At 39.0% G+C, this 104,029-nt stretch overlaps 7 protein-coding genes and 2 long non-coding RNA genes across 12 annotated transcripts; 5 read left to right on the forward strand and 4 right to left on the reverse strand.

Annotated features, from left to right (window-relative positions):
- Nucleotides 1-590: 590 nt before the first annotated feature.
- Nucleotides 591-18,822, forward strand: spina (spindlin a). Of its 4 annotated transcripts, XM_082540568.1 has the most exons (8): nucleotides 591-777; nucleotides 6,381-6,484; nucleotides 7,983-8,078; nucleotides 11,117-11,165; nucleotides 11,275-11,410; nucleotides 12,244-12,361; nucleotides 12,470-12,703; nucleotides 14,230-18,822. In XM_082540568.1, the coding sequence occupies exons 3-8, from the start codon at nucleotides 8,039-8,041 to the stop codon at nucleotides 14,427-14,429; spliced, it is 777 nt and encodes a 258-aa protein (XP_082396694.1). In that variant the 5' UTR covers nucleotides 591-777; nucleotides 6,381-6,484; nucleotides 7,983-8,038; the 3' UTR covers nucleotides 14,430-18,822. The 4 variants fall into 4 exon arrangements, with proteins under 4 accessions (XP_082396694.1, XP_082396693.1, XP_082396695.1 ...); XM_082540567.1 differs by lacking the exon at nucleotides 6,381-6,484 and having other exon boundaries at nucleotides 592-777; XM_082540569.1 differs by lacking the exons at nucleotides 591-777; nucleotides 6,381-6,484 and adding an exon at nucleotides 884-1,088.
- Nucleotides 18,823-20,584: 1,762 nt separating this feature from the next.
- dnajc25 (DnaJ (Hsp40) homolog, subfamily C, member 25) lies at nucleotides 20,585-25,738 on the reverse strand. The gene is made up of 5 exons (XM_082540788.1): nucleotides 25,325-25,738; nucleotides 22,983-23,135; nucleotides 22,532-22,902; nucleotides 22,345-22,444; nucleotides 20,585-21,476 (listed from the first exon to the last, which is right to left on the reverse strand). Exons 1-5 carry the CDS (start codon nucleotides 25,712-25,714, stop codon nucleotides 21,354-21,356), a joined length of 1,137 nt encoding a protein of 378 aa, XP_082396914.1. The 5' UTR covers nucleotides 25,715-25,738; the 3' UTR covers nucleotides 20,585-21,353.
- A 6,423-nt stretch (nucleotides 25,739-32,161) lies between these two features.
- Nucleotides 32,162-44,280, reverse strand: LOC309711370 (uncharacterized protein). Its single transcript, XM_082541645.1, has 10 exons — nucleotides 44,213-44,280; nucleotides 43,468-43,987; nucleotides 42,953-42,990; nucleotides 42,596-42,667; nucleotides 41,655-41,729; nucleotides 36,016-36,090; nucleotides 35,603-35,677; nucleotides 35,141-35,215; nucleotides 34,764-34,871; nucleotides 32,162-34,544 (listed from the first exon to the last, which is right to left on the reverse strand). Exons 1-10 carry the CDS (start codon nucleotides 44,232-44,234, stop codon nucleotides 33,916-33,918), a joined length of 1,689 nt encoding a protein of 562 aa, XP_082397771.1. The 5' UTR covers nucleotides 44,235-44,280; the 3' UTR covers nucleotides 32,162-33,915.
- Nucleotides 44,281-44,407: 127 nt separating this feature from the next.
- LOC309711475 (GTPase IMAP family member 7-like) lies at nucleotides 44,408-45,423 on the forward strand (the record flags this gene model as incomplete). Its single annotated transcript, XM_082541826.1, has 2 exons — nucleotides 44,408-44,435; nucleotides 44,509-45,423. 2 exons carry the CDS (start codon nucleotides 44,408-44,410, stop codon nucleotides 45,249-45,251), a joined length of 771 nt encoding a protein of 256 aa, XP_082397952.1. The 3' UTR covers nucleotides 45,252-45,423.
- A 6,281-nt stretch (nucleotides 45,424-51,704) lies between these two features.
- On the forward strand, nucleotides 51,705-52,605 carry LOC309711743 (GTPase IMAP family member 7-like; the record flags this gene model as incomplete). Its single annotated transcript, XM_082542202.1, has 2 exons — nucleotides 51,705-51,732; nucleotides 51,887-52,605. The coding sequence occupies 2 exons, from the start codon at nucleotides 51,705-51,707 to the stop codon at nucleotides 52,603-52,605; spliced, it is 747 nt and encodes a 248-aa protein (XP_082398328.1).
- Nucleotides 52,606-59,671: 7,066 nt separating this feature from the next.
- On the forward strand, nucleotides 59,672-60,968 carry LOC309711384 (GTPase IMAP family member 7-like; the record flags this gene model as incomplete). Its single annotated transcript, XM_082541667.1, has 2 exons — nucleotides 59,672-59,699; nucleotides 60,244-60,968. The coding sequence occupies 2 exons, from the start codon at nucleotides 59,672-59,674 to the stop codon at nucleotides 60,966-60,968; spliced, it is 753 nt and encodes a 250-aa protein (XP_082397793.1).
- A 5,818-nt stretch (nucleotides 60,969-66,786) lies between these two features.
- Nucleotides 66,787-68,472, reverse strand: LOC309711388. The gene is made up of 2 exons (XR_014277960.1): nucleotides 68,406-68,472; nucleotides 66,787-67,505 (listed from the first exon to the last, which is right to left on the reverse strand). It is a non-coding gene; the product is annotated as an uncharacterized lncRNA (long non-coding RNA).
- A 12,555-nt stretch (nucleotides 68,473-81,027) lies between these two features.
- Nucleotides 81,028-83,034, reverse strand: LOC309711395. Its single transcript, XR_014277966.1, has 4 exons — nucleotides 82,767-83,034; nucleotides 82,641-82,678; nucleotides 81,959-82,054; nucleotides 81,028-81,218 (listed from the first exon to the last, which is right to left on the reverse strand). It is a non-coding gene; the product is annotated as an uncharacterized lncRNA (long non-coding RNA).
- An 11,509-nt stretch (nucleotides 83,035-94,543) lies between these two features.
- Nucleotides 94,544-95,429, forward strand: LOC309711516 (GTPase IMAP family member 9-like; the record flags this gene model as incomplete). The annotated part of the gene is made up of 2 exons (XM_082541906.1): nucleotides 94,544-94,571; nucleotides 94,693-95,429. 2 exons carry the CDS (start codon nucleotides 94,544-94,546, stop codon nucleotides 95,427-95,429), a joined length of 765 nt encoding a protein of 254 aa, XP_082398032.1.
- Between the last annotated feature and the right edge of the window lie 8,600 nt (nucleotides 95,430-104,029).

Below are 104,029 nucleotides of genomic sequence, written 5' to 3' on the forward strand. Positions count from 1 at the left end.
TTTTCCTGTTTTTTCCCCTTAAACTTTGTCATGAATTTACTTAGTTTTTTTTCTCAAGTTACCAATTTTCTTTCATCAATTTGGCAGATTTCTTTTCTTATGAATTTTCCTGTTTAGTTCTTGTAAATGTGGCAGTTGTTTTCTTGCAAATTTTCTTGCTTTTCCTCATACATTTGTCTGTGTTTTGTTGTCAACGGTTTTCTCATTAATGTATCATTCTTCTAATAAGTTTACAGATTACTTGTAAATGTCCCCCTTTTTTGACACGTTTCCACATTCATATTCCTACATTTTCTCCCTAGTGAGTCAATTTCTTTTACTTCTCTTATAAATTGGCCTTTTCTCATAAATGTGGCTGTTTTTTCCTGCAAATGTGCTTATTTTTCTTATACATGACCCAAACACAATTCATGAAAATTTGTTTTTTTCAACTAACTTTTCCAGCTTGGTCTCTACTTGTCCAGCCCCTAATTTTTAGCTATTTATTTATTTTTAATTCCTCCAGTGGCACCAATAACTTCGTCACAAAACAGCTGCTTGTTCGTTCGTGTGGTTAAAGTTTTGCACGTCTTTCTTTTGGGCGCTTTTATTATGGAAGGCTTGACCGGAAACATGGCGCCTGGCCGCCTTTAGCTTATCTCTTCGTGGTGAGATGGCCGTGGAGTCTCAGAGGTTCCTGTGAAGTCGAAACGGGCTCTGTGGACAGACAGCAGGAGGCGAGAGAAAGTCCCTCGTTCACGGTCCTCTTCGGCCTCCGTGTTTTAAATGATATCAACGGTAAGACGGAAACAAACATGCACGTGTCTGCTAGCTAGCTAGCTAGTTAGCGCGCAGGTAAACAAGCAGAAACAAAAACACCGTGAGCGCTCGTTTTGTTGGTTACGTTCTCCCGCCGAGGGGGAGGGGCGGGGGGAGCAGCAGCAGCGGCAGACTGGGTTAGGTCCGTCTGCCGCTGCTGCTGCTGCCTTTCTGTCTGGGACACTGCTGCCTTTTCCGTAGAAATGCCTTTCCCGGACGCCCCCTTGTCTTCTGCAACTCTGAGGCCCCTATCCGCCCCTTTCCCCTCTCATCTGGAGCTGTAAATAATAGTGAGTATAAAAGAAACCGAGCAACATGGCTGACGCTGGCCCTGCAGAACCTGCTTGGTCGTTTTGTCAGTGCAGATGATGACTGTATGATGATTATTGTGTACATATTTTTTCTAACTGAGCAGATTTGCTCGATGCTCATCAGACTCCCTTGCAGAGAATAAAGGAAGAGGTGTGGGGGCTCGTGCTGCTGCTGCCATGCTGCAGATTAAAAACAGTGTGTGTAAGTCAGCCTCTGGGTTTGCTGCATTGTCTCAGTCAAATGCAGCCAATAAAGTAATTGGTTTTGCATGTTACTGGAAGCGGATTTAAATCCTCCAGCCTGATGGTAGCTACGCCCCCTGTGCCAACTTGTAACCAAATCAAAGCAAAGGTCACCTGGAGGCTGGTCCCCCAGGTAAAGCTGTAGCTTACCTGCTGTTGCTTCCCTCACTGAACAGAAAATCAGTAAGGTTTGGGAGTGAATGTGTATTTTTGTCTTTGTCTTTTTGTTTTCTTAGCACCCCAGTGAATGTTAAATATTTGATTTTCCAGTCCTGCTTTTTTGTGTAACCTGAAGGTGACACCGACTCTACCTTTTAGTTTCTCTATTTCTATTTTAATTTTAGCCTACCTGTGTGTCTCTCCTGTTGTTTATCTGCTCTGATGTATTTTTGCACTAGTAAGCCAGTCACTGCACCTCCTCCTCCCTCTTCCTTTTCTATTTTATGTCAGGGTCCAGACCTCCAGTGCTGAAAAATGAAGCAAAAAAACAAACAAAACAACAACCCTGCAGTTCCTCTAATGGCCACTAGAGGCTCCAACAGTTGTTAAAGCTGTTAAAATGGCCAACTTTACAGTTTACAAATTTTCTTGAAGCCAGTAGTGTCGTGGTTACTTTGTGCACTTAGCAAGTGAAAGGTTGCTAAGCTCAAAGCTAATATGCTTTAATGTTGCTACAGTCACCTGTTTCAGCATTCACCTGTCCGTCAAAGAGGCCATGCCCCTAACTTTAAACCTCAGCAAAATCACAACAGGTGACTTATATAAACGTTATGTAGACTGTATAGTTGCCATGCAGGTGGAAAATATCCATAAAGACCAAAACTGTTTTATCAGGTTGCAAACATTTTAACATGATGGTCTATGAGGACTGACTCTGTTGTAACCAGCCTCTAGTGGGCATTAGAGGAATTGCAGTTTTTGACACTTCCACGTTACATCATTGTTATCATGGACAATGATGTCCCATTGTCCATGGGACATCATTGTCAGTGATGCCTGTAGTCTGTAACACAAGCTGACAGAGGTCAGTGATGATCATACAGTCGCCCTTCTGGTGTTTATTAATGAAAGAAAACCATTTAAAAAAACATGAAGAAAATGAATAAATTATATAAAGTCAGCATAATAAGAATCTAAATGAGTGGCTATGCCGTCAAAGACACCAGAACACCAAACCTGCCAGAAACCTTTTTGAGCTCAGTGTTACACTGTTTAAAAGCACATGTTAGGGAAACTCTAGATTTATTTTACTTTCTGAATCAGGACCCTGAAGAACAGTTTGGGCAGTGCTGGGACTTGATGTAATCCAGATGTTTTGGGAGGTGAAAGAACCCCAGAATTCCTCCATAGATTTTTCTAGTCTGGGTTTCCTTACGGTACCCCTACAGAGTGTGTGAGTACTCGTATTACTGTTGTTGTGGAGACGGATCTGTTCACGCAGTCACATTGCGGGGATGTGCAGCTCTTTCCAGTCCCCGTGAGCTCAGGTGTTAAATCTTTAAGGTTCACACTTGGTTACGGGTTAAGCTCGGGAATGTTGTCAGCCCTGATGGGGTAATTCTCCAGGAAATGAATGCAAGTGAGCTATTAGTTGGACCGAATGACGCTGATTCGTTGCTGTCCAGATTTCCTCTTCCCCTCAGGACGGCAGATGACTAATCCTGTGTTGCTCCAGGCAACGAGAGGAAAATCATCACCAGCTGCAGCCAAGCACTGCAGAGCGTCTCTGGTGTTTCTGGTGGGTTAGTCTCCTCTGCAGGTGAGCGGGAGCGTGTTTGAACATCTGCTCTGCTGATAAAACCATCAGAAAACCCGTTTTTCTTTCCTCGCTAGTTCTGCTGCCCAGCACCAAACCATTTGCTCTCTTATTGTGAAACGTGTGCTGATGGATCAACCCAACGAGTGAGCAATCAGTAGTGAAGGAAACATACAGCCTCTGAGGCCGGTTTCACAAAGATGGAGCTTGATTATGGTTGATTTAAAACGAATAGAATACCTTCATACTGAAAGAACACATCCAGCTGCTTACCCCAGTAGAAAATGTTGGTTAGAAGAAGAGGAAGCTCACAGGGAACGCTTAAAACGCTTAAAAATGGTGCTGAGGTTATGTGGTGGGGTTTTTTATTTTTTTGTTTCTGTGGATAGATCGTGAACAGGATGTCAGCAGTCAGATTCGGGCAGTTTAGTAGTAAATCATGGCATTTTTGCTAAAGTGGGCGTTTATAGAGATTCACAATGGCTCATTCTTCTGCAGAAGTATACAGTGTGGAAACGTTGGGCAATGTTAAATAAAATGTAGTATAAAATCAGACTGCTGTTTTTAAACAAAGTCAACATCTGGCTTGTTAGCTCGTTAGCTTTCACGCGTCTGTTATTTCACTGATGGCCTCAAAATTATTTGAAATTTCAAGGAAATTTGCGATAATGATGTAAATAGGTAAAAACAAATACTGAACAATATTTTTGTGTGATTGCAGCTTGCAGGCAGCAGCGTTACTGTGTTATAGCAGTGATGAAGCATAAGTCAAATAACAGTCAAGAACAGAAGTTGCCTATGTTGCGTTTTCAATGGAAACTTTAAGTAAAAGTATAGTAAAACTGCTTAATACTGCTTAATAATAATAATTCAGGTAGTGTAACCTTCACATAATGAAACTGAAAAATATTTTGTACCTGGGATGTTTCCTGTTAACCAGTTACTTAAAGCCCTCCTTTTCTACCATGCAACTGCATCAGTAATTTGGTCCAGCAAGCGAGTGCTCCGTTGTTTATTATTAGTCATTTGTTTATGCTAATAACATAAACAAATGTTATTAGCATTTATTTATGGAGGCTGAGACGCTGCTCTCGCTCTCACGGATGTCTGAAGTTTCGTTTTATGTTTAAGGGAACATAAACTCATACCACCTTTATATTATATGACCTTTTTGTAATCACTTTAAAATTTATAGCAGTATTATTGTAGACTGCATCATGTGTCACAGCCCTAATTTTTATTCATTTATTTATTAACCTTTATTTAACCAGGAAGATCCCATTGAGATTAAAAACCTCTTTTTCAAGGGAGGCCTGGCCAAGATAGGCAGCAGCAGATGTCTCACAGTTACAGAAATTACTCAAACACAGGCAGCAACAACACACATGCAACAATAAGTAAAAGAATACAAATAAAATAAAATAAAATTTAATAAAATTCAAATAAAAATAAAAAAGTCAGTTAAAATGACAATCAATCTAATTGAAACACTTGCAAGTTATGGACTTGGCCTCAAGGATTCGTAGTTTGGATTTAAAAGCACTTAATGAAATGAATTCAGTCATTTTCCATTCCTTCTGCAGTTTGTTCCAAGCCGAGGGGGCTAAATGGACAAAAGCTCTTTTACCAAGTTCAGTTCGGGCAAATGGAATCACCATAATCCAGCACAGGCAAGAATGTTGCAGCAACAAGCCGCTTCTTTGTATTAAAAGAGAAACACAACTTATTTTGAAAATCAAATCTCAATTAGCAGTCACTTCAATTGCTCGCCTCAAAGCAGGGAAAAGTTCATGTCACAACCAGTTATTTTGCAGCTCAACCACCAGGCCTGAAGTAGATTCGAAAAATCGTTGTCAAGATCGATGAAGAAGCGAGGGATGGACAGACGTACAGAGATTTCCCACGTTGTTGGGAAGATGGCAGTGGAGTTCAGTCGGGGCAAGTCTTGAAGGTGTAGGTTTGAAGTCTTGAGCACAGCAGACAGTGAGCAGTTAGGGGGTCAGATGTGATACGTAACAACCCGCATACAGTTAAATAATACACTGCAGGCCTTCCTCCCAGGCTCCACTGATTAATAATTGAAGTCTCATGTTCAGGACATGAAACCTGCTCTCTCTTTTCCAACGTGAGATACAAGGTGCAGCGTGGCCTGTAGCCAGTTAGGAAAAAATCTGTAATATTCAAGGAAAAGCTTTTGTAGTGCATGTATAGAGGTAGGTCTTTAATTCTAATTACTGATTTGACCAGTTCCCGCCTGATGGTGGATAAATGAGCACTTGTGTTGTCAGTTTTCAGATCAGGATATTGACTACAGATTTCACGATCTTTCGTCATCTTCAAGTGTTTGACAGTCAGGCGGCGTGCCGTGTCTAATTTAGGCATGTCTGTGAGCAAGGCGGTTATCCACCCACTGGTTGTTCTGGCAGAAACAGCGTTTGTGTGTTGGTTCAAGCTCCCGTCTGATGAATAAAACAAAGTTAAGAGGGTCTGATAAATATTGCAGCCTGCGATCAGAGTTCAGGGCCGATGCTCAGTTTGGATGGCAGATTCATCTCTCTGTCCCTTAAACCTGTTCTGAATATCCTGTCCCTCACCTGGAATTTGCTATAAATCAATAAAATCTGAGGGAACAGGTGTGCTTTGAAGATGGCTGTCAAATGGAAGACTTCTAGTAACTACCAAATTTACAAAACTTTCACTGGTGGATTTTAATTACGTGTTTAAGTAAAATTGTCACAGTTTATCACAGAAAATTAGTTTGAAGTGCCGACTTACTATAATCATGTAAGTCAAGATCCATTGACATGCTTCTTTTTATTTAATATTTTAGGGTTTTGTGGCTGTTTATTTTTCTTTGAAGGCGGTATTGAGATTGTTCGTGGGTCAGCTCTGGCTCTTGGGTGTGTCCCGATGCTTTTGCCTGAATGTAATCTTCCATATTTTGTCTAGATTTCACTTTTTAAGGTTTTTCTACTTTGTTATTTGTTTTTATTCGCGATATTCTGCAGTCATGCAGATGTTGTTGGGTCTGTTGTGGTAAACTAAGAGCCGAGCCCGAAGGCAACGCCGTCAATTTACTGGTCGATCTGTCAGACCTTAACAGAGAGAGAATTTAAATATGAAGATGTTATTGTGATGTGATCACAGCATGGAACTTCATTATGACACATGTCATTTACTGTAACATCAAAAACATTTAGGGTTATTTTCTGAGTAATACGAGAAAGCCATCGGTGCTGAATAATTGTTTAATGAAATGATTTCTGTCACAGGTTTGAATCTGGTTTTGCTGAAGAGGGTTGAGCAAAACGAGCTCCAGGTCCTAGAAAGCGACCTGCTGAACCGCTCATCAACTGTGCTGAATACTGCAGACCGGGTAACCACTGCACAGCCTCATTAACCGCCTCAGTTTGTCTCTACTTTTAGATAAAATTGGTGTAATTTTAAAGCCATTATGTGATGATAATTATAACACTAATTTTTTGTTGGGTCTTTGTGGATTGATGATGCACATTCAGTCGTGTGTGAAAGAAAGTTTCCACAGGACTCTCTGCAGCTCTGTGAAAAACTAAGTGTGTCCTGTGATTCAGAGGCTTGTAGACTCACCTTTAGCAGGAGTAACCTGAAGTAATGTTTGACTATCAGTCCCTCATGTTCTTGTGGAGGAATTTTGACCCACACTTCTTGTGACGTTGCTTCAGTTTATTGATGTTTGCAGGCATTTGTTGTTTCACAGCTCTCTGAAGGTCCCACCACAGCATTTCAGTCAGGTTGAGGTCTGGACTTTAACTGGGCCATTGCATCACCTCGATTCTTTTTCGGCCATTTTATTGTTGATTTGTTCCTGTGCACACTTGAGTGCTCCAGACCAGAAAACTTACAAAATATCCAGTTTTGGACCATTCTGTTTTTGATTAACAACACCTTGATGCTACTTACCCTCCTAATTCCTATGCAAGCACTTAGGGTGAATTTAGTTTTTCACAGGACTGTAAAACTGGCTGACATCCAGCAAAGACAACAAGTTAATCTTACGGTATTTAACAGAAATGAGTGTTTTTTTGTCATTTCTGACATTTGTCAGAAAAATCTCTCTTAATCCTAAGGAAATGAAACCCCAATTTAATAAAGCTTGTCACCAATCATATTGGTGATTTGAAGTTTCTATTTAGTAGAAAGTGGGATGTTATTTCATAGATTTGGACCACACTCATCCTCAGCTTCACATGTAAGAATACTTTAGTTGTGTCCCATCATCTTTCTGATTCTTACGTCTGGGATCTGGTTGCATAATTGTGTGCTTATTAAACATTTTGTCTTCCGTGAACAATACAAATGAAAACAGTCACGGTATCAAGGTGCCGAGCCTCTAGGTGTAAGTGTGTGCACCATAGATAAAGAGCTTAAGGAAGGAAGAAAAGACTGAGGCTGTGTGCAAGTGGGTGTGTGATTGGATGAAGTGTATAGTGATTTGAGCTGAAGGAAAAAGTTCAGTATAAAAATGTCACTTCACCTCTTCCTCCCAGTGCACATAATATTTGATACCAACATGTTCTATGTATGTAAAGATATGTGCATGTATTATACAGGCAATAGTAGTTAGCGCAGCTTGATCAAGGAGTATTATATTTAGTATTAAAATACTTAAGCAGTTAAATGGGGTCAGAGTTGTTGAGTTCCCCCCCCTGCATCTGGTCTTTGTGCCCCACCAAGCTCTACTTGTGTTGGACCTGTTTGAATGGAAAATTCCCAAAACAGAAAGGCTCTGACATCATGTTTTGTTGATCATGTACAAACATTTTCCACCACTAGATGTCAGTAAAGTCACAGATAATAACTCCTCTGTGTTTTGTTTTGTTTTTTGTCCTTGGCAGGTTTGAGCTGTAGCTGTGTGGCCGGGCAGCCTGGCTGCCCTCCTGCCTCCAGATGAATGAAGAACACTCCGGGACACAGAGACACAGCTGATACAGGTCAGGACGCCCTCACTGCCCCGACACACACTGCTGCACAGAAATAGTGTTTGTTTTCTGTTGCATTTCCAGTCAAGTCCAGTGTGTTAGAAATGAATACAGATAGTTGACCAGTCTTAATCATACCTCGTAAGACCTGTCATTCAAATCCAAAGATGGTTGTAGTGGTGACTTAGAGATACTGACAACTGCAAGCAGCAGTGATGAGTAGAAATTCCTGTTGTACTTTTAATGAAGTCAGCCTGAGTGGTGCATGCATTGCTGCTGCACTGTGGTACAAAGTCTCTGTGGGCCACGCAGCCACAAAGAAATTGACAGTCATGCAGAAGTGCATGACGGTGAACTCACTGTGAAATGATGAAGTTCATGAAACTTAGAGACTCACAGAAACTATAACACGCCTCTTTGGGTTAGGCGTGTTTGGATCTCAGAGGGTTCATTCATTTAAAATCTCCTTGAAACTTGCTGCAAAGAGAGAGTCCAACATAACCAAGTGTTTACTTTTGAAGCCCTAAGCTTTGGTCACTGTGTTTAAATGTCTCAGCGTTCACAAATTAAAGGCTAATGTAGCCACTGAAGAACACAGGCTGAGCCTAAATATTCAGTTTGGACTGTATATGAGACTCAAATTAAAGCAGGTGAATATTTTAAATGAATTATAAACTTCATCCGTCTTTCCAGTTTCTTAACTATTTATCTGTCTTGAGGTTGGGGGGGGGGGGGTCAAAACTTACACAGGGCAGACGGCAGAGTAGTAAGCTGACAGTCACAGTGCTAACAGAGACAACCACATGTTGACAACCACACACTGTCAAATCCACTGCAATGGCCAGTCTAGATTCGCTCAGTGATATAAGATGCATAATTTTGGATTGTGGGAGGAAGGCGAAGTATCTAGAAAGAATCTGAAGAAACGACCCGGTGGCAAGCTTTGAGGTGACATCATATCACAGTTTGAAACAGCAGTGTTGAAGGGTTAGCAAAGACTTTACCATGTAAAAGCAGTTTAGGAATCTAGCCTACTTAAATTAGGGAACAAAGGTGGAGCGCTATCAGCTGAACATGAGTGATCATCACATCTTCTTCTTTAGGCTACGTCCACACGTACACGGGTATTTTTGAAAGCGCAGATTTTTCTATACGTAAATGCCATTTTGGGTCACTGAAAACAGAATTTTTTAAAAACTCCTGCCAGGCTGGAGATTTTCAAAAACTGTTTTTGCGTTTACGTGTGGACGAGGAATACGGAGATTCAGTCACACAATGTCAAAGGTGTGCGCCGTTTTTCACGTCACAGCGTGCGCGTAATTGTTTACATGAGATGAATTTCTTCAATGGCGGACATAAACAAAATACTGTTGCTGTTAATCTTACTATCTGCAGTTTCACACGCTTACATACAAAAACGCAGTTACTGCCCCTCCAGTTAGAAAGACAGAGGTGAACTGTCTTTCTAACAGAGTGAACTTCGGACGTGGCTTCTACATTCAACACAGACGCTCTCACAACCCAAATCCTGGTGCTGGTTTTGAATAAATTAAATTAAAAAAAAATAATACAATCTATGTATGCTGTATGCATTTTGCTCTTTCCTAAGTTGTGAGTCCACACAACACTCAAAATACTGTCTTTAGTTATTAATATTTGAAATGATGAAGGCACTTGAAAAGTAACACCTAATTAGCTGCCTTTCCAGAAAAACAAAAACTTTTCGTTAGTACTTAAGGTTTTGTGAGGGTACAAAACCCTGTTTACTCTTTCCCTGCCAGGCTTCTAGACTTCTGATTGGCCAACATTTTGTTTTTAGTGTTTACATGTGAATGGAGATATGGAGGAAAAAAAAAAAACGAAAACAGAAAATCTCAGTTTTCAAAAAGAAATAAAAAAATACACCTTTACAGATAGATAGGGCTGTGCGATATGACCAAAATCTCATATCCCGATATTAAGACATCTATCGTCCCGATAACGATTTAAATCACAAAAATGTAACATTTTCTGTAAATTCTGTGAATCTCGGGCAGCTCGACTTGCGGGAAGTGTTTCCAGCTGCGCGTCATGTAGCTGGAGTCGAGTGTTTTAACCGACGCATGAAACGATACATTTTTAGACATAAGTTGTAACGGCCGCCGTTTTCTTTGTGAGTATTTATTACACGGCGTGCTGCGGGGAAAAGCCTGTTCTAACGTTTGAGTCTAAGGTTTAGTTTTTAGCACCTGGCGGCTCTTTTTTACTTCTCATCTGTAAATAATCTGCTCTTTCACGTCATTCAGTTTCTTTTGAAAAGTCTCAACAGGATCTTGAGCTTTATTGTGAAAGGTTTATGTGGAACATAAACAAGCGGACACGCGATGGTGCTACCGTTGTTGTTGCTAACGACAACGCATAAAAACAGGTGCTTGTCCGTCCGTAGTGTGGTTATATAAAATATAAGAGAAAGAGAGAACTTTAAGAAATGAATATAGCCGCTACAGTGACCATCAAAACGGTGAAAAAAATATTGCCGTAAACAGTTTATTTTGCGACACCACGAAACAAACGATAGCGTAAAATGAAACGACAGACGTTTTTATATCGTCATCTGATATATATCGTTATATCCAACAGCCCTACAGATAGATATGCCTTTTGTATTGTTGGTTTGCCCTCTTCTGGCTATAAATGCAGCCTTTGGATGGTTCAGTTCTAATCGAATGTGATTTTGTTGTTGTTTTTTTTTGTCCAGTTTTAAAAGCATTAGAGCAGAAACACCAGTTTTCTTTCAGAGGAGGTTGATGAATGCTCAGAGCTGGTAATAACTGTGGCTTCCCGAATTACATCAGAAGACGTGCTGTTTGTTACAAAGTGATGCAGCAGTATGTGAGTCAGTGCCTGGGCGTTTTTCCACCTTAATTCAAATGTCTCTAATAAAGGCGAGCAGTAACAGGAAATATCCAGGACTTGGAGTAAATAGGCTGGAACACATAAAACCATCACCATTTTATATGAGCAGGAAGCTGCCGTTTGGTAAATGATCTGTATCGTGTGTTTCTCCTCAGGGCATGCAGGTGTTTCTGCCAATATGATGAAGAAAAAGAACCCGCACAAGTGAGTAAAGACGTGCTGCGGCTCATTTATTTTTATCCGGCCTGAATATTTGCTCTCGTGTGCAACTTTTTAAGGGCAGGGAGCATTGATTGTATTGTTTTGCATAAAGGAAGCATAAGAGCAGCCTCGGCCCGCCCACCAAAGTCCTGTCGCAGCCTCGACGCAACATCGTTGGCTGCCGGATCCAACACGTCTGGAAGGAAGGAGGAGGACATGTGATCTGGAAAGGAACTGTACTCGACCAGGTAACCAAAGGTTTCTATAAACTGTCCAATCATATGTCACTCCATTCTGTCTGTATACACCTGAGCTCACTTTCTTCTGTGTTAAAGATATAAAAGAACAATGTGACCACTGATACCACCACTTTTGAAGCTTCAGTGTTAACGTTTTGGCAGCTGCCATGTTATTTTTTTTGATAGCCAGAATTGACTTTAACTGGAGCTAATGCTGGCTTGCTTGGTTAGCATTGCACAGAGAGATGCCTGCAAATGAAATACTTGGATTTCACTCACCAGAACTAGAGCACACTAATGGGTGGTCTGTTTGTTATTTATTGTTGCTACTTACTTCTGAGGTAACTGCGAGACAGAAACTACACACCCTATAGAGAGGTGTATTTCAGTGACTTGAATTACTTAAGACAGGGGTGGGCAACTCCAGGCCTCAAGGGCCAGTGTCCTGCATGTTTTAGATCTCACCCTGGGTCAACACACCTGAATCAAATGATTAGTTCATTACCAGGCCTCTGGAGAACTTCAAGACATGCTGAGGAGCTAATTTAGCCCTTTGAATCAGCTGTGTTGGATTAAGGGCACATCTAAAACCTGCAGGACATGGACCCTTGAGGCCTGGAGTTGCCTATACCTGACTTAAGGTAAAGCTCAACAGAGTGGTAAAGCATTTCCTAACTTACATAATTAATTAGTAAACTATTTAAAAAACTGCAGTTTTAGGCACTTGGCCTTAATTTTTCTGTTGCTGTCATATTATTAAATATTATTATTATGTTACTGTTGCATTAATTTATGAGGTTGTGTGGACACAAGCACAAAAATTGGGTATTTGTGTCCCACAGGTGCCTGTGAACCCGTCTCTCTATCTGATAAAGTATGATGGATTTGACTGTGTTTATGGTTTGGAGCTTCATAAAGATGAGAGGGTTCAGGGACTGGAAGTGCTCCCCGACAGACTTGGTAAGGCTGAACATAATTTAAACCCTTTTATTTTTCTTCTTCGTCTAAAGGACACAGCAGACATGTAAACAAGTAACATGAGTCGTGATTTCATTTTGACCCCATCAGCTAAGTCCCGTCTGACAGACGTCAACCTGGCCGACGCCATGATAGGTAAAGCGGTGGAGCACATGTTTGAGACGGAGGAGGGTCCGAAGGAGGAGTGGAGGGGTATGGTGCTGGCCCGGGCTCCCATCATGACCAGCTGGTTCTACATCACCTACGAGAAAGACCCTGTCCTGTACATGTACCAGCTGCTGGACGACTACAAAGAAGGAGACCTGCGCATCATGCCCGACTCTAGTGAGTGAAATTAATTTTTAAAGAGACTTTGCCGAGCATTTGGATCATATTTGCATATGTTGTCCACATTAAAGGCCATTTTCTGTTTAAACAAAATGAAAGTTGATGTGCTTTCTATGTGGTAAGGATCGTATTCTAAATGAACTATTCTATATTTTCTAATATTTCTGCTTTTAATTTCGTCTAAAAGTTGTGCTGCACAGTCTCACCTCCATGCATTATATATACATTGGTTAGCTGCAGTTGTTGGGCAGCAATTGGCTTTTGGGAGAAATCGTCCATCCCCATTCACGCTGTTCTTATTCATGGACTGTAGAAAAAATGCACTTTTATCAAAGCTGCTTGCGTACAACTAGTTTTTGTAAAGTAATCTTGAAGGATTACTTGTGTAAAGGGTCAGATTTACCCCTAACAGTAACCTAACCAAGCACAGTACTGTGCAGAAGTCTTGCTTCAACCCTAATTTATTTATTTATTATTTTTAACTACATGGCTTTTAAGGAGGCAGACTTTCTTTTGATTTTTGAAAAAGCGGTTTTCAGCAGTAGTTCTTCATCATGAGGCTTTTTGGAAATCTTTCAGGTTTTCTTTTGACATTGGAAACTTCTTCAAATATCTGAAAAAGACTATAGACACGAGATAAACAGTAACTGAACATCATGTCCTTGAGGAATAAAATCCAGCAAAGACCTGACACATGATGTTAGAGATGTATCTGGAGCTTCAGGTGTTTCATCTATTGTTTACTGAAGCCTCATCAGAATTGATTTAAGTGGAAGGATGGCTGTTAAGAAGCCATTCTTACTGAAGGGAAACGGGGAGACACATTACACAACAACTGAACTGAAAATCAGTTGCAACAGCTCTGACGGAGTGATGAATCTAAATTTGAAATATTTTGGTTCAACTTATTGTCAGTGTGTACAGAGGAGGTTGGGAGAGGTACAACAGTGAGCCATGTAAAGCATGGTGGAGCCTCTGTCATAGTTTGTAACTGGACATTATGGAATCATGAATCCAGACAAATACCATTAGATTTTGAATCACCATGCAATACCATCTGAAAAGCAATGATCCCAAATACACTGCCAATGCAGTAAAAGGATTGGCACATGGATAGAGAAACACACAAAGGAACATAATGAGTCACTATCAGGCCTTCCATAGAGCCCGGCCTAAACCTGACCCAAAGAGTAAGTGAGAATAAAAAGCCCATAGAAATGAAACTATACAGCAGATGGAGAAAAAATAAAACTAAGTGCAAAAATAAATGTCCAAATAGACTTCATGTCCACCCCTATTAGCGGGAGTTTGTAGGTCTTTAAAGTGGAACAGTACTTTCTGTCTCAGTGTTAGGACCGATTTAAAACGATAAACTGTGAGTTATGGGTGCAACCTCAACATTGCAAAATGGGCTAAAACCTTAAAATGCAAACATGTTGGTGAATCTGTAACATTTTTACCTATTTAAGAAAACAAACAAACACACACATCTGTTTTAGCACCTGTCTCACTTTCTCCTGCAGATGACAGCGTCCCAACAGAGAGGGAGCCAGGCGAGGTGGTGGACAGTCTGGTGGGTAAACAGGTCGAGTACGCCAAAGAGGACGGCGGCAAACGAACAGGCATGGTCATCCACCAGGTAGAGGCCAAGCCGTCCGTCTACTTCATCAAGTTTGATGATGACTTCCTCATTTATGTGTATGACCTGGTCAAAACTTCGTAAGACTCTGTGGATTTCCTGAAGCCCACCCAAACCCAGTGAGATGGAAAGAAAATGCAGCACACGTCAAGACATCTGAAGCATTTAACCCGGACTTGTTCTTCGGACCATCAAAGATGAAAATAAAGACTGAAAAGAAGATTTTTCACAGCGGGAAATTAGAACAAAGGCTGTTTTTGCGAGTCAACTTGTTTCTCTGCAGGAAGGTTTAAAATGGAAAAAAGACCTTCTTTAAACCCTTAAAATAATAGGAAAAAGTTACCTTTTAATAGGTCTAAAAGCTTTTGAAGCCCTGTATTACATTTCTGGAAAAAAAGAAAGTTATGTAAAAGATCAATTTTAGATTAGAAAATAATACAACATGGATTAGATTCAAGAAGAGGCTTCCTTTTTTTTTTTTTTTTTTTTGTACTAAACAGCGATCTTGTGAATAGATCAATAGTAGTCATCTCTTTTTTGCTTGAGCATTTAGAGATTCTTCTGGAAAGATTTCTGTGTCATGTTTTCTACTGAAGCTCACCTGGCCACAGAAAAACAAGCAGACTCCCAGTGAAGAAATGTAGCCTGAAGCCGGTTGTTGGAAGGGACTTGACTAGAAATCAACAAATCAAACAGACTAGAAGATGAAGATGATGATTATGATGAAGATGATAAAGCAGAAGAAGGATTCTTGGACTGGAACATTTCTAGTCACGATGAAGGAGGAGTTGGTGTTTGGACTCAGACGCCACATCTCAGTGTTGACGATAACTTCTCCATCTGCCTAGCATTACCATGTATGGAAGCTCATTTCTGCCATGATTAAAAAATACTCATGCTAAAGGCAGTATTACAATATTTCTAAGTAAAAATTATGACGCCCTAAATCCGAATAATCAGATAGTTTTGAAGGGTAGCTAGATGCGCCGTTTGGTATACGCGTCACTGAATCATGAATTCATACATTCGCATTTCTGTGTGAATATGCAGAATTTGTAGTTCAGGCTCTGTTGGCCAGTAACGAAGGTAAACAGAGCAAAGCAAGTGAGGATTGTCTGACAGTGATTTAGAACATGACAGCCAGAAATGCTGGTTGTTCCCAGGGGTTAATTCAGCAAATACGTCCACAAACATCCAATCATTTTCACAATTTACAAGTTTAGTTAGTTTAGTTGTTCAAAGAAAATGATAGGGAAAAAAAATAATCAGAATCTTGACTATTTTTTTAGATTCATTTCCGACATCAGTTTTATTTAATATTACAAACTTTTACAAACAAAGCCAAAAGTATTCACTTATTATGTTGATGTTGAACTAAGTAAACAGTATTTCATTTTAAGATCAGATTAAATAATACTTTGACTTGCTAGCTAATATTTAAACTAATGATATACAATCCTTGCTCAGTGAGATAAAATCTTTGACTTTAAAACAGGGTCATGTTTCATAAGTCTGACTAAGCAAGGCTTTTATTGTTGGTTAGTTTTTGTTGTATTTAAATGGTCATTTTTTTCTTGGTACAAATGGGCTTCCATACAACAGAACTCCATAAGACAGGAAGTGAAACAAACTGGTTCCATTTTGACAGTTTAATGTCAAAGCTGGACTTTGTAAAGCCCTGGAAACTGTTGGCCCAAACTTCATCCAAGCCGGGTGGTTTGGTGACATCTCTCTGAAAAAGGAACTGTTGAAAACATCAAAATGACCTTTGGAAATATCCTAAACGCCAATTTGTGGCCCATCTGATTGGATGAAGGAAAAACTACATTTTTTGTTTGGCTCTTGTACAGAGAAAACCAAGCTTATTTTCATCACATTGTGTGCTACTCACACAGACCCCATGTTTAAAAAAAAAAAAAAAAAAACTCCAGCAGTTCCAAACTGTGATTTAAAAAAAAAAAAAGAAAAGAAAAAAAGTTTTTTGTTTTTGTTCTTTTTTTGCTTTCGTCTTTGCCAAAATCCCCACTTCTTGTCGTGAAGTTGTTTGATGTTAAAGATGATTGCTTTTTGTTTTCTGTTTTTTCTCGTGATTTCACTAAAGCCTTTGGATTTACTCTCGTGTTGTCTTTTCTAAGTCGTCAAAAAAAAAAGAAGGAAAAATGGGGCCGAGAAAACGAAACTGAACCATGGCCAAAGCCCTTTCTGTCCTTTTGGAGTTTGTTTAAAAAAAACAACAAAAAACAACAACAAAAAAAAACTTGTCATGGATAGCAGGCAAACACCTGGCTGTGTCACTATTCATGGAAAAACAGACTTTGAGAGCAGAAAGCCTGACTTAATGCTCCTTAAACCTGAAAGGATGGAGGCATGAAGAATGCTTCCTGGACACTTTGTATTGTGTGTTGGACTTTTGAAGTCACTAGAACGCACAAGGACAGACAGATTTGCTGTAGCGCTACAGTCATGTTTCCAACCTTGAAACCATTGGTGAGACCTGAAACTTCTGTCAAGAGCGCTGGGAGCCTAAATCCGGTTCACTTCCATGTTTGGCTTGATAACATTATAACTGAAAATATCCCAGTTTGTATTTACACACAAACCAAAAGATCACAGACTCTTCGTGGGCAGATCGGATCTTCTCCTGGACGTCTTGGAAAGAGCTTCTGTGGGTGCTCACGAGGTGATCCGGTCTGCTTCACAGCATGTATGCAGTAAGAGAGGACACAGTTGGTCGTGTTTAGTATATAAAGAGATTAACAGCCAGTGAAGGTTTGAATTTGTTTTGTCACAGATGTACTTTTTATTTTATTTGGATTTACTCCAGACTGAAGGTTTTCTAAAAACTACTGTTTATTGTACTTATTTGAACTTAAGTTAAAGGGAACCTATTCTGTTTATTGCTACTGGAGTCACTTTGTGTGATTCAGAATTATAAAATAATCCCTAAAAAGCAAGCAAACATCATTTATACTGCAGATTTCCCTCCACGAGGATGTACTGGTTCTTGCCAAACCTCTGTACAGGCTGTGAATTTTAGCATGGGAAAAGAAAAACTGAGCAACAATAGCATAGTAAAAAATTATGAAACTCATAAGCTAATTCCATAACATACAGATTCAATAAAATAATTGAAAGCTTAAAATAAAGCATAATAATAATCAACTCTGCTTATCTGAAACAAACAGTTTTAGCTCCTCCCCTTTTGTTCTGAATTGCCACTCTCCCTATACAGGTGGTTGGAGCTTCTGTTGTCAGATGACCATATTAGGGATATCCACTCTCTCTGACTTCATGCAGAGCCAAGAGTAGAAAAAAAACTGAGTTTAAAGCAGTCTGAAGTTTAAACTTTTGCCTCAGATTTATAAACAATAATGGTTTTGATAAGAAGTGCCACAATATAACACTACTGAACTGATAATGATCATAATCAGTATTTAAAAATAGCATTTTTATTGCATCACAAATGCACATATGATATTATCTTAAACAATCCAGGCTGACTGTAACGGTTTGCAGTTTATTTACTACTGCTGTTGGTGTTCATGTTTCTGTTGCCATGGCAACTGCCCACTAATTGGGAGAGAGTCACTTCCCCCCCACACACACACACACACACACACACACACACACACACACACACACACACACACACGAAAACCTCTCAAAATCAGACTGAGTCACTCCAGAGTCAAATCCTGAGGTGGTTTCTCAGGATTTGACCTTCTGCCAGCTGCTCCGTGAGCGTCTGTGTGTCTGATCGAGTCTGTGCAGTTTGGTGCTGAATTGTAGGTGTACACCTGTGATGGGGGGGAAAAAAAAAAAAAAAAAAGGAAAATCATAATAGGTTCTTTTTAAAATACTTGAGTCTGTTCTGAGTCAGTGTTTTGTCATTCGTCTACATTTGTGGGATAAACTGGGATCTCCTACAGGCTGCTGTCAAAGCCGGTGAACTCCAAACACGAGGGCAGCCAGCTGACTTGATTGCACTGTTCAGGCTGTTTGTGACGGTGGAAATGTGCTTGGATGCTTTGGCTGAATCGATGTACAGAACAGTTTTTCTTTGTGAAGCCTTCAGTGTGTGTACTTCCTGTAATGTAGTTAGTTGCAAAGGCAGATTAAAGCTCTTATTATTATTATAACCGTTCTTTAAAAAAAGAAAAAAGAAGACAGACCCTCTGTGAGGTCTGTAAGTCTCTGCACTTGTGTATCTGTTTAGTTTTTCATTGAAAAAGAAGTATGATTGTGATCATCTCAGCTGGCACTATTTTAATCAGTTAACTAAATAACGCGTCGTTGCTAAGACTCGACTCCCAGCCAGGTTATGTTGGTTCCTTTTTGCTCTTATTATGATACCAGATTATTGTGGTTAATGTTGGAATGACATGGGCCTTCTATCATCCTTTTGCCTTGTATTGTTTGTTTTTGTATGTTTAAAAAAATGTATGTTAATAATTTTTATTGTTAATGGAAAACCTGACACGGTGTGCGTCGTCTTCTTTCTACCATCGTTCATTTTCCGGTGATTTAGAGCTCAGACTGAGCAATGAAGGTGTAGTGCTCACATGCTCCCGTGTGATTTAATTATAGTTCAAACAAAAGCAGAGCAATGTTTACCCAGAGAGCCACATCGCCATTTCATATATTTTTAAATGATTTTATTTTATATTTTTCACTCTGAAACATCAAATAGTCTAGCTCTTCAGATTGAACACAGAATGGTTCGTGAAGCTTGGTAAGTCACAAGAGATGTTATAGTTTTCTTCTCAGTTTCTGATTTTAGATCAGTTTAGTTTTTTGTTTTAAAGCTTTAAATGGTTGTTTTAGTTTTCGCATTATATGGAGGTCTGTGAAGGATATTAAAATATATTAATTTATATGCTCACCATAAACTTATAGTACACCTTGCAAGTACTGGATCGAAGCCCACTTGCCTCCAGAATTGTCTTAATTCTTCATGGCAGATTCAGCAAAGTGCTGGAAACCTTCCTCAGAAATTTGTCCATATTGACATGATGGTGTCACATGACTGCTAAACAGCCATGGTGTGAATCTCCTTTTCCACCCAAAGGTGCTCTACTTGAGTACACAGAGCTATATGTCATATTCCAGAATCCAGTAACTGGGATCATTAAGGGATGGATCTGGTCAGTAATAACACTCAAGCAGGCTGTGGTGTTTAGATAATGCTCAGTCTGTACTAATGGGCCCAAAGTGTACCAAGAAAACATCACCATCACAGCACTAACACCAGCCTTAACTGTTGATACAAGGCAGGATGGATCCATGTTTAAGTTTTTTATGCCAAAGTTTCCTGTTCTTTGGTGACAGGAGTGGCACCCAGTGTGGTCTTCAGCTGCTGTAGTCCAGAGATGCTCTTCTGCATACCATGGTTGTAATGAGTGGTTGTTTGAGTTGCCATTGTCTTCTGGTCTCTGGTATCAAGAAGACATTTTTAACCGCTCGATATTTTCTGTTTTTCTGACCGTTCTCTGTAAACCTTGGAGATGTTTTTGGGGGAAAATCCCAGCAGGTCAGCAGCTTCTGATATATTCAGACAGCCTGTGTGACACCAACAAAGATGCAAGTCAGGTAAATCACCTCTCTTCACTCTGATGCTCGATTTGAACTTCAGCACCTTGTCTTCACCATGACCAAATGCCTGACATTGACTGATAATTATATCTGGGTTAACAAGTAGCTGAGGTTTGAATCAGGACTCGTCCTTGGTATGCGGTGGCAGTGCTAATTGGTACTACATATCCAACCAATCATGCTGTTGTTTTCAAGGCAGAAATTAATTTCAGAACAGTTTTTTTTTTTTTTAGTATCAAGTTATAAACATGTTTGTTTTAACTGTGGACTCATTCACTTTTGGAGCCAGCCTCCAGTGGACATTAGAGGAACTGCAGTTCTGGTACTTCTATTAAACAGCAGCTGCTTTACTTCAGGCTTGAGGGTTTAAAGCTCCACCCCTCTGACATGTGAAAGAGGAAACAAGTGTTTCCGTTAAAGTTTGAAAAAGAGAGCAAGCCAGCATGACTTGAACTGAATTTGTGGTTAATGAAGCAACTTCATTAACCACAAATTACTTAAAATAACCAGACACTCTTTAACTCATGATGAGTCAAATAGAGTAGAGATGTATCTGAATATAGCATGACAATTTTATGCATTCTCCTTGCAGTGTTTGATTAGCTCTCAGAAAACTTGTGTTCATACACCAAAAACCACAGGGCAGGTTAATTTCAGAGTGACTTTAATTTCGCTAAAACGAAACGTGGAAACAATAAATAACACAGAGTAAAATCAACCTCTGAAATGCAGTAAACAGTAAGCAGCCACCTGAACTTCTGAGGAGAGCGATGATGAAAAAGAGTCAGCGAGTGACAAAGATCAGCTGTTGTGAAACCGCAGCTGTGACTTTGGTTTCCATTTACACAAATGTATACCAAAACACCACGTCTCATTTTCTTCAGATAAAAAAAGCTTCAGCAGCACATCAGAGACAGAAAAGCCCTGGAAGAAATAACGTACTGAAGCTGTTTCTTATGCGCTCAAACAGCTTCTGATTGATGTTTCTAACCGTCGCTGTCTTACCAAAGGACACTTTGGTATAATAACCAGCAGCGGCCTGGTTATTCATCCAACAGAAAATCACTTAATAACACTTCGGGCTCCAAAAGTCACTCAGTGTTTTTACCAGCAGGAGAAAACCAAAAATACTAATAAAAAAATTACTGAATCATTATTAAACTTCCCTCTACTTAGTTTGGAAAACAAAAACATAATAAAAAATAGCCATGATATAAAAAAAATTACTGAAAATCTCAAGCTTCAGCTCACAGTTTATTCCCTCCGTCGTCCTGTCAGAGGCCCGAATGCTATGAAAATATCTCTGCTATATAATCTTTCTGTACAGGTACGTTTCTCACACAGCGTGGCGTCCCTCTGTGTGTGTGTTGACACCGAGGCAGGCGTGTCTGTCATCGAGGATGCTTTCTGTGCCGCTCAGTCGTCGATGAAGGTCAGCCGGCCCGGCCCCTCGTTCTTCATCCAGCGGCGGTACCGCTTCATCCTCGTGTCGGTTGCCATCTTCACCTTCATCTCCTCCTCCTGCTCTTTTCTGTACACCTGAAAGACAAAGACATTTTAAGATAATGTATGGAACTGAACAAATATTCACTAAATTAATTCAGCACAGCGAAAATAGGATAAAAATAAAAAAACGGAATGGCACAAAATGTCCCACTAGGATCCTCGAAGGGCTAATATATTGACAGAGGACGCAGTATCTGAAACCATAAGGCTGTACCAAAGCTCTTCCCATCACAGCTATTGGGTCTAAGAATTCTGATTCTGCACGGGCAAACGAGGTGAAGCTGGAAGCAGGAGCTACAGGTAGGTTTGTTTCTGACTGGTCAGGAGTAACTGCTGAAAGATGCTGACTACACGACAACAACATGACTGACTTCTGGAAAGCTGCCACACTCTTAAGGTATTTACACATCAGACACGTAAAAGACGCTCACACAGACATCATAATTTTATTGGATGAATTTGCAGCGATCTGAATAAACTACTCTGACCAATCACCGGTATGCAATGGCCTTTACTTTAAAAGTCCAGTCTGGCTAGTTCCATTCCTTTCTGTCAGGTGATTCCCTGATATCATTAAACTGTTTCAAATCTTTCATCTCACAGTTTGGATGTAGAGCACCACTGTCTTAGACTGCAGCTGCTGACTGTAGTCTGAACCTGGCCCTGCTATGCAGAGTTTACTGAGGCTGCAGAAAAGGACAAGGTCCATCATCACCAGCTGCAAGTCTGTGCAACACCTGAAAGACCTGTGGTCAAACTAACACCAGCTGCCTTTAAAGGATGGAGCTGGAGCTTTATCCATGAAGTAAGTAAGGCCAAAGACACTAAAAACGTACCAGGAATATCCAAGGAGGAGGCTGTAGGAGGGAAGAAGCAAAAGAAAGAATTGACTGCGACCAACCTCGAAGTTTTCTTTGATCCAGAGCTGTTTGTCCAGGAAGGTCCGCTTGGTGCTTTCCTCCAGGCGGTCAAACTGAGTCTGGGACAGCTTCATGTACCTCCTGAGGATAAAGCAAGGTGAGAAACTTCTAAACATGTTTCATGTCATTCATCCCGGCATTCATATTGTTGCTTAAGCTTGAGCTGACCTGATGATGTAGAGCTTCTCCTCATCTCCATACTCCTCTCTGCAGATGGTGAAGCGGTACACCCAGGACGCGTACCACGCCACGTAGTAGGTCAGGTAGTACGGGAAGAGCACGATCTGACACAGCAGGATGTCCGACAGGTTGGGCTTCTGGTAACCCCCTTTGATGTCTATCTTGTTTTTGATGATGTCGCGGATCACCTCTTCCTCCTGCTCCCGGATCTCCTCCTTGGAGCGTCGGTTCTTGCCTTTTTCCTTGGTGCGGTTGAGGAGGCCTTGCTGCTTGGCGATCTCCGTGGCCTGGATGCGGTACTTGGGAACGGTCATCAGGTAGTTGATGGCCTCGTTGTAGCTGCTGTGCCAGCTGTAGTACTGCAGAGAGATGGGAACAGGTTTGTAAATAAGTCAGATGATGTTCAGCAAACCATGGCTTACTCAGTGTGCGGTCTTACCTGGAAGATTGAGATGGCACAAATGGTGACCAGGACGACGACCCGGACGTCCACTTTGGGAGCGAGCCGTCTGCGGTAGTAGGCATAGTAGTGCTGGTAGTACTCCTCAGGGTGGTCCAGCATGTAGTCGTAGTCCCGCCGCGTGTCCTCATCCTGCACACACAAAGATCAGCAGGTTTTAATTCCTCCAAGAATTAAAACACCTATGAGAACTGAGTTTGTTAATCCGGAGTGAGGAAAACACTGGTTTTCTGTCTTAGGAGAGCTAACAAGCTCTGAGTCAAATACTGGTTTCCACTCATCCTACTTCTCTCATGCTGCATTTCATTTTCTCTGCCAGTCAATATAAAGCATATATTAGAGCACATTAACTGGCAGAAATTGCTTTTATAATTTTATAATCTGACAGATCACTGGACACTAAATGTGTTTCTTTCAAATAAAATAAAGCTACAGTATCCGTCCTTCTAACTCTTTATCAGCCAGTTCCCCTGCACTGAAAAATTTACTGTAACAATCAACTCTAATTCATCACAAAAGTGTTTTGTCAGGTGGAGGTCTGGACTCTGCGAGGGGCAGTCAAGTTCTTCCACATCAACCTTGCTTTATGCACTGGTGCGAAGTCAGCGCTGAAGCATTGAGGGTCCCTTTCACTTGCATCCCACGGTTTGCATCATGCTGGGTGATGTTAGGCTTGGATGAGGCTGCTCAGCCATGGAAACCTATTCCATGAAGTTCTCTACACACTGTTTATGAGTTAATCTGAAGACCACATGAAGTTTGAAGGTCTGCAGCGTTTGATGCTACAGTAAGTTGTTGATCTCTCTGAACTGTCCGCCTCAACATCCATTGACATGGCAACAACTGGAACACTTGAATTCAATGATTTGGATGCGGGACTTTTGGCAATAGAGCATACGTCAGTGGATAGAGTATAACATGGAACAAATGATTAGTTCTTAAAGAATTACATTTTTCGTTAAAAGCAACACTGAGGTCAATTACAGAAATAATTTTAAACTGTTCAACACATTTTATTTTATTCTATTTTTTTCTTCTTTTTTTTTTTTTACTGAACTTTATGCAATTGATTGTGATTATTAAACTTTACCTGCAACTCTAGACTCTGGTTGAATGTAAATGACAAAGGTGTTGAATTTAAGATTAAGTACTTTATCTCTATAGTAACTACCAATAAAATGAACAGCCGGATGATGAAATGTCAGGCCTTTCAGCTCACAACTTATTAATAACAAAGTCAAGATGAACACGAGTCCTAAAAATACACGTATGTGCGGAAACTTTTAAAGTTTTGAACATGGGTGTAAATCAGCTATGAAATACATCATGTTTATGCATGTGTCAGCTCTGATAATATTTAATGAGAAAAGTAAACAATATTCATGTTCATGTGACTCATTGACGTGAAAATGACAGAATGCCTGCATTATACTTTTTTTTTTTTTTTAATTTGACAAGTGGTGTCTAATTTTTGTGTTTTCCTTTACCCAAAGAAATATATTTTTCATAAATTTGTACATGGATGCATAAATCTGTACAAACTGCTGCACAAAAATTCACCAGAATACAAGAAATACAGAGTCTGACACTCAGAATACTCAAAGACAACCTCTGTAAGCCCCAGTTTTGATAAAATCTGTTATCAGAAAATATCAGTGCTTGTATTGCATGCATTTAATTTGTTTGTGCTCCTCGCCCAGCTGTCTGAAGCTTTTTACCACGTTATTACTTTAAAACCTGTCATGTTTTCAAGATTTATTTTGTTTAAACATGTTTTTGTAATGGGTTTAAAAGGGAAACTTCTGCTTGTAGGTTTGAATATATCCCAACTCTAAAGCGCAAGTCTCTACCCCTCTGCAGACTTCTGGAAGCTGGCCAATCAGAGGAAAGTTAGATTTTTGAACAAATGGCCTTAAAGAGACAGCTCTTTGCTTACAGGATGAACTGACCAGCACAAAGGCCCAGTTTTTGGAGTATGAATCATGCAAGGTTACTCTAGAAAAGTTCAAGGTTACAAATATGGAAATAAAAATAACTTAAAAATAGTGGAGCGCTATTAAGATGGTCAAATATCAGAGGATATATTACAGGATCGGAAGCACAAGCTGACTTCATGTCTATTTTAGGACTATCGGAGCAGTGAAGACTTAAACCTGCAGCACAGTTTGAGGTAATCCAAGATTGGATCAAGTAGACATGATGGCACAAATAGTTTCCGGGTGGATATTACAACAAATGAAACTTTTATGAGGAAATTAAAAACCAAAACAAAACAAAAAAACACTGTAAAGCTTTCAAACTTCCCACACTCTCGGACGAACCTTTAACGTCTCGTACGCGGTCGCGATGAGCAGGAACTTGGTGTGTGCAGATTCCTGGGTCTCCCCCTCCAAGCCCGGCTCCCCCGGCCTGAACCGGTCCGGGTGGTACCGCCGGGCCAGTTGACGGTAAGCCCGGGCGATATCCGACTTGGAGGTCTCCCGAGTGACACCGAGCACGTCGTAGCACACCTCCTTCCCACAGTACAGACCCTCCACCAACGCCGAGACCGCCGGCAGGGAGGACACGGAGAAGAGAAGCACCGCGAGGCGCCACCACGACTTCACCGCCCGCGGACAGCCGGTGCTCTGTCCGCCACCGCTCCGCTCCCCGGGAGCAGCCATCTCTGCCGTCTGCCTGCCTGCTGTCCCGTCGCTCACTGCTGACGACATCAAAACGAGCCGGAGCGGAAGGATGACAATCGAAGATCGTTTGGTAGAAAGATGAAGCCTCCTTCATTTCTTTGATTAGTTCATTTAAGTTTTTATTTTTTGTTTTTTATTGGTTTTATTTTTCGGTTCCAGCCTATAATGTTCCAGTTCTCTAAATTAAAATGCACAAATATATGAAATACTGTTTTTTTCTTCCCTTTTTTTGTTAAGTAGCTACAACACTGTCATCTTCATAAACCTCATAGTTTAATGGTTCTGGGACTGTCAACTGCTGCTGGTACGTCATGGATTTCCAGGTGAAAATATTGAGTGAAATTACAGTGAAATTATTATTTGTTGAAACAAATATCCAAAAATGAATTTGTTGACGCTCTTGTGTGGATGATGTGTGGACTCTCTCCCCCACCGATGTAGGAGCGGTGCTGAGCAGGATCAATGTCCACAAGGCTGCAGGCCCTGATGGCATCCCCGGGCGTGTTCTCAGAGCGTGTTCTGGGGAGCTTGCAGGAGTGCTCACAGACATATTCAATCTGTCCTTGGCCCACGCTGTGGTACCGGCCTGCTTCAAATCCACCTCCATCGTCCCGATACCCAAAAACTCCAACCCATCTTGCCTCAATGATTACCGCCCAGTAGCACTCACCCCCATCATCACTAAGTGCTTAGAGCGACTGGTCCTAGCACACTTCAAATCCTGTCTCCCCCCCACCCTGGACCCCCACCAATTCGCATACCGCCGGAACAGGAGCACAGAGGATGCAGTCTCCATCGCAATGCACTCTGTCCTCTCACACCTGGACAACAACAACGCCTACGCCAGAATGCTGTTTATAGACTTCAGTTCAGCATTCAATACAATCCACCCCTCACAACTCATCAGGAAACTGACAGACCTGGGTATCAGTTCCCTCATCTGCAAATGGTTACTGGACTTCCTGACCAACCGCCCCCAACATGTCCGGCTGGATAACCGCTGCTCATCTACCATCACAATGAACACCGGTGTACCACAAGGCTGTGTGATGAGCCCTTTCCTCTACTCCCTCTTCACCCACGACTGCAGACCTGCTGACGGTTCCAACACCATCATTAAGTTTGCAGATGACACCACGGTGATTGGCCTCATCAGTGACAACGATGAGGCCGCCTACAGGGAGGAGGTGGATCGTCTGGCTGAGTGGTGCGACAGAAACAACCTGCTGCTTAACACCGAGAAGACCAAGGAGCTCATCGTGGACTACAGGAGGAATGCTGACCCACATCCACCCATCCACATTAAGGGGACGGCTGTGGAGCGTGTGAGCAGCTTCAAGTTCCTGGGAGTCCACATCTCCGAGGATCTCACCTGGACGACCAACTGCTCCAAGCTGGTCAAGAAGGCTCACCAGCGCCTCTTCTTCTTGAGGACTCTGAGGAAGAACCACCTGTCCTCAGACATCCTGGTGAACTTCTATCGCTGCACCATCGAGAGCATCCTGACCAACTGTATAACAGTCTGGTACGGGAACTGCTCTGCCTCGGACCGGAAGGCGTTGCAGAGGGTCGTGAAAACTGCCCAGCGCATCGCCGGAGCACCACTTCCTGCCATAAAAGACATCTACAGGAAGCGGTGTCTGAAAAGGGCTGGGAAAATCATCAAAGACCCCAGTCACCCATCACATGGACTCTTCACCCTCCTGCCCTCTGGGAGGCGCCACAGGAGCCTCCGGACTAAGACCACCAGGTACCGGAACAGCTTCTTCCCCACAGCTGTCAGACTCCTGAACTCTGCCTCCTGACATCTGACCCACGTTAAACTCATGGACTGAACATACACACACCCACAATGGACAACTGTACCCTCAAACACAATAATAACATGGACTGAACCACCACTCACAACCACTAGCACTTTATATAGCCTCTGTAGAAACTATCTACACCCTCACTTATCTTAACTGCACTACTGTATAGCTCTGTGTAAATAATCATTCTGTACATTCGATAATCTTTAATCCTACAACTGTTTACAACTTGCATAGTTCCCATTTCTGTATAACTGTATATCTCAGATTTCTGTAAAGTTATTTATTTCATATTCTGTATAGTTTTTCATATTTATATCCTGTTCATATCCTGTACATAGCTTGTACTCACTACAGCCTGTACATACTTATAGTTATAGAATATTCACAACATACTTCATACCGTGTACATTATAACATACCATAATAGACCCATTTCTGTAATATACTCACATATCTATATTATTGCTAATATATATTGTAATATATCTATATCACTAAAGCACTTCTGGATGGATGCAAACTGCATTTCGTTGCCCTGTACCTGTGCATGTGCAATGACAATAAAGTTGAATTCTATTCTATTCTATTCTATTCTATTCTATTCTATTCTATTCTATGTGTATCTTTATTTCACATGGAATCCCTTTTTATTGTTTTTATAACTGATAAAACTGCAGGATACAAGATATTTTTTTCAGCCCCTGAGGTGCAGCATATCATAAAATGTTTCAGATCTACAGTGGCTGGCCTAACCAAATTATAGCCTACTTTGCAGTCAGATTTAGCACAAATAAATAAACAATACATGTAATTTTGCCCTAACATCTCATCAAAAGCATGGTGGCATTGACAAGACTATTCAGGGAACATTCTGGTGAAAGGTTTGATGGATCAGGAAAAAAAAAGAAGAAGTAGTTTATTGTCACATGCTGTGAATTTCTTTTCTAGAGTAGTGCACACTACAGGCTCTTAATCAGTGTGATATTACTGGTGCATTGCTCTTGTTTCTGTAGTTAATTATGTTCCACTCACATAGATTTAGTGTTTGGCTGCCTCTGTTGACGCCGGCCATGATGACTGAAAATTCCCCACTTACTTGTGATAAAGATCACTTTCTTTATTCTAGTTACTCAGATATTCCAAGACTGTTTCCCACAGAAAAATGCAGATGTGTTCAACATTTGGGTCAAACATTAACTTCTAAATATTTATAGGAAATAACTTACTGCAATTACAGTTTTAAAACGACAAAATCTATAAAGAGAAAGTTGAAAAATAATTAAATAAATTATCGGAGTGATCCGTCTTCTATCATGAATAATCTTTGAATTGAGACTGAACGATGACGCGGCATCAAGCGACAGGCTTCCCGTCGCCTTCTGGTGGTTGATTTAACAGTTGCAGTGAAGCAGTTCAGATAAAGCTTCACATAGATATCAACTCTTTTAAAGCTTTCCCAGTTTCCCCCTCTTATTTTAGTCATTTTTTAAATCTCCTTTTAAAATGATGATAAATGTTACTTCTGCTGTTTTAATCTTTCATATGATTTTCATGATCTGCTAGTATGGAGGTATGGAAGCCCGTTTCTGCCACAAAAAAAAAAAAAGGATCCAAAACTCGAAATTTCGAGTCATGGATGCTTTTTTTTAAAAAAAATAATTTTTTTTTAAATAACTTAAAATTTCTAGTTATTTTCTCAAAATTTCGACTTACTTTTCTTGAAATTTCACGTTAATAACTCAAAACTTTGACTGACTTTTCTCAAAATTTTGAGTTATTAATTCGAAATTTCGAGTTCGTCATTTCCTTGTTACCCGGAAGCTGAAGCCCTCAGCTACAAATGCTACAGCTAAGCTACCAGTATTACAGCCAGTCATGAATGCAGAAATTGCTGATTATTTTCAGTGTGGCTTCACAACTGATGAAATCCTTGTGTTATTAGCTGAATCACATGGCGTTAATATCACCAAACGTACTCTCGAAAGCGCCAATTTGTTGCGATCCAGTTTTGAATGTGCTTTCCATGTAGATTACTGATTGGCAGAAGTAACTTGAAATTTTGAGTTACTTTTCTCGAAATTTCGACTTATTAACTCAAAACTTTACATTTTTTTGTGTGGTGGAAACGGGCTTCCATATTTGTTTGTCTTGTGTAAATCACTTTGTAAAAATGCTTTGTAAATCATCTGTTTTCTACTTGAGCGCCCTCGTGTGGCAGTTTGTGGTAACAACAGATTCCGGATTTCCTGAGCACACGTTCCGTGGTAAGTACTGTAACAGTTCTGTGATTATTTCAAATATTGATATGTAAAATGAATAGATCCATGATTTCATGCATTTACACCAAACTATGACCCTGCCATCCAAACGTTCCAGCAAAAATTGCGATTCATCAGGCCAGGCAACATTTTTCCAAACCTCTATTGTCAAATTTTTGTGAGCCTGTGTGAATTGTAGCAGTTTCCTGTTCTTAGCTGTCAGGAGTGGCACCCAATCTGGTCTTCTGCTGCTGTAACCCATCTGCTTCAACGTTTGACATATTGTGCATTCAGAGATGCTCTTGAGGATACTTCAGTTGTAACAAGTTGTTGTTTCATTACGGTCAGCTCCAAAAGTTTGGGCATTCTACCCTGACCTCTGTTATGAAAAACCATGCCACATTTAAAGTGTCTTAAATCACCAATCTCCCCCGATCCCGAGTGGCTGACTAGATATTTGCGTTAATGAGAAATAACCTAACCATTTACTCATGGATATATGAGTAAATGTTATTTGTATTGTAAAATTTCATTTTTGGTTTTATCAGAAATTCCACTTTCTGGGGAGCAGTGAATAACTGAATGATCTCAAAGACATCTATTATGTAATTACATGTAAATCGCATTAATTTAATTTTACAATTTCTAATTGTAACATCTACTATTACCAGTAGCAGTTTATAAAGATTTAAAATTAATACCGAGCGGAACTGAGTGCAGCATATTGGTCCCAACAATCCCAGTTTCTCATGGGAAAATTAATTGCCCACCACTCATGTTCTGTTAAGTGAGGAGTGAGTGATTTCAGACACAGTTGATATTGGTGGGAGCAAGGCAGGGGCACATGCCCACTTAAAAACAAACAAACCTTAACAAATTAAACCATATATGAAAAACAAATCAGCTGCATCTGGTAAGTTACTTGTACAGAGAAGTGAAATACTGTCCTGTGGCCCAGTTTCTGAATGAAGGGAATAAGGGAAGGAAGAATACTCTGCTTCAGTACATGTCACATTACATGTTGGCATTCATGGTTCCCTCAACTAACTGTAGATCCTCAGTGCCAACATTACTCATGCAGCCCCAAACAATGACATCCCACCACCATGCTTGACTGTAGGCAAGACACACTTGTCTTTGTACTCCTCACCTGTTTGCCACCACACACCCTGACACCATCTGAACCAAATCAGTTTATCTTGGTCTCATCAGGCCACAGCTAATCCATGTTCTTAGTCTGCTTGTCTTCAGCAAACTGTTTGCAGGCTTTCTTGTGCATTATCTTTAGAAGACACTTCCTTCATGGACGACAGCCATGTGATGCAGTGTGCGGCATATGGTCTGAGCGCTGACAGGCTGACCCTCCACACCTTCAACCTCGGCAGTAATGCTGGCAGCACTCATACACCTATCTTACAAAAGACAACCTCTGGGTATGACACTGAGCATGTGCACTCAACTTCTTTGGTCGACCATGATGAGGTTTGTTCTGAGTGGAACCTGTCCTGTTAAACTGCATGGTTTTGGCCACTGTGCTGCAGCTCAGTTTCAGAGTTTTGGCAATATTCTCATAGCCTAGGTCATCTTTATGTAGAGTAACAATCCTTTTTTCAGATCCTCAGAGAATTATTTGCCACTATGTGCCGTGTTAGACTTCACATGACACCAGAAGTGAAAATGGCTAATTGGGCACAATTAGCCATTTTCACTTAGGGGTGTACTCAGTTTTGTACAGTGTTATACAAGCTGTACACTGACTACTTTACATTGTATCAAAGTGTCATATTTTCAATGTTTTGTTATGAAAAGATATAACAAAAATGTGAGGGGTGTACTTGTACTCACTTTTGTGAGATACTGTATGTACTTCACTCAGACCCATCACCACCAGGTGTCGCCCTTGTTCTCTTAACAAATGGTGTTTGTTTTTTTAAAGCTGACTATTGTTTGTACTTAGCCTTGTAGTTTATATAAAAGGGTAAGTTATGCATTCATTATTAAGTAATAGTAAAGTTATGATTATGTTTGTTTAAGAAATAATTCATTACCTAAAATTACTTTTAGACAAATTATATTTATACCTAATATCCAGGTGTTCCCACAAAATTAAGTCTGTGGCCTATTGAAGCTTCCTCATTATCAGTAAACTGTTTCTGAGATGCACTTTCATCAGTAACTCAGAGCCACTGCCTATTGTTGTTATTTCAGTATTAGCAGGAAGCAGTATCTGCTCTCTATGACTTGGCGCGGCCATTGAGCAACACTATCTTTACCACATATGTTTCTGAAATTGTCAAACTAACCTACTGTGTTGAAAGAAATGTTGAAAGAAATAGCAAACACCTAAGAAATTGTACAGTGAACATTCCAGTTGGCTGAGACTAATCCAGACAGATGGTTTACTAACTTAGAAGCATATTCTATTTTCTTGCTATGCATAATATCAGGATCGATTTGGTTTCATCAGCTGTTTATGCAACATTTTTTATTAGGTAAAAAAACATAATTTCAACCATTGCTTTCTGACAAATATAACAAAGACTTTAAAGTGTTGGCTAATAATGGTCTATTATTTTATAGCTAGCTGATGATGTGATGTTTGATTAACTTTTGCAAACATTCTTTTTTCTAGTTCAGACACTCCTGACAGTTTTAGCAAAATATTCATACACAGTTACATGTCCATTGCAAAATAAAGCAGTACGGTTAACAGTACCTTTTCACTGATGGTAGTAGTAATCATAAATGAATGTGTTCATGAGCAAGAGTACAGGTAGCAGTGGCAGTTTATTGCACAGAAACAAGAAAAAAAAAGAACAGTGAGAAAATTAATGCCAAATGATAATGTATATATTGATGACTTTTTTTCTACAATATTACATTCATTGCACATTCAGAGGAGAAACTGAATGTATGTTTAAATTGACAAACACCTGCAAATTACAAACGGCCACGTGTCACCTTTGTCCTCTGAATAATAACTTTTATTTGTGTTTAGCCTATTTATTCTGTATGCTATTGGTACATTTATTGTTTTGTAAAACAAGCTATCATTAGAATACCAGATGCCCATGCATTTTTAGAAGGCGGCTTTGGCCTGAAAGATCCATTTAGGGACTAGAGAGGAATTCACTGAGCTAGAGAAAAAGCACTGAGGTAGATGTGATATTGGGGCGATCGTGGCTCAAGAGTTGGGAGTTCGCCTTGTAATTGGAAGGTTGCCGGTTCGAGCCCCAGCTTGGACAGTCTCGGTCGTTGTGTCCTTGGGCAAGACACTTCACCCGTTGCCTACTGGTTGGTTGTCAGTGGGCTCGGTGGCGCCAGTGTCCGGCAGCCTCGCCTCTGTCAGTGCGCCCCAGGGTGGCTGTGGCTACAATGTAGCTTGCCATCACCAGTGTGTGAATGTGTGTGTGAATGGGTGGATGACTGGATATGTAAAGTGCTTTGGGGTCCTTAGGGACTAGAAAAGCGCTATATAAATACACGCCATATGGAAGGGATAACAGTCAGATCTAATGAAATTTGAATTATCAGGCTCCAAACATAAAAAGTTGCAACTTTTCATATGATGATACAGTGGAAAGTAGAAGTTTGAAGCTTCTATTTTTTCAGTTTGTTTTCACTTCCCCAATGCGCATTTCAGCAAAAACTCGAGAACACACTAATGAGCCAGTAATGGAATAAGTAGAATATATTATAGCTTTAACATGTGTTAAGGCTATGTGAGTGTGTTGTATAATTTATTTTTCACTGCATTTCCTGTTTGAAGTCTTTTGTGTTGTCCAAACATCAGTCACAGAAAAAAATAGGTAAATAAAATCAAAAATGTATTCAATTTATTCATAAACATTTAATCTGTATGTTGCTTAGGAACCACTTTAATTTCACAGCAAGCTCTCCTCAGCATGTTTCTAAGTCTTTTAAAGTTAGTCTTTATAACTGACTGCACTATTTCATATACATACATAAGAGCTAGAGGTTGTATCACCAACTTTGGCAGTCTGATGAAAAATTATAAATTGTTTACTAATGTCCTTTCAGTTTGGCTAAATATTCAAGATGAAACAAAATGGCAAATCATGATATCTAGGTTTAATGTAAAATTAGTTCACATGCCAGCAGAAAATTGCACTTCACACCCCTGAATCAGCAGTAGCTAGAATAAAGGGCACTGTGAATGTGGTTTTGAGTTTAAAAAGCTTTCTTCACGAAATTTATCAAAGAGCTCCCTGACTTGTTTAGTATCCTTGGAGTTGTTATTGAATACATGGTAACGATTGTTACAAGATTTCACAATGTGCTTGAGACAACTCCTGTTGCCGATAAACTGATCCACTGTGCCTTTCAAATCATCTCCATGTGTAAATAGGACAATTGTGTTTTTCCTGATTTTCCAGCCAAGCTTGTCTTCCAGTTTCTCTAATATTCCTATTTCACCATCTGTGAACCTGCCCAACTGTATCACAAGTAACACTACACACTGCCCTTCCTGACAGTACCTCTTACACTCTTCTACTTGTGCCTCCTCTATAGGTTTATCTTCATAAAAGAAGTCTGGGGTGTCGACCAGTCTAACTTTTGTTCCACATATCTCGATTATTTTGTCCTTACACTTGGTGGTGATTGGTATGGAGCTTGGCTTGGCTTCAAAACCCTGGCCTTTGTCCTTGTGGTGCTTCCCAGCAGCCAGGATGGTGTTTGCAGTCGCACTCTTCCCAGTCCCAGTTTGTCCCAGCAGAATGATGTTAAATATGATGTCTTCCTTTGCATCACTGCCCCTCTCAACTGAAAGTAAATGCTAGATTATTTCATCAATAGTTTCCAATAGTGTTGGTTTTCAACCTCTGGGTGCCAATATGTCAGCTTTAAATAAAATGCAGAAAATTTAGATCTCCAAGCTTTGTTATGTTTAAGTTGTCTTACTTATGACCACTTTAAAATTAGATTTTTTTAACTGTATTTTCTAAAACAATATACATCAAATATCAGTTTATATGATCTCACTTTCAGAATTAGATGTAGTTTTCTGAAGCACACCCTTGTTTCTTCCAGGTCCTTTTCCTCTTGGCCGGTCAGTCTGCTCTGAGATGGATGTACTGTGATTCCTGGCTCCTGATTGATTGGTATTTTATCATGAAAGCAAGTTTATCTTGTCTAAACATATCACATATGATGAAAAAATTGCACTTATTTACACAGGGTGATCACAAGTTCTCAAAAAGACATAAAATGTCTTATAAAAGTATTAAATTACTCAATTTATTATTATTCAATTTAAATGTAATTAAAATGTTTTTAGTCATGTTGTGCAAATATTATTTAAATGGTCTCTTGTTTCTTTCATTTTGAGATGATATGTTTCGTGGATTTCTGAGGCATACCCTTTTCTTGTACAGCTGCTTCTTCTGCAGGTAGGACAGTCTGTTCTGAGCTGGATGTACTTTGATTACTGACTCCTGAAGAAAAGAAGATACTTTTATCTTATTGCAACATTATGTTCAGAAACCTCAACATACTCGTTATTCACAAACAGACATGTTTGGTAATGTAAGTTATTTAAAAAGTATGAGAACATCATGAACTATAGATAATAAAATAAAGACGACTAGCTGGACTTAAATGGCTTAACATAGGTTGGCTGTAGGATCTTCAAAACTTAAAACATCTCAACTACACATTTACTAACAAACATCAATATGAGATTTTTTTGTCACTGAGAATTATAGATAACACAACAGATACAGTTTATGGTGAAAAAATAGTAGTGTTATACAAAATAAAGAGCAAACTACTCACTTCCTATTATTTTGAGATTAAATATATTGTTTTTGTTTTAAGCATACCCTTTTCTTGCACAAGTGCCTTTTCTGCTGGTTTGGTAGTCTGCTCTGAGCTGGGTGTATTTTCATTATTTGCTCCTGAGGAAAAAGTGGATAATACATACTTCTATCACAGTACAATATGTTCAGAATCTCAGCACATTTGTTATTTCTAAGCAGGTTTGGTAACATTAGCTACACATGCACATAAGGTTTTCACACTGTCATTTTATAAATAAAATAAAGAGATATTTTATACATATAATTAAAAACATTTAAATGGCTTACACAGTAAGTGTTAAAAATGTAACAAAAGCATTAAATTGTCTGGAATTTGTTTACATTGGTCATAAACGTGTTAGTCATGTACAGATATTTAAATTGACTCATTTTCTGTCATTTTGAGATAAAATGTTTTGTGGATTTCTGAAGCATACCCTTCTCTTGTACAGTTGCTTCTTCTGCAGTTGGGACAGTCTGTTCTGAACTGGATGTACTTTGAGTACTGACTCCTGAAGAACAGTGGATAATGCATACTTTTGTCTTATTACAACAATATGTTCAGAAACCTCCGCGTACCTGTTATTCATAAACAGATATGTTTGTTCATGTAAGTTAATTATAAATATCAGAAGGTTTCTACATCATAAAAAATAGAGATGAGTAGCTGTCCTTAAGTGGCTTATATAGGATAATTGTACGTTCCTCAATACTTACAAATCTGGACTACACATTTACTAAAAAACACAAGTATGAAAAGGTTTTGTCATTGGGAATTGTATATAACACAACAGATATGCAACCCAAATTCCAGAACCTCTTTAAATTTGAACAAAATGAAAACTAAGATTCTTTCAAATTACACGAACCAGTATGATGAAAAAAGTCTCTTTTTCAAACTTGTTTTATTAGTTTTAATCTTTTAACTTTATGCATCAAGAAAAATTGAAATTATAGGCAACAGTCTTTGACTTGAAGAATTTGTTTAACATTTAAACCTATATTTGCTGCATATTCCAGCATATAAAATAAAAACAGTGTTTTGTGTTTATACTCACTCTTTCAAATAGATGCAAGTAAAACACAGCAGTAAATAAATAAAATCAAAGATTCATTAAATCTATTTTCACCTGTTTAGCAGGAGTGGGGCGGGTGGAGGTTTGCCTGGGGTTGCAGTGGTTATGTCAGTGGGGGATCCGGAGTTTCTCTGTGAATTTCACATTCCCGTGGCAGCGTGCCCGGTACTTGCTCAGATTTGAAGTTTCATTTTTTGCTGCAGAAAGAAGTTTTCTTCCCACGCAGAGTGTACAGCGGATGTTAATGTCCCTTTTTACGAAATTAAAGTCAAAGTAATGTCAGTACTTCCAAGCTTAAACGCTGCATGGTCGTACTCTCTCCCGCACTCCGTATCATCCATTGTTGATCTACACATGTCTATTGCTGCCACGGACGTTGCACGTTCGTACATCATTGTCATGAAACACTCTCACAAACAAAATCACGGTTTAGTAACGCAGCATGCTTACGGAAAAGTAAGAGTATTTTAACCTCCTAGGACCTGACGTTCACGTACAGTGGGGCAAAAAAGTATTTAGTCAGCCACCGATTGTGCAAGTTCCCCCACTTAAAATGATGACAGAGGTCAGTAATTTGCACCAGAGGTACACTTCAACTGTGAGAGACAGAATGTGAAAAAAAAATCCATGAATTCACATGCTAGGATTTGTAAAGAATTTATTCGTAAATTAGGGTGGAAAATAAGTATTTGGTCACCTCAAACAAGGAAAATCTCTGGCTCTCACAGACCTGTAACGTCTTCTGTAAGAAGCTTTTCTGTCCCCCACTCGTTACCTGTATGAATGGCACCTGTTTGAACTCATCATCTGTATAAAAGACACCTGTCCACAGCCTCAAACAGTCAGACTCCAAACTCCGCCATGGCCAAGACCAAAGAGCTCTCGAAGGACACCAGGAAAAGTATTGTAGACCTGCACCAGACTGGGAAGAGTGAATCTACAATAGGCAAGCAGCTTGGTGTGAAAAAATCAACTGTGGGAGCAATCATCAGAAAATGGAAGACATACAAGACCACTGATAATCTCCCTTGATCTGGGGCTCCACGCAAGATCTCATCCCGTGGGGTCAAAATGATCATGAGAACGGTGAGCAAAGATCCCAGAACCACACGGGGGGACCTGGTGAATGACCTGCAGAGAGCTGGGACCAAAGTAACAAAGGTCACCATCAGTAACACACTACAACGGCAGGGAATCAAATCCCGCAGTGCCAGACGTGTTCCGCTGCTGAAGCCAGTGCATGTCCAGGCCCGTCTGAAGTTTGCCAGAGAGCACATGGATGATACAGCAGAGGATTGGGAGAATGTCATGTGGTCAGATGAAACCAAAGTAGAACTTTTTGGTGTAGACTCAACTCGTCGTGTTTGGAGGAAGAAGAATACTGAGTTGCATCCCAAGAACACCATACCTACTGTGAAGCATGGGGGTGGAAACATCATGCTATGGGGCTGTTTTTCTGCCAAGGGGACAGGACGACTGATCCGTGTTAAGGACAGAATGAATGGGGCCATGTATCGTGAGATTTTGAGCCAAAACCTCCTTCCATCAGTGAGAACTTTGAAGATGAAACGAGGCTGGGTCTTCCAACATGACAATGATCCAAAACACACCGCCCGGGCAACAAAGGAGTGGCTCCGTAAGAAGCATTTGAAAGTCCTGGAGTGGCCTAGCCAGTCTCCAGACCTCAACCCCATAGAAAATCTGTGGCGGGAGTTGAAAGTCCGTGTTGCTCGGCGACAGCCCCAAAACATCACTGCTCTCGAGAAGATCTGCATGGAGGAATGGGCCAAAATACCAGCTACTGTGTGTGCAAACCTGGTAAAGACCTATAGTAAATGTTTGACCTCTGTTATTGCCAACAAAGGTTATGTTACAAAGTATTGAGTTGTATTTTTGTTATTGACCAAATACTTATTTTCCACCCTGATTTACGAATAAATTCTTTACAAATCCTACCATGTGGATTCATGGATTTTTTTTTCACATTCTGTCTCTCACAGTTGAAGTGTACCTCTGGTGCAAATTACTGACCTCTGTCATCATTTTAGGTGGGGGAACTTGCACAATCGGTGGCTGACTAAATACTTTTTTGCCCCACTGTATGTGGACATCACATTTTGGGTTATTTAGACCAAAATACTCAATTTTGCTCTACAAGGACCTGATATCCACTTACGAGGACATTATACAGCTACTGTTATATCGACATTTTAAATGAATATCCTGATATGTGGATCTCATTTTTCTTAGAAACAAAAATCAGGTAAAAAAAAATTCTGGTAATTCTTTGTTTTTACATTCATCGGGCCCCAATATGGCCAAATATCAAAAAGAAATTAAAAATGCATGCTGTGGAAGAGTTCAGGTCTTAATTTCTTTTTTGAAATAGTAATCCTTTAGTATACTCATTAAAAAAGTAATCGTATTACAGTAATGTGTTACTTTTAATGCATTACGGCCCATCTCTGTTCACAACAGAACATAAATAACATAAAGGTTTAAACTGAGAAATTGTACAACTTTATCCAACAAATGAGGTCATTTCAGAAGCCTGCTACATCTCCCAAAAATGTTGGCATGGGGCAAAAAATGGCTGACAAGTCAAGGAAGTTCAAAAAGGTCTAAGGAGCTTGGACAGAAAAGCGTCTGGATTTCAAGTTTCTTGAGGACGTTTCACCTCTCATCCTTCTTCAGTTCTGAAGTTCAAATAGATTAAACTGGGAGAATACCTAGCAAGTAATTAACTTAACTGATATCAGGTAACATGTAATATGATTAGTTATAAGGGATGTCTTAGGGCAGAGGCTCCAGTCTGTCAAATAGTGCTTGTAAAGATTGTGGATACTTCAAAAACAATGCTCCTCAACATCAAATTGGAAAGGCTTTGCAAGTCTCACTCTCATGCAGTACAAAATATAATCAAAAGATTTAGAGAAACTGGATTTCTCTAAGGGACACGGCCAGAGACTATTGAATGCCTGTGGTCTTCGGGCCCTAAAACAACACTACATCACATCATTTCTTTGCAAGCTCCTTTGACTACATCACTCATCGGCATGTGTGTCACTGACATTACTAAATGGGCCCAGGAATGCTTCCAGAAACCACTGTCAGTTAACAAAATCCGCCGTGCCATCTACACATGCCAACTTAAGCTCTATCACGCAAAAAGGAAGCCATATTCAAACATAGTCCGGAAGCATTGCATGTCCTGTGGGTCCAGAGTCATTTGAAATGGACTGTTTCAAAGTTTGCTTTGGTTAGACGAGTCCATTTGACATGCTTGTTGGTAATCACCAGCATGTCCTCTGGGCTAAAGAGGAGGGAGACCTTCCAGTATGTTATTAGCACTGAGTTCAAAAGTCAGCAACTCTGATGTTGTGGGGGTGCATAAGTTCATATGATATGAGCAGGTTGGATGTATTGGAAGGAACTAGGAATGCAAAAAGATACATAGGTTTTAGAGCAACATATGCTCCCCTCGAGATGACATCTATTTCAGAGAAAGCCTTGTGTATTTTAGCAGGACAAATGCAATGCAATGCAAAAGTGCATACTGCAGCTATTACAACACCATGGCTTCGTCGGAGAAGAGTCCGAGTGTGGAATTGGCCTGCCAACAGTTCAGACCTTTCAACTCTAGACAACATTTGCCGCATCACTAAATGAAAAATAAAGATGACCAGAAACTCTTTAGCAGCTGAAACCTACACTACGAGTCAAAGGTGTTAGAACAACCCAATTTCTTTTTTTTTTTAAATTGAAAATTATGCAGTTTAATGTCTCATTGCACTCTGAAATGAAATAATAGTACAAATAAACAATTGGAGTTGTGAAAAAAGAAATCATGGAATCAATTTATAAACAAAATGTATTCTAAACCTTTCACTTATCAAAGTCGCCACCTGTGGCACCCTGGATCCAGACCATCACACTTCCTCTTCCATGTTTGACAGTTGATGCCATACAATGTGGAACCATCCTTTCTCCTACTCAAATGCTTACAAAGATCCTGTGTGATGAACCGAAGATTTCAAATTTTTATTCATCAGTCCATATTACCTTGTTGCAGTCCTCAGTGGTCCAATGGTGGTGTTTCATTGCCCAGGCAAGCCTCTTTGTCTTATTCTGATGTCTTAGCAATGGCTTTCTTGCTGCAGCTCGTCCTGTCAAACCTGCAGCTCTTCTCTTCATAGTTCAAACTGAGACTTGGTTACTATGACCACACAACTTCAACTGTGCTTTAAGTTGTTGTCCTGTGAGCTGCCTATCTCACAAGCTGTTAACTCTCAGAAACTTGTCTTCTAATTGAGTTGTGGCTTTGGGTCTGCCAGACCTCTTCCTGTCAGAGTTTGCCCTACTTTCTGAGAGCCTTTTGATGGTGAAGAGGAAACTGTACTCACTGACACCTTGACTGTATTTGCAATTTTTCTGTAGGAAAGACCTACATTTTCAAATGTTATGATGGTCTGTCTCTCTTCCACTGTTATTGCCATTTTGTGCTCACTGAAAAAGGCCTTTTTGTATAATTCTGAAATGTACATTATTTTTCAGTTTTGGGTAACCTTGAATGACTTGAATTGCAATAAATTAATAACTGCAATAACTGGAAAAATTGGGGTGTTCTAAAACGTTTGACCAGTAGTGTATATCAGACAAAAATGGGACCCAACACCAAAACTCATAACCTCGATGCCCAGACGTCTTCAAACTTTTGAAAAGAAGAGAAGATGCTACACCATGGTAATAATGCCCCTGTCCCAACTGTGGCAAGTATCAAATTTGAAATTAGCAAATTTTGTGCATAAAATTGTAAAACTAAACAGTTTGAACATTTATTATGTTACTTATGTTCTGTTACACAACTTCCCAGCTTTTCTGGAATTTAGGTTATAGTTTATGGTGAAAAACTAAAACTGTTACCCAAAGTAAAGAACAAACTGTCAGTCTCACTTCCTATTACTTTGAGGTTAAATATATTGTGGTTTTCTGAAGCATACCTTTGTCTTGTACATGTGCTTTTTCTGCCGGTGTGGTAGGCTGCTCTGAGCTGGGTGTATTCTGATTAGTTGCTCCTGAGGAAAAATGAATAATGCTTACTTTTGTCATAGTACAACAATATGTTCAGAAACCTCAGTGTACCCTCAGTGTATTCTTTTGCAGAATGTTTGATAGTTAATTATAAATATGAGAAGGTTTTGTCGTCATGAACAGTAGATAATAAACTAGAGATCACTAGCTGGACTTAAATGGTTCACATAGGACAATTTGTAGGATCTTCAATACTTTAAAAATCTAAACTACACAGCCATCCATCATCCATGCACCCATTCTCTTCCGCTTATCCTTGTCAGGGTTGTGGAGGAGCTGGGGCCTATCCTGGATACCATAGGGTGAGAGGCGGGGACACCCTGGACAGGTCGCCAGCCTGACTCTGGGCTAACATAGAGAGACAACCATTTGCACTCACATTCACTAAAAATATAAATATGAAAAGGTTTTGTCATTGGGAGTTGTAGATGACGCAACAGATATAGCTTATGCTGAAAAAATGCGGCAGGTGAGGCAGTCTGCTCTGAGCTGGTGTATTTTGATGAGTTGCTCCAGAGGAAAAGTGGGTAATATGTGGAAAAGTGGATAAAATTATATCACAGTACAACAATATGTTGAGGGCCTCAGCTGACTTGGTATTAATAAGCAGACATATTTGGCAATGTTAGCTAAACATACACATAATGTTTGTAATAAAAATAAATATGAAAAAAATGAAACTTTGATATTGTGGTCTACAATACAATAGAAGTGTCGTTCAAGAACGCATATAATTAAAACGGCTCTGAAAATGTCTTATGCAGAGTGAGCACTGGTTCTTAAAAAGCCACAAAAATAGCACTAAACTGTCTTTAACTCAGTTCCCGATCTCACATCTTGCCTTTCATACCTTTGTCCTGTCCAGGTGCCTCTGCTGGTGGGGCAGTCTGCTCTGAGATGGATGTGCTTTGATTCCTGGCTTCTGAGGAAAAATTCATAATGCATAATTTTTAAAGTATCACATTATGAAACATATTTAAATAATGTTTTGAAATCTAACCAAATACTTTTTTTTCTAATTCACTCTGAAAAAAATCTATTTTATTTAACTTTCATTATACCTGTTGCAAAAATAAGAAAATTAGTACTATGACTGTTTTCAATAGTCAGTAATAGAATGGATTGATTACTTTGTGAGTGTACTTTCACTTTATAATTTAATAAAAACAAGTCAGTTTTATAACATATATTGAATTTACAAACTCACCTTTGCTCCCAGGATTATAAGGTAGAACCTTTGTGTTTCTGGAAGAGTAATTGTGACCATTGTATTTACAAAGCAAATGACAAAACATAAAAAATATATTTGCGTATAATCACACTTCACCATGTCATTTCAGAGCATGTAGTGTGGACTAATAAAACACCTAATCCTTGACCAGAACCATTTTAATGTTAAATGAAAAGAACAAAATTTAAATGCAATGCAGAAAATCTGCCTGAAGTGTCATAGTATTGTGTCATTATATTATGTAAGCTGGAAACACCACCAAACCTCAGCAGTGCAAGAAATGGATGAGACTTGTTTAACATAACCTAAAGTATGTTTTATATTTTATTATTTTAACATTATGGCATTTCAACTAAATAAAAATGATTTCGTGACTTCTTCCACCTTTGATGGATACCCTCATTAGAGGAAACAGAAGCTAACTGTTAATACAATTAGACTTGTTATTCAAATGCAGTATATTACAGATAGGAAGAAAATGAAGTTTTTACCTTGTGTGTTTCAGATCATTTTTCCGCTGTTCCACAACATCCTTACTGCAGCTTTTGTAGTCAAACCGGAATGACTTGCGGCATAAACACCATTTTTCATCTACAATTTCCATCTGGATATAGAACATTTGTTTCACATTCTCCAGTAAACCACGGCTCTTTTGGTTTTCTAAGATTATAACTAAACTTTGTGTGACATTGGCTCCAAAGATATCTTGAAGTTTAAGTATTTGAGCCCGAACATTATCTTCTTGGTCGTTTTCTGCATCGATTGCCAGTATGAACAGATCAGGCCCAGGATCAGAAAGTGCCATGAAATCAATAATCAGCTTGTCGTGTTGATGACATTTTTCAAAAAAATCAGGAGTGCTGATGATTCTGTACAAGTCATTCTCTCTCTCAACAAAGTTGTTCACATTTGTCATTGCAGGGTTGGTTCCTTTGAGAATTATATTATCAATCTTTCTCACAAAATCAGCTTTCTCTCCAAACAGAGCGATGGTAAATTTGTCAGGACATTCTGTAGGAAAACAGAACAAATAAGTTACTCTTAAAACACTGCAAAAATGCAGGAACGGTTAAATCTGTTTGTGTTTTATGTTATTTTCAAATAAACACGTGATACTTGGTCCCAATACGGGTATCTCAAGGTCAGAAATTCATTATCACATTATTACACCAGCAAATGATTCATAAATGTGATGAACTTTGACAAGAAGTAATAAACTAAATAACTGTCACTTACGAGAAGGCTCAGGAGAATTCATCTTGGCAAATATTTAATGAAGAGTGCTGTGGGTTTCAGCAGCGTCTCTCAACTTGCTTTGAAATAGGTCAGACTCATGCTGATATAGGCTGAGAATTAGCTCCACCCTCTGGGCGGAGTGCACACTAAAACTGTGGAGTGCTGCTTCAATTTCATTCTCCAAACACACTAGAGATGGGCAACAGCGACTCAATCCCTAAAGGTGTAAAAGATGCTTTAAATGAGATTTTCAACTAAATTTGGGTTTCTAACTAAACATTTTTTTCTTTCTGCAGGTGATCCTCTGAGGATAGTGATCATTGGGAAAACGGGTGTTGGGAAAAGTGCTGCTGCCAACACGATTGTGGGAAAAGAGCTTTTTGAGTCTGAAGTGAGTTCAGAGTCGGTGACGGCGACCTGTGCAAGAGAACGAGTTAAACACTGCAAGAGAGTGATCCATGTGGTCGATACCCCTGGCTTTCTGGATACATCTAAACGTGCAGATGACATAAAGAAAGAAATTGCAAAATCCATTCAGATGAGCTCTCCAGGCCCTCATGTTTTCCTGCTGGTCCTTCAGATTGGCCGGTTTACCAAAGAAGAAAACAACTGTGTGCAAGCCCTGGAGGAACTCTTTGGACCTGAGGCATCAAACTACATGATGATTCTGTTTACTCATGGTGATGACCTGACTCACGAGAAAACAACCATACATCAGTATTTGACAAGAAACAGCCATCCTAAACTCAAAGAGTTGCTGAATCGATGTGGTAATAGATACCATGTTTTCAACAACATGAATAAGAAGAGAACTCAGGTGGTTGAGCTGATCAAGAAGATTGATGACATGGTGGCAGCAAATGGAGGATCACACTACACTGATGAAATGTTTGAGAAGGCACAGACGATTCTGCAGCAAGAAGATAAAGACACACCTGAAAAGCTTTTAAAGAACGCTCCCTTCATGTTGGAACTGCAGCGAAAAGTCCTCCTGTTTCAGAAAGTGTTGGCTAATGCAAAGGGCTGGGCTGATGACTAGGACCATGCTAGCTATTCTTGTGAGTTGATAATATGTCTGTAAGGTGAACAAACAGCTCTTAATTCCCATCTTTAGTAATCACAGTGGCTTCTTTTGCACAGCAAAATTGAATAAGCTGTGAGATTTAAGGTGACATGCTGTCTTATGCCTTTTATTCTCTGTATAATAGTGTTTGCACATCTGGCATATTTTCTTTCCTCTTGATGTCATTGTTGTTCCACATCATTGCATTTTGTTTTTTTCTTAAATTTTACACACTGTCCCAAAATTTATTTTGAATTAGGGTTGAAAGTAAAATGTCAGTTAAATTGCAAAAGGCCTCCTGTCTTACTTTTTTACCTACACACACAAACAAATGTGGCCAATAAACAAGAGATGAAACTATGAAATCAGTATGCTTTAAGAATGGGGAGTTTTGTTTCTGAAATTGTACAAGCCGGTATAGGAAAATCTCAATTTAATTTTATTTCCAAAACAAAAGCCTCCAGTTATTTTAAAGAAACTAACAGGATGCTCTGAAATATCTCAGATACCTGCCATTTATGCCAGGTCTGGTGAGGCACATGGCATGGCAGGAGGAGATTGAGGGCCCAAATGCAGGCACACGGAGATGAGGGTGGATGATAACAAAAAACAAGCTTTTATTGCCAGCTGTACAAAACCTACAAACAGGAGGAACTGAGGAAACTAACTAAAACCTGGGCAGGGAAAATAAGCATAAACACATAACCTGAGGATAGAGACCCGAAGCAAGGGACAAGGTACCAGGAAACGCAGGGAAAGCTGATGGAGGAAACACAGGGGCAACACGGAGGAAGGCACACAAACGGTCCGATGAGGAACAGGGAGAAGCACACATTATAAATACACACAGAGGGACGCGAGGACGGAGCAAACAGGAGCAATACTCAAAACACTGAACACAGGACACGAGACTATCAAAGTCAAACATCAAATACATGAACATAGAGACAAGGATGACAAGAGCCACAGAAACACCTAAACACTAGAAATCATAACCAATAACCAGAACTTACCTAATGCGATGAATATTAAATAATCAGTATCAAAAACTTTTTTTTTTTTTAGCCAAGGTCTTTAAATGTAACTTTTTAGCATCAAGCAATAAACAGTTTCCTATTCTCCAGAAATGTAATTGGATTGATCACAACATGATTACTAACTAGAATAAACTATTGCTATTAAGAGAACTGTGCTACCTTTGGAGTTCCACAGAGTTTTGTGGGACTGGATATGTTCCTCGGTAAACATAATTTCCATGGGACTATTTTAGGAAACTCTGTATACACTTCAGTAGCTATTCAGATGAAAGCAAATTATATTTATCTACATAGAAAAATCACAAATGAGCAGAGTTTTGCATTTGGACCCCAAAACTATATTTTTAGCCATTTAGCCATCCAGATTAAAGCAATATTTTAGTCTGGATGGCATTAGCTTGGATTCCAGTAAAACGGAGAGGAATCTCAGCCGTCATAGGGTCAATAGCACAGGAAGTGCTGACTATGTTTTATGAAATAAACCCTTTACGTCCTGGGTTATTTCATTTTTCTTTCAGGAGGAATTTCCCCAAATCCGATCAGTAACAACTATTATTCAATCCGGTAAACGAGCAAACCTTACATCTCCCTTTGCTTTCTAGTGTGTGATTTCTGAGTGTGATTTTAAAAACAGATTTTAAAGGATTTGAAAATTGTGATTCTGTTTAATTGTTTATGTAAATAACAGAGTAAATAACATAATAATAATAATAATAATAATAATAATAATAATAATAATAATAATAACAACAACAACAACAACAACAACAAAAGTTATAAAGTTTTTATTTGTGACTTTACCAAATTCAATGCAACAAAACTGAAGTAGCATAAATCTATGTCCATTTTAGTCCTCGTAATGGAGGTTTCCAGTAGTAGTAGTTGTACATGAATTTTCAATTTACCTCTATCTGGGAATCTCAAAAAACCCCCAAAACAATTCACTCTCTCAACACACCCTCTCACTATTACAACAAAGTAAGGTCCAAGAGAAAAACATGATGGTTAGTATACGGTGGTTTTATATGTACCGATCTGTTATCTGGAACTTAGTTTGCTACATGTTTGTAGTAACCTAGTAAGAACTGAATCTCACTTCTAACCCTCAGAAAAACTCAGGATTACCTCACTAATCCCCAATATTGCTTCATCATGCAGACTTGATGAGGCTAAGTGTGGCTGTGTTTTTTTTCTAACAACTTCTGAAGTAACAAACTCATTATTCAGAATGTTCAGTCTTTCATCTTTCTTTTCAAACTTCTGAAAACTGCAAGAAGAAGCTAAAACAGGACGAGACATGAAGTGACCGTTTAAAATCAGTTAATTTACACGAGGACAGCAAGTCCAGGCAACTCACAGGCCTGTTCCCTGTGGTAGATTAAGTTGTCTCATTGGAAGGTTGGAGCTCCAATCCCTGGCTGCTACAGTCTGCATGCTCAATATCCTTGGGCAAGATATTGAACCCCAAGTGGCTCTCTGATGCTTCCATGGGTGTGTGAATGTTAGATAGAAAGCACGTAGAAAAAGCATAAAAATGGGCTTGTATGAAATGATGTGAATGAGGCAAGTTGTATAAAGTGCCTTGAGTGCTCAGGTAGAGCAGAAAAACGTTATATAAGAACCAGTCCAATTAGATAAAAGTAGATCCAAAAGTAGATCCAAAATAGTGTTTCAGCTGCAGAAGTCTGTTGTTACAGTTTAACTTTTTTTACAGTTAGATGGAAACCACTAAGACTTTGATCTCTGAATAAAAAAACAAAACTGTTCTCAGTTGATTGATTGTTCACCAGGGTGCTTAGTCTTACTGCAATAAATTAAATATGGCACTATGATAAAATTACCTGACTGCCACTTTTTTATGAGACTTTATGAGACTTCTTGCTTATCTTTATTACTGTCAAAGAGAGAAGTAAAGGTAATCAGTACAAGAGTATGACAACAACAGAGCGTGTCATGTTTTTATATTCAAGTCAGAGTCTCTTTGGCATCTATCCACATGGAGGTAAAAGTTAACGGGAAATATTACCAGAACTCATTGCAAAAATGTTTTTTACTAATACTTTTTAGAAGAAACATGCCTTATGAAAACAAACTCAAAACCAAATGTAAAATATGTACCAATGGGCTTTTAAAAAAAAAAAAAATTGTAAGACAAATTAATATCTACTTCATTTCCATTTCTAGTCCTTTAACATCTAATGACTTTTAATGTTTAATGTTTCCTTATCACCATTTTGCTTTTTGGAACCCACTGCCTGTTGTCTCAGTACTTATCGTATAGAGACAATGGCCAACGTTTCACTTTGGCTTAAAAATCTGATCCAGTTGTTTAAAAATCTGATCTCTTGCCAGATGATGGCATGTGTAATAATGACGAAAGTCTGAAAGAAGGAGGAAACTCTTGTAACATACATAAGCATACTATTCATAAGGCACTATGGTGCAAACCATAAGCATATGACTTAGTTTTTTACTGATTCATAAATATCAAAACCCATCTTTTTTCCTTTAAATCCTGCTCTTATGCTCTTCTCTAACTCCTTTCTGACTCTTTCAGGATTTTTAAGAGTTTTGAACAATGAACGATGTCTGGAATGGACTAAAACTCAGGCCTCATGGCAGACAGTTGATGGCAGACAGTTGATGGCAGACAGTTGGTGTTGCAGCAAGTACTCTAGTCTGAGCTCTGTGGACCAACAGCTGATGTCGTTCCATCATGATGTCTGTTATGGTTTTATGGTTTTATTCCTTAGTCTCATGAATGCAAAAAAGCAGCCATAAGATGGTGGTATGAGAAGATTGGTCAGAATTTAAGTTGCTATCAGCTATAAAATGCTTCCAATTTATTGAATAACAATTAACAGGTAAAAATCAGAAGAAGACTGAAAATTCCAAAGGAAAATAAACTGAAAAACAAGTAAGTGGATAATTTTGATTTTAAAAAATGGATGCTTTAACCATAATATTAATAAAAAGCCTAAAACCGATGAGCTTGCATGTAGCTGGACGTCTCTATATGGAGTATGTAATAAAGGTTTATCACTTTTATTCCTGTAAAATCAAAAGTCTCTTTGGTTTCCATCCAGCTACAGATAAAAACCAGGAAACAGAACTTACAGTAAAGCATTTTGATAAAGTCAACTTCCTTCTGAAAAAACATTTCATTGGAAGAGAAACTCAGAAGCAACTACGTTTAGCTCAAAAAGAGCTTATTTTATATTATATGTGTGATTGTCACTTAACTGTGGAATGAGATTGGAACGGAACCTGTTACATCTGTACCAGCATAAAAGGCAGATATGAGTAAGATACGGCAAACAATTAGCTGATGAAAAATATCCTTGATAATTGGTATTACTATTGAAGTTGCACTGATGTTCATTTGAAAACATTTTTTGTTTTTGACATGCTACTGATGATCTGAATCTTGTGTTCAGTTGCTTGTACAGTGTGACAGTCTTATTTTTTGTGATTGTTACAATGCTATAATCTAAATACCAGTGGCAAATTTAAACTCAATATGAGCTATACAAACATTTCCCTCACAAAAATTGCCACTGTACATACACTTTTCCTGCATTTTCCAGTTGTTTGCTTAAAGCAAATCTAAAGGAGGGATTTGGAAATGCCCCTATTTTTACTATTGCCCCCAGCAGCCATATTAGACAAAGTGTGCTTCTTCCACGATGCTGTGATGTTTTCCTTCAAATATTCCTACAAACAAATAAGTCTGAATCTTTAGTCTTTAAATATAAAGTTTTAAATGAGCTGGACTAGATATGTTACGTATTTTTAAATATGTGGTGAACTGCTGTAAAACAGCCTGTTTCAGTTTAAGAGTTGTTTTCAACAGATTGCATGCTCAAAAAGAATATGTTTTGTCTCACCCCCATTTCTTCCCAACCTTGTTTTGATTTTTTTGATTGATTTTGATTTTGATTTTTTGTTGATTTTTTGTTGTTGCCATTTTTCAAGTGATCTTAAACTTTTGATTGGGACTGTATGCTGGCTTATATTTTGATCAGATTTAGGTGATTGTCCAACTGTATTACCATCAGTAACCCCATATAAATCATGGTTCTGTGTTTAACAAGTACAACAATATTGTTGTTGTAATCATCATACACATATTTAACATTATGTGTATGATGAATTGACAACACAGTTTTTATCTTTCTGCATTCCTTCAGACACACACAAAACTGGGTTGAAGGTTGAAGCTAGCTCATGTGCACAAACACACCACCACAAAACTCAGACATTAGAACAATCATTTCTACTGCTCAAAATACATTTCTCATTCATATATTGATCAAACTTATATTTTGATTAGTCTTTGATTAAGAATTAAAATGCTTTATTATTAGGAACTAGAGAAAAGCTCTGTTTTAGCACTTTGATCATATTTAGTCACATAAGGCTGGATATCAAGACCTTTTAACCTCTCTTAGCTGTGCAGAGATAGCGAGGGGGGACTTCAATCTCTTTCTACCCCAGGTCTCAAGACAGTTATTATAATTGTCGTTGTCCCAGATTTTAATGACATTTCCTCTTGTGGTATTAATAAAGGTATCTTATCTTATCTTTAAGGCCTATTAGGAGTGTCCATAAGAGGGTCTTGGCTTTGGAGTTGATGTCACACCGCAGTGCATTGTGGGATCGCGCCGCCATGTTAGAAGGCCACGAATCAAAACAAACACACTTGGAAGCTGGACTGCCAGAACCATGCTTAAAATCAGCACAAAAGACAAAGGGCTGTATCGCGACCGATTGCGCCCAGATGCCAAGAGATGGTACTTGGAAAAAATAGCGTGCATCGGTAATGTGGACTCGTATGAAAAAAGGCAGTGGAGTGGAAACCCAGACGACCTACCGCCATTGTCCTATCCCGATATCTTCGCGTACCTTGTCTGTGGAGTCAGCGCATACACGGCGAATCTTGTTTTGAAAAACCAAAAGTTGTATCCAAGATGGCCGACTTCTAAATGGCCACCATGGTCACCACCCATCTTGAGGAGTTTGCCCCCTCACATACTAATGTGCCACAAACAGGACTTTAATATCACCAACCATTCCCATGTTATTATGGTGTATCCATATAAATGGCCCACCCTGTAGATTTATAGATATGTAAATGTGCGTATATGTAAAACTTTCATGGATTAAATATGATGAACTTTGCCAAGTAGTAATAAAATTATATAACAGTCACGTGAAGGCTCAGCAGAACTGTTTAATGATGAACCCTACAGGCTTCCCCCTCTGAACTAGCTTTCAAATAGCTCATGCTGATAAAGGCCGAGAGATTGGATCCACCCTGTGGGCAGACTGCTATAATCTTCTTCACACTAAGAGGAATCCTGCTTCCTTTCATTCTCCAAACAGAGAAGAGATGGGCAACAGCGAGTCATTCTCTGAAGGTGAAGCTGAAACTTTAATTTAGACCTCCAGCTAAAATTTAGATTGCTAACCAAATGAAATGACGCAGAATGTATGAAATGATACAACTATTGTAATTTGCTGTTAAAATATTTTCAACCTATCATGAGTATAACAGAGTTTTTATTTCTACAGGTGATCCTCTGAGGATTGTGATGATTGGGAAAACTGGTGTTGGGAAGAGTGCTGTTGGTAACACCATTATTGGCAAAGAGGTTTTTCAGTCTTTAGTGAGTTCAGAGTCAGTGACCGAGACTTGTGAAATAGAACGAGTTAGAGATTGCAAAAGAAAGATCCAAGTGGTCGATACCCCCGGCATTCTGGATACGTCTAAAAATACAGACATCATAAATAAAGAGATTGCAAAATGCATTCACATGACCACTCCTGGGCCTCACGTCTTCCTGCTGGTTCTTCAGATTGGCAGGTTTACCCAAGAAGAAAACAACTCTGTGCGAGCTCTGGAGAAACTCTTTGGACCTGAGGCAACAAACTACACGATCATCCTGTTCACTCACGGTGACAAGCTAACTAAAGAGAAGATAACCATACAAGAGTATTTGAGAACTGGCCAACCTAAACTCAGACAGTTGTTGGCTAGGTGTGGTGAAAGATATCATGTCTTCGATAACAAAGATAAAAACAGAATTCAGGTGGCTCATCTGATCAAGAAGATCGATCACATGGTGGGAACAAATGGAGGATGTCACTACACAGATAAAATGTTTGAGAAAGCGCAGGAGCAATTAAAAACATCAGGACAGCTTTTAAATGAGGCCTTCATGGCAGAGCTGCGGCAAAAAGTCATCCTGTTTCAGCAAATATTGGCTAATCCAGAGGGCTGGACTAGCTAGGACTACACTTGCCAGTCTTCTGAGTCAATAATGGATCCTTAATCTGATGTAAACGGCCATTGGTTTCCAATTTTGTAATCACAGTAGCTTAAAAAACTGCTTAATGTTTTTAGTTGATATGCTGTCTTATGTCTATTATTATGTGTATAATAGTGTTGTCTGAGAACAAATGTATAAATAATTTAAGTCTGTATGTCTGGTATGTAACCTACATTACATTTATTTTTATGTTCACTAGTAAATATTTTGAGCAGTATATACAAATTCAAGATCTGCTGTAATTAAATAAAACATGAATTGAAAAAAAAGTTTTTTTTCACCTTTTTTGTTTCACTATCAACCATAAAAGTTGATACATCAATCGCGATTTGGTCAAAATTCAGTGACTAATTGAAAACGATCTATTTACTATTTTGGTATCATATCATAATTTGAGGAAGAGGTCAGAGCATCGATCTGAGTTTTACTTATATTGTACCAAATTGCGGCACTACTTGCCTCAGAATACTTCATACTGTTAGGTAAAGAGTTTACATTGTTAGAGACATCAACAAATAGTCCCGTAGGAGTAAGAACTAAGTGAATGTGGGCAGGGAAAGCTTCTTTTTAACAAAATCTCTGGAATCTCCAGAGAAAGAGAAAATTTAGGGAGAAGGAAAACAAGGACAAAGTATAGATGATGGGAGAGAGGAGACAAAATTACATGAGGCTGTAGTTATAAACCCCCGGGGAATGAAAAGAGGTAATAGGGAATCAATGCTCAGTGTATAGAAGTTTTATATAAAAGTTTTAGATTTATATTTTTACAGTAACTTGATAACAGCAAAACTACAGACAGACCACAGGACTCATTTTCAAAATACAATGACAGTAACTTTATATTTGCACTAGTTTTATGTGTCAGATTGAAATATTCAAATTAGTGTTTCACCTGTTGTTACATTTTAACCTTTACCTAAAGCTGTTTGGAAACTACTAAGATTTCTGAACATAATAAAAACCTGTTATCAAATGTTTTATACTCCCATAGAGCACATTAGTGATTATGATTACTGCTGTTAAAAAATTATCAAGGCATAATCATGTCACGAAATACCTGAATGCCATTTTATTACTTTATGAGATTGGAAATGACTGGAAATGAAGACGAGGAGTTGCCCTGTTTTTTCACATATCTTTATTACTGTGAAAAAGAAAGGCCAGCATTGACCAGGACATGAACAACAGGCTATCGTCACTTTTTTGTATTCACAAATTAAAAAGTGTTTTTGCCCTGGAGATGGAAACCAAACCAAACTAGATCAAACCAATAACCGCAACACAAGCAAAGCAGCATGTCGTCCTTGTAAAAAGAAGTAAAAAACGAACAAGCCAAGAGGCAAGTTTCTATTTTACATGTTTTATTCATTATCAGCACAACAATGAAAACAACACAAAAACAAAAAACAAACAGAATCACATATATTTAAAATCATTACATGCATTTACAAATACATATATAGGGAAAAGAGGAGATAAAGAAAAGAAGAAAAGAAAAAAAAAAACTACAAAAAAACAATTATTTACGATCTACCATCTTCACTCCAGCAGTGGACCTTGGATTCATTGGGTGTTTCGGCCACGTCTATCACTAGACACCCTTATCCAAGGAGGCCCTGCCAGGGTTGATCAGGCCCCGGAGTGTGTCACTGGTTTATGTTAAAATTGTTATTTCTCTTCTACTTCTCTTCTACTTTCTTCTGTTTAGTTTTCTACAATTTACTTTCTTGTACCTCTTTAATATTTATGGAGCCTCACTTTTTCAAAGGAATAGAAAAGGTGATAGAGAGAAGTAAGACAACAGAGAAAAGATCAGAGAGGAGAGCTGGAAGGGGGGCGCCTGATCTGGCATCCTAAACTCCCCCACTGGATCGGACTACATCCTACACCCCCCCCCCCCCCCCCCTCACCGTATCTAAAAGCATACTTAAAAGAGAGGCAGTGGAAACCTCCTTTAGGTTTCATTACCATGATGTTAACTGCACGGCCCCCAGGAGGCCCTGAGACAGCTGTATCAGTCAACCAGCAGAATTTCTAGTGTTAAGTTTTCTACCCTTTTGATGCCCCCTGCTGAGGCAGGCCCACCACGGGTTGATCAATCCTGGGGGTGTGTCTCGTGCTTAGCTAACTGCCTTAGCTGCCCAAGTGTCAGCCCTCTTTAGTCACAGTGACTGCTCCTCTCAGCAGTGTTAGCCAATTCTCTTATAGACTACCGTTGTGCCTGTCCTCCGATCCCAATCTCTCTAAGCAGTTTTGCTGTCGTACTGGCTACAAAGCCCCTGCACCCCACTTCCACACCTTGATCTTCCAGCCTCTGTCCTCTGCCCCAGCTGCCAAGTTGGCATACCGCAGCCTCTTAAGCTCAAATGCTTGCTCAGTTGCTTCCTCCCATGGTACTGTCAGCTTAATGACGTACGCAGGTTTTTGGGATTTAGACCAGAGGACAAGGTCTGATCGCAGAGTAGTTGTTATGATCTCTGTGGGAAAAATTAGTCTCTGATCCAAGTCTACTTGCATCTGCCAATCCCTGGCACAGGCCCAGATCCAGGGTTAAAGGGCTAGTCCTCAGCTTGTCCCCCTCAAATGATGAATACTGATGCTCCTCTTGGTTCGTAAAAGGTTGAGCTGGACCCTACCCCATACCACTAAGCCAAGATTCTTAAACATTTAATGCAGTATTTTATATAAAACCCTTAAGTTAACAATGAAACTCTGGCTGTTCAGTGTTAAATCACCACATATTCCATACAGACCAGTCAGTATAACAGACCAGTAATAGAATAAACTGAAGCATAATTAAATAAATGGAATCAACATAAATGCTGGATTTATTATTATTTATTGATTATTATTAATTTTTACATCCTTGTACATTTCTCTATCAATCTTGCCTCATAGACGTGAAATTCAGAAAAAGGTATCTGTCAAATAGCCACCTTTAGCTTGCCCATTAACATTATTGCTGTATGCAATCTAAATTTCACAACAACATAGACAACGTGATATCCAGCAGGACAGAAAGTTGGATCAAAGATTTTTTTATTAGTGGAGACAAGTCTTGTATATTTTGACCATGATGCTAAGAAGTATAAGAAAACTAGAGGTTAGAGTTAATATCACAAAATAATGATCAGTATGCAAGAGCAGTAAGTTCACACAGCTTCAAAAAATGATATTCATACTTGCCATCTTGCACAAAGTGGTAGATAGTTTCAAATTACTTTATTCGGACATTCAATATGAATCAGCCAAAGAAAACACAATTTTCACTGTGCATATGATATTTTTTTCTATAAAGACTTGAAACGTTTTCTCTGTATAAAAGACTTGTTTTTTGGACTTGCAGTGTAAAGCAGCTACAGCTAACGTAAACAAGACATCGTAGATGTTCTTATTGTTGGGAAATTTGGAAACATATCTGGAAATTTCTTGACAAGTGCTTTGAATTGTTTTGAGTCTTTGGAGCTGTTCCTGAATACATGGTAACGATTACTGCAAGCCTTCACAAGGTGGTTCAGGTGACTTCTTTCACCGATAAATTTATCTACACTGCCCTTCAAATCTTCTCCGTGTGTAAACAGGATGATTGTGCTGTCCCTGATTCTCCAGCCAAGGCTTTTCTCTAGCTTCTCTAATATGTTTCTCTCACCATCTGTGAACCTGCCCAGCTGCATCACAAGTAACGTCACACAATGCCCTTCCTGACAGTACCTCTTACACTCTTCTACCTGTGCCTGGTTTACATGTTCCTCTTCATAAAAAAAGTCTGGGGTGTCAACTACTCTAACTGGTATCCCAAATATCTCCACTATTTTCACCTCACACCTGGTGGTGACTGGTGTGGAGCTGGGATAAGACTGAAAATGTTGGTTTGAACCACCAATGAGCTTCCCAGCAGTCAGGATGGTGTTTGCAGATGCACTCTTTCCAGTTCCGCTTTTCCCGAGAAGAACCATGTTATAGAGACCTTCCCTTGAACCATAGACACCTGGAAGATGTGGTCAGACAAAACATTTAGTTATTTTAGCAGCAGGTCCTTGCAGTTGCTAGAGTCCGACATTAAGACTGCCTGTTTTGGGGTTTTTTTAACCTCGAAATTTATAAAGGAGTACTTCAAATATTATTTAAATACTTTAATTTACTTTCCTGTCAAAGTTACATGTGTTGTGTTTTTTTGAAGCATACCATCATGTTGTCCGGGTGCTCTTTTTGCAGGCAGGGAAATCTGCTGTGAGCTGGCACCTAAAAAGGGCATATCATATACTCATATACTGTGATTTTGTAATTTTGTAACAACACAGTCAGAAAAAAGCAAATGCTGTACTGAGCAACTATGTTAGTGATAGCTTTTGAGAGCATCTGTTTAATTTATAAATGCTGAGTCTGCTATGAGTGCAGTGTGTGTGATGAATCTCTTTTCAGTAGGTAACTTGACTGTCGTTATATTACTTTCTAACAGCATGGTCGTCAAGCATCAGTGTTACTTTGCAGTTTTTTGTCCTACAACAAGTTACACTTCGGCATGAAATCTGTATTTTTCTGTGATTTTCACTTATAGTTAATTTCCATACCATCTGAAACTGATACCAGAATCTCTGTCTTATTTTATCAACATCATGACACCCCAAAGTCACTTTAAAGATGTTCTCATAATGCGAGTGGTTGCAGTTCTGCTTCCCATCTATCAAGCAACTGTTCAAAAGGCAGCGAGAATGCAAGTTCATTGTAGTCTGTATGGCTGCAATAATGTTGGTCACATCATGATTTTCAGTCAGAGTTCCCACTATTCATAATCAGATCATTATGCATTTGGTTAATATTCTCAAATTTAAACAAATACTTTCATTTTAACTTAGTGTTTGAACTGATATGCGTGTGTTTATCAGAAAATTATTTTTCATTTTAAACTCTGGTCTGAAATTTAATTTAAGATGCTGATGAAAATATTTCATTTATTGCCATAATTTATTACATAATTTAATACATGACATAAAGCCAAAAGATCAGTTTCCTAACATAGGTGGATTTAAGAAACTCACCTGTACTCCGAGGATATTGCTGAGCATGCCATGAGTGTCTGAAACATTAATGTGGTCATTAAATATCAACACAGAAGGAAATGATAAAATATCACAACAATAGCTGTGGCAGGAGTTTTCTGCACTCTCTTGGTCCCAGCTTGTTTTTTTTTCTTTAATAAATCTTCTGAAATGGATGCTTATGCTTGTAATTGAGATTTATCTTTTTTTGAAAGACAAAACATAATTCACTTTAGTTTTGTTTTGAAAAATCCATTTGAATATATCACAAAGGACTGAATTCTGTCATTACCTGTGTTTCACTTTGGTTTGCATTCCTGTCTCTGTAGAAGCAGACCTGCCAGTGTTTCTCTGATAAGTCTCACCTGTATAATCACACTTTCTCCTGATAAAAAATATTTGGAAAAAAATGAACTGCATTCTTCAATGAGTTAAGTAATTAATTAATTAGGCTTCATGTTCATTTTATTTTACAGGATGAAATTTGGACTTGTTAAATTATGAAGGAGAGATTAAACATGTGCTAAATGTCAGAAATACTACTGTAACTTGTGAGGATTGAACACATTTAGTTAATTATTGTGATCTATGTATTATTCAGAATATAGAACTTTTTGTAGTATTTGAACAATGTGGAATTTCACCATTGATAGAGACAATAGAGAAATACAAACTAGTTGTTAATAAAATATGTCTCAGAGGGAGACAATTCTTACCTCGTGCGTATCAGGTGATCTTTCCTTCGTTTCACAGTGTGTTGGGGGTAGTTTTTGTAGTCAAACTGAAATGGCCGTTGGTGTGAACACCACTCCTTACATTGGAAAGCAAGATTTTCATTCATAGTTGCCATCTGGATATTGTACATTTCCTTAATGCGACCTTGTAAATTCTCTCGACTCTCTTCCAACACGATGACTATGTTTTCTGTGACATTTTCTCCAAACACACGTTGAAGGTGAGAGATTTGAGTCACAACTTTTTCAACTTGTGTGTTTTTTGAATCTATTACCAATATGAACAGACGAGGTCCAGGATCAGAAAGAGCCATGAAATCAATGATTAGCTGATCTGGGAAATCATATTGCTCATCAAAGAAATCACAAGTACTGATGATTCTGTAGAGGTTGTTGTTATGCTCAACAAAATTGCCCAGTTTTGTGACAGAAGCATTGGGATCTCTAATGATTGTACTTCCAGTCCTGTTCACTGAGTCAGCACTCTTTCCGAGCAGAGCGATGGTAAACTTCCCAGGATAATCTTTAGGAAAGACAAACAAACTTAATTTTCCATAAAAATGTTGTACAAAACTTAAATCTGTCAATGTTCCTCCTTTATTCTACCTATGGGGTGTGATTCTTCTATAGTAGATTTATTTACACTTATTTTGATTATTTATATTTATTTAAACATTTATTTTTAACCTCTTACTTAAAAAAACTAACAAAATGTCAGTAAACAGACAATATAATCACTTATCTGCATCTATGAATGACAAATATACTTCAAATTTTAAAAAAGGGGAAATCTGTGTCTCAGTCACTCACTAAAAGCTCTAACGCTGTGCTGACACACACGCACGCACGCACGCACGCACGCACGCACGCACGCACGCACGCACGCACGCACGCACTATCTATCTATCTATCTATCTATCTATCTATCTATCTATCTATCTATCTATCTATCTATCTATCTATCTATCTATCTATCTATCTATCTATCTGTTGTCAGTATATAATATTGTAATAAAGCTGTACAGCAGTAACTTACATGGAGGCTGTGCAGAGCTCATCTTGTTAAGGGCTTAATCATGAAGACTGCAGGTTTCGCTGGAGTCTCTGAACTACCTTTGAAACAGATCAGACTCTTGCTGATATAGGCTGAGAGATTAGATCCGCCCTGTGGGTGGAGTGCGGTCTTTGATCTCACACTAAAACAGTGGAGTTGCATTTCAGTTCATTCTCTATGAAGTCGCGAACAGACAGGAGATGGGCAACAGTGGGTCGATACCAGAAGGTGAAGTTGGAGCTTTAATTTGCTTCAGACTAAATTTAGGCTTTCAGCAGAACCGAATAACACAAAGAATTGATAGGGAGAGATCATTTTTGCATAATTTAACTTCATTTATTGTGTGATTAACTCCTTGGGGACTAAACTGATGTAGCTACAGTACATAGCAACATTAGTAGAAGTAGGACAGAAGCCCCCCAAATTTACTCACTGGTGGTTGTGGAGATGAAGCAGGTGGAGGCTTAGTAGGCTCCGAGCAACCAGGATGACTTGGAGATGGAAAGGAGGTGGGTCATATGACAGTCTGAAAGGCAGAATGACAGAAGTGCACTGAGGTTTGTAGCACGGGGAACGAAGACTGATTTTCTCACACAGGTGAGCAAGAATCAGTGCGGGAAAGTGGAGGTGATGTAAAGAATAGACTAGATTTCAAGTCTCTATGAACACAGTCAGATTAGATACCAATGCTTCATCAGTTAACTTATGAATAGGCTCCATTTAAAATCTATTCATCCATGCAATAAGTATAACAAAAACGTTCTTTCTCCAGGTGACCCACTGAGGATTGTGATGATTGGGAAAACTGGTGTTGGGAAGAGTGCTGTTGGGAACACCATTATTGGAAAAGAGTTGTTTAAATCTGAAGTGAGTTCAGAGTCAGTGACAGAGACCTGTGCAAGAGAACGAGTTAAATACTGCAAAAGAGATATCCATGTGGTCGATACCCCCGGCATTCTGGATACATTTAAAAAGGCAGATGACATAAAGAAGGAGATTGCGAAATGCATCCACATGGCCAGTCCTGGACCTCACGTCTTTCTGCTGGTCCTTCAGATTGGCAGGTTTACCCCAGAAGAAGAAAACTGTGTGGAAGCCCTGGAGAAACTCTTTGGACCTGAGGCATCGAACTACATGATTGTAGTCTTCACTCATGGTGACAAGCTGGCTGAGCAGAAGTCCATACAAGAGTATTTGACAGAAGGCCACCCTAAACTCAAAGAGGTAGTGAGCAGGTGTGGTAACAGGTATTATGTCTTCAACAACAAAGATAAGAACAGAGTTCAAGTGGTTCAGCTGATCAAGAAGATCGATGAGATGGTAGCAGCAAATGAAGGATCACACTACACCGATGAAATGTTTGAGAAGGCACGGGAGATTCTGCAACACGAGCGTGAAAAGACACCAGAAAAGCTGTTCAGCCACCGTGAGTTCATGGAAGAGCTGCGGCAAAAAACTCTCCAGTTTCAGCAAAAGTTGGCTTTTTTAGAGGACTAGCTCGGTGATTCAGGACCATTTTGACCATCATTTAAAGTTGATTATCTGCCATATGATGAACTAATTAATGGTAATAATTTTTAGTTAATGACAGTTTAGAATCCATTGTTATAGTTTCTAGATTTAGTGAAATGATTCTGGTGCTGATCATTTAAAATATGGTATGAAATTGGTTTCCATGTCAGCTGTATCACTGTAAATTCATCCATTTGTTCACATATTAGTCAAGTCTGGGTTCCAACTTTAAGTTTAAAATCAATTAAAATATGCAAACTCCAACTACATGTGTATAAGGGTAAACATTATCAAGCAAAGGGTGACAACTGATGTAAGGCTGTTAGACACCAAATGCACAGTGAAAAAAATGGCATCAACATGAAAGGATGCTGAGCTGTTGCTGATGTTTCTAAGCAGTAATAGAAGGAGAAGTTCATCCAGTTCTCATGAGGAAATTCACAAAGTTGGTGCTACATAAAGAATAGGTCCAAAAAATATTTTTAACACTCAAAATATTCCCACAGATTTTAGGCATCTGGTGTGTAAAGGCCTTTATTGTTTATGATGATTATAAATATAGAAAACACCACTTGTTATTATTCTGGAGATATACATAAAATCCTGACACAATTTAATTTAATATAGAACGTTTTCTAAAACTTTTTGTCTTTTCCTCACCACATCAGAATGTGATAATCTGGAGTTTACATTTTAGGGTGGATGCATGGAGCAAACCTTTGAAAACTGAAATCTTAGTAGATGATTAGAGCTCCTGGAGGTTGTGCTGGACCTCAAAATAATGCAGTGAATTTCAACACACGCTTTAATTTGGGATGCAATGGTTACAATTTACGATTCAATGACTTTTAAAAAATATATATTGTGAATTATTTAAGGATACCGTTATTACACATAAAAACATTTGATTATTTTAATATTTTTCTGTGCTTTAACTGATTTTTTTTTACCTGTTTTTCTATCATGATCTTGACTGCTGTGGATACTAATGGACACCCTGTCATGGGTCGCACCGCTAATACACACCATGCCCAGTGTGCTTGACCTGAAAGCCCGGTTCAGTAGTCTAGTGTGCTAATTGCTGTGTTTGGGCACAGTTAAGTGATTAGTGCCCTGACCTGTTTAAAGATGTGGGTCTGGGTGTGGTTCAATTGGACTTGGAAATGATACATAGTGTCATCATCAATTGCTTTGCTTAAGTAAATAAATCTGTAAGGCCTATGACAGGACAGTGTTTCACAACTGTTGTCTCAGAATTAAGCAACAAAAAATAGAAAATGATTAACCCAACTCAATCATTAAAGTCATGTGTTTGTCAAACTCCAAATGGAGCTGCCAGATTTTTAACTGGTTCAGAGAACAGCTGACACATCAGATCATTGCTGCTCTGGCTCAGTTACATGCATTAAAATACAGCAGATATGAGTAAGGAAAGTAGGACAGAAACAAAGAGATGTTAAAGTGATGAGACATCGTGATGCAAATTCAATTGTGTAGCTAAAGGCAACTGAAAAGTAAGCAGCAGGATTTCCTATGGATTGCTAAGGCCATAGACATATAAGTTTATATAACTGTAAATAACTCAGCCATACCAAAACCAGTGTCTGTGTTATTTTTGTAATTGTGATGAGAGCTAAAAAAATGTGAATTTAACTCACTAGCTTTTAATTGTGACTGAGTTATTGTTTTGTTCTTTGTATGTGTTTGTTCCACTTTTTACTTTTTTACTATGTGCAGCACTTTGGTCAACCTGAGTTGCTTTTAAATGTGCTTATTAACAAATTGATTGATTGATTAAAAAAAAAAACCCTCTGAAAACTTCCAAAAATGTCATCTTGAGGCAACTGTTGTGATTTGGCACCACATAAATAAAACTGAATTGAACTGAATTAAACTAAAGTGTGGTTCTTTTCCCCAGGAGTCGTAGTGCAGCTCTTTTAATGAAAAACTTGTGGCTGATGTCATTTCCCTGCTTTGGAAATTAACAGAATTCAAAATATTCACTCTTTGTTTTTTTTTTTAATCTGTTTACTTTTTCTTCTTAATATAATGTAAACTGCCAGAAACACTGAAACAGGAAAATATGAGGAAGAAAGTTACAAAACTGCAGGCGACACACAGGCCTCATTCAAGAGAAATAATAATGAAATATTACTGTTAAATGAGTTTTGTGTCTCTGCTTCTGTCTGCTTTTACATTTGAGCTTTTATTGATAGCTGGATGGAAGCCAGACTTTGGTAGGAGATTTAGACTTTTTGGGTATAAAAACCTGTTATGTACAGAGCACGTTAGCATTTTTCTTTCCCACTATAAAAAAATCAATTAACATGATGCTATGACTTGATAATGATAACCTCAGATAATGTCATGTTATCTAATACGGCACTATTATATTAGATAACATATTATCTGACTGCAGTTTTACCTCATGAGACTGCAAATTGCTAACTGTATTTCTTTTTATGAAAGCTTATGGGAAAAGAAGCCTTTTTCCCGCTTATCTTTATTACAACGAAAAAGAAAGGAAAACACTGACGAGGATAACAACAGATTGTCATAACTTTTTATATTCAAAAGTCAAAGTCTCTTTGGTGTCCATTCAAATGGACATAAAGGTTCACAGGAAATATAGTAACACAAACCGAACTTACTGTACAGAAGTACGGCGGAAGTAGTCTTTAAAAACTCTGTACGGTAAGTTCGGTTTGCGTTTCCCGGCAGGTTTATCTCCACCTGGAAGCAAACCAAAGCACACTAATAAAATACTGATCTGTTGCTTTTATCCACGTGTTTCATTGTGATTTTTATACTTCTGATGTACTTTGGTTTTAAAACTGAAAAAATATTTTTATACTTTTACACCTCGTTACTGCATGTAAAGGCCCAATTACGTGCTATCAGCCCAAACTGTTGCCATTACTTGTTATAATTTTGCTTTGTTAGGAAAACTCTTTACATTTAATTAAGATGTTACTTTATTTGCAGCTGGACAGAAACTGTAGAGACTTTGAAATTCCATCATATAGACTTGCTGTTAGTGTGATTTGATGCTAATAAATAAAAGAGCAGTATTTCATTAGCCCAACACACAGGGTGATCCGCGTCAACTCGCTAACGGAGTTTTGCTGCATTAATGCGGTTGTGGCGTTACTGTCATTTTAACGAGATTAACGCTGACAGCACTAAAAACATTTGATCTAACAGCTTAACCTCTTTTTAAATGCTTAAAAAGAAACATGGGGAAGTCCAACTACAAATCTGAAGTCAAGTAATAATAATAAATAAATAAGTTTGGATTAATTTGTTACTGATTTCATAAACTTTGATTCATACTTTCATACTATGAAGTGTAGTTTAACTTGTAGAAGTAATTGTACTCAAATTTCAAACTCAGAATAAATTCAAATGGATCCTTTTTGTAAGCCAAATAATGAGATATTTTCAAATGGTGTAAGTTTTTTTTCCCATTGCATGTTGACTAAACATCCAAACAACCCACTGTCAAATAAATCAAATCAATTTACGCTGCAGCTGATACCTGTTAACAGCTGAAACAACGGTGACACTTAGTGGAAAATATCCAACACTGCGAGTTACAGTGAAGACACATAATGCTCTGACAGGAACACTGAATTATTACAGCTGTGCTCATGTGTTAAATACTAACATATGTGCATACTTTGGTGTATGTACGCAGATTTATAAACACTACTTGATAAATAGCACTGCTAAAGTCAATGTGTTTTTGTGTTACTTCTTTGTGATAAAGAAAAATGAAAAAGTTAATTTTTTGTGCATTATTAGGTAGTGCCAAGAGCCATGGTTTCACCATCATTACCAACAATTTTCTTATCCATTTATAATAACACAATTTTAATACCCACTTATTTACTGGAGGCATGTATGCATATCTCCTTGCTTTTAAAGTATATGAAAATATATAACCATTTAATTTATGAATATTATATATGGTTGATAGATGTGACATGTAAATTTTAAAGTTCAGGTGAATAATTTCTGCTTAAAATAATGCATTCACTTGATGAATTCATGTGATTAAGTATTTTCCAAGGAATAGGTTGGGGCAGTACAAGGTGGCTCTATAGTATAGCGATTTACACATCAGATCAGTTGTACCTGTGATATGTCCTGGCAATCTGTCATGGCCCAACAATAATTATACACACTTCAGAAGATATCCCATCCTGTCCACAGTTACTGGTCTTATGAATGCAGCTTCTTGTGTCCAATTGTCCAGTCCCATAGTACGCGCTGACCATTAAGCATGTACAGTGAAGTATGTATATGTATTTAGCTGTGTCACAGCATTTCCTAATTGTACAGCAGTATTCGTTTTTGCCATTAGATGGCAGTAGAGGCCTTGGTATGTCATTTTATCCACAACAAATTTACATCCAGCGCATGGATCCAGAAAAATCCATGTTCCTCTCAGAGATGGTGGCTGTTGGATGTTCCAAGTGATTGATGTTATTAGATTGAAAAGCTGCTCACTAAGAAATGTATCGAGTTCCTTATTATGTCCCTAATTAATTACATAATGAGTTCCTTAATAAGTGTAATATCTTTAAGTAAAAGAATTTTTAGGCTGGATAGGACAGCATATAATACCCAGTGGGGCATGATCTGCTTGGTTAAGAATGGGTGGTGTCTGTTTTGGTCAGACTTTTGAAATGTTTGGTCGCCTATAAAATTTGCCAACATGTATCCTCCTCTGTGGCATTGTGAAGAACACAACAAGCTTATGTTGGATCAGAATATATTAACTCATTGGTGGCAGGCCCTAATTCTCATTGAGGTCTTCCCTGATCTGGCCTAGCTTGTTGTTTCTCTGTTTCATCCTTTATCTTCATTGTCAGTACAGTTTCATGTATTTATTTCCATTTGGAGTTTTCATGCTTGTTTCCTCATCATTAACTGGGGACCCCTGCCTAATGTTGTCAATTCACTGTTAGCAGGCACCACCATCAGGGCACCATGAACAACACTTCATATCGGTTTGCTTTTTCATCTGTAAAATCAAATTGTTGTAAACTACACAACCAACTTTTTGTTGGCAAATTTGGAGCAAAAACAAATGTAATTTGTGCAGACTTACCAATTTGCAGGTGCTAATAAATTAGCATAGCATGTTAATAGCATTAACATCAACTGGCTGTGTTACCTGGGAAGCTAATTAGCCACGCATTTAATGTCAGAGAATTGAGGTGAAGTCTGAGTAAAATGACAGTGTTGTGTTGCAGTTTTAAAGTATGGGGACACAAGTTTGTAGCTTTAACCATTGCAGTTCATATGAGAAACAGCAGGAAAATGACTGATTTACTGATATTTATTCTATTTATGCTGTGATGAAATCAGAATAAGGAAGAGCGAACATGAAGATAAGAGGGCAGAGAGAGCAGGTAAAATAAAATGATTAAACCCTGAAAACAAGCACAAGGTTAAAAAAAATAGAAGAATAGCCCAGACTAATATTTGGTCCAATCAAAATAGATTAATTTACTTACCCTTCTATAAGTCAAGTGAAATACAAGCCATCTTTTCATCTGACATGCAATTTTCAAGTGTTTCTTAAATTTGTCCAGGATTTTAGATTACACATAAGGCAAAAGTATGATTTCAGTGGAAGGTTAGCAGTAGTAGAATTTAATTATAATTATTATACAGTCACAGTAAATTACACACCGCTTCAAAAAATTATATTTGTACTTGCCACCCTTTACAAACTTGTAGATAGTTTTTAAATAAGATTATTCAGACTGAATCAGCCAAAGCTAACACAAAGTTCACAGACAACATGATGTTTATTGATGGTTATAGTGTGAAAGCTGGAAACATTTTCTGACTATAAACAACTAACATTTGGGCATTCAGTGTGTGTTAGCAAAAGTTAACCGCAACAGATCAGTGGGAATGATTTTTTTGTTCTGAAACCTGGAAACATGTGTTCAGATGTCTCGAAGAGTTCCTTGACCTGTCTGGAGTTCTTGGAGGTGTTCTTGAATACATGGTAACGATCGCCACAAGCTTCCACAATGCGCTTGAGATGAATCCGTTCACCAATAAACTGCTTCACATCACAATGCAGATTTTCTCCGTGTGTAAACAGGATGATTGTACGGTCGCTGATCCTGCCAAACTTGTTCTCCAGCTTCTCTAATATTCCTGCCTCACCATCTGTGAACCGGCCCAGCTGTATCACAAGTAATATCACATGCTGCCTTGACTTGCAGTACTGCTTACACACCTTGATTTCTTCCTCATCTACGGGTTGGTCTTCGTAAAAGAAGTCTGGGGTGTCGACCACACTAACCCATCTCCCAAACATCTTTACCGTTATCTCCTGACACTTTGTGGTCACCGGTGTAGAGCTTGGGTAAGAAAAAAAATGCTGAGCTGGTCTACTCTGATGCTTTCCAGCATTCAGGAGGGTGTTTCCTGAGGCACTCTTTCCAGTCCCAGAGTTTCCCAACAGAATGATATTAAATACGTTACCCCTGCCACCTGGAAGAAATAGTAATAGCAAACAGTCAGTTATTTGGCAACAGATATAACCTGAGACGTAACAGAAAGGATCAAAACCTTATTTATCTAACCTCTTTCTGCAGATGAAGCAAACCACCATCAGCTGGACTGTCTTGGCACATTGTATTTTTAAGCAGGCAATGTCAGTTAAATTAACCCGACTGAGGTATTGTCTTCATGTATTAAGGACAATGCAGTGACTTTATAAAGCTGATGAAGCAAAGTGGGCACTGTCATGACAGATCACATTAGCTCACAGTATAAGTCTCACATAAAGTCTCACTGATTACTCAGAAAAGGAAGGTTGTTGCAGTGAAGCTGATCACGTGTGGAGAAGAGTGAAGCCCTGCTTAAAAAGTCTCCATCCTACTTTTTCTTATTATTAAGAACAATCCACCATTACAAACTGAAACCACATATTGCAAAAGAAATAAACCAGTTTTTGTCATATTATATCACCCAAACAGTTATATCTTATTAACACATATTAAATTAAGGGCACTATGTTGTTGGGAAAATTTGACAAATGTAGTATTCTGATTCTACTGGGTCATTATTTAACCACCAGGTCTAAACTATCCTTAGAATTATTATTATATAAAAGTATTCTCATTAACTTAGCTCATATGAAACACAGTTTGGATGTGTAAGAAAACAAATTGCTGCTGAGATTAATAATTGATAAACATGTATTAAATTGAGTGCCAAATCTTAAATACTTTTTATTCTATTTAAATAGCTACAGAAATACTGTAATTCAGTCCTGAATGTATATTTGAAGTTTTTAAATTCCTGATGCTATGATATTAAACACAATACTTTTAATGTGATAGAACCATTGATGCCATGAAGTAATTAAATTAACAAGACGTCACTTACCTGAACACGTAGCTGAGCTCATCTTGGCAGCTTTCTTAATGATGTGCTGACAGTGTGCAGGTTTCAGTGGAGTATTTGAAACACCTTTGAGGCTCCTGCTGTGTATACTGAGAAAATAGATCCACCCACTAGATGGGCGGAGCGCTATCATCCAGAGGTGTGGACTCGAGTCACATGACTTGGACTCGAGTCAGACTCGAGTCATTAATTTTATGACTTTAGACTTGACTTGAAATAATGTTCTAAGACTTGTGACTTGACTTGGACTTTTACACCAATGACTTGGGACTTGAATTGGACTTGAACCGGTTTACTTGAAAAGACTTGATATTTTACCCCAAATACAAAATTTAACATGCATATTATATGGAGATTGAAAATGTGACGTCATTCACGGGTAGAACCGCAAAGGATTCTGGGAACTCGTGGCAAGCGGTACTAGCGCACGCAGGCTTTCAATTAAAATCAGTCACACAGCGATAAAAAGAAACACAAAAATGTCAAGAAGCTGTTGTATTATTAACTGCAATAGCCGGTCGCATGACAGCCACGGGAAGCCGACGGGTAAAGAGATCGGTTGTTATCGGATTACGTCGTTGAAGAGAAATTGTTCGAGCCATGTTTCCGAAGTAACAAAGACGCGACTGGATTGCAGCCATTCAAAGATCAAATATAACGTCCTAGAACCCTCCAGCTCACAGGTTAGTCTGCTCCAAGCATTTCCACGAAGGTCAGTGTTTTTTAGTAGTTAATACGTCATTTTCATAACATAATTGGTGATATAGGTTACAAGCAAGTCTGGCGCTGAACAGAAATTGTCGCTCTATGCTCCTTTATTTATTGTGCATAAATAGTGAATTGTCCTGACACAATATTGCGTTTCGCTTCTGTTATTATGGTACATTGACAAAAACATATACTTTTATTCACAGGATAAAACAGGTTTTTTGTATCACTAATTGCCCAGTACGATTACAGCATACAGTATTATTGTCACTGCTACATTTCTGTGATGCTACCAGAAATTATTTCCACTACTAATTAATTACCGTTGAGCTCAAAGGTTATATTAATAAACGGTTAACGAATGTGTATTTATGACGACGATTTGTGAGACTGGTAAACTTATGATACGTACGATGGTCTTTCGTTCTACTCGGTGCATTTCAAGGTCCTGTACCCATCCGTCGGTAAACGGTACCTGGGCTTGTTGCAGTGACCGGAAGTTACTAAACTTCATGAGTGTATGCACTCACTCCAAGAACCGTATGATTATAAATATGCATATAAATATGCTACGATGAGATAGCTGACTTCATCTAACTAGCAAATGTTTTCCAGGCTACGTTGGTGATACAGTTTTTTTAATGTGTATGATATTTTTGTCATGCGATTTTAAAGCTGGTCCTACAACCGCATCCAAGAATAACATGCAGCTTATCTCAGAACTGTCGGTGAAAATTATTCTTGGAGCTAGGTTTAATTGAGCTGCATTTTAAAGAGGTGCAATTTCACAATTTGTGTATATTTTCTAAGTTCACTATTTTGTATGTGTTGAGAAAAACACAGATTTTAAAATTACATGGTCTAATATTTACATTTAGCATAACTGCAACATTATTTTTTCGTTTGTTTTTTTTAAAGACTCGAAAGGACTTGAAATTCAAAGTTTCAGACTTGTGACTTGACTCGGACTTTTACACCAGTGACTTGAGACTCGACTCTGACTTGCCTGACATTACTTGAGACTTGACTTGAGACTTGAGGATAAAGACTTGAGACTTACTTGAGACTTGCAAAACAATGACTTGGTCCCACCTCTGCTATCATCTACTTCACACTCAAAGAGTGGAATGCTGCTTCATTTCATTCCAACAAAAAAGTCACAGACTAAACATCAGCAAAAGAAAATCAGATTTATATTGCTGTAAAAAGTTAGATAAAACTTGTCAAATTTAATGCAATATAAAACGTATATTTTTCTGCAGGTCCTCCAAAGAAGGATTGTTACAGTATTACTGGCCAAAGAGGTGTTGGTCAATAATACAGGCAGGGTAATTAGTTAGATAAAATGAATTCATGATTGGCCAGTTAAATCTCTCTGGTCAATGCTGTTGGCATTCTGGTTGACTCTAAAAGTACAGAAATTGCAAACTGCATCTATTTGTCCTCTCCTGTGGCTCACGTCTTCCTGTTGGTCCTTCAGATAGACAGGCTCTCTGAAGAGGGAAAAGTCAGATTTAATATTTTGTGTGTCTTTCTGTGCCATTTTCAGTGAAATATAGGGATTAGGATATTTGCATCATTACATTCTGTGAAACAACAGCAATGTGAAACAACTAGCTGTACTGTTGCTGTGGTTTCGTGTATTCATTGTTTGTACATAGGTGAAGGAAGCAGACCAACCAGTATTCCCTCCTAACTTTTCACAAAATGATGCTTTGATAAGACTGGTAGATGTTTCATTTCTACAAAAACAAAGAACAGCGTGAAAAGTGTGTCCAAAGCAGAATTCCTTCAAAGTCTGAGGTAGACCCCATGAGAGTGCAGGTAAACCAGGTAAACCAGGTACTTTTGTTGCCTCAAAACACAAAGGAGGTGGTGGAACTTCCCTGCACAATGCCGAAATTATTTAAATCATATACTCTATATAATAGTTTATATCAAATAGTGATGATAAATCAGTGCAAACAAAGATCACATGGAGATCCCTGTGGGTTAATCATCCTGCCTCTTCCACTGAGTATTCCCATGATCTTTGTGCACATCTTAAATAACTGTGAATCTCTTCACCTGGCAAGTCATTGGTTTCATCCAGCCCCATCCCCATGCTTCATGGTTTCAGGAATTTTACAGCATTTTTTAAGCAGTCTTTTGCAATGTCAGTTTAACCTGATATCACAGTAAAGCGTGTTATAGCCACGCCAGGTCCACCGTGTCCATTTCATGCTTTGGCTTGACATTTTAATAACACATTTGCATGTATGTACATGTTAGCCGCCTAGCCTAATTGTGTTTGGCAATTAACGACTCTGGAATGTACTTCATATGTTTTTTTTTCTCACTACAGAGGCTTGGCTTTAAATCTCTCCCCCTGCTGGTAATGCAACTTCTACATCCGTGTCCATTTTCTCATTTTGGAGAGGCAAAGCAAAAAATAGACATGGTGCAACAGTGTGTCTATTACACAATTTGCCATGATACTGGTTTGTACAGTTTGTGCATATCTTTACAAATACTTATCACTTTAAATTAAGAAAGACAAGAAAGACATTAGGTTTAAAAATGAAAATCATGAAATATGTCCTTGTCATGTCCAAAACAAAAAGGCCTTTTATGATAGGACTTGATAAAAAAAAACAGATAGTAGCAATGGCTGAAAGACATATCCATCTTTTCTGGTAAAAAAACAAAACAAAAACAACAACAACAACAACAAAATAGATCTGGGGCCTGTGCTTCGTACCGCGCTAAGTGAGTTAGCTGGATGAGATTGTTGACGATTTCGCGTGATCCTGGATCGTTCGGTTCCCCGAAGCCCATCCGGGACTTGCTGTCATAGCAACAGAGCCGTAAGCGTAAACCTGCTGGGGAGCAGGTTTACTTTATGTAAACAGGATTAGATCGCGGCCACGCAGGTATGCCCGCGTCATTCATACGAAAGCAACAGCGATATTTTTCCACTGTTTCACCATAAATAAATATTATCAATGTAACTAAAGATAATGCAGCACTTGATCCTTTTATTGATGTCACACAGATACATACAGGTCATTTCCTAAAAAAGGGAAATGTACTATTAACATTCTATTACATGTATGTGATTATTACAGATGTAATTCATATTTCAGAGTAGTAATTGTAAATTACTTCGTGTAATCAAGATGAGAGACCACGGCTATAAAAGCGAAGGTGGATTTGGGAAGCCTGTCGCAGCCATGTCCTGTCCGTATACGCGACCAACCCATTGCGGAAGGTGCAAGATTGATAAGGAGAGTCCTCAGAATTCAGCGTATATTGCGGGATAGACAGGATCCTTTAGCTCAGCGCGACAGTGTGCTCATTGAGAGATATCAATATTCCCGTGAGGGTATTATTTACTTAACCAACTTGTTGACGAGGGGGTGCAGGACCACCACCTGTCTTTTTTTTTGCTCTGCCCTTTTCTTGGTTGCTGTTATGAACAAACAAACAGAGTATTCCAGGGTCTCTTTCCAAGAGACGACAAGCAATATAAGTGATAAATATTACCATTCTGTAGAATATTCTTATATTTCACTTTTACTTGTTCCCATGTTCTAGTGGGTCCTGTTGTGGCTCTAATGTGAAAGGGGATATAATATAACATATTATAATATAATATAATGTAATATAATATTGGATAATATGGTGTGATATGATAAATCTACCCTACCGCCTACTGGTGGGCCACCCAGTGATCTCACATTACTTCATCCAGCTATACTAATCGTCAACAACAGGTGTGTTCGGGGAACCGGAATAGCGAGCTCAGAGTTAGCGCGATGATTTGGTCTTGGATGTTTCATTTGATCTTGGATGTAGTAAGCGACGTACGAAGCACAGGGCCCTGCTCTGTCCTGCTTATCTCAACAAAGGGTTCTTTTTATAACTTTTTAAAAACAAATATATAATTACTATTTTTTCTATTTTTATGTATTTATTTCACAAACTTGTTTAAAAAATGTTTATATAAAAAAACTTGATCACATCATTCTCACAGTACTGAATAGTACTAGATGTACAGTCACGTACAGCTGCAAGTTTCAGCGCACAGGTTTGCTCCATTTGTTTCACCCCTTACAGCACCTGTTTTACCAGGATGCTGTTGGTGACTGATGGGGATCAAATTGACATCTTGGAAGGACTAAAAATAAATAAATAAACCAGCAACTTGCACATTGCCTTAATTCTTTAAACGTCACCTATCTGATCTAAAAACTCTCCAAGGGACCATCACTTTTTTCTCCTGCAGCGTTGATGATGGTGAAATCCTTGATAAAAGGCATGCTTTTCAGTATGACTCAGGAACTGCACAGATATGTACTGCAAGAGATTAAGTTGACTGGTTGCATGATTTAACACTGCACATGTTTTTGTTAGTGTAAATGACAGTAGGCCAAAAAATATCCTGCTGAACTTGTCAATCAAAAAAATCAATCAGTCAAACTCTGTTTGTGTAGCACATTTCATGTAGGTTAGAACAATTTTTTCAGATGACTCACAAGCCAATGATAACACAGACTATGTTTAGCTTAAAGTACAAACAGGCATTCATTGTTAGAAGCGACATGAAGGCTGCAGAAAGACCTGTTTCTACTCACCAATCATCACAGTGGTGTATTGTCAGGACCCCTTAGTGTTAAACTGTAACAAACCAAAAAGCCATTTGGTGTAATCTTTCAACACATATGTGACAGGCTGGGTTAACACCATGAGGCCCCAAGCAGATGTGTTTCACTGGAAAAGTTTGCTTTATAATGTGAAAGTCTTAAAATTGATTTTTCACTTGGTTAGACTACAGAACTAAGTGGAGGCACAGGAGGAGCCTGTCGCAGGTCTAAGTATCAACTGTCTCCAATACCTATTCACTCATACTTTAGGATCAGCATGTGACAACCCACACAGTACTAAACCACCTAAAGCACAGAGGGTGCTATCTGATAACACTCTTAAGTGACTGTAACTGTGCATTCAGTGTTATCATCCAGGGCATCCTAATCAGCAAATTACAAGACTTACAAATCTCCAAATCTCCCCACCTTCACCTGCATCAAAGACTTCCTCACGAACTGCCCACAGAAAGTCCAAATAGGACCCACCTCTCCTTCTCCCTCACTGGAGCACAACAAGGCTGTGTGCAGTCCTTTACCACTATTGAATGGTACTAGGAGTACACTGACTTGCTCCAATTCTCTAAAGGACCTTGTATTGTGCTCAGAGATTTGAATCTATCACCGTGTTTAGAGTAGATGTACATTTAGCTGTATACCCTGAAGAAATTTTACAGAAGTAAAAAAAAAGCGGGAATCCTTATGAGACTGATGATCAGTGCACAGGGGAATAGGTCCTTTGGCAGCCATTCAGATGTACAGCGGTCCCTCGTTTATCGCAGGAGTTACGTTCTAAAAATAACCTGTGATAGGTGAAATCGGCGAAGTAACCAGTGTTTACAATTATTATAGATGTTTTAAGGGCGTAAAACCCCTCACTACACACTTTATACACTTTTCTCTGACAGGCACGAACATTTTCACATTTTTCTCTCATGTTTAAACACTCTCAAAGTTCCAAGATTCGTAGAAAAATAAGTTCGGTATTATAGAATGAAACCAAAGATCAAACCCTGTTTTCAGGTCCAGAACATGGGAATAGAGCAGCTGCGAGAGAATTCAACATTAATGAATCAATGGTACGGAAGTAGAGGAAGCAAGGAGAATGAGTTGAGGAAAGTTTGACTTATCTGACTGTTTTGTTTTGTTTAATGCGCCTCATAATCCGGTGTGCCTTATGGTCCGAAAAATACAGTAACTTCTACCTTCCTTTAGCTTTAACTTTTTGTGCTGTGGTTAACATGTTCCTCTGCCTTTTGGGTGTTACTGCAGGTGCCTTTGATGATGCAAAACGTTTCGTCGACATTGTTGTGCTTGTTGGGGAGAAAACTTACAGGCATACAGTGCAGCACTTCAGAGTCACACTGCCAACGATCGAAGATTTATGTAAATTTAACAAGCTGAACACATTCTGTACTGTACAGGAGCCAGGGTATGGAGGAGATTTATTGACAATGGTCTACAGCTGATACAATGTGCTGTGAAAAAAAGAAAGAAAGAAAGAAAAGCATGCAAAATTGCACAAAAAAAATCCACGAAACAGCGAGGCTGCGAAAGATGAACCGTGTTATAGCGAGGGACCACTGTACTTCCAAAGTGACCGGTCATTTATTGTATGATCAATGACCACCAGGTGTCACTATTGTGTTACCTAGACAACCAAATGTTCCTGACAACCAGGAATTTCTGTCAATGAGATCCTCAGTATGTACTCCTGTTGAAATGTGCTTGGCAGAGGATTCTGGGTGTTGGACTTCACTCTGCGGTTAGTTTTTAAAAAAATAATAATTATTATTATTTTTAGCTCAGATGTAGAACACACACAGGCATATCTTTTGAAATGACATAAAGTTAAAAGAGACAGAATAGGGGTTTTACGTTTCCCTTACTCTGACACTTTGATTTTGATTTGACTCACTGTTTTTTTTCTCATCAGTTAAGCAATGAACAATGTGCCAGTACACATTTTTCATTGCCAAACTTAGATAGCAGATGCCCCTGCTGAACTGCTGTGGATGCTGTGAGGTGGGATTATGGGAGTTGTTGGCTTTGTATTGGTAGGAGAATAACACATAACACATTTATAACAGCTACATTTAGAGAGCACTACAGGACCCACTGTCACTGGACTGGGATGTTATGTCTGGGCTCTCTTTGATCACAACAGGAACCCTGAACGATGGTGAAGACCTTCCCCTATGTTTGAGGCTCAACATGCTAGTGCATGCATGCTTTGTCAGGACCCCTGGTTGTTACATTTTTACAGAACCCCAGAATCCTTTTAACTTTAGGTTTTTAAAGAGTAGGATATCAAACAGGCTCTAATACAGTTCCCTCAATGTCTGAAAAAGACACCATGAGGGACATGAGTCCTGCTTTAGGACTCAATAGGACTCATTAGGTCATCCAACAAAAGGTCTAATAAGTATATGCCATAGTGAGGCATCCCTCTGTCAAAATTCACAAGAGTCACTATTCCTCCTGCAGTTTTCTTGTGCTCAGGGTTAAGGACACATCTGTTGTTTTATGGGCAATAATCTGTGAGTCATGGTGTTCAGAGCATATCTTCTATTTAAAAACTAGGGTAAATAATGTGTTGGCTGCTAACTTCAAGTTCTTTGTTCAAGCATTCCAGTATGAGTACTAGCAAGAAGTATGTAGATTTTCAGTCCAACAATTACAACTACCCTTTCATTCAACACCAGATCTTGACAAGCTGTACTTTCCATGTTCTGCCTGTCAATGAGATTTGGAAAAAAAACCCAAACATTGCATGACTTTTATTAGGTGGCACCACATGAAGAACAAAAGGACATGTTTCTACAGCAGTCAAAGGGAAAATGATTGCAAAAACTGCCACAGACTCAACAATAGAACCTGGAAATTCACTCCATACCATGCACCTCTTGACCCAGATCTTTTTTTTTCACAGTGTCAAAAGATGCTTTCAGTTTTTTATTTGTGAAGCTGTGATATGAAGTGTATAATTAAAAAACAAGAACAAGAACAACAACGAAAAAAGTTTAAAAAGTACCTTTCAAAAGTGATATCTGCTTTTTCCTACTTTAAGGTTTTTGTATTGCTTTCTTTCTTAGATACACAATCACTAAACCTGGTGAAGCTGTGGCTCTTTCAAAATGAGAAGTATAATTTTGGTAGCAGTCCATTGTTTGGCAACCGGCACTAAAGTAAATGACAGCAAAATATATTTTGGTTTGGTTACAGGACTCTCAGGTAAGAGCCTTTCAGCCAGGAAACTCACTGCAGCAGCTACTTATATATTTTTTAAGAATGTCAAACTCAAGATGATGTATATATTTACAATGATATGATGAAAAATGTCCAGTATTATAAAGACAGCTCCAAACAATTTCCCACACTCGGTTCAAACTCAAGTTTAGCATTTGATCACCAGGGTGGTCTGAGGGCTCAACGTCCTCTATAAAGGGCTTTGAGGCAACTGTTGTTGTGATTTGGCACTATATAAATAAAACTCTTTAGCTGCTTTTTAAAAGTTTCCACAGAGTCCAAACTCTGTAGAAATAGAGGCAGTGCATTCCACAGTCTGAGTGCAACAGTTTGGAAGAATTGGTCTGCTCAAGTTCTGAAATCTCAAAAAATGGTATGCTTAATGGTGACTCTCCCCTATCACTTAAAGACTTTTTCAACATTCTTCCTTCTTTAATTTCCACCATTTAATCCTCACCTCTGTCTTCACTCACTTCCTTTTCTTGATTGTCAAAGTCATCCTACGATGCTGCCCTGCGACATTCTGTCTAGGTCGTCTTACAGTCTCTTTCAGATTGCACCTTCTGCATAAGATAGTCTACCTTTGTGCACATTCATCCATTCTTTTAAGTTACCCTGTGTTCCTCCCTCTTCTTTAGTATGGGTTCACCACAGCCATTTCCATCTTTTTTGCAAAAAGAATATATAATTCTGTATTTCTCTTGTCAACACAATACCTTAGTGGTCAAAAATCAACAAAAGTTAAAAATGAAAATTAGATTCATTGTGGAACTGTGTCATTTGAGTGTGATATTAAACCACATAGGCAGAATGTGCAACATTCTCCAGTCTTTATATCTATAGTAAAGGCTAGAGATTTGTAAATGCAGTGGAACAATGCAAGTAAGAGTTACTTACATGGCGCTTTTGAAAAATTATTCTTAAGCTGTGAAATGTAACAGATGCACTCCTGGTGATATAGGCTGAGGTCCACCCAATAGGCGGAGTGCAGGGAGCTGCACCACATTAAAACAGTGAAGAGCTGAGTTTATGTTCATTTGCCAAATAGTAAAGAACAAAAATGGTTAACAGTGCTGCAATCCCTGATGGCAAAGTTGGCTCATTTATATAGACTTCTTCTTTATACTACAGTCAGTGTTTATTAGCTGCCTCTTTTTTTAAATTTCTATTGCAGTTGAAAATATGTTCATTCAAACAGTAATTATAACACTGGGTCTTTCTTTCTTTCTGCAGGTCCTCCAATGAGGATTCTGATGATTGGGAAACCTGGTGTTGGGAAGAGTGCCACTGGCAACACCATCCTGGGTAAAACATATTTTAAGTCTAGTGTTAGCTTGGAGTCAGCAACAAAGACCTGTGAGTTTGGAAATGTTCCAGACTGTGAAAGAAGGATCACTGTGGTCTATACACCTGGCTTTCAAATCAAATCAAATCAAATCAAATCAAATCACTTTTATTGTCACATCACATGTGCAGGCACACTGGCACAGCACATGCGAGTGAAATTCTTGTGTGCGAGCCCCACAAGCAACAGAGATGTGCAAACACAACAACACAAACGAGCAAAATACAAGAATCTAAAACAGATCTAAAACAGATCTAAAACTGCAGACAGTATAAAGAAAGACATTGCAAAATCCATGCAGATTACCACTCCTGGCCCTCATGTCTTCTTGCTGGTCCTGCAGATTGGTAGGTTTACCAAAGAAGAACAAAATTGTGTGGACACTGTAACAACCCTTTTGGGTTATAGCACCACTAGGGGGGGGGGGGGGGTTGCCCAACTATTGTAGTAGCTATGGGGGTCTCCTAGTGGGTGTGTGTTGTTAGCGGCAGCCATTCCATGCTGCTCATGTTCCATTCTCCAAGAAAACACCTTACTGTTGTGACAAGCTGGCGCTGGCGATACCAATCCCTGCGCATGTAGGCTCGGACGAGTACAGCCGAGGAGACCTGGCTTATAAAGTGTAATGTTGCTGACAGCGAATAAAGGTCTGTTATTGGATTTAACTGACTGGCTTCGAGTTATCCGGCTAACCTCCACACCACATGCCCGCTGGACCTGCTAGCCGCTCCTTACTCGCCAGACAGCTGTTACAACACTCTGGAAAAACTGTTTGCACCAATCACCATGATTGGAAAATTAGTTAACAAATGTGGTAACAGGTTTCATGTGTCTGACAACACTAACTCCATGAACAGAGAACAGATTGCTGAGCTTGTCAATTCGTCAGCGCGGTTAGCGCCGCGCAGCTGCTCGCACAGGGTGAGCCTAACTCGCTAACGGAGATTTGCCGCGTTAATGCGGTTATGGCGTTAATGACATTTTAGCAAGATTAACGCTGACAGCACTGGGGTAACCATCAAAGCATAAATAAAGTGCCATCAGTGAGAGGCTGCAATATTACCCACCCCCGAGAGCCAGAGACCACATGTCTGCATACCTGCTCCAATAGAAGGAAGAGCAACACCTGAGATGGACAGAACAAAGGGCATGAGCTGATATGTGAACTACCAGTAATAAAGATGTTGTAATAAACATTTATAGTTAATACTAGTTAGAACAAGACTTTAAATAACTGACACAACATAATTGCTGGATTAAGTTGAGTTTATTATTATCATTATTTTCCATTTTGTTTTGAATAGATATCAAATAAACTGGATGTATAGAAATTGTTCTATTTTACTCATCAACATTTTGTCTTATAAACTAGCTTTCCCAAACATACCCCAATTTTCTGATATACAAAAAAAAAAGAAAAACTGGAGATATTGCCCACCTACTTCCAACCTGTTTTGATCTTTCAATACTGAACATACTGAACAATGACTATCTATAAACGATACTGAAGTCTTTAATTATCTTTTCATCATATTTGATTATTCATACTTATTTCCCTAAGTTGCAAAAAAAAATGTAAATATATTTAAAGGCAAATTAAGTATAAGTAATAAGTAATCTTCTAAACTTGAAGATTGGAGTTACAATGACAGAACAGCTATCAAGATAAATACACACAATAATAAATTCATACTGCATCAAAGTATTACACTTGTACCTTCTCCACAAACTGATACATGGAGTTATCAACACGTTCTCACTTCCAAAGCATAACATTTTACACCAGGTGGCAAATCATCAGTATATTGCACTTTCGGCCACCCAACACGTCCCTATATTATGAGTTTGGAAAAATGAGGAAACGTGAGAACTGTTTTGAATGAATCTACGCATGTACATTTATTTTACGTAAATCGCTTTGGAAAACACTAACACGCTTAAGGTGGTAGTTAACGTTAGGGATAAGGTTATGGTCAGGGCTGTAGTACACGGCTGGAATGCGTGTTACCGTGGGAGCGTTATTCTATTCAATTTCATCCACAATTTGGTGCGTAGCATAGGAACGCGGAAGGCCACCTTTCCATGGAACACCTCGGGATGTGACAAATCTTTGGTATATTACGCGTCATGAGTGAGAACGGGCTTGGAGTTGATCACTTTTTTTGGGACATTCAGTGCACATCAACCAAAGTTAAAGCTAACACAAACAACACTGTGGAGATGGGTCTTTTTCTGTCAAATTTGGAAACAACTGTTCAACTTTCTTGATGAGTTCCTTGACCTGTTTAGAGTCTTTGGAGGTGTTCTTGAATACATGGTAACGATTGCCACAAGCTTCCAATATTTCCTTGAGGTGACTTTGTGGAACAATGAACTCGTTGAGGTTACATTTAATATTTTCCCCATGTGTAAACAGGACGATTGTTTTTTCTCTGATTCTCCAGCCAAGAAGTTTCTCCAGGTTCTCTAATATTCCTCTTTCGCCCTCTGTGAACCTGCCGAGCTGTATCACAAGTAACACCACACACTGCCCTGGCTGACAGTACAACTTACACTCATTCAGCTGTGCCTCTTGCATGGATTTGTTTTCATGACAGAAGTCCGGGGTGTCAACCAGTCTAATCTGTTTTCCACTCCCAACCTTCATCATTCTGGTCTCACACTTGGTGGTTACTGGTGTTGAGCTTGGATAGGATTTAAATGGGGTTGAATCCTGCTGGCTATTCCCAATTGTCAGGGATGGAAGCATTGGCTGCAGGGAGTTCTCTGCAGCCAGGATTGTGTTTGCTGAAGCGCTCTTTCCAGTCCCACCTTTTCCCAGCAGAACTATGTTAAACACAGCATCTAACGAACTGTGGGCACTGCCACCTGGAAGATGTAAAACAGGAATTGAGTTAATTTCTCAGTTCCCAACTGTTCCTCTATGTGGCATCAGGCATTATGTACACTTTGAAGGTAAGACATCTAATCATTGTTTTACCTTTGTTTTTTTAACTGGATGCATTTATTGTGTCATAACTTCTAAGGTATACTAATATTATGCTCAGGTGCAAAAAAGATTCTTTGTGAGTTGAAGGAGCATAGCGAATAGACACCTGAGGAAACATGTGCAATGAATGCTGTTCATTTAGACATGTTCAGGGATTTTTCAACCGCATGGATAGTCTGTATGTATTTTTATAACCTTTCATAATATTTACACTGAGATGTTTGGAGAGTCTGGGATATGGGGTATGTAATAGATAATCTATTTTCATAATTACTTCTCTTCTGAAACCTGTTAAGATTACTATGAAAACACCTGGTTCTACGAAAAACATACAAAAAATAAATATATAAATAAATATATAAATGAATAAATTAAAATTTTTACCTGACCTGTCTGGCAGTGCAGCAATCAGAATGGATTTACTTTGAGAAGTGAACCATGGCTTTTGCTATAATGGTCCACTAGATAGTCATATTTTATTAGGATTTTTTATTTGGAGTTATTACAGTAACAGTAGACAAGACCAGGGAATGGAAAAGGAACATAAGAAAGACAGCAAAGTTGGGGAGAAAGTTAACAGAAGGAGAGGGATTCTTATATGGAGTGGCATTAATACAACCAGGGAGTGGTGCTGGGGTCATGGTAGAGCTGTTCATCAACGTAGAGCCGGTCCATTGTGATGACAGGAGGGGAGCACGTTTGGATGAACCTGCGTCTGAATGAACAAGAAACTGTTCTTGATGTTGTGATGACCTTCTGTCAAGATTAGTAGGAAAAAAGGGAAAACGAAGCAGTGGATGATAACTGATCAAATGTAAAACTCAGTGGACCAGATAGGGATGAAGCTGAAGAGGGCAGACTGAGCCAGGCAGAAGAGTGAAGAGAGAAAAAACTGATATGATATGATAATATTTAAGGAGTATTATTTGGATAGCTAGCTACTGACACTGTGGATACAACATAGAATTAGTATACCTGCAAGGCTTTTAAGACACAAAGAGCCCTGATCGTCAATTCTCTCCCTGATACACAGGATATCATTGTAGATCAAATAGAGAAAATGAAAATAGCTGATGGAGGAGACTAAACACTTGATGTCTACAGTGTAGCTTTGCCTGAAAAGGTTTGGCCAGCCAAAAACCAGAAATTTTACCTGAAATTAATAATAATTTTTAAAAAAATCAACTATAATGGCGTAATTATAGCGGTAATCATTTAGCATTTTCTAAGATTATTCTAATATTTAATAAATAAATAAAAAAATAAATAACAGAAGAATCTGCATTCTAATATATACTTACCTGTTCTCTGAAGGTCATTGTAAGAATGGAAGTCATTTCTGAAAAGATAACAGTAATCACTATGACTGTACACAAAAATATAAATACCAGCTTATCTCAAAATTAGAGTATGGAAATTTTTTTTACCTTTTGCGTTCCAACTCATGTTTCCTTCTTTGCACAATTTTGTGGCTGTAGTTTTTGTAGTCAAACTGAAATGACTGATGGTTTGAAGACCAGTTCATAAATACTGAAACCATTTTTTTCAGAATAACCGACTTGACGTTGAACACTTCGTCTACATAACTGAGTAAATCATGGTTTTCTTGTTTTTCTAAGATGACAACTAAATTTTCTGTGACATTTTCTTCAAAGATATCTTTAAATGCAATGATTTGATTCCCCACTTTTTCTTTAGATGTGCTTTCTGACTCTATTGCCAGTATGAATAAATGAGGGCCAGGATATGAAAGTGCCATGAAGTCAATAATCTTCTGGTCTGGATTCATACATTCATCATCAAAGAATTTAGGAGCACTGATGATCCTGAATGAATTATCTTCTTTCAATTCACAGTAAGGTGAAGGCTTCCCAAAAGTACAGTGACCTTGGAGGAATGTACTTTCGATCTTGCTCATGAAATCAGGCTTTTCTCCAAACAAAGCGATAGTAAACTTGCCAGAATTTTCTGTGGAAGCAAAAGCAATAATAACTTTCAGAAACAATCTGCTTTATTTTATAATAATTTATAATATAAAATCATTCACATATATCTGTGGCATTAAACATAACTAAAAACAAAAAAGCAGTTTCACAGAACAAAAGGGTTGGGCAACTGCTGTGCTAAGACTCTGTTTTTGATTGCACTATTATTCTCCAACAGGCTGGCTGCTTTGCAGCATGTCTCTCTATCTCAGTGGTTCCCAAACTGTTTTTGCTAGGCCCTCCTTTGTTTTACAAGAAAAATGTTCGCACCCCCCTACTGACCGCGCGTGCACGCACACGCACACGCACAAACACATGGGGCAGGGATAGCTCAGTAGGTGGAGTGGTGGCCACATGATCGGAAGGTCGGGGGTTCAACTCCACTGAATGGCTACCCCGAGGTACCCCTGAGCAAGGTGCCGTCCCTACACACTGCTCCCCGGGCGCTGAATTGGTGGCTGCCCACTGCTTCACTGGGTGAATGGGTTAAATGCAGAAGAACTATTTCCCTATGGGGACTAACACATACACATTATTATCCTCCAACCAAACACAATCATATTTTGCTCCACTGCGGTTTATTTCACAGCTCAAACATTTAGTAAACAATTAAGCAAATACAAGTAATCTGCAATAAATTACAGGTAGTAAGAAAATAAACTACTAACTCTTTTACGCTACGTCCACACCTACATGGGTAATTTTGAAAACGCAGCTGTTTCGTCCACACGTAAACAGCATTTCGAATCACCGAAAACGGAGATTTTTTAAAACTCCTTTTTTGCATTTATGTGTGGACGAGGAATACAGAGTTCATCACACAACGTCAAAGGTATGTGCCTTTTTTCACGTCACGTGCGCCACGTTATTGTTTACATGAGATGAATTGCAGAATGGCAGATAGACACAAAATACTGTTAATCTGACTATCTTCTAGGGATGGGTACCGGTATCTGGTATTCTGACATAAACGGTAGTAACCAGACCGAAAAGCAGCACACATTTCGGTGCTTTTCCCCCCCCCTGACATGTCATACACTTTGGATTCTAGCCAATCATTTTACCTTTCCGAGGATAGTAGGTGGGTCCAGGTACGTACGTTCTTTTAGAGCAGAGCTACAGATTAAAAATGCCCAAGGGGAAGCGGTCAAAAGTCTGGCTGTACTTCACAGCACAAGATGCAAACTCAGCAGCCTGCAACAAGTGCTTTAAGGTGATACTGTGCAAAGGAGGTAACTCCTCGAATCTGATGAAACACCTGGCGACACATACAGTGGGGCAAAAAAGTATTTAGTCAGCCACCGATTGTGCAAGTTCCCCCACCTAAAATGATGACAGAGGTCAGTAATTTGCACCAGACGTACACTTCAACTGTGAGAGACAGAATGTGAAAAAAAAATCCATGAATTCACATGGTAGGATTTGTAAAGAATTTATTTGTAAATCAGGGTGGAAAATAAGTATTTGGTCAATAACAAAAATACAACTCAATACTTTGTAACATAATCTTTGTTGGCAATAACAGAGGTCAAACGTTTACTATAGGTCTTTACCAGGTTTGCACACACAGTAGCTGGTATTTTGGCCCATTCCTCCATGCAGATCTTCTCGAGAGCAGTGATGTTTTGGGGCTGTCGCCGAGCAACACGGACTTTCAACTCCCGCCACAGATTTTCTATGGGGTTGAGGTCTGGAGACTGGCTAGGCCACTCCAGGACTTTCAAATGCTTCTTACGGAGCCACTCCTTTGTTGCCCGGGCGGTGTGTTTTGGATCATTGTCATGTTGGAAGACCCAGCCTCGTTTCATCTTCAAAGTTCTCACTAATGGAAGGAGGTTTTGGCTCAAAATCTCACGATACATGGCCCCATTCATTCTGTCCTTAACACGGATCAGTCGTCCTGTCCCCTTGGCAGAAAAACAGCCCCATAGCATGATGTTTCCACCCCCATGCTTCACAGTAGGTATGGTGTTCTTGGGATGCAACTCAGTATTCTTCTTCCTCCAAACACGACGAGTTGAGTCTACACCAAAAAGTTCTACTTTGGTTTCATCTGACCACATGACATTCTCCCAATCCTCTGCTGTATCATCCATGTGCTCTCTGGCAAACTTCAGACGGGCCTGGACATGCACTGGCTTCAGCAGCGGAACACGTCTGGCACTGCGGGATTTGATTCCCTGCCGTTGTAGTGTGTTACTGATGGTGACCTTTGTTACTTTGGTCCCAGCTCTCTGCAGGTCATTCACCAGGTCCCCCCGTGTGGTTCTGGGATCTTTGCTCACCGTTCTCATGATCATTTTGACCCCACGGGATGAGATCTTGCGTGGAGCCCCAGATCGAGGGAGATTATCAGTGGTCTTGTATGTCTTCCATTTTCTGATGATTGCTCCCACAGTTGATTTTTTCACACCAAGCTGCTTGCCTATTGTAGATTCACTCTTCCCAGTCTGGTGCAGGTCTACAATACTTTTCCTGGTGTCCTTCGAAAGCTCTTTGGTCTTGGCCATGGCGGAGTTTGGAGTCTGACTGTTTGAGGCTGTGGACAGGTGTCTTTTATACAGATGATGAGTTCAAACAGGTGCCATTCATACAGGTAACGAGTGGGGGACAGAAAAGCTTCTTACAGACGACGTTACAGGTCTGTGAGAGCCAGAGATTTTCCTGGTTTGAGGTGACCAAATACTTATTTTCCACCCTAATTTACGAATAAATTCTTTACAAATCCTACCATGTGGATTCATGGATTTTTTTTTCACATTCTGTCTCTCACAGTTGAAGTGTACCTCTGGTGCAAATTACTGACCTCTGTCTGTCATGGCTCGGCTGTGTGGCAGGCAGGAGGAGGACCCAAAATGCAAAACTCACACACACGGGGATGAACTCAAAAAGCAGCTTTATTGCTGACAAAAGACAATGGGAGATACAAAACTAAACTGGGAAAAACTAACGTAAAGCTCACCAGGAAACACGGGGGAATCACACACAGCATGAGGGAGAACACGACGCCGAACAGAGGGAGACTCAGACAGAAATACACAGAGGGTAAACGAGGAAAGTGGGCACACACGGGGAACACAGGTGACACTGATAATCATAACGAGACAGGGCGGGGTGAACTGAACATGACATGTAGAGGCACAGAGGTTCCGACAGGAGGAGAGAGAGCACGGGGAAAACACAGACATAACGGGCTGGGGAAACATGAAACAACCACAAAGGGAGACGAGGGCTCATCAATACATAGAGGGCACACAGGGGGGAGAGAGCCATGAAGGGAAAAACACTTAGGGAACAACACAACAGGGCAACTCAGAAGACATGGCCTAAATAAGGAACGAAATACGAGAATACAAAAAACTAAGAATACTGGGCCCACATGGCCCAGGACCATGACACTGTCATCATTTTAAGTGGGGGAACTTGCACAATCGGTGGCTGACTAAATACTTTTTTGCCCCACTGTAGCATTTTGTTAAAAGCTGAGAAATGCGCCGTATTTGATAACTTGTTGTGAGACCTCACACCGTGCACATCTACTGCGGGTGGGTTGCCTGTTATTGGACCCGGAGTTAGCAACATTCCCCAAAAACCCAAAGAGTAGAGTCCTGGCCCCTAGCCCTGCCAGTGTAGCAGAAATGATGACAGATGATGATGGCAGCAGCAGCCGTTCTTCTCTGCGTGAGTAGCTTAATGTTGTTCGTGTATAATTTACGTTGAGTAGGCTAACCACGTTATTAAATTAATGCATGTGAGGTGAACTAGCAAACACCGTTGTAGTTGCATGCGGCTGTCTTCTTGTTTGATGGCAGATACTCCCTTCACCCTGGCCAAAAAGGCTAAAATGACCAAAGAAAAAGTGGAAAACAGCTAAACATGAGAGGCTTTTGGACAAATCTTGTATTTTTTCCATTGATTAAGCACTGCTTCCAGCTAAGAGTGATACCATAAATCCCCTATAGTCTAACATTGTTATCTTTTTACAAAAAAAACAGCTGAACATGAGAGGTTTTTGGACCAATTTTGTGTTCTCCGTTCTTTAAGCACCGTTTAAGCACCGTTTAAGCACCGGCACCGTTTCAAAAGTACACAGCAAATTCAAAAGTGTTAACTGTTTTGGTGTTAATAGTCTTCTTGCAAAAGTAGAATTAATTTTACTCTAAGCAGAGTCACATTCTTTTAATGTAACTCTGAGGTGTAAAATGATAGTAGTTAAAATCAAGTGTTAAAAATGAGTGTTTCTCTGTCAAATCTGGAGGTGTTACAATGGAAACATTAACTCTTGACCTCTTAACTCTGAACTCCTAGAGGGGCTATGACACCAACAGAGTAAATTCACAGACTCCGACCCCAGCACCATAGGCTCCAATCGAAGCCGACGTGAAGCCGTTTCAGAACATTTTGCTCTACATATTTGAGTCAGTGTTGCCAACTTAACGACTTTGTCGCTATATTCAGTGAGTTTTCAGACCCCCTTAGCGACTTTTTTTCTGAAAAGCGACTAGCGACAAACCTGGCGACTTTTTCTGGTGTTATTGGAGACTTATTTATGACGACTTTTTGACTTGAAAGCGCGTATCGCTTTTACTCTCAACAAGCAGCGGTGCTGCCGTGGGCACCTCACCCGTGCCAAAGCGCTCACAGGCGCTATCAGCTGCTATCAGGGCAGAAAATGTTCACACCTATGCGTCCAAACTGCAAATGAATCTCGCATGAGCGAAGCCGCTGCTCCCGCACTGACTGTAACGCAGTCAGTTCTTCTTTTACCTTTATGCTGTTTTGTGGATCACAAGGTTTAAAACTACTTATAAACACACACACAGTAACTCCACCAGAGTGCCAATCTTGGGTCACTTTTGCCGGTCCAGGCCCGGATAAAGGAGCAAGGTTGGAATTGTGACATTAAAAAATAATAATTGCTAAAAGAAATTGAATTTCCCTCGGGATGAATAAAGTATTCTGATTCTGATTTGTAGTTCTAAATAAATTCTAAATTCATTTAAGACGTTTTTTACTCAGTCTATGTCTCTTCCACGATGCTATTTCTCTCTCCAACAGCATAGGTTACAATTAGATTAGCATGACCAATTATGCAAATTAGGTGATGACGTCATTTAGCGACTTCTAGCGACTTTTAGGACAGCCAATAGCGATTTTCCTTACTGAGGAGCTGGCAACACTGATTTGAGTTGTTTGCCATGCTTGCTAAGTCATTTTTTCAAAGATTGTTTCAATTATTATTATTATCTTTTACTTCTGTGGCTCTTTGGAGTTGAGACAAAGCTATGTGAAAGGCATTAGCCATGTTGCTCGGTGATAGCATAATATTATGTTTTAGCTAGCTGAAAGGTATTGTTTGCGGGCAAATACGACAGCCTTGAAAAAAAGCTTGCATGTGAATTTTCAGTCAAACCTTTGGTCAAATACACCTAAAACATTTAGTTCAGTATTACCTGTTGCCTGTGTCTTTGTCTTTTGGGAAAATACTTTACACAAATAATGGCTCAAAGAGGATTCCTTTTTTTTTTTTGTTTTTTTTTTTTACTGTGCAGCAATTGTTTACTGGATTATTTGTGCCATTAATTAGTGTCAACTAATTTTTATTCAATCTCCACATAGGATATGCTTGTGAAGATGGAATATGGGGGAGAGCAGAAGTGCGTTGAAGTTCCACAAAGTGATGAATGAAGGACATGCATATTGTATTGAAGAAATAAGTGATGTTATTTGCATTTACCAGCTCACCTATGTCAGACCTTTTGATAAACAAAATTCTAATGAAAGTGAGAACATGTATACTGTTACATCTTTCAGAAAATGTTTTGAAATTGTGGTGCACAGTTCAGAATAAATGTTTTTCAAAAACCATTGCGTCTTTTTAGTAAATGTTTATTTCCAACATAAATTTCTAGAAGTTCAGAACAGTAAAATTCCTGCTTTTTAGAATGAATTAGAAGATAACTCTTACGTAGTTAAACTAAAATACTCTTTGAGAGTTAATATATAAACTCTTAACACCAAGTGTTAAATTATCAACTCCAGACAGATTTGGTGTTTAACACTAAATCAGAGTTAACGTACCAACTCTCCAAAAAGAGTTAAATTAACACTCTCTGGTGTGGACCCATATAGACACTTTAATAGTGTTGAAATCAAATCCGACAGTGTTAATTTGGACATGCTGGATTTGCTGTGTACTGGTTTGGTACTGGTATCGGATAAAACCTAAATGATACCCAACCCTGCTATCTTCAGGTGCTAGCAGTGTCCAAGCGTTATCTTTTTTTTTTTATAAAGGAAACAACTGTTTTGTCCAAAGTATGCACTAAAGACTTACGGTGTGTTCACACCGAACGCGATGGACACGAATAAAACGCCCCAAACGCCCCTAATTTGACGCGTGCACATTCGCGTCTCAACGCGTGTCCAAGAAAAATCCATCGCGCGTCAAATGTGGGAGGAATGTGGGAGGGAGTTGGGCCAGACCGGTATCTTTGCAAGATGGCAGCTGTCGAGCTAGTGCTTGAAGAGAGAGTCTCCCTTCTCTATGTACTGTGGAGAGCAGAGCAGTGGCGTAAAAGACGTCCTCGCCGTACCTGGGTCCATCAGGTCCTCCAGAGGCGTGAGCAGTTTGGTGAGTTTCACCATTTGCTCCAGGAGCTGCGCCTGGATGACGGCCGATTCCAGCGCTATCACCGTCGGCCAGTTTGAGGACCTGCTTTCCCTCGTCGGTCCCAGCATCGCCCGCCTAGACACCAACTACAGGCGCTCAATCCCACCTGCAGAGCGCCTGTCCGTCTGCCTGAGGTTAGTAAAAGTGTTTAATATGGTAGTCCTTTATTGATACTAGGGCTGCCACGATTAGTCGGCTAGTCACGATTACGTCGACTATCAAAATCGTCGACGACTGATTTAATAGTCGACGCGTCATTTGAAGCTTTGTAAGATCCCAAAAGCAGGAATAAGTAGCAGGATTTAAGAGTGTAATAACGGACTGAAACAGAAGATGGCAGCACTGCATGTACAAGGATGCCAGCTGCCGTTAAACCCCGAAGAAGAAGAAACTGTGTCCCAGAATTCATAGCGCCTACCTGATTGACATGTTTAGGAATTATGAGTGATTGGCTCACTGTAGTGGCAAAAGTTGCTACCAATCAAATTATGATATGTTAAAGTTAAAACAAAACACAACTGTTTTAGATATTATCTAATATACATTTTGTAATTATCCTTATAATTACAAAATGTTTTATGTAAGATTTAAGTTTTGTGATTTAAATCTGACATCACAAAAGTATTTTGGAATTTGAATAATGTATCTTGTAACTGCAGTACACATAATACTGATTTTGAACAATTTTGTCCAGGTTCCTTGTCACCAGGGACTCCTTCACGACCAAGCATTCAGTTACAGAGTCGGTGTGTCCACGGTGAGCCAGATCATCCCCCAGGTAGCGACGGCCATCTGGGACTGTCTAGTGGACAACTTCATGGCTGTGCCTTCACCTGGAGACTGGCGGTCCATCACAGAGGGATTCCAGGAGCGCTGGAACTTCCCTCTGTGCTGTGCAGCTCTGGATGGGAAGCATGTCCAGACAAAGGCACCCCATATATCATATAGGAGACACACACATTGATATACACTAAATATTTATTTCATTTCTTTTTTTGTGGTGCCCAAATTTATGCACCTGCTTGATTTTGTTTAAACAATTATTGCACACTTTCTGTAAATCCAGTAAACTTCTTTTCACTTCTCAAATATCACTGTGTGTGTCTCCTGTATGATATATTTAACTGACATTTTTTTATTGTAACAACCAACGATTTATACAGGAAAATAATGTCTATTAACAAGGTTGCCCAAACTTTTGCATCCCACTGTATTAGTATATTTTGTCATTAGTATAATATGAAATAAATTCTACATGTGTCAAGTCGTGTGCCAACATTTGCTGTGTAGTAGAACTGAGACATTAGTCTTTATAAAAATTTATTTTAAGTAATATTAAAATTCTCACACAGAAATACATTAAACATAAATATATAAAATATAAGAATTTACAGAGAGACAGGAATAAAAAGGACCAGCTGCTCTCCAGAGCAGGAACAAGGCTGAGGAGGAAATACTCCATTGGAGACTGGTGTGGACTCTTCGGGGACTCCAGGATGGCCAGCTCCACCACCGATGGACCGTCCTGGGACCCGTCCCTCATCTGCCTCGGAGCCGTCCTCCCCTGTGGGCCTGTAAAACAGCACAAAACACAAAGAAATGAGAAGACTGCTACTAGATTTTAATTTCAACATTGAAAAAAACAAAAACAGGATATAATCAGATTGGTTGTAGATATTTAGTAAAGGTGATCACAAGGCAATCCCACCAACTAAAAAGGTATCAGTGCTTGCTGTACATATCTGTGGGTGCAGCAGCAGGAGCTCAGGGACTGGGGAGCCAGGAGAAGCAACAGGGGATGCTCTGCTGCAGAATCAGTTGGTTCTATCAATACAGTATTAAATGTTAACAGGTTGAATATAATAATCATAGAGTAGACAGTGATCTCTCATTTATTGCAGCAGGGGTTCTCAGAATAACTAGCCCCTGGTCACGCACTTTATACACTTTTTTCCCCACACACATGAACATTGGTCACAGTTCTCACACCTTTGTAGATTGCAAAACGTAAAAGTATTATTATGCCGCGGTTTGTCTTCATCTGCCTGCCACTTTCGTGCGCCTTTTTCCCTCGCGGTGCAGGTGTCTATTTCCGAATGAGGGTCACAGTTATGGGTGTCTTTGTGCTGTTTTTTTCTATTGGACGCGATGGTTATCAAAACCAAACGTGATAAATTTGGCAAGCGCAGGAGACACGACACGGAGGAGATTTGTCAATCAGGCTGCAGAATGCAATGCTGTACTGTGCAATAAAAAAATCAGCGAAAAAGCGAAGCAGTGACGGATGAACGGGACCACTGTGTGCTGTTTATTAATAAACCAAAAAATATATTCCTATATGACAACATGCATAAAAGCAGAACGGTATTTGTACGTCAGTGGGAAAATAGCGGTGGCTTGCTAGCTTTTGTGCGGCTTCCCCGGGTCAGTGAAAACTTTCAAAAGAGAGATGAATGAACTTACCAGGTTGCCCGATCTCTTCACATATCTTCCTCCAAGCTCGGTCCTTTTTATTCCTGTCTTGGTACAGAAAGCAGCTGGTGTCGTACGGCTCCGGGTTGTTTGCTACGGCATTGATTAGCCTTCCCTCCATTGAAGTATGAAGGAATTTGGCTGGATCTGCCCCTTTGACCTAGGTAACAGCCACGTCACCAGGCTCCTGATTGGTTGTCGCGGCGCGATTTGACGCTGGAGTTCAGCTTTTTCCAACTCGAGCGGTAGACGCGAAACGCGCGTATGCACAAAATGCAACACAAAAACTCACGCGCGTGGTTTTATTCGCGAGTCAAACGCGCCAGACGCGCTACACTGACGCGCGTTTCGCGCGTTTTCGCGACGCAAATCTGCTTCCGAATTTTCGCGGGACCCGCAATCGCGTGTCATCGCGCCTTTCCATTGACTTTACATGTAAACCTGACGCTCTATTCGCGTCCATCGCGTTCGGTGTGAACACATTCCTGTACCAGGTGTCATAGTGTAGCTTGTGTTGCTTTACCTTGTAAGTCAGTCTTTGTATATGTGTGTGGCAACACAACATTGTGTTGTAACTACAGAGAAATTTCACTGTCCATACCTGAAAAATACTCTCTGAATCACTGTGCAGTATTGTGACAAAATCTTTACTGCTCCAAGAAAACAAAATTCTTTAAGATTATACATTTCTACAGGCCAATTCAATAGCAGTGAGATTGACATTTCAAGGCAGAAACTGGCATGAAATGAGCATAAAGCATTACCTTCATACTGTTAGGATGCCTGGGTCGTTGACCCAGAGTTTTGAGTTTATTATATTATTTATCATTTCTAGTCTTTGGTTTCTTTGTTAGAGTTATGTCTTATGGTTATGTCTCTGTGTTCTCTAGTTGCTCTGTCTCCCCTGTTAGCTGTATCCCCTTGTCAAGTCTGTGTCTCTGTGTTATGTTTCCTGTTTTAATTTGAAAGTCAGTGTCTTATACAATACAATACAATTTTATTTATATAGCACATTTAAAAACCACAGGTATGCCAAAGTGCTTCACAGAACGAGTTAGAGCAATAATAAATACAAATACAAAATACAAATAAAATATACTAGCAGGCAGGTGACATAACTAACCAATAATACACCAGGTATAGTAGGCACAACCCGAAAGGCTGAAGGTTAAAACATTATAAATATTAATAAAGCGAAAAAGATAACTTACAGTACACCAAAAATGCGGGCTCTAGGAGGCAGGGAAAGCAAGGCTAAGCAAATAAGTTTTTAATCGAGATTTAAAATATTGAATTGAATCAGACGCCCGAATAGCTCATGTTAATGTGTCTGGTTTTGCTTCCTCATTAGGCCTGATTTGCCCCAGCTGTGTTTCTCTCCTGTTACCCATTCCCTGATTGCTCCCTCTGTGTATTTAAGCCCTGTGTTTCTCTGTGTCCATGTCGTGATCTACCCTTAACCACCGTTTACCATGCTGTAATGCCTGCCTGTGTTTATTGTTTGTATTTTGGAAGTTTGTTACTTTGAGTTCAGCATTAAAGCTGTTTTTTTTTTTTGAGTTATAGTTATAGGTTATAGTTACAGATTCACCGAAAACAAACACTGCTCGTCTAAAATAATTATAAATGAATAAATTAAAAAGTATACAGATGATATATTGCAAAATATGGAGTCCTGATCACAAAGTCGAGAAAATTGTTCATATTATTAATTTCAGATTTTCTTAGAAATTTTAAGAAGAGTTTCAGTTGTTCATGTTGAATATATTAAACAATCTGCTGTCTTTACAGATATATTGAAGCTGTAGAAGATTTATACATTTTGATCGAATAAAGTATGACAGAGTTACTTACCCTGAGTCTTTGAAAAATTCATCTTGTCAGCTGCTTAATAATGAACAGTGTGTGCAGATTTTACCAGAATCTGAATCAGCTTTGAAATGTGTCAGATGCACTCCTGGTATTATAGCCTGAGAGATTAGCTCCACCCAGTGGGTGGAGTGCAGGAGCTGCTTTAGATTAAAACAGTGGAGAGCTGGGTTTCTGTTCATTAGCTAACAAGATAAGAATAAAGATGGGCAACGGTGCTGCAATCCCTGATGGTAAAGTTATCTCATGTTTATACTTATTCTTAATACTGCAGTAAGTGTGTATTAGGTGGAACTTGTTTCAGAGTAAAAGAGTAAAAAGTAAAAACAACAGTTTTTTTTTTTCTTTCTGCAGGTCCTCCAAGGAGGATTGTGATGATCGGTAAAACTGGTGTTGGGAAGAGTGCTGTTGGCAACACCATCCTGGGCAAAACGTATTTTAAATCTAATGTGAGCTCAGAGTCAGTGACGCAAACCTGTGAGTTTGAAAATGTTCCAAACTGTTTGAGAAAGATTACTGTGGTCGACACACCCGGTCTTCTGGATACGTCTAAAACTGCAGACATCATGAAGAAGGAAATCGCAAAATGTATTCAGATTACTACTCCAGGCCCTCATGTCTTCCTGCTGGTCATACAGATTGGTAGGTTTACCAAAGAAGAGCAGAACTGTGTGGATGCCCTGGAAAAACTGTTTGGACCAAAGGCCTCGAACTACATGATTGTCGTGTTTACTCATGGTGACAAACTGACAACACAGGGCATAACAATAGAAAATTACCTGAAAGAGGGCCATAAGAAGGTTAAACAGTTGCTGAACAGATGTGGTAACAGGTATCATGTGTTTGACAACAGTAACATCAAGAACAGAGCTCAAGTTGTCAATCTGATCAAAAAAATTGATGAGATGGTGGCATCAAATAAAGAAACTTACTACACTGATGAAATGTTTGAGGAGGCAGCAAGAATTCTGGAGCTGAACAAGAAAAAAGAAACAGAACAACAGCTGACTAACAATGTACCCTTCATGTCTAATGTCAGGGAAAAAGTTCTTTTGTTTCAGAAGATCTTGGCAAGTGATGAAGCTGAGTAGGGCCACATTGATTAAATCTCAGACTCAAACATGGGACATTACTCTAATTAGTCCTCAGTTCATTTTTTTAATTACACTGGCTCAATTGGTTGTCATTTGAAGAAAAATTAAATGTTAAGTTATAAAATCCTTTCTGACATGAATGGTTTAGAATTGTATTCAACTGGAAGATTTCCATGTTAATATTTTCCAACTTGTACAGACATTGCTCTTTACATTAGTTGTTTATGTTTATACACTATTCATTCATCATTTTCATCAATAAATGAGAAATTTCTTGGCCACTATTGTTTTTTTTGTTTTTTTTATATATTGAAGATCAATCTTTCATTTAATAAGATGCTTTATACAGGAAACGTTTGATTTTCTTAATCTTATTCTTCAATAACTCTTGAGTTGTTTGAATTAAAACAACATTATACTTATCTCAGAAACAAGCCTCCATCTTGATTTTAAAAAGTAGGTAAAAATATATTTCTTAAAAAATCCAAAGATGAACTTTAACATTTGAGCAGTGTGTAAAAGGGCTAGTGTACTGCATTGGCAAATCTGAAAGTGCTGGTGCAACTGGCACTTGTTCAACATTATGGTTGAAGAAGGTTTTCCTCGCTAATGTGCTAAAGTTTCTTATATCGCTGTTGGCCAAGAGAAAACTGATCTATAAAGATAAATCACAAAAGCTTGTTTACATCCTAATGCTCTGTTTCCCTTCAACATTGAGCATCAGCAGCTGGTCTACCACACTAGTCTTTGGTTTCCCCCAAAAAAGTTTTATCCACAATGCAAATGTAAAAACAAATACAAAAGCTGCTGACCTCTCAGCTTTTCCATTGACCCAGGACACAGACATGCCCATGAAACTGAGACTCACTATAGATTCCACTTGGTTCTGAGCAATGTTCCCTCTAATTTTTTATGTGTCTGAGCGAACACACAAACTCCCTGAGCGATCCCTTGGACCACTGTGAGCAACATTAGACGTGTGCACTGTGGTCACGCCAGCATCGAATCCATCCAAGTTACATGGTTTATTAAAATAATCAAATTACAGCATTTACATTTATGTTGGACTACTTTTAATTAACTGCTTACAATGAAAATTAAAAAAAAAAAAAATCTTGTTCTTGACCTGTGTAGTATGTTTACACTATTGGAAATAAAAATAACTTGAACTCCAGTTTTGAAAACACAACTTTATTTATGTTATTTTTTTTGCTCTGACTTGTATTATGAGTATGAGTCTGTGGTCTGGGAGAGAGTCCTGTAACTCACTCTCTGCAAAATACAGGATATAATGTTGGGCAATTACTTATATAGTTCTTCAAAAAAGCAAATGAGTTTTGCAAACAACAAAGGTTTTTTTTTTTTTGCAGCTTTTTACCTAAAAATGCAGCCAAGGCGTTTTTTTTTAAAATAAACATTTCAAACTATTTACAGAACAATCAGCTGTTCTGCATCAAAACACTTTTTCCGTCAGTTGTTGCCTCTGTCCTGCGCACATCTCCAATGGTTGTACACGTTGTCATTAACGTGGCTTCACTCCACATCAGCCACTCCGCTTTGCTAGCGGTGTCGGCACATAAGGACGCTGTCATAGCCTGTCAATGACGTTGATTAGCTGCCTATATATCAATATAAATCGCATCATTTGCTGGACTATGGAATAAGGTGGCCTCGTTCCGGAGCAGCCAGTCACTCACTGACTAACACTACAAAACAGAATTGTTAAAGTATTCATTTTAATTTCAATTCAGGGTAGATTTTTTTTTGTGTGCAACACAGATTTTCTGTGCACAGAGACCGTGCCAGCAGTGTGCAATTGCGCACGCGTGCAGCTTAGAGGGAACATTGGTTCTGAGTTAAGCAGAGTTAAGCCAGGTTCCTGAGACAATAGCCAACTGTGGCCACAAGGTGGCAGTAATTTAAACAATGGTGCAAAGAGGAAATGAGAGAAACTTACAAGACAGGATGGTATCTTGGTGTCTATTTTTACATTTCACTCAACCAGCTCTGCTTGATTTGCTTGCCCTAACAGACCACTATTGGTATATAAGTACAACCAACTAATGGATAACAATTTAATAAGACAGCCTGGTGAGTAGTGATGTGTCGGTCGCGAACGAAATGGCTCTTAGAGCCGGATCTTTGACGTGAACGATGCGAGCCGGCTCCTTATTGCGAGCCGTGTTTTTTTTTTCCCCCTCTTTCTCTCACCCTCTCTCTCGCACTTTTTTAACCGCTTCACTCTGCATGTGAGCCTTGTGCTTTGCGCTGGGAAGAGGGGCAGTAGTTACACTTGCAGTAGAACAGGAACTGTCATGCCTGTGTGTAGGCAGGCAGGAAGAGAGGACCCAAAATGCAGGACTCAAGGAGGCGGAATAAACTCAAAATACACAGCTTTATTGCTGGGATGAAGCAGAACAGAAAAACACTAACTAAACTGGGAGTATCGAATAACTAGACAGGTTGGCAGGCTGGCAAACAGTACACACCAAGGGAGTGAGGGTAGAAGCCGTTAACGACACGACAGAGAACAAAGGAAACAAAGGGCTTATATACACACGGCAGTAATCAAGGGATGAGAGACGGGGGGAACACACCTGGGAGAAATCACTGCTGACGAGACAGGGGAAACGTAAATTGAGCACACTCACATAAGACACAGACCTTCACAATAAAACAGGAAACAAGAAACCACTAAATAAAGACGCAGACTGAGAGCCAGACCGAATATATAGAATACATAGAACTCAAACAATAATAATCATCATCATCAACAAAACACCAGAGAAATAAAACGTTCATTCAAAAATAGACCAGAACTCAGAATGCTGGGTCAATACTGACCCAGAACCGTGACAGGAACAGAGCGGGAGGGAAAGAGAAAGAGAGCCAGGGACAACAACGTCACATTAGAAAGGTATAGTAATCATCCACAACTATTTTCAGTTGCAGATGATAAAGGATTCAGAAAGTTTATTCATGCAGGCCTATATGACAGAGAATATGCATCTTCTTTTTGTTTTCATATTTTAATTTATATTTAATTGTGTTGTGGTTTGCAGTGTTTTGTGTTATTTCACTTTAAATTTGTTTAAAAGGAAAAAGCAGAAAATTTAAATAGTTAAAAGTTGAACTGTGAATAGTTGGTTTTTGTATTATATGATTTATTTATTACATTTTATGTGGAGTGAAAAAGTATATTTACGGTGGCCCCTAGAGACAAAGCACGTACAAACTCCAAAACACGGAAAAAACTCCAAAACACGTACAAAAGACAACAGAAGTGCTCCAAAATGCTAGGGGCAGTGTTGAGCTTTTGTTACATAGTGGCTACACAACTCAAGTACCAACGACCGGATTTGGTGTGTGGTAGTAACAGGTAAATGAACATTTTTTTTTAAAATTATTTGAACATATATATGAGTGCTTGTGTATAAATACACAAACAATACACATATGCTTTCAATTGTGTAATTTAAGTGATCTAGGTAGCTCTGTTTTGAAGTTCAGTTAACGCTAGGAATGTGTTTTGGAGTTTGTACGTGTTTTGTCTTTAGGGGCCACCACATATATTTATATATAAACATATATAAATAAAACCACTTTGTTTTTACATTAGTAATTCCTTTTGTGCATAATTTTATATTATTGTTAATAATAAACAACCTGAAGAGCTCGTTGGGAGCTGAAAGAGCCGGCTCTTTTTATTGAACAGAGCCGAAACGGCTGGTTCTCTATAAAGAGCCGGAAATCCCATCACTACTGGTGAGCGACTGAGTGGGAAGAAGAAGATCAGTTGAGACATTTAAAACAAGAGTGAGACATGGAAAGAGCTGGTGAGTATGTAAAGGTCAGGATAATGCTTGGCAATGACTGAACCAGATCTCTGTCACATGACTTATTTTCAGTAAGTTTATTGTTTTAATGCTAAAGAATGTTTATGTCATCACTTAGGGAATCCATTGCTGATGAAATAAGTGAGCGTTTTATTTAAATGAAAGCATACAATCTACTACCATTGTATCATATCCACCACTACTATACAAAACTAAGTAAATAAAGCAAATAAACAATACCAAAAAAGTAAAAAAAGTAAAATTAATGACTGAATGTACTGCATCAAACTGATGAATGTGTTCAAATGTGAGTCTGCTTCAAAAATGAGGTTGTTTGTATCAACAATCATTGATACAAAAAATGTTAATCAGGCAGTAGTTGATTTGATTATTTTATCTGGCAGTAATGGAGGGGTTAGATTGTTTTTTTGTTTTTTTGTTTTTTTTTGATGATGCTGCACATGAATTATAGTACAGAAGGTACAGATAGTGAAAGTAATGAAGAGGGAACAAATGTCAAAAAATCCAGGCAGCAGACAGTGACATATGCAGAGGCTTGTAAAATAGTTGAGCAAGAGAGTCAGATTGAAAAAGCCATCATTGGGAAAAAACAAGTAATTAAAAAGCTTATGGAAATGGTTGAAAGAAAAATCTCGGAAGAGAAGAAGAAGATGGCGACATTTATTGCAGAAGTAATAAATGCAACATCAGACGTGAGGTCCAAGACAGAGAGGATTCAGACTAGTATGAAGGCAGCATGTCATAGTGTAGATATGAAATATATCAGGTGGGAGGATAGAAGGGGTGAACTAAGCAGTCAGGCAAATCAAGAAGGATAATGTGGTCGTTAATTTTTATAACCATGTTAATCCTACAGTGGAATGTAAGAAGTCTTTTATTAAATGGTCAAGATATTAAACAGTTAAGCAGAAACATGGTTGAAGCCTTTTTTGGACTTTAAGAGTACATGGATATATTGCGGTTAGATATGATAGGAAATAGGAAAAAGGGGGATGGAGGTGGGTGTCTGATTAAGGAAGGTATTCCATATAAAATTATTGAAATGGGAGGGGATTTGGAGTATGTAGGAATTGAGGTATGGATAGCAGGGAAGGTAATTATGGTTATTAATTTTTAAAATCCTTGTAAAAAATTTGACTTTAGTAAGCTGGAGGAAATAGATTTGAAAGGAAATATTATATGGTGCAGACACTTTAATCCACATCATTCGTTATGGGGTAGTGAAACAACAGACTACAATGGTAAAGTATTAGAGGAATTTCTGGAGGATAAAAATATTGTATGTTTGAATGATGGGAAGAAGACAAGAATGCCAATGCTGGTAAGCAGTTGGTACTAGGTTTACCATTTGTATCTAGTTTTTTGAATCCATTATGTGAGTGGCAAGTAAAAAATAAGTCATTTTAGTAGTGATCATTGTATTGTTGTCAGTAAAGTAAGAATTGAATACAAAAAAAGCACAGTCAAAAGTCAGAAGTACAATAAGATTAAAGAGAACATGTATAAGTACGAGAAGTGCGGAAGAAATGGGGCGGTCTACCCTTTGAATTCGCGTCACCAGCTGTGCCTGCCCGTACCACCTCCCCCGATCGGCAACATGGACACAGACCACGTCCTTGCGTGTGCCATTTCCCTGCTAATGGAAGAGCCCCAACAACCCACCCGTCACAGACGAATGATCCTGTTGCGACTATGGGACACCCACGTGCAGGTACAGTGATAAATACATGGCGATGTTCCTCCCCCCTGAGATATATGACGTGTGTACCTGTGTACTACCGTAACACCCTGATATATGCGACTGTAGATGTGAGTCCCAAATAGGACTGTGTGTGCCCGCAGCCAGCACACATGTGCAGGTACACTGGTACAGTACATGCGAGTGAAATTCCTGTGTGCGAGCTTCACAAGCAACAGAGGTGTGCAAAAATACAATAGCATAAAACAAACAAAATATAAGAATGGCTAAATCTGAGAGTAATAAATATATGTACAATATAAGAGTGTATGCATTACTGGATGTGTATATAATATATATACATATACATATGTGTATGTATATATATATATCATTTTAGGTGGGGGAACTTGCACAATTGGTGGCTGACTAAATACTTTTTTGCCCCACTGTATGTGTGTATATATATATATATATATATATATATATATATATATATATATATATGGGTAAATGGCCTGTATTTATATAGCGCTTTACTAGTCCCTAAGGACCCCAAAGCGCTTTACATATCCAGTCATCCACCCATTCACACTCACATTCACACACTGGTGATGGCAAGCTACATTGTAGCCACAGCCACCCTGGGGCGCACTGACAGGGGCGAGGCTGCCGGACACTGGCGCCACCGGGCCCTCTGACCACCACCAGTAGGCAACGGGTGAAGTGTCTTGCCCAAGGACACAACGACTGAGACTGTCCAAGCTGGGGCTCGAACCGGCAACCTTCCGATTACAAGGCGAACTCCCAACTCTTGAGCCACGATCGCCCTTTTATATATATATTAGGGGTGCAACGATATTCGTATCGGTTCGTTCGATACAGTGCTTTCGGTTCGGTACGCACATGTATCGAACAATACAAAATTTGTAATTTATTTTATCAACTTTCCTTCTGACGATGCTGTCTGTGTTGAGCGCTCAGTGAATCTGCGTTTGACTATTCCGCCTAGGCTCGACAGTGCAGCCTAGGCGGAGTAGTCGAACGCAGATTCACTGAGCGCTCAACACAGACAGCATCGTCAGAAGGAAGAGCGCAGGGCAAGCTAGCGAGACAGAAGTTAAGCTCTTCTTGCAACATGGACCTCCCCCACCCTCATTTAGATCTGGCGTTTGGAATTATTTTGGTTTTCATGTGACGTATGACCCTGAAGGTAAGCGAGTCATGGACTAAAGTAAAACAGTATGTTGGATGTGCCATGCAATGCTCAATTACATGGGTGGGAACTAGTGTGTTAGCGCAGTTAGCTCGTTAACGTGTTGGCCGTCTAGCCCCATGCACGGGGCGATCGGCGGTAGCTCGTTAACGGAGATTTGCCGTGTTGTGGCGTTAAGGTCATTTCAACGAGATTAACCTGAAAGCACTAGTGGGAACACAACGAATATGACTGCACATTTACGCCGACATCATCCTAGTGCAAAGACAAGTGGAAGCAGAAAAAAAACAAGCAAGCATGCTACTAACTTTTGCCGAGTCATTTAGACAGCTATTAGCACATCATTCTCCTTATATGTTTAATATGCTGCTGAGAATATAGCCCAGAAGAAGCGGATAGTATAGCTTTTATTTTGGAAAGAGACATTTCTCTGTAATAAACTCTCTTTTCCAAAGATGCATGATTCCTCAATCAGATACAGGGCTTGCAATATCGCTAGCCCGACGTCCCGGGGCTAGTGATTTTTTCAGTCGGGCTACCAAAATCTATCTCTGCCCTGCCCGTCGGGCTATTGTAGGAAGGAAAAATATATGTCAATGCTTTTGCATTCTTTCAGAAATGTAGCTGGGTAATTATGTCATTGGCATCGGTGAGCCACTGTCAATATGTGACATATTGAAATCGCGTTTGAATTTGCGCTTGTTTTTTTGCTTTCACTTTGCAATCGCGCGAACTGTGTATAGAGAGCGACAGCACTGATCTGTGAGTGATGATAATTTGTGCACCAATTCCTCTGACAAGTGAAATCTCACGCAGCAAGCTTAAACATGTGAGAGGTTGATCGCGCAGAGAATCGCTGAGCTTATGTGAGTGCGTGTGTAAAAGCAGCAGGATATATATTTGACTACGATGACCTGGATGACTGAGAACCTTCACAGACAGATATATATTTTAGTTCTGCTGAGCCAAATAAGACAGGTCAAGGTGAAGAAGTGACAGCCAAAGAAAAGCTTACCACAAAAAGGCAAAAAGAAAGTGCAGCTTTATGGTTTCATGGACAAAAGAATTTCTGTGGCTGCAATATGACGAGCTAAATAACCAGGGCTGCACATAAGTGGTCCGCAGGTGCGCATTCGCTGTCAAAATAAAAAACACGCACAAGGGTTAGGGTTAAATTTAAAAACTGTACTTTTGAGTTAAAATATATATTTATAATTTTAATAAATGACAAATAAAAAAGGCATGAACATTTTTTTTGTATCGAAAAAATATCGAACCGTGACACCAAAGTATCGAACCGAACTGAACCGTGAATTTTGTGTATCGTTGCACCCCTAATATATATATATATATATATATATATATATATATATATATATATATATATATATATATATGTATATGTGTGTGTATATATATATATATATATATATATATATATATATATATATATATATATATATAGTGGGGCAAAAAAATATTTAGTCAGCCACCGATTGTGCAAGTTCCCCCACTTAAAATGATGACAGAGGTCAGTAATTTGCACCAGAGGTACACTTCAACTGTGAGAGACAGAATGTGAAAAAAAAATCCATGAATTCACATGGTAGGATTTGTAAAGAATTTATTCGTAAATTAGGGTGGAAAATAAGTATTTGGTCACCTCAAACAAGGAAAATCTCTGGCTCTCACAGACCTGTAACGTCGTCTGTAAGAAGCTTTTCTGTCCCCCACTCGTTACCTGTATGAATGGCACCTGTTTGAACCCATCATCTGTTTAAAAGACACCTGTCCACAGCCTCAAACAGTCAGACTCCAAACGCCGCCATGGCCAAGACCAAAGAGC

This window comes from Aulonocara stuartgranti (genome assembly GCF_965226115.1).
Source record: "Aulonocara stuartgranti genome assembly, chromosome: 7".
Lineage (NCBI taxonomy): Eukaryota > Metazoa > Chordata > Actinopteri > Cichliformes > Cichlidae > Aulonocara > Aulonocara stuartgranti.

Coding starts and splice junctions, on each gene's coding strand:
- spina (XM_082540568.1), top strand. CDS start 8,039: ATGAAGAACACTCCGGGACACAGAGACACAGCTGATACAG. Junction 11,411..12,243: donor AAGGAACTGTACTCGACCAG/GTAACCAAAGGT, acceptor TGTGTCCCACAG/GTGCCTGTGAACCCGTCTCT. Junction 12,704..14,229: donor GCGCATCATGCCCGACTCTA/GTGAGTGAAATT, acceptor TTTCTCCTGCAG/ATGACAGCGTCCCAACAGAG.
- LOC309711370 (XM_082541645.1), bottom strand. CDS start 44,234: ATGAATTCTCCTGAGCCTTCTC. Junction 42,668..42,952: donor TTATAATCCTGGGAGCAAAG/GTGAGTTTGTAA, acceptor ATTTTTCCTCAG/AAGCCAGGAATCAAAGCACA. Junction 35,678..36,015: donor AGCAACTGTACAAGAGAAGG/GTATGCTTCAGA, acceptor CTTTTTCCTCAG/GAGCAAATAATGAAAATACA.
- dnajc25 (XM_082540788.1), bottom strand. CDS start 25,714: ATGTCGTCAGCAGTGAGCGACGGGACAGCAGGCAGGCAGACGGCAGAG. Junction 23,136..25,324: donor CCGCGTACGAGACGTTAAAG/GTTCGTCCGAGA, acceptor TTGTGTGTGCAG/GATGAGGACACGCGGCGGGA. Junction 22,903..22,982: donor GTGCCATCTCAATCTTCCAG/GTAAGACCGCAC, acceptor ATCTCTCTGCAG/TACTACAGCTGGCACAGCAG.